The sequence below is a fragment of the Melospiza melodia genome, chromosome 16 (genome assembly GCF_035770615.1).
Source record: "Melospiza melodia melodia isolate bMelMel2 chromosome 16, bMelMel2.pri, whole genome shotgun sequence".
NCBI lineage: Eukaryota > Metazoa > Chordata > Aves > Passeriformes > Passerellidae > Melospiza > Melospiza melodia.
Genome location: NC_086209.1, coordinates 15,596,822 through 15,735,718, shown reverse-complemented (window position 1 = coordinate 15,735,718; position 138,897 = coordinate 15,596,822). Strand labels below are relative to the sequence as shown.

Sequence of the window (138,897 nt, the reverse complement as noted above, 5' to 3'; positions counted from 1 at the left end):
CAGGAGCTGGACTTGATGATCCTGATGGGTTCCTTCCAACTCAGCATATTCCATGGTACTGTGATTCCACCTCTGCCCTGGGCAGTCCATTCCAATCCAATGCTTTGAGAACCCTTTCTGTGAAGAATTTTTTCCTAATATCCAACCTGACCCTCCCTGGTGCAACATGAGGTCCTGTCAGCCTATGGAAAGAAGGTCCCACTGACTTGTGGCAAACATTTTTATCCTGGTGATCCAGTTCTCAGATCATCAAACTCAAGAAAAGTCAGAACTAAACTGGTTTGGTTTCGAGGTCCTTCCTGCACAAATAGTTTGTCAGTTTGGCCTCACTATTTCATAAAATCCTGGAAGATTTGGGTTTGAAGGGACCTTAAAGAGCATCCATCCTACCATACCATGGGCAGGGACACCTTCCACTATCCCAGGTTGTTCCAAGCCCTGTCCATCCTGGCCTGGGACACTGCCAGGGATGGGGCAGCCACAGCTTCTCTGGGCAAGACACATGCACAGGATGTAACTGCCAAGGAAATCTAAGGAAACCTACATTTCAGAAGCACAAATAGAAGGATTAAGATGACTGAGGAGGAATCAGTGATGTGAGCACCAGCACCTGCATTTGGCCACTCAGTCCCCCAAATTCTGCCTCACCTGCAGCTCAGCCCTTCCCGGAGTAGAAAAATTCTTGGCTGCTGTGGGATCCTCGGCTCTGGAACCAGGATCTCCTCCAGCGTGGCTCTGCTTGCAGATGATCCCACTGTAAACATTCCATATGCTCCTCTCTGTACAAGGTATGATGTCACAGACTCAGTTCTGGCTCTAAACACTCAATTTAAAATACAAGCTTTCCAATGTGAGCCTCTAAAATTTATCATCTTTGATAATTACTTCACTGGATGGATGGGATAAAACCTGGCATGGGATGAGTTTATGGCATTTGTACCATTTTTGGTAATTTCCGTTGCACTGTGACACCGAATACCTTTGCTGCTGTACAATGTTTAAGTTTGCTCAGACACAGACCTAAAATGAGAGATAATTTACTTAACTGTTCTGAGAAAATATGCCAAATGGGTAAGCCATGATTAGTTTCGAAAAAAGTGCAGGTTTAGTACTACAGTGACTCATAACAATGAGCAAAAAAAGGTCATGAAAGTATTTTAAATTGCATTGTATCATAGGGAAATATAAAATTATCTCAAATAGCTGTGTCTGTACTTGACCTTCTAGCACCCAGGTACTTCTAGGCTGGCTCTTGGGTATTACACCAAAGCAGGATTTTAACCTTTTCTCCTAAAAGAATCCACAGCAAGGAAATACGACCCTTGTTGAACATAAAAGTCCCCAGACCAGCTGTTATTCTTTAGGGCCTTAAAAACATCTTTCCTCTTGGGAATAGTTTTATGATAGAGCAATTGCAGCTATTACAAAGCACTTCACAATTAAAGCATCCCACTCCTGAGACAACTCCATTTGATGTCATAAAGTTAGTTTATAATATTTTATATTCCCAGCTCTGAAAAACATTTATATTTAAATTACTTTATATTATTGTACTAGTTTATTATTTATTTTCTTTGTTTATTATTATAATACTAATTTATATTCCTAGTTCACAAATTAGTGAAAAAGAGATGAGGAAACATTTGAAAATCCAAACACAAAGCAAATCTCAGCCCCAACATGTCTCTTTTCCAGTTGCCTGGTCCTGGGCCACCAGAGCCAAGCTGGAGGGAGCCCAAAGGCAGCACTGCTGGAGAGAGGAATGGGATGGGAGAGCATCTTAACTCTTACCCTGTGCCAGGATGAAGCCCATGGCTTGCCCATCCATTGTATGTAGCTATTGAGTGATTAATTTGGCAAATTAATTAGTTAATTGTCCTCCTGCACTTAGGAAAAGATACATATATTTCTCTTTTTTCCCACTTTTTATCACTAGGAAGTTGCAGCGCCACGACAGGGCTGGGCAAGGGAATGGTGTTCAGTACACTGAGGAAAGTTTGAGTTCAATGGGCAAGGAACCCAATTTAATGTCAGGCAGGGAGAGATGGATTCTCCTGGAATTGTGCCTTTACTTCTTTGCACATTTTCAGGGAGGCAGATGTAAAAATGTGCCATGGTGATGTCAGCAGGCTGCTGGGACTGTCCACAGGCAGGTCAGGAGTGCCACCACAGGGCTGGCAGCACCACATTCTCCAAGGGGAAAAGTGGCAGGAGACTAAATGAAGGACAAGGACATTTCTCTGATGACATCCCAGGGCCACTGAAGGTGCTGGGACTCCTGCTCCTGAGTTCAGTAAAGCTGGGAATTCACCCAGCTCCTTTTGTTTGGTCTGGAAATGAGGATTTTAAAGGCCACCCCTGAGGCCAGGTCTCCTGTGCTGATGTACAAGAAACAATCCCTAAACCTGGACTCTTGCTGCCTGCTCTTGTTTTGGTCCTAATTCCAGAAAACACTTAATATATCCATAAATACATTTCTCACTGGCGAAGCTCTTGAGCAAACACCTAATTTAACGATTTGCTTATCTCTTAATTCCTTGGTGAAGAAGTAAGGTATTACTCCAAAGGAGTAAAAAGGGATAATCAAGCTGTAAATCCTCACAGTTTCTATCATTTAGAACCAGAGCTTAGTCATCTTTTGACCAGTGACGCAGAGCACTGATTTCTTGCTGAATAAAATTGTAGAAGCACAGCCAGTTTTTCACAGAGCTTGGAACTGTGCCCTTTGTGGGGTTTTATGAATGCAGAGCTCAAGGTCCATAGTATGCCATGGATAACCTAATGCAAGGTCATGTTTTGCTGGAATAACAGCACCTAAATCCTCCACAGCAACCATGGGGTCCAGCCCTACCTGGAGATTTTATCAAATTTCACAGGGATTTGGCTGTGCAGAACAAGTTCAAACTGTGAGAGCAATAAAGGCAGTAGTGAAACGCTGAAGATTAGAACTGTAAAGGTCAGAGCCTGCTCTGCACTCCCCCAATTCTCACGTGTATTTAGATCTGAGATACCCTGTGCATTTCGCTCGGTGCTCTGCAGTTCAGCAAGGTGGAAGAAAATCATCTTTACCTTTGGAAAATTCCATCACAGGGCTATGTTTTCCTTCTAAAACTCCAGAATTTCATGTCATGAATGATGCATATTCTGTCTCAAAGGAAATCACCCCAGAAGAAACATTCCCCATGGCCTTAACTTAAGGCAGATGCTGCTGAACCAGCATGGGGGTGTGTAAAAGTGCATTTCCCAGGTGAACTGAACATTCACTTCTGCACACACACACCCAAAGAGAACAGAACCATGAGAAATTTTTCTTTCCAGCCTGCCAGAGTGAAGCCAGATTGCACACAGGACTCTCAGAACACTATAAATTCTTTCCTCTCATCCCCAAGCACCTTGGATTGAGCACTTGGCCAGGATTTGGAAGGAACTTATATTCAATTTAGTAGCCACTGAGTGGAAGTACTGAGAGCTCCTTGCTGTGTAAACTTCTCTTAAGAAAGTCCAAGAAGTGCATTGAGGTCAGGGTTTTTATAGCTCCTGCTCCTTTTTATGGAGTTTTACTCTTAAATGTGAAGTGACTTGTTAAGTTTTTGTATTGCCTAAAGCCAGAAGTAGAGAATATTTTGATTCATCCAAAGAAACTCTCTGAAGGCCATCAATGCTCAGAATGAAAATTAATCAAAACAATCAACCCCTTGAGATTAGTCAGAATTAGCTCTTTTCCTGTACTGATCTGTATGAAATAATTCCTTGACCTTTGACCGGGGAGAAAAAGTTAAAAAGCACAAAATAAGCTATAAAAATGACCATTAAAAATTTCCTCAGGAAATCTATTTAAATGCTGATGTCATTTTCTCCAGTCACCACTTCAATTTAACTCTGTTTTAAACCAGAAAGGCACCATCAGAGTCACAAGGAAGGCAAGGTTTGGCCAGGCAACTGTAGGAATATCCAAGGGGGAATGCACATGCAAGAGCTGCCAGGAAGACCCTGCTCCAAGATGAGAAAGAAATCTGAGGAAAGAGGTGTCTCCCTACTCTGGAATCTGAGGTGGATCCTGGGACATGAAGCACAGAATGGTTTGGGTTGGGAGGAACTTTGAAGATTTTCTTCTTCCAACCCCTCTGCCATGAGCACTCAGCCAGTCTTGCTCCAGATGTTGAGGTTTGGAGAAGCTCATGGAAGTGTTGAATTTAAACAGAGTTATAACAATCCAGCAGGTGAGAGGCTGCAGAAAATCCAGTCAGGATCATGACTCTATAATGGAGTGAAGAGGAAGACTCTAACTCAAGGCAAAGAGTGGTGAGTGCCAGTGTGTTGGAAAGTCAAGGGAAACAGGAGAAGATGTGGCCTCATAAATCTGGTTATTCTTCCAAAAATATACTGCAGGAACATGAGATGCTACTGGGAACACACACAGTGCAGCACAATGTTCAGCAAAGCATGGTAACCTAATTTCCCTTTTACATGAAAGAAGAAAACCCTGACTCATATTTTATGAAAATTGTAATGGTGAATCAGCAAATTACTTCTGTTTATCTCCTCCAACGTCAGCACGCTGAAGTCTGGAGCAACCTGAACTAATCCCAGGGCACTTTTAAATAGAATATATTCAGGCCAGCTGAAGCTGGGCTAAATGGGAACAAGCAGGAATTCGTCATCAATGGACAGCTGGGAAGCTCAGAAAATGCTGTTTCCTGCCTGTCCAGTCAGAAGGACAGAGAAGCTCTGTGTGTGCCCTTCACCTCTGACTCCTGTATCAGATCCCAAATAAAAAATATTTACACTTCAGAAATGTGTGGCCATTATAACATGATGACCCTGGATGGCAAATGCTGGTGGCTTTGTATCTGTGCCTGTTGACACAAATCCCTGTGGTGGTAGGAAGAAAATAAAACTGCACAGAAATCTATAACCTGATCCGGTTTGTTTAGCTGCTAATCCAATCTTCTCTCCTAGTAGAGCTCCAATAATTTGATTGTGTTGTGTAGGGCACTCTGGAGCACCTGAGGGATGAGAATGAAATACTGTAGATGAGCAGAGAAACTGCTGAAATGTCTTCCTGCATCAGTGCTCTGAGTATGTCTGAGATTGCTGCTGCTCACCCTCAGACCCAGGTGAGGACACACAAATCCATGAAACATTCCATAGGTGCTGTGTCAGGCATTGGAATGGGGTTGCCCAGGGAGGTGGCAGAGTCCCCATCCCTGGAGGTGCTCAAGGTGTCACTGGGGGTGGCACACAGTGCTCTGGGCTGGTGACAAGGTGGGGATATGTCACAGGCTGGACTAAATGGCCTTGGATGTCTTTTCCTGCCTCGATGATCCTGTGATTCTGGTCTCCTGCTCCAGGGCTTTTCCAGCCCTCCCACACCATTGAGGGGAGCACAGGGAGCACAGCAGGACCGTGTCCCTCCTTTGGGGCTGTCCCCACAGCCAGGACTGTGCCACTGCCCAGACCAGGCACGTTGGCCCCCACTGGAAGCAGCAATGTCCGCAGCAGGGTCACACCTGGCCTCACACCTCCCTGTAGGTTTGTTGCACTCACTGGTGCTGTAACAGCATTAACTGCCTGGAAATCCCCATTATCCCCCATTCTCCCCCTCGTGAGGAAGCTGTAACTGTGATGAGTCTCCCCTCAGGCTCCTCTTGTCCAGCTGTGCAGACCAAGTGATCTCAACCACTCCTCGAGAACCTCCACCATCTTTTGCCCGCTTTGGACACTCTAATAGTTTAATTCTTTCTTATTTGTGGTGCCCAAAACTTCCCCCAGGACTGGAGGGGAGGCTGCCCCAGTGCAGAGCAGAGCAGGACAATCCCCTCCCTTGCCTTGTGTCCCCCATGTCCCTCCTGGCTGTCAGGACACGGCTGACTCAGATCCACCTTCCCATTGTCAGGAAAATTAATCCACAAACACCAGAGTTTTACGTCCAAAAAGGAGACAGAGGAGTCCTTTCTGGCTTTATTTGAATAAAGGGAGAGGCCATGGGGCATTCCTCTGGGATCTCTCAGATTTTTGGAGGATGTAGCCTCCTTTTTATCCCAATTTCTCAGCCATATTTCCCTTCTCTCTTTCTCCATTGGCTAGGGTACTTGAGAGGTACAAACTTTCCACTACGCCTGATACTAAAGATTTCCCTCTAATGTATAACCTTCACTTTTTAGGGTTTTTTTAGGGGTTTTTAGGGGTTTTTCTTCCCCATTGTTTCTTTCATCTTTCAATGTCTAATGCTGCGTTTATCAGCAAACCTGCAGTTTATTTGTAAAAGCAAATATCTTATCCCATTCACCAATCAGTGGAATCCTTCCCATTATTTCTTTTATCTCCCAAGTGCTAGTTTTATCTACCAGCTTATTTGTAAAGACAAATCCGCTAGTCCTTGCAGGGAAAAGAGCCGGGATGGCCCTTCCCGTCCAGCGGGGCACAGGCGGGACCTGTGTGTGGCCCAGCGGGGGCAGAGCCGGGTGGCAGCGGTGTCCCGGCGGGGGCAGAGCCGGGTGGCAGCGGTGTCCCTGCAGGGACAGAGCCCTGGTGGCAGCGGTGTCCCGGCGGGGGCAGAGCCGGGTGGCAGCGGTGTCCCTGCAGGGGCAGAGCCTGGTGGCAGCGGTGTCCCTGCAGGGACAGAGCCTGGTGGCAGCGGTGTCCCGGTGCCAGTTCCGTGCCGAGCCCCAGGCCAGGGCTGCAGCTGGGACTGACCTCAGCGTGACGGCAGCAGCGCTGAGTCACCGGGCAGCGCAGCAGCAGCAGCGCTTTGCACATTTGCAAAGCGGGGAAGGCTCTGGGCAGCTGGGTGGGATGGTGAAGGGAGGAACAGGCAGGCTCTGCAGTGGGATTCATGTGCTACAATACAAGGAACAGTTTCATGGGCTTTGTGTGAAAAGAGCTGCAGTGGAGCTCGGTGTTGTTATTTACTGAGTTGTGCAATATTGCAGCAATCCCAAAGAATGACAAGTGCTGAGCGATTCCTTCAGAGAATCAACAACGCTGATAAATGCTGCACTGAGAGGAAGGATTTGTTTTGATCATCATTGAGAAAACATGTTTGAAACGCTCGGCACAGCACAGACAGCCCTGGCAGCAGAAATCTGAATCCCTGGAGCACGGAGCAGTCACGTAGGCTGCTGGAGGTTCCCTGTCACATGATTGCAGCTGGGGACAAAAGAGGGAAAAGCCCTAAAAGTACTCTAGAGGATTATTTCTTAAACCCCCCAAAATAAAATGCAACAAAAGGTAATGCAAGGACATAAAAATACCGTTTTAACTTGAAAAAAAAAAAATTTGCTACCCCACATAAAAGCTTTTGAAGTCTCTGAGCCTTTGGGGGTCCTTGTCTTCCTCCAAGGCTGGGCTGAGTGTAACCACAACCCGAAGCAGTGGCAGAGCCATTCCTGGCTGCTGTATTGATCTATTATTGAAAAGAGGTTAATTTTTAAAAATAAATAATTTTGATTTTTTAATCTTCACGCTGGTTCTTTTAACTGCTTCTTTCCACCAGTCTTTTTCCAGAAGAAAAATCACTTCCCTGTCACATTAACTAAGTTTAATTTTTTCCTTAAATCTGTCCCAGGCTTCTCATTTGCTCAGTGGTTGACAGAGTATTTTCAAAGGCTAAATATTGATCTATTTAAGAACAGACAGAAAGCATTTTGGGGGGAAAAAAATAAACATTCAAATCTTTTTCAGAACTAGCAGTTTCTTTCCCTCAATCTATTTTGAGTGAAACCCTACGTCCCTATTTTAAATTGAACATCCACAAACCATTGCAGGACACAACCAGCACAGCTCAGTAGAAGGTTGTGCCAGTGCTCCTGGCAGAGATAAGCTGGAAAGGAAGCTTATTCAGGAAATTCATGGTAATGGAATAGAGAAAAAACTTAGTAGTAAAAATAATTGAGCCCAGTGATGTAGAGCCCTTTGGTTTTCCCTGTCCTGCTGGCTTTCAAAAGGACCTAACTTAGATTTACACCAATTTTTCTGAAAATGACACAATCTGGGGGATGTCAGAGGTGGAGGATCAGATCATTAATGCTGCTATTGGAGAATTAAATGGTTTTATTGAACTGATTCTTTCATGCCCTCTGGTTGCTGCCTTTCAGATCCTGGCAGGTTTGCTCTGAATTCTTAAACAGTTCATCCTGGGCTTTACAGTCCTGTTTGTCTTAATTGTTCTACAAAGAGACAGGAGAAATCCCTCTGCTGCTTCAGATAAATAATGCCCATGGATGAAGAAGTTTTCTTGCCATGAAACTTTGAAGGAGATGGCAACATTTCAAAGGACAGCCAGAAGGTCTTAAAGGCAATGATGTTTTAAAGAACATGAAATATGACTAAGAGGAGGGTGATTTATTAAAAAAATCCAAAACCAAAACCAACTGAAATTTAAAAATAAAATCAGAAAATGAGGTTTTTTTCTAAAACATTAATTATTTGACTCTGCTTTCCTGGAAATTTGTATAATTTCTACTGTGCACTCTAAATGGGAACAATTTTTGGTGAATTTTCTGTGGAACAGAAACTCAGTTTTGTCCACTTTCAGTGGTGGAACTATAACAGGGGTGTTTCAGTGAAAAAACACCCAGCAGTTCAGTGCTGAACAAAACAACATTCAGCTGCCCAGAGCAGGTGTGGCTGCCCCATCCCTGGAAGTGGCCAAGGACAACTTGGGCAGGACTTGGGGCAACCTGGGATAGTGGAAGGTGGGGAAGAATGGGGTGGGGAAGGGGTTTAGGGTCCCTTCCATAAAACCACTCCATGGTTTTATGGTTACCTTATACTTGTAGTGATTTTATTGAGCCATGGAAATGCTCATTTGGGGATGTAGCCATGTTTGTGTGGTACAAACACTGTCAGGACCAGCAGGCTTTTACAGCCACCAGAACATCCCTGTTGATCCCGACAGTGGCAGAGCTGCATTTTGCCATCATCTCTCTCCAGCAGAGCCAGGACTGATTTGTCCTTCCCTCTTTGAACCAGACTCGTGCAGTTGCCAACCACCTGCAGTGGAAATCTGGTGAGTCACCAGCACTTCGGGCCATCAGGAACTCTGAGCTGCAGAGCCCTCCTTTCTGCTGCATGCAGAAAAGCAAAGCAGCCAGTGGGCAACGCGTGCAGATCCTGGTGCCAGTGCTGCTCCATCCAAGCTGCCTGGCTCATCCCAAGGGATAACATCATCCCTCCTCCCATGGCCAACTGCTTCTGCCTCAGAGATGCAGCCAAGATCCCACATCCCCCAATGTCTTTATCTCCTTAATTTCATTTTGCTGTATGTAGACTTTAAATACGACTCTAATCCTTGTATTACTTTTATTTGCATCCCCTAAAAACCCTGCATTTTAATGACAAGTGTTCTTGCAGGGTCAGAGTTCTCAGCAGTGCTGCATCACACCTGGATTTGCTCATTCTGGTGTTCTACCTCTGAATTCCTATTTAACATTTGCTGCTTCTTGCGCCTCATGCGTGACTGACACCGGGAGTGACTAAGGGACCAGATCAATTATTGTGATTAAAATTGATCCTCATCGCTCTTGGTGTCACAGTTCACAAGCCAGCTCTCATGAGCTCACTTGGCTTGGGCCTGTAACCATTGCACATGGTGAGAATCTCATTGAGCAGAGGAAAATCATCACTACGTCAAAATTAAAGGATTTGATCATCACAGGAATAAGAATCAAGCTCTGTTTGTGGCCTTTATACCTAATGGCAAAGTCATATTTAGGTTTGGATGCATTTCAAAAATGACATTTTATAGTAAGAGCCACTCTTGGGAAGTTTATGCAATATGGGATCTCAGGTACCATGAAGAGAAAACGTACCTTTATTCCCTCTTGCAAAACATGAAGGGTATTCCTGTGGGCTTGGCTGAAAGGCATGAAGGAAATGCCAAATGTTTGTACCACACTGCTGCACTGAAAAGCTCATTACATTTAACAAATCCTGGATTGGCCAATTCCTGCCCGTGAAAACACACAGGAAAGGGAAAAAAAGAGATTAAAAAGAACATGATGGAGGCAGAGTAAAAGAAACAGAAAAGCTGAGCTGAAACACCACAGGCAGAGAAGGAAAATTTTATTTAATGAATGTTTTCCACCTCATCACCTCCTTCCTGCCCTAAACACCATCACCACCTGTAAGTGCACTCATTAAACTGGCAAATCCATACACCTCCATCATGCCTGGAAACTCAATTCTGCTGAGTTTTCAGCACTTTTATTTAATAATTCTGATTTTTTTTTCATATTTTCAGTTTGCTTCTTCCCTAGCTCATCTTCTTGTGCAGCTCACTTTGTCAGTTTTATTTCTCCAAAGTGCTACGGAGGGAGCAACATATAATTCACAACTCAATAAAATTTAAGGAAAAATAAATATTTGCTGCATCCAAGATGAGGTGGAAGATGTGTAGGAGGGGAGGAGGCAGGAGGCAGACTTGAAATTGCTGCTTTTGGAAGAGATTTGAGAATTGAGTGTTGGTACCTTAGTGCAAAATGGCTGGGGCTCTAAAATGGATTTATCAAGAACTGAAATGAAAAATGCAGGAGGGAACTGTTCAGGAATCGTGTCTGTGCAAGGTGATTTTAGTCTTGATTTAGGTGATTTAGGTGATTTTAGTGAGCAGTACTGGACAGCCATGATTGTTTGAAGGTAAACCAATTTATTTACAATTTTATTGGCTGGAAAAAGCCACCAACAGCACCTTCACCTTTGAAAACCTGAGATACAGCAAACTCCTCATTTTAGAGGCAGAAGGACTCTACCAAGAGATCAGGGATTAATCAACAGCTTTATTCCCTCCTAACCATAGGTGACTCAGATGTCAAAAAACAGGATTCCAATGTTCTTTTTCTCCTGGGTGAGAGAGGCTGGAGGGTCTGGGCACTGAGCTCCCGTGAGCAAAGCCTCACTCTGCACCCAAAGCACAGCTCAGGGGGGACCCTCCTATGCTTCCAGCTGTTATTATAATGAAAATATTTCTACATTACTAAATTACATAAGTTTTATTGCAATCTGTGCCAACATCTTGGTGTGTGTCCACACCTGACCCACAGTAGGTAACACATTTAATTCAGGTTGCTTGGTAATGTGTTTCTTCCAAATTTGGAGTTTTTTTAATAGTGAAAAGTCAGTGATGATTGTCAGGAAAAAAACCCAAACCAATAAAATTTATTTTTTAACTCAGGTAGCTTTTTAAGGTATACCATCAGGATATTTCTTTAGCAGTCAAAAAGAAGGAGAGATTTCAGTTGGAATTTGTGAGCTAATGTCCTGAGCATCTCTGAGGAAGCTGCAGCTCAGTGTGTTTCCTCCTGTGACACCTGTGTGACACTGATTGATGCTTCTCCAGGTTTAATTGAGGTAGAACATTGCATGCTCCTGTTTCTGAGCAGGTTTTGCTGCTTTGTTCTCTAACACTGTTGTGAGTAATTAGGCCAGGTTCAGTTCTCTTTGACAGCACTGAAATGAATCATTTTTTTCAGAGTAGATGATCACTCTAATACTTCCTATCTAATATCACTGCCACCTCCAAATCATGTCCTAATGAGAGAGTTCCAGGAATATTAGAGAAAAAAGAGGTGGATATTCAATGATCTAGAGTCTGCTTCTGACCCTGGAAAACCTTATTCATTTAAAGAACTATTACTCATGAGAATTACAGTGCAAGCTTCCAGGAGGCTGAACACAGGATGGTTGTCCAAGCAGGAGCAGACTCTTTTAAACAGATAACTATTAAATATGTTAAATCTCTCCTACAGCCCTCCCAAGATGTGGTTTAAAACCATAGATAATAACACTTCTGTGAACTGGTGATACTGAGAATTATCAGATGCAGAAAATCTCATCTTTTCCCATCTCCTGGATAAAATGGTCCTTCCTGCAGACCTCTCCCATTACACACATGGAGTCTGTCACTGCTGTGGTGTCACCAGTTCAGTTTCAAAGCTTTCACAGCCAGGACTGATCTTTATCACTATAAATTCAGACTCCTGAGACACCAGCAAGAATAATTAGTTACTGGCTTTGCTCAAGTGTCTTCTGCCACACTCTTTGCAGTTCATTTGCTACAAGCACTCCTGCATTATTACCGTATCCACAACTCATACAGGCATTTCACCTGGGAAGAAGTGCCAGCACAGATGCATCACTCCTCTGGCAGGTTTTGTCTGAGATACCTCAGCAGAAAATATTGTTAAATATAGATCCTGGTGAGTGAGAGGCTGGACATGGCCCAGCCCAGAGCCCCCAAGTCCTGGGCTCACCCCAGTGTGGGCAGCAGCACAGGGGGATCCTGCCCTGCAGAGCTGCCTCCAGCTCTGGGTCCAGAAGGATGTGGAGCTGCTGGAGCCAGTCCAGAGGAGGCCACAAATGATTACAGGGGATGGGGCAGCTCTGATGTGGAGAAAAGCTGGGAGATCTGGGGTTGTCCACTGTGGAGAAGCTTTGGGGTGACTTAATTGTGGCCTCCCAGTACCCACTATTTATTTACAAGGGCCTGGAGAGAAGGGACAACTTGGGGATGGATTCAAACTGAAGGAGAGGAGAGCTGTCCAAAGGAGGAGACCTGAAGATGCTGAAGTGCCTTGAAGAGCAGCTGAGGGCACTTGGTCTGTTCAGCTGGAGACTGAGGGGACACTCAGCGAAGTTACAACTCCATCATGAGGGAAAGCAGAGGGGCAGGTGCTGCTCTCTGTGGTGACAGGGACAGGAGCCAGGGAATGGCCGGAGCTGTGCCAGGGTCAGGCTGGAGCTCAGGGAAAGGTTCTGTCTCCAGAGGGTGTCGGGCACTGCCCAGGGCACAGCTCCAAGGCTGCCAGAGCTCCAGGAGGGTTTGGAGAGCACTGCCAGGGATGCACAGGGTGGGATTGCTGAGGTGTCTATGCAGGGCCAGGAGCAGGACTGATGATCCTTGTGGATCCCTTCCAACTCAGGATACTCTGTGATTTAGACTGTATATTAGGAGGAAACTCTTCCCTGTGAGGGTGGTGAGGCCCTGGAATAGATTTCGCAGATAAGCTCTGGCTCCCCCATCCCTGAAGCATCCAAAACCAGGCTGGCTGGGATTTGGACCGCCCTAACCTAAGGCTCTGCTCCTGCCCTCAGCAGGGGAGGGCCGGGATGAGCTTCCCGGTCCCTCCCAGCCCGAAGCCGCAGGCGCGGCCCCGCCTCGGCTCGTCACGGGGCCGGAACCCGGAGCCGCCGGAGCCGCCGCCGCCCCGGGCCCAGCGCTGCCCCAGCCCGGTCCGGAGCCGCGCCGCTCCCCCCGGGGCCGCCAGCATGTCCAACATGGAGAGTATCCTCGGGTGGGACCGCGGGGGGACGGGAGCTGCCGGGCTGGGCTGGGCCGGGCCGGGCCGGGCTGGGCTGGGGGAGGTGGCGAGCGAGGCCTCCCCGCCGGGAGGAGCCCCCGGGGCGCGGGGAGCGAGGGGGCGAATCCCCCTCATGGCGGTGGTCGCGGGGACCGAGGGGCAGCAGCGGGAGGGCTGGGTGTGACACTGGCAGCGGCTGAGATCGCTCAACCTCGGAATTCTCTTCTAAAGAGGAGAAAAGCGAGAAGCGATCTCATATTCCATACCAGTACCAGGGGGTGTCAGATGATGGTGCCAGGCTCTGCTCAGTGGTGCCCAGCACCAGGATGAGAAGCAGTGATCGTAAACTAAAAACCAAGAGTTCCACCTCAACACGAGGAAGACTTATTTCCGTGGAGGGGGCAGAGCACTGGAACAGCTGCCATGGGGGTGTGGAGTCTCTGTCTGGGGAAATCCCAAAGCCTCCTGGACACGTTCCTGGGTCACCTGCTCCAGGTGCTTTCTGGGGCTTGGACTGGGTGATCTCCAGAGGTCCCTTGTAACCTCAGTTACTCCGTGATTCTGTGGTTTCGCTGCCCTGAAGGGACAAGGAAGTGGGTGGGAGGTTCGGTGTCTCTTCCCAAGCTGTGATGAGGCAGCCTGGGCTGGGAGTGAGGAGGAGGAGGCAGGGATGTGGTGGTTGGAGGGACAGCCCAGTTCCTGAGGCAGAAAACACAGTTTATACTAAAAATAGTATAGATGGGACAGCAGGGACAGCATACATGTGTGTAAACTAGAGTGATGTCAGCTGGGCTGTTCCCCAAACAGCCACTACGTCAGCTGTGCTTCCTGCTCTTGGAAAGAATTTACACGCAGAGCCCTGTGTGAGCCGACTGAAACTTTATTGCTGTATAAAACCATCTTAAGACACAGGGGCAGAAAACTTACATAGTGCAGAGGTCTCAGTGTGGATTGCCGTGGTCTCAGCGTGGTTGGAATGTGCAGGCAGTGCTGGCATTGCCGGTTGTCCTGGTAGGGATTGCTGGGGCAGCTGACTGTGAGTCACAGACTGAGGTGGAAGTTGGGTCCCACTTGGTTTGTGGCACGTTGAGAAAGACACTTGAAGGGAGGAGCAGGAATGTGCTCCTCAGGAATGGGTGAGCTGGTTTAATGTCAGGTAAATTCCCTAGCTGAGTAACTGAGGAAGTCATTTCAAAATAAACTGCTCTGGTTTTGGATAACAAAAGACATTCCTAATGTCTCCAGGTTCCTGTCAGAGTAAGGGGAATGGCTGTTCTTTAAAGCAGAAAACTGCTCTGGAATAATTTATGTGCTTGAAATATTGAAGAAACCTCAAGTACTCATAATGCTTAACTTTGTGTTTCCACTAATTGGTAATCATCTTAGAGCCTGCTGGGATCTTCCTCTTAGGATACCACAGGTAGCAGGAAAGAAACCTACAAAGCTTTTTACTTACATATTGTTCGAGAAGGACTGATATTATTTGGAAGCTTTCATCAACAGTATTTTAAGAAGGTGTTTTTGATTGTTATTTGTACAGCACACACTCTGTTCTCTGTCAGCAATAGTTTAATGCAGTCATTCCAAATCTCTCTGAAGACTTGTTGTGCTCTTTTCTTGGAGCTTTCAGTTTAAGCAGTTGAACTTTTGTTTTTAAAGTTTCTCTTCCTGACTGGAGTACTCTGCCCAAAAGTCAGATGACAGAGCTGTCGGGGAGCCTGGGATCACTCACATGACCCAGGGCTGGGAAGGAGCTGGAAGAACAATTTAAATCCAGAATCCTGCTGGGTTGTAGCTGGCCGTGGCCAGCTGAGCCAGTTTGCTGTTGCACAGTTAATTTGTTGTGTCTTTCAGTGGTTTTGGGGTTTTTTTGGATGGGGAGGTTCCAGGCAGGTCAGGAAACCATTATTCATCATTTCACTTGGAGTCTCAGGCTTCTGGTGTGGGAGTGAAAGTAACCAGCAGAGAACCACTCTCAGCTTCTCTTGGGGGGTGTTGGGTGGTGGATTGATCACTCTGAAATAGGTTTAGTCCCTTAACTTCCCCTGCAGAACACCTGTTTAATTTGAAGTTTGCTGCAAAGGAGCTCAACAGAAACTCCAAAAAATGCGACAAAGAAGAAAAGGCTGAGAAAGCTAAAATTAAGAAGGTAAGTCTGAACCAAGTTTTTAAATCTGTTGCTTGCCTGTTAGGGCAGGAAGACATCTGCTGTGTTGTCATTTCCCTGGTGTGCATGCTCGTAATCATGTAGTCAATGTTTGTGATTTAAAATATGTGACTATAAATATTGCTGTGTTTATTAATAAACAGGATAAATCCTCGTGGATGGCTCATGGCATTTGCTTCTCTAGAGGATTGTCTTGTGTGTGCTTTGATAGAGACTGTTGTTCTCAGGGTTAAAACCACTTCATGTTTATCAGCTTGTATTACATGGGCTTGTGGAGAGGAACTTCAAAACAGCTTTTGAGTCCTTGAAGCAGTGAAGAGAGAGGCTGAGTTGATTTGATGTGTTTTTTCCCATGAGATACAGCTGTACCACCTGTGCCTGTGTTTGTGTCTTGAGACTGAAACTGTTTTCAGGAACAGAAATTGTGTTTTTTTAGCTGTGCAAAACAGCCTGTTTGAAGTGCATTCTTTCCAATGCCTTCCTTGGAAAGAAGTTGGGAGTTCTCATCTTGGACATGTTTGTGATCTGTTGTGGGAGAAGGGACTGATTTGTTTATTTTTTAATAGAAAAAGACACAGTGACTAATCAATGCTTCTTTCAAATCCAAAACAGACTACACAGACATCCTGTGTACAGGAGCAGGGAAGGGTAAAAGGCTTTTCCTTTTGTCTCCCTCTTTGCCAAGGCCATCCAGAAGGGGAAAGGAGCAGGGAAGGGTAAAAGGCTTTTCCTTTTGTCTCCCTCTTTGCCAAGGCCATCCAGAAGGGGAACATGGAGGTGGCGCGGATCCACGCCGAGAACGCCATCCGCCAGAAGAACCAGGCCATCAACTTCCTGCGCATGAGCGCCCGCGTGGACGCCGTGGCTGCCAGGGTCCAGACTGCCGTCACCATGGGCAAGGTGAGGCCTCCCCCTGCTGAGGGGCAAGGAGGAGACTTCTCATCTTCTCTGCAGTGGCTTCATGCTGGCTGCAGTGAGCTGGGAGCTTTCACTTTTGGTTTTAGAGGCAGCCAAGAGTAAATCGGCTGCTGGAATTCCTCTGGCAGCTGCTTTTTGGGTTATTTCGTAAAGGTGCTTCTACCCTTCAAAGTAAAGTCATGAGGTAGGAGTTGTGATTCCAACAGATAGTTGTTTAAGGTAAACTAATTTACTGCTCTTCACCTTGAAAGTTTATTGTGACCTGTGGACCCAATGCATCCCTTAACAGTGACAGGTCTCAAGTCTAGAGAAATGAATGCCATGTAAAGCTCATTTTTAGTGAATTTTGCCTCAGAATGTGTATTTCAAGTGGCTGAGTTAATTTCTAGAGCTGGATATGGTAGGAGCTGTTTAAAATATGACGTTCCAGATGGCAATAGGATGTTGCCTCCTATTTGGTACTGTCAAAGCTCTGTGAACAGAGATAAGAGAGCTGGGTAGGAAAAATCAGAATCTCAGAATAATTTGGGTTGGAAGGGACCTTAAAGCCCATCCAGTGCCACCTCCTGCCTTAGGCAGGGACACCTTCCCCTATCCCAGGCTGCTCCAAGCCCTGTCCAGTCTGGCCTTGGAGGCTTCCAGGGATCCAGGGGCAGCCACAGCTTCTCTGGGAAATCCATTCCAGGGCCTCCCCACCCTCACAGGGAAGGATTTGTTCCTAAACTGCTCTTTTTTCCTTGTAATAATTTCCTTCTCCTTGTTTCAGGTTACAAAGTCAATGGCAGGGGTGGTGAAGTCCATGGATGCCACCTTGAAGAGCATGAACTTGGAAAAGGTAAATAGACTTAATTTTCTTGCAGCTGACATCAAAAGCAGAAGGGACAAGTTTTAAAAAGGGAAATTCAATCAAGAGTTTTCCAGTTGAGAGGTATTTTTTCTTTTATCTGAAGATAAGTGATTTGATTCATATTTTTCATAGATATCTGCACTAATGGACAAATTTGAGCATCAGTTTGAGACACTGGATGTTCAGACACAGCAGATGGAAGACACAATGAGCAACACTACAACATTGACAACGCCACAAGTAAGAATGATAAAATATGTGTTAGCAAGGTGATCTTAAATTATGTGTCTAAAGTGTTCATTAACAGCACTTGAAACACTCAGGTATATGTTTGGGGATTTTTATTGGTAAGTTGAATTCTGTAGAAACACTATTTACAAGCCAGAATTCAATTAATGTAATTTTAACTGCTGAGCATCTCTGCTGCTTATTTTTGAGTCCATATCTTCTAGTGTTTAAGCACAAAATTATTCTGCCAAAGGCATTTATCTTTAAATGTTTTGTTAAAATAATTCCTGTTCTCTGAAAATCTAACAAGAGGTTATCAGAAACTCCAAATGCAGCAATCTATTTTGTTTTCCTTTAGAACCAAGTGGACATGCTCCTGCAGGAAATGGCAGATGAAGCGGGGTAGGTGAAATTTCTATTTCTTTAGAACAAATCATGGTTCCCACAGCCCTTGCTGATTATATCGAAGGTCAAGTACCCTTGTGTTATAAGCTGTCTCTTGGAAGCAGAGAAGAAACACAATTTTCCTTTTACCTCTGGACATACCTGACTTGTCCTGGTAGTGAGTCAAAATTACTCACCAGCATGTGTAACTCTGGAGTGTTCAGGGGGTGCTGTCTCATTGTTCCTGTGCTTCCCCCTTGATCCACGCATGCCTGACTTGGTGTTTGCTCTGTTTTCTCCTCTTAGCCTTGATCTGAACATGGAACTACCTCAAGGACAGACAGGTTCAGTTTCTACAAGTGTGGCCTCAGCAGAACAGGTAAATGTTGGATTTCAGTGAGGTCAATGTTTTCTGGAGAAATGGGATGTGAGCATCAATGCTTCCCTCAGTGAAAACAAAATGTTAAATTGTTAAATTCTATTTCAGCTCTTCCAAGGAAACTGTGTGGTTAAAAATCTTGCTGTCAAAGTAATTTTAACAATGCATTTGTTGGATGTTAAAGGGAAGGGGCCTTAAAACTCATCCCGTGCCACCCCTGCCATGGGCAGGGACACCTTCCACTATTCCAGGTTGCTCCAAACCCCATCCAGCCTGGCCTTGGACACTCCCAGGGATGGGGCAGTCACAGCTGCTCTGGGCACTCTGTGCCAGGCCCTCCCCACCTCCCAGGGAAGGATTTCAGCCCCCTTGTCCTATCAAATATTCCCCATTCTTTGAAAGAATTCTTTCTCTGCTTAATTTTGTGTTCTGAAACTCCTCTCTCCCAGCCATGCTTGAGGTCTTAAGCAAATCTTGTTAAGCCATGAGAGAATTTCTCATCAGCTGGACACGAGGTGGCAAAAGCTGCTTTTCCTGTTGCTGATGGTTGGTTTTCCCTTTTTGTTTCCCAACTGTGCAGGATGAGCTGTCACAGAGACTGGCCCGCCTCCGTGATCAAGTGTAACAGCAGAGCTGCAGTTCTCTGGACCTGCTTCCAAATTCCCTGTCTGGAACTAACCCTGCACTACACTTGAGGTGTAAAACAGTTCAGCTTAGGTGTTTGAATACTTGTAATATAGGGTACTTCACTCCCAGCTTGCTACTCTTTCTAAAATACATTAAGTGACCCAAAAATACCAGCTCTGATGTCCTTTTCTGTACATTTGGAAGTTGATCTATTTTTTGCAAGCTTTTTTCACAAATTCAAGTTGATGTTCTAAGTCAGCTACTAATGGTGGTATATTCTAGTTCCAAACAAAGCAGAGTGTCAGTGAGATATATTTTAAATTATGAAGTGCTTTTTTTTAAATTATGAGAACTGTTTCTGGTTGGAGAACTGATGTATCAGCTCAGATGATTGTTGCAGATCATTTTCCTACAGAGCCAAACTCCTGGAACACGCAAGGATGGACAGCGTGGACCTCCTGGAAAATGCACTTGTTGAAACAAATAAGTGGACTTTGAGTTTTTTAGTCTTTAAAATTTAGGATAAATGTGCTGAAATTAACAGTTTAGTTCAAAAATGAGTTCCCAAAAGCTGATTTCATATAACTGGGGACTTGTATGGTGGCATCACTTCAGCACAGGAGGAATAAAATATATTTTTGGACTCTTTGCCAGGTCTGTTGCTCTCTGCAGATAACATCCCATTGTTTTTAATATTCTGGTTGTATGGAGGAGCTAATTTTAGCAATCCCTTTATATTTCTGCATAGTAAGAGAGTCTGGCTGCTCTTAGTAGCTTCAAACTCTTGTTGCAGTTGTAAAATAAGAAATGGTTGTAGAAATTTGTACCTGAGACCACTTGTGATGTGTTGCGATAAACAGTGACGTTCAAATTCTCTTCCTGATTTTTTTTGGTCTCATTTTTATTTTTTGTCTTTGTAGGGGTGAGGGAAGGTGTGGAGCACCAGGCTTGGAATGGTTCTGAATTGCCTGGTGTTCAGGGCCACTTGGGTTTTCCAGTGTTAGGGAATTGTTTAAGGAAAAAGAAAACTCACTTTTTTATTCAAGCAGGATTTTTTCAGTGAAAATGTACAAAAATGATCAAAGGTTTCAGAGCAGTTTCAGATGTTATTTTGAATGTGTTACCCAGCTCACTCTGAGGGTTGAGCAGGATGTTATGTACTGAAGTAATCAAGGTTACTGTAAAAATAAAGTGAGGAAAATCAGATAGACAAAACAACCTGAAATGTTGTGGGATTCTCTCAGGCTGGCAGCTGAACTAAAACCGTGAGTTTAAAATGGGATCTTTTCACTTGTTAGAAAGAAAGTGACATTTAAAATAAATGTAAACACCTTGAGTGTTCCTCCTGTAAACAGGAGAAGTTGGAAGGTGTTTAAAAACCACATATTGACAGCTGTAGCCTGGCTATGATTCCTTCAAATGATTAATAAATCATCCTGGAAAGGGACTTTTCCCTTCATTTTCTTCCCTGGCTGCTTCTGAACATTGTAACCATGGTCATGGTGTATCTATGCAACCCAGTTACCCAGCTGGGGTGACTGTGTGTGTGCCTTTGCCTTGCTGGACTTCCTTCAGCTTTTTAATATTCTGTTACTTCATATCATGAGAGTGCTGGAAGCTTCCTGCTGTGGAATCACTCCACACCAGAGTTTACTCAGAGCTGGCCATGAACTGCTGAGGGTTCAGTGTCTGAAAGCAGACAGCTCCAGCTACTGTGTCTGGCTTCTCTAATGTTAAAAATGATGCTGCTGTTAGGCTGGTTTGGGCCATTCTGGAATTAGTTGAGGGTCAGACAGCAATTCTGAGCTCCCACATGGTTGATTTTCCCAGTCTGTTGCCTTGCTGTGAGCCTTGGAGGGATTTAAAAATAGACTGGGAGTGAGACTGCTGCAACAGGAAGGTTAAATAAGCTTCATTATTTTATTGATTGTTGTGGAGTTTTGATCTTATCCCAGGCTGGTGAACTGCAGAACCAGCACAGATTTCCAGTGTTGTCCCTTGAAAGGAATTAACAAATACAAACATTTGACTGACATAATTAAGGTTATGTCTGGGGGACTGTGGTGCTAAAGGCTTAGGCAGAAATAGGTGTTTGAGACAGGGAATTTTTGCCCTGTGTTCTCCACTCCAGGAGCTGCTGTGTATTTCAGCCATGCCAGGGTTTGGGGCTGGCAGCTCCTGTGTACAGAGCTCCTGCCCTCTCCTGGGGAAATGCTTTCACTCGTGGCTGGCAGCTGCATCCAGAAAGGTTGAAGTTATATTTTAAATACATACATTTTTTCATAGCATTTGGAAATGCTTAAAGCTGGAAGTTACTCTTAAAGCAATATTTGAGTTTCATTCTTCCTCCCTTCAGGCTCCCCAAAACATTTCTCTTCCCTGAGCAGCTCTGGCTCCTCACTGCAACCTTGTTTTGTCTCTGTAAGTTGACTGTTTGTAAAGTTCATTTCATGTTAAATCACGTGTTTGTGCTTTTCTGGAACCAGCTAAAATTTCAATATTTCTGCTGATGAGCAGGCGCATCTAAAGTGAAACATTGCTTGAAATGTTGCTGGATGGTTTTGCTCAACATTTTTATCCTCTGTTTCTAAATCTGCTGGTTTGTGGTAGCTTTGTCTTCATTAGAATTCCAAAACAAAGCCATGCAAAGCTTCAGATGAAAGGAGAGGGAAGCAAAACAAAAACAAAAACTTTAATGTCATGATTGCAACGGGATAAAACTTAGCAAGTTGCCTTTGTGGAGATCCTTGGAGCCAAAAAATAGTGAATTTTTGTTAATCAGCAGTTGTGTATAGACATAAATTCTGAAGCTGGTGCCATGTATAGAGACGAGAATAATTTTTGTAGCTCTGGTTGAAAACTTGGAAAACTGCTTTACTTGTATGGGACAGTTTGTAAATGTAACTGCAGGTGGAAAATAAAATTGTACAGACAACTCTTTCTGGGTGTGTGTGCAGGTTGTGTGGCTGCTACAGGTTTCTCTACATGGATGGACAAGCACGTGGGATGTCTTTCCTGTGGGAAGCCATCCCGAAAATTGGGGGGAAAACAAGAAGAAAATAAAGTGGGTACTACTGAGAGAGATTTGGGATAACTGGGGAGTAATTAATATTAAGTATAACAACATAAACTCTATTTTCTGAGGTGTTTAAAAATGTTTAGTCTGATATGGAGAGAGCCCCGTGCTTCAACATCTCTGAAGGTTTTCTGTCCTTACACACAGAGCAAGGGACCACTGGAAAAACTGGCAAGGAGGTGGTGTGGGTTTGAGTGTGGTATTGGGTTTGGCTTTCCCACACCTAAAAATCTTCAATTTTAACATTTCTGTTCAGTCGTTCAAGAGCCAGCAGAGGGCACCTGAGGCTTTGCTTTTGTGGATGCCGCAGAAATGGCCGGCTGGAGGAGCATAAGGAAAGCTGCTTGGTTCGGGGAGCAGAGTCTCCCGTGGAATCTTTGTTTGGGCAGTATCCACCCGCTGTAGGACGTGCCTGTGCCGGGGCTTTGATCCCAAAATCCAGCTGGGCAGCACATCCACAGGGCCCTCAGCTGAATGGGGTCAGTCTGCACTAAATACTCTTAAACATCCTTTGCTGCCTTAGGTCTCTGAGATCTGTTAGGAGGGAGGGAGGAAGATAGTGAGTAATCTTGTGCTTAAAATTTGGGATTAAATTTAATTTTCAGTTAAATCTTGGGGGTTTTTAGCTGCTGTCATTCTGCTTTTGACCTGTAATCGTTTTTCTGTTTTATACATAAGGAAACACTCACTGTTCACTGATGGAAATGGATTTTAGTGGTAAATTTTATTTTTTTATCAGAGCTTTGATGAGCTTTGCTTTGATGACGCATTGACTTTAATTTCAGGATTTTCTCTGCAGTTCTGCCTTCACCTCTTGCTCAGGCTGCTTTGAGCTCACAACTTTCTTGTTTCAAACAGTATTTTTGCAGTGGAAGCCCGAGTAGGGTCAGTGGCCTTGCTTGTTTCGGAAGCAGCTCCCTTCATTACCATTCCTTGAGGGAAAGGCCCCACGTGAACAATCTGTAACTAATTTCACGTGCCAGTGGAGCTGCTTTCACTGGGAGAAGATGCACTGAGAGAGTCTCCCAGGCTCCTGCTTCCCTTTGCTGCTCTTTATTAGAGACATCAGCCTGGATCAGCTGCACGACATGGTTCAAAGGGAAAATCAAAGGGGCTGCAGGATCCACATTTTGGGAAAGCTTTCCAAGGTCTTCCAATGGTGCCAGTCACCATAAGGAGCTGCCAGATCCAGACTCAGCACAGAGGCTGCTCACAGCCCTTACCGAAATAAAGGGGAATTTCAGAGAATAAAATATTTCATATTGCATATTTCTAATCTAAATATGCATATTTAATAATCCAAACAATCTAGAGAATTCTATACATATGCTAATTATATAAAATAATAAAACAAAATATAAATAAATAAAAATCTCAAAATAAATAAAATTGAAATGTCTAAAAACAAAGATGTTTTACTGTCATGCCTGTGTGTATTGCTTAGGATATTCTAGATTTATTAAACCTGAATGAAACAATCATTTTGCAAAAGCAACGAACATGACATAATGTGTGTATCTGACAAGATAATAATCAGCCTAATTTAATTTCCCTGCTATCTGATTCATAATTCTTTATCACAATCAATTTCTGTCAAAATGAGCTGTCAGAGACAGGAAAGCATTTGAAAACTTCCTTTAAAGACTCTCAGTATTTTTTATTAAACCTTTTATGACTCCTTTCTTTTTTCAAAGATTTGATAAACATAACCCTGGATTCTCTACAGGAGATATTTCCCTTTATTCTTATCACAATCAGGGCTTTGTTTCTCGTGGTGCAAAATGGGTCATTACTGGAACCATCAAGCTGGATTTCTGTTGCTGGTGGGTTTTCAGTTCCATCTGAAGTAAGTCCCAATATTTGCCTGGAAATCCATTGGAGAAGCTGGCGGCCCTGTTCAGAGTGTTGTAAATTAGTTCCAGTCTCCACGAGCCTGCTGTGACTAATTGATGTGACCTGGAAGTGGATAAAGTCCATAACAGTAAGATCAACTTTTCCTCTGGTAATTTGACAAATAGAGCCCTTTTTAAAAGTCCTGTGCAGGCTCCATTCCCCATTTGTTCTGTCGTGATGGGCATCGTTTCCGTGTTGGAGTGATAATGATTTTCCAGATTTCTGCTGATTTGTAGAGCAGGTGCCTTTATTTAATAATGCCAGAAGAAGGGAGAAATTCAACAGCACCATCAAAAAGAGAATTCCTGGCAGCAGCTGCATATCAAAGCCATTCCTTATCCAGTTACCTCTCTGTAAGTATTTGACCACTGCTTGAAATCTTCATATTTCCATGTAAAATGTAAAATTACAACATTTTTTGCAGAGTAGTTTAGTGTGTAGAGAGTAGAAGTAATAATTTATTAGTGGTAATTTTATTACATTTAACAATAGCACTGTATTTTCATCCAAATATTTTAGAAATACAGAGATTAATACTCACCAAACCCCAAGTTGTCTGGTGTGTAGTGAGCTTAAAGCAGCAAATATGGAATATCCCAGGTTCTCTTCCAAATTTAATGCTTTTGCCGAAGTTTTTTTAGCCTGTGGTTGGAGTAATAAATAAACCAGATATTCCCAAGCTCTTCATTAATGTTTATGGGGATGTTTGGGAAATCTGGCTGTTTTCTCAGGGTACTCTTTACCACACAGGTTTTCCTCCTCCTGCACTACAGAGATGTGCAGGAAGGCTGCTGGTTTGCAGAATCGTTCCAGCTCATTTATTTCCTACAGCCACAGGGAAATCAGGAAATCTCAGTGTTGTGTGGGCTTCTGCCCTTGCAGAAGGGGCTGCTGGAATGGGATCTGTGCAGTGGAAACTCCTCTTTGCTGCCTAAATAATTTTTTAAGAAGAATTTTAGGCAGCCACTGTAAGTACTGTATTGACTGTAAGTAAATCCAAGTCACTTTCTGGATGGGCAGGGATTTAAGGAATTTCTCTGCTATGAGCCCCTTCCAAGCCTGCATCCCATTCATCCTCTCCCATCCCCACCAGCTCTGCTCCAGAATAGTCCCACCATGACTACAACCCCCCCAGCAGTGAGCCAGGGGAGTCCAGTCCCTATTTATTTGTGCTCCAGTGGGATGTGAACCTTGGTCTTCCAGGGTGAAAGGTTGAGGGATGAGTGTCTTGTTTACCTGTGCTTTTCAGAGAATGTTTTCCTTTAATCTATTAAGCAGACACACCATTTTGGCCCGTGGTGTGCAATGGGATCGTTAACTATGCACTTAATTACTACCAAACCACATCTGAGTGCCCGATGGCAGCAGGCAGGAGACTCAAAGCCCACTTGGTCAGGCAGAGGGTCCAGCAAGGTTCCCAACCTCAGGGTTTAATAGAAACATCTTTCCATGAGCTCCTGTGGTGCATCCCTGATTTATACACGGCTTTGGTGATGGAAATAACCACACTGGATGGTTTCACATCAGCTCTGAGTGATGGCTGAGGGCAGAGTGGGAATGAATGAGGAGAAACCAAACTGTCCATGGATTTTAAAATACAAACTGGATTCTTTGCAAGTTATTTTCAAAACCAAAAATCCTAATTGGATTCCTTGGAAGGTTATTTTAAAAACCCCAAGACCTGAGTTAATTCAACCACTGTAGCACTGTGCCTTGAACACACCTGAGGATTTCTCTTCTCTGAAACTCTTATGTTCAGACATTCACATCCCAAAGGTGGCATTTGTGCTTAATTTTTTGGCAGTGCTACAGATTTGTTGTATACATTAATCAGCCAAGGTACAGGGCTTGGGCACATCCTCCACCAGGCACAGACACAATAGGGAGGAGAAGGCCCAGCAAACACAGCTGGTGAACATATTTACCATCCATTGGTTAGTCACACTTGTGGAGTTTTAATTGAATTACCTTTGACAGTGAACAGCAAACCTGGTGGGTGATCTACTAAATTTAACTGATGAATGGGCTCCCTAAAATCAATTAGCATCCAGGGCTGGGAGCATGAACACATCCGTGGCTCGGCGGGGACCGGAGCAGGCTCGGAATGACAGCAGCAAATGTTGGCCAAGTGAGAGCACGGATCTCCTGCCGCCGCTGACCCCTGCTCCCCACATGAAAGAAAAACAGGAGCCTAACAGGAGCTGAAAGAATCCAACAGTAAATCATTTAAGCCCTGTTTTGCACAACTGATACAGGATGCTTCTAAACTGCTTGATTAATGCTGGGCAGTATATTAAATGCGGGACGTGGCAGAGCGAGGCTGTGGCCGAGCACCAGCTCCACAAACACCATCTGCTTGCTGAATTATTTTTGGGAGATTCAGGAGAGAGGGAAGCCAGGAGGAATTAGAAATGGCCTTTTTCTTTTGCTGCAGTGATCGGGCCCCGTCTGTGGGCACAGAGAAGCCCCATCAGTCTTCAGGTTGTTTGTTATCTGAATAATCAAGCAATGGCAAAATGCAGGCTGGAGGTTCCTCTGACCTTTGCCTCGGCGCAACCCGACCCTGCGTGGGGCTCAGGCGGAGCATGTAATGAGGGACAGCTGGGATGGGCTGGAAAAGGGAGCACACACATCTCTGGGGGAGAAGGAGCACACACACACCATGTCTGAGGGAGAAGGAGCACACACATCTCTGGGGGAGAAGGAGCACACACACACACTCAATGTCTGAGGGGAGAAGGAGCACACACACACCATGTCTGAGGAAAGGAGCACACACATCTCTGGGGGAGAAGGAGCACACACACACACTCAATGTCTGAGGGGAGAAGGAGCACACACACACCATGTCTGAGGAAAGGAGCACACACACACTCAATGTCTGAGGGGAGAAGGAGCACACACACACCATGTTTGAGGGGAGAAGGAGCACACACACACCATGTCTGGGGGAGAAGGAGCACACACACACTCAATGTCTGAGGAAAGGAGCGCACACACACACACACACACACACACACAAACATCTGAGTGGCTCCTGGCTTTGCACAAACTGTAGAAGGCAGAGAATTCCCCATTGGGGCTTTAGAGTTTGGAGGTGAGGAGAAGAGCAGCAAACAGGGTGATAGCCTTCCCTTCCTTCACCTAGTTTTACTGACCAGCTGACCCTTCCTCAGGAGGAAATCTGGACCAAACCTGATTTACTGGAATATTGACTTAAGCGAAGACTCAGTCTGGACTAGGCCATATGTGAATTTTATTAATTTTTTAAATTATTTTTTGTACCAAAATGAAAATAAAATGTGTCAATTTCAACGGTGCTCAAACCGAAACCTGTCCAATGGCCCCTGGAGGTGCATTGGGACACAGCAACTTAAATCCTTCTTTTCTGTGGTGGTATCCTCCTTCCCAGGCCAGTGCTTTGGGTACCACTCTATAGGATGTTTTGAAGTCCAGGGAAGGCACAGAGGGGCTTTTCTTTTTTCTTTCTTGCATCCATAAGTCATTGACTTTATGCATTGATTTCTAAGTCAATGTATGGAAAGCATTATTTTATTTTATTTTATTTTTTTTTTTTATTATTTCATTTTTTATTTTTTATTATTTTATTTTTAAACAAATGGTATAAAATAGTGCTTTTTAAGGAAAAATTCTCACCTTGCACAGAAAGTCCAAACCTCATGGGAGACATTGGACTGTAATATCACTGATTTATACAATGAGATGAGCAGATATGGGGTGGAGCAACACCAGCCTAACTCCAAATGTTCCATGGAGCCTGCTTTAAAAATGTGACATCTTAGCCTGTAAAATAAAAAAAAAAAGGGTGGGATCCAACATGCACTGACACCCTGCTCTGAAGTGCTGCATAAATTACATTGTACTTAACACAAACCTATTTTTAATGTAATTAATATATAAACCAGGGGCTCCTGCCCCTGCAGGACAGCCCAGAGGATCCAGAGCTTTCTCTTCTCCAGGCTTTGTTCCACTCCTGCTCTCGGAGCTGCCCCAAGGTCTCGCTCCGAGCCCCGGCTGCTGTTGCTGTGCTGACAGCCCTGCTGCAGGGTGCACCCCCAAACACACCATTCCCTGCCCCATCCAAAACTTTGGCTTCCAGACAAACGCACGGGAACACGGCTCCAAACACCCAGATCAATCCCCTCAATAAGATTTCATGCATTTTCAAACGGTATCTGTCTTGATTTGGAAAACAAAAAGCAAAGAAAAGACAACGGCAAAAAGCCTTCCCAGTGCACTAAGTGAGAAATGTGGCTTTAATTTAGACAACTAATTGCTTCCAGCTGAACCAGCCATTAAAAACAGTTGAAGAATTACAATGTAAATAGATTAATGCAGACAAAGCAACATGTGCACTATTCCATGTCTTCTTGTTACCTACAAAATACTTGGGCAGTGACACACTGTTAGTCTAAGCCACTTGTTAGGTTCTGTGCTAATCAGCTAAAATTAAATAAACATGACTGATAAAAATGACTGTTGTGTTTGAAAATTGATGCACCAACAGAATTTACTCCAGGAGATAATTACAGATGATTAAGTAACAAAGAAATAATTCCTCCGGCAGAGGGTGAGCGCCGGCGGCGCAGGGAAGGGGCACTCGCCAACGCGCCGGCCTCGTCCTTTGGAGGCATGAGCCAAAGCTGCAGCAAAGTCCACGGAGGGGAAAAAACTCTGAAGGAGCTTTCCTACCCCAGCAATTTCCAGTGACAGGATGCAAAAGGGCTGGAAAATCTGTATTTTGCTGTTGCAAAAACACGGATGTTTTCCCCCCCGTCTTCCTACCCAAGGGATCAATCCCTTCATGCAACTCGGAATCAATCCCTTCATGCAACTCTTTTAAATGCTAAAAAGTGCTCATGGGTGAAGCATGTAAGTGAAAAATATGATATTTCCTAAATAACAATCTTAATTTGAATATTAAGGCTAATTTCCTTTGTTGTCAGAATGAAATCAGATTGAGAGTCATCCTCTAAAATGCAAAGTATTCTTCAGGCAGTAATTTTTAAATGTTAACTCTTAGACAAATTTATTATTAGAATAATACTGATTAGAAGCCTTGGAAAAGGAATGTTTTCCAAAATAAAGAATAAATCTGGGAGGGTTTTTGCATTTTTTTCATTTCCATAAGGCTTGTCGGTGGGAGCTCTGTAGTAATAGGGACATCCAGAAAATAAATGAAAGGCTTTAAACTGAAAAAGGGAAGTTTTAGATGAGCTTGTGATAATAAAATAAATTCCTCCCTGTGAGGGTGGGCAGGCCCTGGCACAGGGTGCCCAGAGAAGCTGCGGCTGCCCCTGGATCCCTGGAAGTGCCCAAGGCCAGGCTGGACAAGGCTTGGAGCAAACTGGGATAGTGGAACGAGATGGGCTTTAACATCCCTTCCAACCCAAACCATTCCATGATTCCAAGGAGTTGACTCCTCCACAGAGCTTTGCACAGCCATTCCTACACAACTTTCCCCCATATTTTCTTTAGCACACTCATATCCTTGAGCATCTCGCTGAAACACATGTTCGAGTCAAGATTAGCCCCTATGAAATGAAAATCGCTCGGGCTGCAGAGCGGGAAGTGGAATATTATTCTTCATCCTGAATTGAAATATTAGAAGCTGACTCCTGAATTATACTCCGGGGTTACCGAGCTCTAATTGAGATTGAAATTGGGCCGCTATTTTTGGTGCAGCCTGGAAAGCTCCGAGTCTTATTCCCATTTGTGCCGGTGGAAATCCCCACCCATCATCTCAAATTCTGCTCTGCCTGCACCTTCGGGGTGAGGAGAACCCTCCCAGCCCCTTCCCCCCCGAAATAATGATAAATGACAGCTCCTCCAAATTGGAGCTGGCTGCTGCTCCTCGCCCAAGGGCCGAGGGGCGGGTGGGAAGGGGCTTCTCCCCCAAAGCTGATTGACAGGCAGGGTCAGGGTGGGGGGAGTGTTTGCTGGACTCTGTCAGATCCCAGGGAGCTGCTGACAGCTCGTGCTGCCATTCCCTTCCTTCCCTCCCCGGCCAGATTTATGCTGCTGTGCAGAGAGTGTGGGATAAACTCTGCCCAACCCAAAATGACAATGCGCTCCTATAAATCCAATTTTTTTGTTCTGCCAGTGCTGTCCAGAGGGGTTGGGTTTCTCTGGAGGAACAATTAGTGATGATTCCCAATGATTTGAAATATTAAAACAAAGTTGATGGGATTTTCCAGTCCTCAAGTCAGAGCCATGTAGCAGAAACCACGTTTCTGAGCAGAGGTGAGGATGGGGAGGCCCTGGCACAGGGTGCCCAGGGAAGCTGTGGCTGCCCCATCCCTGGAAGTGTTCAAGGCCAGGTTGGATGGGGTTTGGAGCAACCTGGGACAGTGGAAGCTGTCCCTGCCTGTGGCAGGGGATGGAACTGGATGGGCTTTATAGTTCAACCCAAACCATCCTGTGGTGGTGGTTTCCAGGAGGCAGCAGGATGTGAAAATCCCATTGGTTGTGCTGGAAAAATTCCCCAGTTAAGGACAAACTCCTTCCCTCCCTTGTTGCTGACACAGTGTCTGGCTGTGGGACACAGAGGGACACATGACACAAATGACCAGGGCACAGCTCCCACCTCCCCATCCCCAGGCTCTCCATGTCCCCAGGACCCCTTGGCACACATGTCAGGGAGTCACCCTGGAGCTGGGGACAGGTGTCCCCTTGCAAGGAAAACACGGGGCGGGCGCAGGCCTTGGCAATGGAGCCCCTCAGAATTAACAAGTGAAAGAATTTGATTCAGCTCAATGTATCAATCGGTGCAAACAAGCAAAAATTATACTGGGCTGAGATGATTAAATAGGATGAGGCCTCTTTTTTTTTTTTTTTTTTTTTTTTTTTATTGTAAGCAGTGAAAAATTCCAAAGGCATGACCAAGGAATTAATATGCAGCTATAAACATGCTGCAGGGAAAAGGCCAGGGGAAGCAAACAGGACCCAAAATAGATTTATCTCCAAATGTCCCACGTAGCCAAGGAATCCACTGCTATAAACACAGGAATTGCAACGGGCCACATGAAACAAAGCCCTGCTTTCAGTGGCACCTGGGGATGGTGAGATGGAAGTAATTCCTCTTTAATGAAGATATTGTGATGTGTCCGAGGCTTTCTGCGGAGCAGCAATTTCTGCTGCCTGGGAAAAGGGGGATTAAGTTACAGAGGGGCTCTGCTGGAGGAGGAACCCCTGTTTGAAGCAAACCCTTTGCTGGCATTATCTGTTTAATGTGTTGCACACCATTTGCAGCATAAACATTTCCAGTTCATTTTAATTTCATATCGGAGGAGAATCATAAAGACAGAGGATTATTGGTCGCAGCTGCGGGGATGTGGCAAATGCAACTTGAAGAATTATTCTGTCAGAGAGACAGAGCCAGATATTATTGTTTTTTCCCCTACAGCCTTGCCAGCAGTTAAAAAGGGGATTTTATTAAAAATATTCATGTAATTAAAATCTATAGCCTTAAAAGCCTTTAGAGGAACTGGAGCTGAACCAGAATAACACGTTTACATTCAGATGTTGTAGGTTTGTAAGAAAACAACTCTGCATTTGGCCAGGAAAGTGAAATAAAAAGGTTTTTAAGTTAAATCTTATATTTTAAAACATAGGCAGCTTTGAAGTGTGCAGTGATTGATGTAGCTGAGAAGTTCCCTCCTAGGAAATGCTAAATTTGGACGTAGAAATTAATCAGTGATGATCTGGGCCACCGGTGTGTCCTGAGAGGGAGAAATGACTTTTATTCCCCACACGTGTGGTTTTAACAGCCAGTGCCCGGCTTTTCAGCCGTTGTCCATCAGCGTGATGGATCATCCTTCCCTTCTCTCACTTCCCAAACCCGGCCGCAGCAGAGAAATTTCCCAAAGCAAAGGAAATATCCCAGCGCAAACCAAACCCAACAGCCACGCCGAGTCGTTTCTTTTTCAGCTCTTTTTTCTTAATTCCTTTTCTCCAAGATTTGTCCAGTAATAAACAACTGTTCCAATCTGCTGCGCTGATCAAAAGAAATGTTTTAATCAGTCCCAGGCTAAATATCATGCTATTATGTTATCACTGGAGCAAATCATCCAAAATACAAAACAAAAATATCAGTTTAATGTGCTCCAGATCAGGAATGTCTTGAAGAAACTTGCCTTCTTTACAGGTGTGTCCTATTTTAAGGAAATAAAGGAGAAGAATTAAAGTGTGGGGGCTGGCGCTGGGGCCACGTGGCTGCCGGGGCAGGAATGCCAGGATCCAAACTGGCCAAGCCCAATTTCTGCTAATAAAACACTTTTCTCCACTCCGGTGAGGTTTTCATTAATTTTATTTTTTGGTTTTTAAGGCTGAGGAGGAAATCCCTGTTTTCACCTGCTGAGGGGCAAATCCACAGGGAGAGCACAGACCAATCCCTGCTACCTCCAAACCATCTGGTAAGGGGTGCAACCCCAAGGAGACGCTGAAGCTTCCAAATTTTTGAGACAGTTTTCCCAGGAGCCTGAACTTGGTCTGGATCTGATGCAGGGTGATGGAAGAACTCAATGGATGCAGGAGCATCCCTGCCCCACAAGCCCCATGCAGGATGGCCAACAGAGACACTCGCCATCGCCTCCAGAAAGTTTTGGCTTGGGCAGAGCTGGATCTCATTTCCATCCTCTGCTCTGTTCTGTGTCCAGGAGACCTACCCAGCAAAATTCCTCCTTTTTATGGCTCGTTAAGGCTCATGGCTCCAGATGCATGAGTGATACTCAAAACCGGTTAAAAATAAGTGATATTTGGTAATTTGGGAGGCTCCGGTTTGGAGCGGGGTGCTCTGGCTGTCTCTCCAGCAGGACCTGGAGACAGAATCCCAGGGGCAGCAGCTAAGACTGTGCATTCCCTGATGGAACCTTTAGACACGTGGGATTGAGGAAATCCTGACTCTCCACAGGAGCCTCAAGGTGGCAAAAGGAGCTGGACATAGGGGAAGAATCCTCACTGGCACACACAGCTCAAACACCACCCAAAGCCATTTCATGGAATCATGGAATGGTTTAAGGTGGAGGGACCTTAAAGCCCATGCAGTCCCCCCCTGCCATGGGCAGGGACACCTTCCACCATCCCAGGTTGCTCCAAGCTCCATCCAACATGGTCCTGGACACCTCCAGGGATCCAGGGGCAGCCACAGCTTCTCTGGGAAATCCATTCTAGGGCCTCCCCACCCTCACAGGGAACAATTCCTTCCTAATTCTTTAACCAAAAATTTGACTAAAAACCACCTCAGAAAGAGGAGATATTGCCTTGGGAAGGAAGAACAGCAGCAGCAGTGAAGTACCTGGACCTGACCAGATCCATATGAGCTCTTCCCTCTCCTTCCCATTCTGCCCCTCAAGAGCTCCTCATTTCCAAGGCCCAACATGGGAAGTGTCAGCACTTTCAAAGCACAAAGGCTTTGGAAATGCCAGGTTTTGTTTCAGCTGGGAATGAAGTTTGGGGCTCTGCTTTACATTGATTTGGCTTAATCTCGAAAATCTCCAGGACACAGAGTTGTATTTCTTCTACCAGCCTAAATTCCCAAATTCTGGGAATTCTGAGAAGTGAAGCAAAGGGAGCTGATGTTATCCGTTAGAAGAGCCCAGATAGAGACGTTATCCTGCTTTTATGAAAGCCAAAGGCCAAATTCATATTTATTTGAGCTGCAGCAGGATCTGGCTTATATCCTGGACATTACAACATACTGTTCCAATCTCTATTTTTATTAGCAATATTGATAACGTTAGAAGAAATACGATACAGGAAATAGCATATCGACTTTGATTAATTTTACAGTATGACCTTTAACGAACGTAAAGGAAGAATTCAGCAAAGGGCTGGAGCTAAAAGTGTTGCTGGTGAAGGGAGACATGTGGTACCTGCATGTCCTGAGAGGGGCAGCTGGATATTCAACATGTATTGGGCTCCATGGAAGAAATATTGTTGATAACCAAATTTTTTTTGATGACTGTGCATTCTCATCTTTAAGTTTATTAACACTTCCAGACATAATGGTTTGCTGCAAGAAATGAAGGTATTGGTGTAAAATTAAATTTGTTTATTTTGCACAGGTAGTGGTGATAAAACCTTAGCTGAATATTTCTAGGGTTAGACATGTGAAATGCTTTCATTGCAGGGAGAAAAATCACTAATTGCAGCCCCAAATCTCAAGTCCTGTTAGAGGATGGGACCTTATTGGATTAACTTGAAGGTGCCTTTAATTGTCCCAACAGCTTTGGAGGGCACTGGAGCCTCCACTCCTTGCATTTCATTGCATGGTATTTAATAATAATAATAGTAATAGTAATAGTAATAATAATAGCAATTCACTATTATGTGGATATGAACCACTTAGCATTTGAAACATTGCTTTGTATCTGGATTTATGCTCTTTTTTAGGTTAAAAGGCGCTCAGCACAGAGGTGGTGCTGTTGAAGATAAACCAGTCCAGCTTTTTGGATAGCACAGTTTTGTCTGGGAATTGAAAACTTACATGAAACGCAGCCCCAGCCCCAAAATTTACCAAACTGCCTTAAACCTACAGGGTAGCTAAAGCAATGTGTGATGGTCTAAACCACCGAGTTCTTGACATGATGTGGGCACAGCAGGATCATGGTTCAGTGTTTAATATCCACCAAACCTGCCTAGAAAAATGATATTTCTGCTGGTTTCAGGCTGCAGGTCCAGGGGCAAGGGATGCAGCAGCTCACTCTGATGGACCAGGAGCTGAGGGCAGAATCCACCCCTGGAGCATCAGCTGAGTAATTTCAGCAGTAACTCCAAGTCACCACACAGGTCCCTGACTCGTTCCTTCCCCTCGAGCCGAAGTTTTCATTTGGGGCCTGACTGGAAGCAGATGGACCTGTCAGGGCTCCTCAGGCAGGTGAGCAGAGCGGGTGGATGAGCTGTTAAGTGTTCCCAGCTGCTGGGCAGGGCCCCGAGGAAATTGTTGGAGCTGGGACCCAGCTCCGAGGTGAGATCTGGAGCCAGCGCCAAGAAGGAAAAAGTGAATTTCTCTAAAACGCCATTCTCTGAAAACTTGAAAAAGCAAGGCTTTTGAAAAAAGAGAAAATAGCTGAAAATATCTGCAAAATGTATCCAATATAATTTCAGACTTCACAGAGCCAGAAGCCATCCTCAACTCCTGCCCCCATCTCTGGTTTTGTTCCGGATCTGCCTCCTTAGGCAGCAAAAATTATTTTTCCTAAGTTTTCTACCTATTGCTGGTGTTTTCCTCTCCAGAAAGGTCTTGACTTTTACTTGCTGCTTTGTGTAGTTTGATTTATAAGCTCAAGGGGTCCTTCTCAAAACCCGGACTCCTTCTTGTACCTAATTGCTACAATAAACTGAAAACTTGGTGCTTTAGGAGCAGCAGTCTGGGAGGAAATGGTTTGATGGATGGAAGTAGACGATAGGTCCTTCTTGGGAATGTCACCAAAAGGACACAGCGGAGAAATGGCTTTATAAATAACTGCAAAAATACAGAAAGTCCACGAGCTTGGGGAGACCAGAGCTCTATTAAGCACAAACAGCTTGCAGGGCAATTCCCAACATCTGCAAAAGTCCTCTCAGCCCCTGTAATTCCCAGCAGCCTCGACTGCTGCATCCACCGGCATTCGCTCCCCAGGGCCGGCAGTCTGGGATGCCATGGAAAGGGATGCCTGGAGTTTGCATCCCAAAATGCAAATAAACCAGTGAAAGAAAAGGTGATGAACAAGCCAAAGCTTTTATTCACATTTTAAGAAAGGTATTTTTCTTTTTCCTTTTGGAAATTAATTTATAAAAAATCATTCTTGATGCTTTAAAAGCTGTTTTTCCTGGTGGGTGCAGTGTTGGTGGAGCATGGAGTGAGCATGGATGGAGCATGTTCCAAGCAATGCCATGGTTCCTCTCATAGCTCCAAGTGATACAGCAGTAAAGAAAATTATAAAATTCATCCAGAAAATGCCAAGGAATTCACTTCACTTGTGGCACTGCAAAGTACAGCTCCAGTCACCAGGAGTTGTGAATGCATCCCCCTGCACCCAGAACCCAAAATCCATCTGGGATGGGCGAGTCACCATGGCACCAGCGATTTTATAATTATCTGAACCTCTCCTTTAGCTTCCTGAGCTGAGTTTTATGAGTCACCACAGATGTTGTGTGTTCTGGGGGACAACCAGACACCCAAAACAAAGAGGAAAGGGCACGTAAATATTGTGGCTTCATCTGTTTCCAATAGGCTGTGTTTACATATTAATGTGCAATACAAATTTGTAAACATGAGCATTTGAAACTTTTGGAGGAACCGATCCCGGCCTTTTCCCTTTTTGCAGCTTTATTGGAACAACATGTCCCCGGCCCCAGCCACACATGGACATGGTTTCCATACTGGATGCATTTCAAATGGTCTGGGTGCTTATTTGTTCTGCTCTATCTTGCTATCCAATCCTCGTTTGCTTTGCATAATTGTGATACAAATTATCATCTAATTACAGCCCCAACCTCAGCAGATCAAATGTAAACCGAGGCACTTCCATCGCAAAAAGCGACATCCGATGCTCCCTCTATGCCTTTGGCTTCTCCAATAGATGGATTAAATTTGGGTGAAACCAGAGAGTAAACTGCACTTTGATTAAAAATATTATTGCCAGATATTTTGTCCCCTTGGATTTTAAATCCACCCCCGTGTCTGAGCACCGAGCCCATCCCATGTCCCAGCGCTGGGCGGGGACACGGCACCTCTGGAGTGGCGAATTTTACGTGATGAGTGCTACAAACAGGCTCAGATATTCCCAAATAACTTCAAACCTCTCTTGTGAAAGGTCAAATGACTAATAGCTGAGATTGTTCAGCAAGTTTCATCTTCTATAAAAACCCCTTTGTTTTTCTCCCTGTTCCCATTTAAAAATAGCACTGTAATCGTGAGGTGCTGTTTGTGTTTGCCCAGTAAGTCCAAAGAATTGTGAACTTTGAAATGGCCACGAGTTTTCCTGTAATATTTGTGGCAAGGAATACAAAGGAGTACGTGATGGAATTGTATTGACAGGCACATGGTCTTGCTTGAAATATCAACCTCAGTTTGCCCAGTTTCACATTTAATAAATCATATTGATTAATCTGATTTATTCTCTTGAGTTCTGCCACTCAACTCCTGCTAGCAGCTGTTTTACAAAGGACCCTGAGAGTGCAGAGTGCAAGTTAGCTACTTTTTGGCACACATTTATTTTAATATCTAGGCAAAACCATCAATTTTATAGTGTGAGTGAATCAGCTGAGTCACTGTTATGGATATGGAAAATATTCCTATGCCAGAAGGGCCAGGTAGATCAGTCTGCTCCAAGGTGGCCTTGGTGGCACATGGCAGAGAGCTATGACTGCTTGAAAACACTACCCAAATCCTTTTTATTTCTTAGACTTTATTTCTTTCCTTTTTGGAAGGATAAGAGCAGGAGGTAAAGGCAAAGAAAATGGAAATAACCCTCAGATAACCCAGATCAAGCAGCTCCTCTCACGCCGTGCCGACCTCTCACACAGACAAATTGATATTTCTGGATCTGCCTGATGAGCACCCTCCCAAAGCGTGGCACCCCTGGGACACGCTCAGACCTTGCAGGGACCAGGCTCTGGGTGTGTTTTCCATGTGGCTGCGATGAGGGAGGGTGGTGAAACCTGGGATCCTACGGGACCCACGGAGGCGCTTTGAGATCCAGCTCAATTCCGCTGGAATCTGCTGAGCATCATTCCTGGTAGAGCAAATCACTGCACCAAAAATATCTCTCCCGGTCATTATCAGTCACATTTTTAACCAGACACTGATTTACTGGATTACAGCTCATGGCCAGCAACTCTGGAATATCTTATGCAACCGCAAATATTTGGAAAATTGGAAGTTCCCCGTTGCACAAATCCGTGACTGATCAGGAAGAGCCTTCCAGCTCCCCAGGAGTGCAACCACATGTGGGGGCTGGGTTGTGGTCACTCAGCTGGACAGAGCCTGGCCAGGGTCAGCAGTGGACTTGCCACAGGAATTCAGTCACCATCAATGTTGGAAATAAGGACTCCCAAGGAAAAAAATTGGTTTTTCTTTTTTAATAAAAATAGTGAGATAAACTGCTAAGAAACAGCCCGAGAAAGCAGGTTTGTTCATTTTTACAGTTGTACAGACCATTTATCACAATCCCCCATTTCATACCAGCATCACTGGGGGCTCTGTGGACACCCACATCAGGAAAATTAGGGAAACCAATGTTGTCTGAATTTTATCAAAGTCTCATGAAATTAAAAGTGTAATTTTTGTTAATTTAGCAGCTTCTGATTTTGCTTGTTCTGATCTGAATTTGTTATCTGTTAAGGATGAAAATAAAATCAAAACTCTGGTATCAGTTTTGATTCTTAAACCTGTGCCTAATCCCTCTATTGTGTTGTGCTTGAAAATATAGGATTAATCCCAAAATAGGGCTGGCCCCAGCCAAACCTTATTTTCCAATCTCTGTCATCTATCAAGTAATAAATTTGACTTTAGGTAGAAACTGAACATCAATCAAATAAAGAATAAAATCTGTGTCCTGATTTATTGTGAGTTACATGGCACCCTTGGGAGCTGAACATTATTTACAGGAATAACAAGAATATCCACAGGTTACAAGAAAACAAACAGGAATTTTGGAAGGAATTGAAAATCTCATGTTCCAGGGCCTGTAGAGTTGTAATTCTCCATAAAGGATCCGTGTTCTCTGTGGGACTGAGCCAGGAACATCCCTGCCCCTTCCTTTGGGCAAGGCTGGATGAGATCCCATGTGGATCTTCTGTGTCCCGTGGGGCTGAGAGCTCTGGGTCACAGGACTGTCCTGCAGGGCTCCTGGGGGTCCTTGCATCCCACACAACTCTCCGAGATGTATCCTCCACGTCCCCAGCATGGATCCATCTCAATATGGGAGAGATGTGTGACCCCATCCTGTCCTTCCCACCACGCCATTGATGTTGGTGTCACTGGAGGTGGGACGCGGAAAAGAGGGCTCTGGGCCACTCCTGCAGCTTCTCACCCCATCCACCTTTCATCCTGCCTTTCTTTACCCTGGCAGCAGACACCTGGATTTAAGGTACTTGGATTTATGTCCCCACCCTGATAACGGAGGCATCGGGGTCTTGGAGAATGAGGGACTTTCATGTCATTAATTAGGACCCATTTGAGCCAAGAGGACTTAAGAACAAGCTCAAGTGCTTGGCCAGATGTGGCTCCTTTGCCAAGTCCAGGTCCTGGAGAGTCCCTTTGAAATTAGGGATAAAACTTAAGCGGGTGAGCAGCAGCTCCCCAGGGCTCTGAGCTAACTAAAGGCAAGCAAGAGAGAGAAAACAGAGCTGTAGAAATACAGACATCGATGTCCCCACTTGGGAGTGCAAATAGTAAAAAGGTGACTGTTTGCTCTTAACCTACAACTGTGACATAAATGTGGCCAAAAGGTATCACCTCAGGGTCATCTCAAACCCTCCACCCTCCCAACAACACAACGCTCTGTCCACAAAACAAAAGGATTAAATGTCTGCCCGTCCTGCTCCTGTACCATGCAGCATTTCAGAGTCAATAACTAACGAGCCCCTGGCTATGAAAGAAGGAAGGACTTGCTTTACACAGCTCAGAAATATTCTCTGATCCCACTAAAGGCAGTGGTTAATTGTGGGGTGCCAGTTGGAGTGATTGCATCTGCCGTCCCTCAAAGCAGCCGGAATGCTGTCACTCACTTTGAAATGCCCTGCTGCATTCATCAGTCTGGATGGCACAGAGAAGTTATAACCATACAAGCCATATGGAGGATGTAAAGAACAATTAAGTGCTTCCCGAGCAATGGGACTTGATGGGAAAATGTTTCCAGATGCATGTAATCCATACAGCATTTGACCAGCAGGACCGGGGGCTTGTAGGCACTGAGCGTTTAAGTCTTCGGCTTTGGCGTTTTTCAGGGAAGACAGTTTGGGCACATCCACCATGAAGTGGGGTAGAAGGTGTGGGTTGGTGGCTCCCAGTTTTTCGTGGCTCGGAAGGAGGAGCGCCTGTTGTCTCAAGAAGCTGGTAGGGCAGATCTTGTAGTAGAGGGGCACGTTGAGGGGGTGCAGGAAGCTCTCGGGGCACGACATGCCCAGGCTGCTGGCGGGCAAGTGAAGCGTGGGAGGGGAGCACGATGGAGAGAGCAGGGGGTTCAGAGGAGAGGGGGTCCCACCGCTGGAGGCCACTGGAGAAGAGCTGGAGCTCCCACCTGGAAAGGAAAACAGAAATCATCCAGGCTGGGCTAACTGGTGTCCACAGCCAAGCAATCCTCGGAGGACTCCTGCTCCCGGCTGCCGGTGTCCATCCAAGAACGAACCCGCTCCAAAGACCAGCTCCTGGAAAACGGGAAGATCTATCCATAAATGGTTATTTCTAGCTGGTATTTGTCTAAAAACAGTATTTGCAAGTGTCTAATCCCATTCCTTGGACTGGGATCGTGGTAAATGCAGCTCCACACACACCTGGATCCATACCTGGCTGCATGACCGATAACTCTCCCCACCAAACCCACACATTTCAGGTTCCCTATTTTTCATGCAAATTCCAGACAGCTTTTTCCCCTTGGATATAAGAACAAAAAAGCATATTCAGCCTGATGGAGAATTTTTTTGCACCTTCCTGCTCACAGGAATTGACTCATTTCACTTGGCTTCCCAAGCAATTTGAAACATTCCCCTGAATGCTATCGGTGTCTCCAGAAATTCAAACTCTCAAGTCACGTGAATGTCCTCTTTTCTGGAAGGGATGAATGAACACTTTCAGAATTCGGGAGAAAAGCAACCCCAAGGAGTAAAATGAAGCAGGGATGGGATGGGATGGGATGGCAGCTCCAAGGTGGGAACGGTGCTGGGAGCAGCCGGCCCTGGTGCTGCACAGATGCTGGTTCCACCTCCCGCCTGCGGAGAGCCAAATGTCTGCTGCACACTCATTACCAAATTCTTCCAGAGGGTTTCCCCCTCCCCCCACTTTATTTTAATTTCTTACCAAAATCACAGGAAAGGACGTAAGGGAATGTGGATCCATTTGTGCTACTCTTTACATTCAATCCCTACCAATACAATGCCTGGCTGGGATCTGATCCGACTCGACACGCAACCAGCGACCCGAAATCAACTGTAAAACTGAACCACGGCAAATCTTAAAAACACCTTAAAAACACAAAGATTTTGAATGTGATGCAAATTAATTTCCAAAGCTCCAACAAGCAGAGCCTCTCAAAGGCCAGCCCTTGATCACAATAATCCAGGAAGGTTTTGTGGCGTGAAGGTCTCACCCTTCCCTGCTGATGTCGGTGGCTGCTTCAGTCCTGACTTCAGCAGGGCAGGGTCCAGTCCTCTCTCCATGGACATTTCCTGATGTCCTCCAGGGCTCAGAGACTTTGGGTCATGTAAAATATGGGATTGAGCTGATATTTGTGTGTGAGGCAGGGAGGGAACCCCTACGTGGCTGATACAGCAGAGCAAAGCAGGGTCAGTATCTGCTGCACGCAGCAAATAATATCACACCCCGAGCAATAATCTCACCCAAATTCCACAGCAAGTTTGGGAATGGGGATTGCAACAGGAGCAGATCAATGAGCAGGTGTTTTCTGCCCTTCCTATTAGGCTTAAAAATAAAAATTCTATGGCCATTTTTTTCTTCAGCATGTTGATCCTAATTCCTTTTAATTTACCTCCTGGTTTTAGAGCTTTGGGATTTCAGTTTTATGGCTTTTCTTCAGAAATATATTTTGTTAGTAGTAGAACTGCAGATTTTGTTATATTTATATCAGTCCAGGAATTCTGTCCTGAAGAAAAATACCAAATAGATTAAACAAGAAAAAAAAAAATCCAAAAATCCCAGGCAGCTGTAATATTATATTATATATGTACAATAATATTTTAGTGTCCTTAACATTGCAGTTGCTGTTGTTTCATTCCTCACGCAGCTCATCCACCACCTCCTCTCCCCCGGCAAACGGGCTCAAAAGGAGCTTTTTGCCTAAGATATTTTCTAAAAAAGAAAATTAATAAAAAACCTATTCATAATACTAATAAAGCTGCTACTACTACCACCACCAATAATGATAATAATTTTAGTTCTCTTTACAACTGATAAACCTCTTAATTTCTCCCGAATCTGATTTCTTTGTGCCCTCATTTCTACGCCTGCAGAAAATGAATTTTTGCTGTGATTTTTGCAGCATTTCCCGGCAGACCCAGGGGTGACTTGGTGCGTCCCAAAACTTTGAAGAGTTCCTTACGTAAACGAGAATTTAACTCGCGACTTTAAACCCAACTTGGAGGGCTCCAATGTGCAAACGAGCTGTTAGGTTTTCCCCTTCGGCGCTATGAACAATCTGTTTTCAAATATTACTTTCTGAAGCCGTTTTTCTGGGAAAGGGCTGTAAAGGACCGGTTGCTCTTGTCAGGATGAAGGAGAGCATTTTCCCCGAAAATTTTCCTCTTCTTCTCTGCATTTCTGTGCGACTGCTGCATCCTAAATATCAGATAATTTTATTTTCTGTTGCATAACGCGTTTGTCGGCGCAGAAGCTGCCGCTGCAGAAAGCACGGGCGGTCACCACCGCCACGTTTGTAGTTGATATTCCCAACCCGGTTGGAAGCAATTAGTGTGACAGGATCAAAGCCGGAACAACCCGACTCCAAATTAGCCTCCTGCACACTCAGATATTTTTTTTTCTGCCCATCTAACTCTGATTTCAGCCGGGGGCTGGAGCAGCCCGCGCCCTCATCCTGTTCTTCCCGGCTTGTCGCATCCACTTTCACAGGAGTTTTATCCAAACCAACGCGGAATTTACTCCCGCAAAAGCGGGGATTCGTTTTCTGGGCGCGCCTCGTTATCCGCGATGGTTGGAGCCGCCCGAGGGGGCTCCGGGAGCGGCAGCGAGCGGGGTTCACTTACCCTGGCTGTCTGCGCCGAAAGCCTTGAAGTCCAGGGCGAGGGGGGCTCTCCACGGGTAGGTCTCCAGGAGCCCGTCCAGGACCCCCCTGCGGGGCGAGAGCGCCTTGAGCGCGGCCGCGGGGCCGGGGGCGCGGGGGGCGGCGGGGGCGGCCCCGGCCCTTACCTGTTCCTGCCGGGGTCCCGGAAACCTTTGGCGAAGGGATTCCTGTCGATCTTCAGCTTCGTGATCTGCAGGGTGAAATCGAGGGGCCACTGGGGAGAGGGACGGGCTGGGAGCGGCGGCCGCGGCCATCGGGGCTCTCCATGCCCCCGGCTCCCGGTACCGTCAGGGCTCTCCATCCCCTCCCGGCTCCCGGTGCCATCGGGGCTCTCCATCCTCCCGGCACCGTCAGGGCTCTCCATCCCCCCGGCTCCCGGTGCCATCGGGGCTCTCCATGCCCCCGGCTCCCGGTACCGTCAGGGCTCTCCATCCCCTCCCGGCTCCCGGTGCCATCGGGGCTCTCCATCTCCCCGGCTCCCGGGGCCATCGGGGCTCGCCATCGCTCGGGCTCCCGGTACCCCCGGGGCTCTCCATCTCCCCCGGATCCCGGTACCGTCAGGGCTCTCCATCCCCGCCCCGGCTCCCGGTACCTGCTGGTTCTGGTAGGCCGTGACGGTGGTGAACTCGGTCTCCTGGAAGGAGAAGGTCTGCACCCCCTCGGCCGGCAGCGACTGGATCTGCGCTAGATCGAAGCGAGAATCCTGGGCGATAACGTGGACGCGGGGCTTGTACTTGTGCATGGACTGCAGGATGATCTGTGAGGGGGGACAGGCGGCTGAGCCCCCGGAGGGCGAAGGGCAGGAAGAAATCCCGAGGCGAGGCTCAGGAAGGTCCCAGCCCCTAGCCCCACGGCAGGAGGGACCGGCCCCTGCCCTCCCGGCGCTGCCCCACGGTGATGCTCCGCACCCCGGGGCGCTGCTCTGGCCCTGCCCGGCCCCCCCGGCGGGGCTGCCCCACACCTACGTGCCCCTTGTCGTCCATCTCGTTGTTGGTGAGCTTCACGCGGTCGAAGCTGATGATCTGCCTCATCCAGGTCTCCCCCGAGCAGGGCGAGTCGGGGTGGATGTAGAGGCGCGGGGTGATGCACGAGTGGTCCGTGTTCCCCGCCACCATCCACTGCGAGCTGTGATAGACGTACCTGGCCCGGCCCGGGCCGCGTCAGCCGCCGGGAGCCCGTCCCCACCTGCCCCCACACCCATAGATTCTATAGGTGAGCGAGGCCCCCCAGCCCCCCCGTGTGACCCCGTGTCCCGCTCGGGTCGCAGATCGCGGCCATCAGCGCAGGACGGGTCCGGAGTGGGTGTGGGGGTCCCGCCCGTCCCCCCGTGCCTGTTCCCGTACCTGCACCCGTACCCGTACCTGTATCGCTTGGAGTCCACGGGCACGACGTCGATGGCGATGTAATATTGCTGCAGCGGCTCCAGCCCCTTCACCTTGACCCGGACCGACGGGAACATCCTCCTGCGGGCACAGGGCACAGGGACAGCGGCTGAGAGCCGAGAGGGGCTGCGGAACTGGGAACGGGCGTCGGGAGGAGGGAAAATCGAACTCAACGAAAACAGCGGAAAAGGGGGAGAACTAAGTGAAATATCTGAACAGAACAGAGAAACTCGAGACAACGAAACAAAACAAAATAAAAAGCCCAAGAAATAACACTGTCCCCCACCAGAAAAAAAAAAAAAAAAAAAAAAAAAGAAAGAAAGAAAACAAAACAAAAAGAAAAAGAAAAAGAAAAACAAAGAAGAAAAAAGAAAACCAAAACGGAAAAGCAAAGCCCGAGCGAGGCGGCGGCGCCGGTACCTGCCGGCCTTGGTGATGATCATCTCGGTGCCGATGTCGTGGAACCTCCTCCAGAGCTCGGAGCCCTGCAGCTCCACCTGCACCCCGCCCGCCCGGCTCTCGGCACCGGCCTTGGGCCGCTTCTCTGCGGGGAACACAAAGGGCAGGAGGGGCTCGGGAGCTGCCGGGGCCGGGGCCGCCCTCGCTGCCCGCCGTGCCCGGCTCCCTCCGGTACCCACCCGCCTCCGGCGCTCTGCGGGCCGGCCGGCAGCCGGGGCCGGGCTCCTCATCGCGACCCTCCGGCACCTTCCTCTTGGCCGAGCGTCCCACCAGGGCTTCCACCGAGAAGGCGTGAGCCCGGGAGCTGAGCGCCATCCCCCGCGGGCTGCCGGGGGTCCCCCCGGGCGGCAGCGCGGCTCAGGCGGGCGGCGGCGGCTCCATCCCGGCCGGCACCCGGCGCCCCTCGCCCGGCACGGCTCCCGTCGGGGGGCAGCGGCCACGGCGAGATCCTCTTGCATCCAACTGAGTCAATAGACGGCTGCAGCCTCCTCTGTTTGTTTTGGAAACTGGTGGGAGCATAAGAAACATTGAGTGACATTTCATGGGAGTAACGGGGGGGGGGGGGGGGGTTGGAGGGGGAGGGAGGGGAGAGCCACAGGGGTGGGGGGGAGAGGGGGAAGAGGAGCCGGCCCCGTCTAGGATCAATAAAAGAGTTACTGTTCTCCATTAAATTGTAAAACTCAAAGAAATTTGACATAATTGCACACTAGGGGCCACTTTTCCAACAAAAGTGCAAATAACGTTTAACCAGAACCAGCGCAAAAGGGGAAAAGAAAAAAAGGAAAAGAAAGGGGGAAAAAAAGAGAGAAAGGAGAAAGATTAACAGAGAAGAAAGAGAAAAAGGAGAAATGGGTAGAAAAAGAAGGAAAAAGGCAGGAAAAGATAAATAAAAGGGGGGAAAGTAAAAGAAGGATACACGGGAAGGGAGCCGTGTCCCGCTCCGGCCCCACCGCGCTGCCCCCACGGGCCGGTCACGCGTGGCCCCTCCGGTGTCCCCGGCACGACAGACCCGGTGCCACCCCTGGGCTGCGACAGCGCCGGGCAGCAGTTCCGGCTCTGTGTCCTGTTTTTCCTTGGCTTTTTGTTTGTTTGGTTGTTTTTGGAATATTTTTTAAGGCAGCCCCGCCCGCTGCGCCACCCCGCCCCGTCCCCATCCCCGGCTCCGCTTCAAAGCGCGGCCCCGTCGCCCGCAGCAGCTGCGCTGAATTAGGGACAGAAATCCCCGTTTTCCAGCCGGAGAGTCCCGGGAAACTCCTGCGCGGCGGGGCAGGGCAGGGTCGGGGCCTGGGGGCTCCGTTCGGGACCCTCAGGTGCGCAGGGAAAGCGCTGCGCGGGGTCTGCGCGGGATCTGCGCGGCATTTTCACCCCCGCCCTGCCCGGGCTGGAACCCCCGCGCTGATTTATTTTCCATGCGGGAACCCTCCCCAGAGCCGGCAGCAAAGGGGATGCTGGGGCTCAGGGAGGGGAGAGCCGGGGTTTTGGGGAGGGGAGAGCGGTGTCCCCGCTGAGCTGGGGGTGTCCAGCCCCCCTGGCCCCGCAGCCTTTCCCGGCACCGGGGAGGTCAGCCGGGATAAATGAGCCTTAACGGGAAAAAAATGTGGGAAGGGATAAAATTCACAGGCCAGCTGAGAAAGCAGGTTGAGGAGAGGGGAGCTGGCTTTGGGACAGGCAGGGGAGGTGCAGCGTTCCATGCTCTGCTTCCAGGTGCTCCCGGAGTGGCAGAGAAGCCCTGGTACATCCAAATGTTTCACTTCTCAGGATTTCTTGCTCTGTTTGTTAGAGTTTCTGTCCTGTGCACGCATTCCCGAAATTTGGGCTGGCAGCAGGTTGTCTTTGTGGAGAACATGGAATGGTTTGGGTGGGACTTTAAATCTCATCTCAACCCACCCCTGCCATGGCAGGGACACCTTCCCCTATCCCAGGCTGCTCCAAGCCCCATCCATCCTGGCCTTGGGCACTTCCAGGGACCCAGGGGCAGCCACAGCCTCTCTGTGCCAGATTTGTTCTCAGATGTGTATTTAAATTGTCCCAGACTGACATTCTTGTCCTCAAGTCCCCATCCCAAGGACGCTCCTTACTCAGCTCAGGGTGGGCATTGCCCATTGATGTTAATACACATTTATAATTACCCGTACCTTTCTTAGTGCACATTTACACACCAAACTCCTGGCATATCTCACTGGGACATGGATTGACCAGGGAAAAGATCTCAGAGGAAGTGAAGGGGTGCAGATACAGCTGCCAAAAGCCCAAGCTCAACATCCAGCCTGGACACCTGGTTGGAAGCCACCTCCTTCTCCAGCTGCTGATCTGACTCCAGTGCCAGTTCTGGTGTGGGCAACACCTGCAGCCTGACTGGGGAGTGGAAAGAGGCTATCCCAGCTTCCCAAAGGCTGATAGCTGTAATCTGCTGAATTTGGCCTTGTGTTACTCCATCCTGCCCTGCATCTCCATCAGCAGCGGCCTCTGGTGTGGTTTTGTTTCCTACAGGAATGTCCAGGTGCTCCTGCCTGATGCCTCTGTGGGATAATGCCCACCCTGCTGCCCATCCTCTGGAATGTCATTCCACAGGATGATGGTTCACTGTCCATGCCAGGAGGGCTTGGAATCAGATGTTCTGTCAGGTGCCTTCAAACTCAAAGCCTTCCGTGATCCCTTGTGGCAAGAAATGGACGGAGAACCGGGCAGGGGGAAGAAATTTGGGGTTGCCTCTTGCTCCTAGGCAGGATCAGCCCCACCTCTGCAGGTTTAATTCTCCTTACAAAGAGAAATTAATCAAATTTTATGAGCACGTTCAGAATCAGAAGAGCATAAGCTCATGGTTTTGAGGTGACTGGCAGGTCCTGGCCAGCATTGATGGAAGCCAGCTGAGGGCATGGAGTGTGAACCTTTATCTCTGCTGACATGACATATTATTAAAAAGTATTTCGAGTAATCTTTGATTTCCTCAGCATTGCAACACATTTCAAGAACTTGGCCGGGGATCAACTGAGCCTTTTTAATTTCCTACACTGAAAAATAAAACAAAAACCAAGCCCGATTGAGATGATATAATCAGGAACATTTTGAGGGTTTAGGTCAAATTAATGTGTCAGAGAAGGGTTTTCAGGGGGCTTGGGGAGCTTTAATCTGTCAAAGGCTGACTCAGAGCCTGCTTGGGCTTTGTAATCTTATTGTCTTTATGGAATTATGGGATGGAATGTCCTGAATTACCATCATCAGAGAGTCTAGCAAATAATCAGTTGGCATAAAGTTCAGAATAACTAAGTTAATTTTAAAGCAAGTGTTGCACAATATGCCAGAAATGTTTGCTTAACTTGGAAATGATCTTTTAATGCTGTCCCTTAATGTGTGAAAGCATTTAGGTAACCTCCAACCTCAGCCTGGTCCAGCCACTTTTGGGGCAGATTTTAGGAGATGGAGCTCTTTTCAAGCTGTGCTCATTTTTGCCAAGATTTGTTTTGCATTTACCAAAACAAAAGGAAAAAAAAATAAACAAAGCAAACCAAACCTGCCTTTTGGCTTAGGGGGTAATATTTTAATATCATCTGAACTCAATTATGCATCTAATACTTATCTCTTTTATATCTCCAATCCATCATGGATTTATATAGAGCTGCAATTATAAATTTGGTATGTGGATATATTTGGTTCTAATGGATAAATTCAAAGATTGTTCAGGTTAAATTCAAGGGTTGTTCATTCTTTGCTCCACAAATTATTAGCAAGAAAATATTTATCCATTTAATCTTTGGGGAAATTCTGGTTTCCAGCCCTGCAGTCTCTGATCACAGAGGTGCAGCCCCATTACTCAAACCTGGCTCCCGGGAGAGCCTCAGCCATTGCCTCTCCAGGGTTAATTAAATGATGAGTAGTGGAGTTTACAACTGGGTGTGCATGCATCTCTCTTCCCACTGGGTGAATGTGAGGTGGGACACTCTGAGCAGTATTTTGGGTGGTGTAGCTCCTCTCCTCTTGCAGGGAGCAGAGCAGAGAATCCCGGGCTGGCCCCATGTCCCCGAGTGCTCTTCCCACCCCAGCCTTGGTGGCACCAGCTACATCCACCCTTTAAAACCCTTTCCTCTGCTGTAAAAAAGCATTTTTAGGATTGATTTAACCCTTTTTGCACATGCTGCTAGCTTATTACTCCAGGGGTTATCTTCAAGCTTCCTTTTTTTCCTGGATTCCCAACCTTACTGCTACCAGTAAATAAAAATGAGATTTTTTTTTTTTTTAGATCCACATCCATTTGCTTGTAAATCAAAGAATGCCAGAACAGTTTGGGTTGGAAGAGACCTTAAAGCCCACCCAGTGCCACCCCCTGCCATGGCAGGGACGCCTCCCACTGTCCCAGGAGGCTCCAAGCCCTGTCCTGACACTTCCAAGGATCCAGGGGCAGCCACAGCTGCTCTGGGCAACCGAAATCTAACATAGAAATATGTAATAAATATAACTGAACATGCTGCCTCACATCTGCCAGGGGCACACCTGCACTGGGAAATGCAAGTGAATATTCCATTGTGTCAATAACGCCCTTTCCTTGGAGGAACCAAAATAAACTTATGGATGAGACTGTGCCACAAAGAGCTGCCACGAGCCACCAGGGAAAGGGATGGGAGGGTGCAAGAGCTGGAATTAAACAGTTTCTGAATGCCCTGGAGAGGCTGCAGTGGAGAGCTCCTGAGGCAGCTGAATGACCCTTCTAGGGGCTGGAAAAACACTGGATTGTGTTCTACAGGAGCTGCAAGTGCCAATATTCAGCTTGAATTTTTGTAAACGAAACCTCCATTTCACAGGAGTCATTAACTAATTAGTCATTAACAGATTAACAAATATTTCTTTTTCCTAAAAACCTTTCAAACAGAAACTGCGGAAGACTGAGGGATTCTTGGCAGAAAACACCCGTGGTGGTGTGAAACAATGCTCAGGAGATTGTTTTCCCTGACATTCTCAAATATCCCGTTCCCCAGCACAGCTTTAATTTCATTCCACCATTATTTTGCCCCTCGTGAACTTCGAGGAACCTCTGCTCTTCTGTGGCTGTGTCTTCTCCCCATCCCTGCTGGGCCTCTGGGCGGACTCCATCCAAACCAGGAGGGTATGGCAGGGTATCCTTGTCCACAGCACAATCCTGAATCCATTCCATGCCCAAAATGACAGATCTGAGCAAGAAGTGAGCAGTTTATGGTGGTGGCCAACCAGTGCTGGATTTTCTTGGTTGACCTCCTGAAAAGGTCCTTCACCTCCGCGTGCGCTGCATTAGTTAAAGATAAATTAAAATAAATCTCTGTTATGTTATTTTATACATAACCCCCCCCGCTAGAGTGTGCACAGGGAATAGGATTAAACCTTAAGGAAATGATTCAGAGAAGTAAAAACAATACAGACAGCATTTGGGGAGAGTTAAATCAAATTAGGGCGCTCGAATCCCTTCAGGATGAGAGAGGGGTGGGCGGCGTTCACCTCCCATGCAGGGAAGTCAAGGAAGGGTCAATAATGCCCTTGTGGGGTGGGTGAGGATGGGACCACAACGGGACCTGTCCCCACAGGAACCTCCTCCAGCTGTGGCTGCTGCCCTGCTGAGTTTCTGCAGGACCTCCAGCGTGATGTAACGGGACCTTCTGTGAGATATCTCACTGCAACCTCTGAATATTGTCTGGAAAATCAGATTTCTCATCTCTCTGCTGTGAGGAACGTTTTTAGTGTGGCTTTTCCCAGCCCAGCTCCTTGTTTCTGGCTCGTGGTTGTGTGGGAGAAGGAAGAGAAGCTGCTCCATCCCCTCTCCAGCCACCAGCCTTCCATCCCTCCAAGCAGCTCTCCCACCACTTTTCCTTCACCATGGCTCCCCCAGAGCTGAGAAACAGACCCAAGATTCATCCCCTTCCCCCTCTAAGTAACAGGGGAAATTCCTGATGCGTTGCACTTTTCTCATAACACTTAAGGAAAGTACTTAAAGAATGTATAATAATGGGGGATTCAGAGAGGGCAAAACTCAGCACGTGGATGAAGTATAAAACCTTTAGAATTGCACCAAGACGAATCCTGTCTGTCTTTACCTCAGGGAAGGGCTCCAGAGAGGGAGATGGGGTGGCCCCAGGTGAGCCCCAGGTCCCCCTGTCCCCAGGGTCACTCCTGCTCTCCTTGCTGCTGGAACATGGGGAAGGAAAAGCTGGAGTTCTCAGTGCAGCTGCCAGGAAAAGCACACAGGAGAAGTGAGATTAAAATACTTACAGGGAAGCTGACACTGAGTTATTCCATATTCCTGGGCAAGAGCTGGGCACAGCTGGGGCCACCTTCCCCTGCTCCCTGCTCAGCATCCCGAGGGCTGGGAACCCCAACTGGGACCTGAGCCCCAGGAGCCCTCTTGGAGGCGGAAATCTGAGGGGGAAAAGCCTTTTTAGAGAGGAGGGATATTATTTTTTACCAATAAAAATGGTAATTTTTATTGGGATCTGGGATCTTTAAACGGTTACTGGGTACTTGGAGACATCCCCTCGGTGATTTGATGGCCTTGGTCACATCATCTGCTGTGAGAGGAAAAAATGGGTCAATTCTCTCATGATCACCAAGATTTGGGGTGAGGAGGATGAGGATTCACAGCACCAACGCCTAAATGTCCCAAATGTCCCAAATGTCCCAGACAGGGCCAGCTTGCCAAGCCCACCTGGACTAAGGGTCACCAGCACTGGGGTCCAGGCTGCAGGTCCTTCTCCTGGGGTCTCTCCCTCCCCAGCCCTGTGACAGCAACATTCCAGACATTCCAGCCCTGCTGCCCAGGCTGGGGCTGTGTCCTCACCCCAGCAGGAAGGGAAGACCCAGAGGACTCTGAGAAGACCCCAGGCCAGGACATGGGGCAGGACAGTGACATTGGGGCGTCCTCTCGTCTCGGCTGGTGCCTTCCACAGAGTGGACAAGAGCCTGTTTTGGAGTTTGGCTTAAAAATCACAGAATCTTTGAGGCTGGAGAAGATCTTCAAGATCATCAAGAGCAGCTTTTAACTGATCACTCCCATGCCCAGCACATCATGAAGTGCCACATTCTCATGGTTTTTGAACACTTCCACTTCCCTGGGGTGCCTCTTCCAAAGCTTAACCACTCTTGGAGTGCAGAGAAAGCCAGGGATCGGCAGGTTTATTCCTGCTAGGATTGCAGGTTTCTGGGGCTTGTTCTTCCATCAAATCCCCATGCCTGCACTGAGCTTTGCTCCCCCTTCCCTGGGGTTAGGGCAGGTGAGTCCAAACATGGTGTGCTGATTTATCCCAGTCCCTCTAGCTCCAGTGAAAAGTGCTTTTCCAAGGGCTTTGTTTCCACTAATTTCTCTCCATTGCTGCTGTCTCTGTCTCACCAGCTCTTTTCTGGCCCCAGGACATGCTGAAGGCTTTTCAATCCCTCCCTGTGTGCAGAGATAAACTCAAACTCTTTCCTTAAACCAAGCCCACACCTGGGTGAGACAGCTCCTCTTTGTTTTGCTACTCTATCCTCTGTTAATGCAGCTAATTATGGCCTTAAATGCAAATGTAGAGGAATGAGAATGAAACCTTGGAAGGGCTGAGGCACTGGGGAGAAGAGGTTTACAATAAACTGAGGTTTGCAAGGAAGCTTTCACTCATCTTCATGGTTTGGAGTTGTGAGCTTGCACTCGGGCTAGGAAGCGCCTTTTGAAATTAAACAGAAAAGATACAATCTTAATATTCCATGAGATGTGCCAATACAAATATCTGTCGGCAGAGATGTAAAATAATAGCTCTAAAAGCAAGGAAGAGAAGCACATGAAGTGTTGGGAGCAGGGTGATGTCAGCCCCCAGCCCAGCGAGATATTCTTTGTGTTGGAAATTAAAGCCGCATGAACTCCCTGCGCAAAGCTGGGTGAGACTCTGCTTTCTCAGCCACCCCCTCGGGGAGGATGGGTATTATTTTCTGGTTTTAATTTTAAATTCATAAATAAATGAGATCGACTTGCCACCTAATAGCACTGAGTTGTGCAAAATAAGGGTAAAGTCTGTCAATTAAGGCTGTCAGTGGCTGGTGTTGCTGGAGCAGAAGAGAATCAGAATTAGCTGAACTGGTCAACAAAACTCAGCTTCATGAGGAAGAGGAATTCAGCTCAAGAAGAGGAAAATCTGCCTCCGTGGTATTATCTCCCTTTCCAAAGTTTCCTCCTGGCTGCACGGGGTCACAAATTATACAGCCCAAATCAAACTCTTTTCTGCAATAAGGGAGAAGAAAACCATGCAATGATTTAATGTAAGAAACAGCTCAAGCTACGGCTTTCTCTTGTTTGGGAACGTGGACAGTTGTGCTGAGATCCCCAAACCACTCCAAGCCATGGAAATTAGCACATAACCATCTGGCCTGGTGGCTCAACACCTCCCGTGGCCGTAAATTCAAATCCCAGCGACCTTAGCAGGGGATTTGCTCCGAGAAACGAGCTGAGTCCTCCAGTAATGGGAAAACAAGGTGAGCTGGGAAGGCATCAGGAGAGCTTTGGTTCCAGGAGGGAGCCAGCTCCAGGCAAGCATCCCTTGGCTTTCAGCAGGGACAGGGGCTCTGCAGGAGCAGCTCCTCCTTGACTCCTGGGGTCCCATCCATGGCTGAGCTCCCCAGGCCCTTCCCTGGGACCCACCAGCTCACCCCGCTCTGTTCCCTTGGTGTTTCTTCATCCATCAGGATGCTCTGTTCCAGCTCCAAGGCTCTGTGCTCAGTTTTGGGGGTCACAGAGCCACTGAGGACATGGAGCAGTGCTGCCAGCTGTGGTTTCCCATCCAGGTTCCCCAGGACTAAAGTGTGTGGGTGCTCGAGAAGAGATCCTCCTGTGTGAAACATGAAATCCTCCACTGGGAACTGCAGGGGTTTCCCACCCTTGGTTGGAGCCCACACTGCAGAGTGGGAAGGTTCAGAGGGCACAAAATCATTTTCCTTGCTGTGTGGAATACACTGATCTTAGTTCCTTGCCTCGTGTGGGTTTTTAGCTAAGCTGCAATTAAAGATCAGGAATATGGATTTAATATCTCCAACTGAAAGCATCTGCCCTCACCAATGAATAATCTGCCCTGCCAGCCATGGCCAGAAGGCTGAGCCATGGTTGTGGCTCACCCACAAAAAAAAAAAAATTGCTTTATCCTAACCTTCAAGACCTGGAAGTAGCAGCTGAGTCTAATTTGGGCTCTGCAGCAGGTTTTACCCATGGAAAGTCGTGTATTCCTTGCACATCTGGTTGTGCTCAGGGGGACGTTGCCTTTCAGTGCTGCTCAGGTCTGGCTGTGCCCCTTTAGTTCCTGGGTAAATTGTCCCTTTCCCTATGGGAAAGCCAGTGGACATTGTTTGGAATAGAATTAGTGATTCATTAGCATTCCTGTGGGTGAAGGTTTAGGATGAGCTCAGCATTAAACCAAGCACCAGGGCAGGTTTGGCTTCTCCTCCAGCAGTGCCACCAAAGGCAGGAGGTTGGATGACTCGAGTGCTGCCAGGAGAAGTTGTCTGGATTTAAAAAATCCCATTTGGACCTCACTCTTCCCTCTCCTTCCCCTTTCTCCTGGGACAGCAGAGCTCAGAGCCCAAGCAGGGCAAGGGGAGTTCCCATAAACTGTAGGGAGATGAACTCTGCTTTTCCCTGGATTTCTGCCTGCACTTGTGCATCTGCTCAGAGTTATTGTCCCATGTTCCACAAACTTAAAGCACTTCCATACCGAACAGAATTCCTCCAGTTCACTGCAAAACACAACAAAACTCAGCCCCGAGGATGCCAAAGGCTCCTGCTCTGCACATCCTCCAATTCCCAGCCCCAGCATCAGCAAACTCAGGGAATCACTGAGGGGCTGTGAAAGCTCCAGCTGCAGCTCTGCCTTGTGCTGGAGGGCAGGGGAGAACGCCAGGCTTTCCCTGGATGTGCTTTCCTGAGGGATTTTGCTGGCATGGCTCACACCCTGAGCTGTGGGATGGGGAGAGGCTGGGAAGGAGCAGGACCAGGGCTGTTCTCCCAGCATCTCAGGGGTCAGGGCTGCTCAGAGCTGGAGATTCATTCCCACCTGGACGTGGGGCAGGAGCTGCTGCCAGAGCTCTTTGCCTGCTGGAGAAACCCAGCAGGGTTCAGTGGGCAGTGCCTGATGGATCCCAGAGAAAGGGTGATCCTTTCTCCATCAGAAGGAGCATCCATCCCTCCTTCCCTCCCACAGCATCCCCTGGCCCGAGGCGCTTTGTGTTCCAGCTCAGAGTGGAGGTAAGAGCACTGAAAAACAGCTTTTCCTCAAATTGTTACAATTCAGGTCAGAGCAGGGTGGTGGTGCTGGATTGACAGCTGAATTTGATAATTTTAGAGCTCTTTTCCAACCTTAATGATCCCAGGATTCTGGGAGATAAGGAATGGATCTGCCCTCCTCTAAGTCATAGAGAATAAATACACAAAACACAACCCTGGATTTTTTTTTTTCCTCTGTAATATACAACAAGATTAAAATGCAACCAAGAGAATTAGTAAAAAATAATAATTAAAAACCTGCTGTGTCCACGGGTGGCAAATAGAGTTGTGTGACAGAACAAGGCGTTCCCTGGATCCTTCCTGTGGGTTTTCCTTCCCGAGCTCCCACAAACCCTTCCCCAGATCCCTGCAGTTGTTGTATGTGCGAACAACCCCGAGTTTGAAAACTCTGTGTTTGTTTGCCTTCCCCCAAATCGAGAACACATTGAGGATGATTTGCAAGACAGAAAAGAAAAGCTTTAATTTATCAAGGTTTCCACTCAACAAATAACATGGGATCCCTTTTCCTACCGGGACACCTGCAAAGCTCCTGCTGGGATCCCCCCTGGGATCAGGATCTTTCTCTCTTGGGCATTTTCTAAGTCATAAAATTCCATAAAATTTAAAGAGAGAAAGTTAAATTCAAACCTGTTACACTTTCCAGCTCGGGGTCTGTGCCTCCAGTTGGAGCTGAGATCGCTGTAATCGAGTGGGGTTGAAGGAAAAAAGATACTTTTAAAAATTTTTAGTGTTTTCCTTCTTGTGTATCCCAGCTTTGCATCTGTCAGCTGGGTCCTCCTTCCCTGGAGGAGGGGGAAACGGGATGGGTGATTCTTATTAAAGGCAAAAGGAACTGGGGGAAAATATCAAGGGGAAGGTGTAACTTAGACTTTTTAAATTTAGATTTCAATTATCAAGAATTTCAATTAAGATTTGTCAATTAAGGTTTTTATATGAACTATTTTGAAATCTAAAATAAGTGGAATTAAGCCTGTCCATGAATCCTTTCCCTCACATCATCAGAACAGTTCCACAGACAGTTAAAGAAATCAAACTACAAAATATAATTAGTGAAGATCCCATTGTTCATTATTTGTAGTTTTTTTGGTTCAGTTCTGGCTTTGATTTGTGCCAAATTTGGACTGGCACAACCCCAGCACCCAGGGATTTGTTCACCTCTGGCTGGCAAAATCCATCCCAGGGACTTTGCACCACTATGGGAGGGGATTCCCTGAACTCAGGGATGGAAATTTGGGGTTCCCCCCTCTCCAGCCGCCTCCTGTCCTGTCTGGGATATTCCTGCAAATAATTCAGGGAAATCTTAAACCCAGCAGCACCTACAAAATCATTTTGCTATTGGATTTCAATCAGGAAAAGCACAATATAGAATATTGTGTTAGATCCCACTGGATCACACATAAATATTTACAATAAACAGGTTCTGATGGCAACATCTACCTCTCTGACTTGTGTTGGGTGGAAAATTCCCTGAAATCCAGGAAATTTTTCCACCAACAAATCTGAATGACCCCCAGTGTTCTGGAACCTTTGAAATCCATGGGAGCTCTGGCCCTGATTTTGGGGCACTCAGGATTTTGCACTCCATGAACAAAGGTACTGAAACCTGGCAGAGCACAAATGATCCTGCAATCCTTTGTTTGAGGAGGGAGTATTTCTTCCCCCACTCAGAAAAGCCCTACAGCCACAACACAGGAGGAAGAAAGACTTCACAATTAACCCTGGCTCAAATGAAGAAGGATTTTAAGTTCATTTAGGTCCCCTTTTTTTTTCCCCAAAAAAAGCCATATCACTTTACATTTATAATGCTGGTATCATCCAGTACTTTAAATCAAATTATAGCTGTATCAGGCTGCTTAACAATGTTTCTTTTTAATTAAGTTTACCAGTCCCAGATGCATTTTTTTTAAAGAAAGAAATTAAACAAACGTAATTAAATTACATGACAGGGGTTAGGTAAGACAGCAAACAGCCCAGCAAAAATACAAGGATTGATAAATCCTTTTGGATACTCACATTTTGCACTCTCCCTACACCCTGCAGTATTCCAAGGGGCATGCTGGAATATCCACAGCAGTGTCCAGAGCCCTCTTCCTTGCTTAAAGAATTACCCTCAGAGATATTTTAAAATCCTGCTGCCACAGAGGTTTTAAACAGCTCAGGAAGCTGCTCAGAAAGCTGAGTATCCATGAATTCCCGTTAATTTCCCTGTGCTGCAGAGCATCAGATTTGCCTGATTTGGGGGCTCTCCTGCTGGGGGTCCCCAGAGCATCCCCTGGCATCTCAGGAGAATAATAATTTTCCTCCATAAATAATAAATAATTTTCCTCCATCCTCCAGCAGCACACAGAGCAAGGGAGAGCTTGGACAGGCAGGATCCATCCCCATGGGATTTCAGCTTTATGGGATTGCTGGAACAGCACCAAACTCGGGGTTTGGGGTGGTGCTCATGCTGCAGGAGCTCCTTATTCTCACTTAGATAAAGGAGTGAGCGCTGCCCAGGAAAAGGCAGCTGCATTTTTACTGAGAAAATGGCACTAAAAATAGGGATGAAGGGAAAGGAAGGGGAGCAGGGCTGGGCAGTGAGTTGCACATGCAGACCTGGAGGGATCTGTGTTTTCCTCAGCTCCTCTGAGCCCACACCCTGGAGCTGGGCTGAGCTCCCAGGAGGGCCCTCACAGCCAGGACACCCCATCACTTGAATTTCTATGGTTGAAACAGCACAAAAATGCCCAGAGTGTCCTTCTTTAAAGGACACAAAGATTGCCAGGAGGAGGGCAGGGGGGTTTATGGCAGTGAGGAAAGCCCTGTGCTTGCACACCCTTTTCCAAGGAAGCTGTGGGCACGGCCTGTGGCATCAGCTGGAATTTGCAACCTGGACAAGCCGTGGTCACACTGAGATTACTGGGATTTTTATAGGGGTTAAAACGGAATGATCTCATGGAGGGAGCAGCAAATCCCTGTCTCCAGCCCTGCAGGAAGCAGAGCCACGGGAGCAGATGAGCAGAGCCCTGAGAAGCCTGGTGGAGCTGGGAGATCCCGGTGATCCCAGGGCAATGTGCCATCCCCACGGAGCCCTGGGCGTGCACGGGGCGCAGCCTCCTCATCCTCTCCCTGATCTCCCCGACTCCTGGATCTGCATCTGGGGCTGCAAGGATGAAGTCAGCCCCGGAGCTGCTACGGGCTGGAAGTGATTTCACCGAGCTGCAATGCACATGGATTAATTCCAGTACTGTAAAGTCAACATGGGTGAACACTGGCTACATCACAGCCTTCATTACTGGGGTCTGGAGCGGCTTTGGATGAAGTAATTTCCCTGGGGTTTAGCACTTCCAAAACATATAGGGCGTCCTTCTTGGATTGGCCTGGAGAGGGGTGCCCCCCCCTCACAGCCACCCCAAATTGGCCTTTATCAGTTGCACATGGACCCCTGTGACTGCGAGGGGCTTCAAACGAGGCCCAGATGGGCCGTGGCACACGATGCCCAAACACCGGACACATGGAACGAGGCTCAGCTCGAGTGCACACCATGGATGTTATTAATAACAAATGAGACAACACTCCCAAATGGGCCTTCAAGTGGGAGAGGATGTGGGATGAGTGGGGATTAGCGATTCCTCCATCCTGCATGGTCAAATCCGCTCCTGGAGGGTTCAGCGCTGGGATTTTGGACACCGGGAAGCCAACGCTCATCAGGCTGCTCAGTTTGGAGTTTCCCAGATTTGAAGTGAACTCTTCTCGTGCAGGAGGTGTTTATTTTGTCTTTTTCCACCTCAGTTATAAACTGGAACCAAATCCTTGTCATGTGCAATTTGCTTCCTTAGCAAACAGTTGTGCAAATGTGACTCAGTTTTGCCTGGGCACCAGAATTTGCTCCCAGATAGAATCCCAGGATGGTTTGGGCTGGGAATGACTGTAAATCCCATCCAGTTCCAAATTCTGGACAGCTTCCACTATCCCAGGGTGCTCCGTGCCCCATCCAACCCAGCCTTACACAATTCCAGGGATGGGGCAGCCACAGCTTCTCTGGGCACCCTGTGCCAGGGTCTCCCCACCTTCACAGGGAAGGAATTTCTTCTCAATATCCCAATATCCCAATATCCCACCTAAACCAAACCTCTGCCAATTTAAATTCAAGTTCAGCTTCCTGCACAAGCCACTCCACAAAAAGCAGCTTCACCTTCTTCATTTGTCATCAGGGACTGGGTGAAAGAGGCTTTTAAGGGTTAATAATGGGGTTCCCCTCATCCCTATTAATCCATTCACTCCCAAAAACCTCTTCCTTTCACAGCTCGATATTTAACATCAGCATCCTGGAAGGGGATAGAGCTTTAGAGTGGATATTAAGAAAAGTTTCTTCAGGAAAGGGTTGCAGAGTCCCCATCTCTGGAGGGATTTAAAATCTCTGTGGATGTGGCACTTGGGGACATGGGCCAGTGGTGGCCCTGGCAGTGGTTGGGCTCTGGGGATCTCAGAGGGCTTTTCCAGGCTGTGGGTGCTGGGATTTGGGGATGGTAATATGGGAACTTCAGGGTGCTAACACTTGGATTCTGAGGTGCTAACACTGGGGATTGGGGCATAGTGGTTCAGGGGTTTGAGGGTGATAACACGGGGATTTGGGGATGCTGACTCTGGGATTTGGGGGTGGTAACACAGGTTTGGAGGGTATTTACACTGGAATTTGGGGAATTTTAACGCTGGGATTTGGGGAATTTTAACACTGGAATTTGGAGGTGCTGACTTTGGGATTTGAGGGATGTTAACGCAGGGATTTGGGGGACATTAACCCTGGGATTTGGGTGATAATAACCCTGGGATTTGGGTGATATTGATATCGGGATTTGGGGGACATAACCCTGGGATTTGGGGGATTTTAACCCTGGGATTTGGGTGATAATAACCCTGGGATTTGGGGGTGCTGACCCCAGGCTATCGGGTGGTACCAGCCCCGCTCGCATTTTGGGAGCGCGGAGTTTCCCGCACAGCCCGGGCCGATCCAAGCCTCCCTCCTGCCATCTGCAGGCGAGTCCCCGCTGCTCCTCAGCTCCCGATTTCACTCCCTGCAGCCTCCCGCACATTTCCCTGCATCTGACGCGACGGAAATATAAAATCCTCTGGTTTTCGAGTAAATACAATTTTCCAGTGAATCCCAAAGGCAGCATGTGCAGCCCATCCCATCCCATCCCCATCCCCATCCCCATCCCATCCCATCCCATCCCCATCCCCATCCCATCCCATCCCATCCCGTCCCATCCCATCCCATCCCATCCCATCCCATCCCATCCCATCCCATCCCATCCCATCCCATCCCATCCCATCCCATCCCATCCCATCCCACTCAGCCCAGGGGAGGCAACACCACCTCGGGATTATTTTTATGATTGGAAACAAGGATTTCTTCCTCCCTGTTTTCTCTTGTGGATGCTCTCGAGTCGGAACATGGAATTTCCTCTGAAACTCCAGCAGGATGAAGGGGGTTGATTTTCTCTCTCTTTTCCTATAAAGAAAATATTTTATACAAAATAGACCTGTAAATTCTAATCTTAAATTAAATTATTCCCAGTAGTGCCAATGGCATCGCTGGCACTGGGATTGGGATGGGACTGGAGCTGCTGACTCCTCTCATGGCGACAAAAAGCAGGGACGGACCTCGGGCTCCTTCCCAGTTTCTGTGCTGTATTTTACTGGAAAATGTAGAAAATTAATTAATTTTCCTGGAGTATGAAGGAGAAAATTTCACCTCAAAGAGCTGGTGACTCCCAGGGTTTATTTAACTTCAGTTATTATTTAATTCACATTTTAGAAAATCATCAATAATATTATCCTTATTATTAAATATATATCCTTATAATTAAATACTATTTAATTACATATTTGAAGCCGTGTAATAGAAAATCAAAGGGAAGGGAAATATTCTGATTTAATTCCCAAGTGAGTGGTTTAGCAGTTTTGCAGTCACAGGGAATGATGATCCCGGGGGATGAGTGAAGCCACAGCAGCCAAGGGAGCTCGGATGGGGCTGGGAGAGCTCAGTTCTCCCTTTGCCCCTCCTTCCCTCAATCAAAATTCAACAAAATAATTCTTTTTAAGTCACCTGGGAAACTTTTAAACATTAATTTTCATTGATTTTATGCTAAGCACAATATTTGCATAAAATTTCTTTTTCATCCAATTCCATTAGCAATAATTACCAGGAATACCCTGGGATAAAAATGGTCATTGTTACTTCCCGAATTTTTCCTAAAATGCATCCACATTGTAGGAGCTTTTTTGTATAATTCTTGTCTTTTTAAATAAAATTATTACACTTTTCTCCCTCTCTTCACTTCTTTTTCTTCCTGACTCTGGACTTCCCAGTGTGAATCTGAATTAACTCCATTAAATACAATCATTCAGACAAAAATTACCCTGGAAACAACCTGGGATCACCCTGAGTTTTCTCTGTCTATTCCTCTACATTTCCTCTATATTTTCATTATTATTTTCCTGATTATTTTAGTGACTATTTTTCTGATCATTTTATTGATTGTTTTGCTGATTGGAATTGATGCTGCTCATTGCAATAGGCTGGAGGAGGGGAAGGAACTTAAGTTTTGGTTAGACCTGGCCCAAATCAGCCCTAAATCTTAATATTACATTTTTAGGATCTCTCTGACCAGCAAAATCCATCTCCTGCTCCTTGATTCAATAATTAATTACATTTTTATTTAATGTTATTTTAGTCTAGTCTAATCTACTTTATTTATTTTTATTTTACTCATCTATTTTCATTATTTTATTTTCTTGCATTTTCCCCTTTTATTTTCCTTTGGATATTTTGTTTGGTTCTATTTTATTTTATTTCATTGTATTTTATTTTCTAATTTATCTATTTTATTTTATTACTTTTAATTTTACTTTTATTACTTTATTACTTTTATTACTTTAATTTTTTTCAATTTTACTATATTTTATTTTATTTTATTTTATTTTATTTTATTTTATTTTATTTTATTTTATTTTATTTTATTTTATTTTATTTTATTATTTTATTTTATTTTATTTTATTTTATTTTATTTTATTTTATTTTATTTTATTTTATTTCCCTTACTCTGCAGCTGATTCTCCCCCCATCCTGGCAGGAATTGCTTCATCCACTACAAAAACATTTCCCAGCCTCCTGGAGCTGCATGGAGCCAGGAGATCCGAGGGACACAGCTTTGGAAACCTCTGATTTTCTTCTTCTTGTTTTCCTAATGGATTCAAATCCCTGCTCTGAAGGGCAGGAGAATGGGGATCTCCCTCTGCCCTCTCCCAGACAGCCCCAGCTGAGTAAAGTATTTCTATAAAATATTCCCATGTGAAATACTCCTGTAAAATCCCCCCTTTCTCTTTCCCAGCTTCTCCTTTCAATGATGGTTTGTGGCTGATCCTGAGGAAATTGAAATAATTTCCCTTTATTCCTCTATTAAAAAAAAACAAAACAAAAAAACAAAAAAAACACTAAAATAAAATTTTATTTTTATCCAATCACTGACCCAGTCTAACCTGGAGGAATTTGGAAATCCATTTTTTTTTTTTATCTTCCAGGGATCTGACACCAGGCCAGGGATGCTCCAGCAGCATCTCCCCAGGGAAAATAATCCCAAAATTGGGCTATTCCAATAATCCAATATTCCAATATTCCAACTCCTATTATCCCTCTGAGTTTGAAGGAGCAGCTTTTGGGAACTTCAGGCTCTTCATTCCCACATTTGCATCTCTGGGACTGGGGAGCAGGAATGGTCCAGGCACGGGCAGGACAACGGCTCAAAGACATGGAGAATGGTCAGGATGGGAGATGTGGAGCTGGAGGAGTTCCCTTGGCTTCCTGCCCCAGTAAAAAGGTTTTTCCTTTCATGGACTTTCCGAGAACCACAGATTTTTTTTCTCCTGAACTGAGCCCTGGAAGGAGCAGCTCCAGACAGAGCGAGATTTTCTGATCCCAGAGTCCTTTCCCTGCCCTTTTCCAGATTCCCTGCTTGTTTTGCTCTGTGACAAATTATTTTGGAGCTGTAAGAAGATAAACCCTGATTTTGTGGGATCTAAAAAATATCAGATATTGGAGTTATGGACCCAAAATCCAGGGAGGAATACGAGCATTGGGTTCCCTCCTTGTGCCAATAACTGGGGATAAAAATCCCCCTTCTGGGAAAACAAGGATCACCGCAGGGTCTGCTGATAAAAAGTATCAGCTTTTCCCAAATTTCTGGGCTGAAACACAGGTTTGCAGCACTTGGAATGTGAAATCATTTTCCTCTTTGCCGAAATGTGTTTTTGGCAACAGGAAAACCAATTTGGAAAATATTAACAGGATGGAAACCGAGATTGTAAAGAATTCCGGGCTGGAGCCATTTGCAGCTTCCAAGATGCGACTGTGGCAGAAGCAGAACCCTAAACCAATTAAAGGCAATTTAATTTGGGAGGCTTCTCACGGAGGGAAGGGATCTGGCGAGGATTTGGGTTGCAGGGAGACGTCCCAGCCCCAGCACCTGCGAGGTTATTGCTCCCAGAGCCAGAGCCAGGATTCGATGCAGATGTGCCCCAGAATCCACTCCCTGCTCCAGCTGCAGATCCCAAAGATGAGCTGCTCGTGTGGTATAATCAGGGAAGAATATTAGGGAATTTGAGGGTTTTAATTGTGCTGGCAGATATTTTGGAAAGGTTTGGGTGTAAGGCTGGTTTCTGTGGGCTGAGCCGGGAACTTGTGCCATGTGTGGTCCATGGGAACACAGGGAATGCACTCCAGTAGGAAATATTCCTAGAGAAATCCTATAGAAGGTTAATTTAAAGGACAGAACAGAGGAATAAAATGAGACTCTGGGTTTGCTCCATTCACAGGCGTTGGGGAGTCTTCTCAGCATAATCCACAGTGCCAGACTTGTGCTCCTCAGGACCAGCAGCCTGAAAAACCATCCCTCCCTCATGTGCTTCCCCTCTTCCCTGATTTTCTGCTGATCGAAACACACCCAAAGAAAAGAAACTCCCATTCCTGGCTTTTGCTGGGCATTTGCACTCCGGGCTTTGCCTTCCCCACATCTAGAGCTGCCTGAGGGATTTACTGCTCATCCCACACCTTCAGGAACATTCCCTGCACACAAACACCCTTCAGCTGGGATATTGTCCCATTCTCTTGGAATTCTTCTGGCTGAACAACTCCCACAGGGAAACGTCTCTGTCCTTTTTTCCCCCCTTTCAGGGACTCCTTTCCCTGGTGAGAACTTCCAGCCTGCTCTGCATCCCGAGAACTCCCCAACAAATTGCTTCCACACTCCAGCCTGACTCCAAGCCTGGTGCAATCCAAGGGTTAACCAAGTGAAACGTTTAAGGAGTCATGAAATGACTGTTTCCGCTTCCCATCTGGCTTTTATCAATTTTCAGTCGCTTTCCGAAGTGCAGCGACACAATCAAAACCCCTGATCTCCCGAGGCAGATAATTCAATTTGGGAAATGAATTTCTTATGTGCCCAGGAGTAAATACATTCCTGGCCAGGGAGATATGGACTGCTGTCAGTGGGATAATGAGGTCCAGGGGAGCAGCCGTGGCCCCCCCAGAGTCCTTGGGGGTGATGGGAGCGGTGGGATGAGGGTGGGAAGGTGCCAGAGGGATGGGACAGCTCCAGGGACAAGTGTGGAGCATCAGCCACGTCATGGACATGAAGAGGGGATGGATTTTATCTTCTGCATGTGGCACTCAGGGCTCTGGGCTGGTTGGGGGTTGGAGTCAGTCTTGGAGATCTTTTCCAGCCTTAGTGGTTCTGGGATTCTGGGATCTCCACAGCCTCCAGCTGGGTGTTGGCCTCTTCTCCCAGGTAACGTTAAAGACAGGAGGAAACAGCCTCAAGTGGCCCCAGGGGAGGTTTAGCTGGATGTGAGGGAAAATTTCTCCACCCAAAGGATTGTCCTGCCCTGGCACAGGCTCCCAGGGCAGCGGGGGTGTCACCAGCTGTCCCCCAGCACTGCCAAGGCCACCACTAATCCACGTCTCCAAGTGACACCTCTGCATGGCCTTAAATCCCTCCTGGCTTCACCAAAATGGTCCTGTGGGAAGAAGCAGCCCAAGGGATCCAAGCTGGAGAGGTGCTGGATGAGCTGGATAATAGAACTGCCTGGGACAGGCAGCAGTTGGGCTTTATTGCTCTTCTAAACCTGTTCAGGTCATGGTGTTGAGTAGCAAAATCGATACAGAGAGGTTACTGAGTAAATTAAAAATCAAAATGGATTGAATACAAAAAAATAAAAGGAATTCAAAGAAAAAGTAATTAGCCAACAAATGAAATAAAGGTTAAAATAGATAGAATTAAAATAAAAATGACAATTTGATTAAATTAAAAGAGATTGAAGTAAGAGAAAATAAGAAGAAAATAAAAGAAGCAGTTTGGTCTTCTATCCTAATTCCATGTTTAGCCCTTCCTATCCCAGTCCTCCTTTCCCTCATCATGATCAAACTGCCAGGACACAATAAATCCTCCCTATGCTGGGTTTGGAAAAGGACTTTTCCCTCCTCATCTCAGCAATGCCAAACAAACCGTGTTCATTTCCTCTTTTGCTCCTTCTGTTGGCACTGCCCCATTCTGATTTTCCCTCCTGGTGGGGCCGGTGGGTGCTGACAGGACCATCCCATCACACTTTGGGAGGGAAATATCCCTCTTTTGGCACTTCCCCTGAGGGGGACGAAGCCAGGAGCCCACTAAATTCCACCTCTGGAGGGAATTTTCCTCTTTTTTCCAAGGTGTTTGGGACAAACTGGGCACATCCCAGCTTGGAGAGCAATCAGCCCTCGGCCGAGTTCAGGAGGTCCCGATTTTCCTGAGGGAAGTGCTTTAATCAAGATAAATTTTTTCCAGTTTTCAGTAATCTGAGCTCTTCCTGAGTTTTCCTCAGCTCTGCTTTAGGATGAAATTATCGAATTTCCATGGCAATTAACAGAGGAAGGCTGAGCACAAGGATCGTTCTGTGGGAAGGGTGGCAGGGAACAAGTGACACTGGGCTGGGTGAGCTGTAGGGATGGGCTCTGTGGGATGTTTTCCCATAAAATCCTCCACCCTGGAGCAGTTTTTTACCTGAGGCATCACTGATGCTCAACAGCACCTGAATCCTGCCCTAAGGCGCTGTGATCTGGGGATAAGACTGAGAGGGATTAGCAGAAGAAGGAACTTTGACCTGGATTTAGATTTAGCTGAATATCCCCCAAATCCCCTTTACCTTAAAGCCACCTCGTGGCAAAGCCCACAAGGGGACAAGCCTGGGGACACATCCCAGCCTCGGCCACAGGGAAGGGACCACCCTGGCATCAGCTGATCCAACCTCGCCGTTCCCTCCCTGAGAGGGAAGGGGGGGAAAAGGAAGGGAAGTGAGGAAAGGGAAACAGGGGGAGGAAAGAAAGGGATTGGGGACAGGGAAAAGGGGAAAAAAAAATGAAGTGGGCAGAGGAAAGTGGAGAAAAAGAAACTGGGGAAAGGGAAACGGGGAATAATGAAGGAATCAGGGAAAGGGAAGCAATGGGAGAAGAAAGGACACGAGGAAAGGGAAGCGGGGAAAAAATAAAGGAAATTGTGAAAGGGAAAAGTGGGGAAAGAAAGGAATTGAGATGAAAGTGAAAGAAAAAGAATGGAAGTGGGGAAAGCAAAACGGGGAAAGGGAAATGAGGAAAAAGGAAAGGAAGTGGGAAAGATGAAAGAAAATGGGGAAATAGAGACTGCCCCTGCCCCGAGCAGCCCCGTCCTCTCTGGCAGATGGGATGGGATTTCCAAGGCACGGCTGCATCCAGGGAACCCCTCCGGCTCGGCTCCGCGGCTCAGCTGAACGACAATATCCATGTTCAAGCAGAGGCAGCCGGAGCAGCCGGGCTTTCCAAAACACACATTTCTGTGGGATTTGGATGCTGCCGTGTCCCCCGAGCCGGCCAGGGCTGCCCCAGCCCCGCATCTCTGACAGGGAAGCGGGAGGAGCGCCGGGAGGCAGCAGCTGGAGAGGAGGGAATCGCTGTGATGGAGAGCGGCTTAAGAGCCAAGGGGGAGGGCAAAGAGCAGGAAAACGCAGCTTCCAAGGAGAGATCTTTGAGGGAAAAGCTCCGCAGCATCTGCTCAGGACATCGGGCATTTCCCTCGGAAAGGCATTCCTAAATAATCGCCCTCCTCTTTTAACGCGAGTTGCATTGAGCGTGATTTAAACCTCCACAAAAGGGAGCACCTGCGGACACAGCCCCAGCCCTGGATCATTCCTGCCGGCATCTCCCGGGGTTGGGTTACCCCGAGTAATTCACTTACAGCTCACAAACGATAAATCCTGGCGCAGTTGGTCGAGGAATCCGGGCTGAGGAGCGATGGAAGTGAATGATTGAATCCAAATGGCTCCACAGCCCCGGCCTGCCCGACTCACTAAACACAGAAATTAACAATATCTCAGGCCATGATGAACTGCAGCCCTGGAAAACTGCTCCCCAAGTGCACCTTAAACACAGCAAGAGCTTTTTCAGGGAGGTTTTTAGATAAATGTTAGAAGAAAAGAGAGGTTTTCATCATTTTTCTTCCATTTGGTCAAATTCCTGTCCTTTTCTGCTGAGGTGGCTGCGGCAGGATGCTGGCACCAGGCTGCCCTGGGTACAAATCAGTTTGGCAAAGAAATATAGGGGGGATCTGCTGAAAAAAATCCTCTAAAAGGTGAATTCAGACACAGCACTAACTTTGAGATACTCTCAACAGGCATCAGGTACCCTGACAATCCTTGGATGACCCATGGTGCCACCTCCACATCTCCTGGCCAGCAGGAAAGGTGGGAGCTGTCCCATGGCTGGGCTCCTCAGCCAGGGTCACACTCCATGAGCTGCTGCTGTCAGGGATTTAGGACAGAGCAGAAAAGAGCTGGAAGGCACTAAATGCTGATATTTATCCCTTATCATCAGACATTTGGGCCGGCTTTGGGATTTCTCTTCGTCTCCCAGCTGTTCTGAAGGAAAGCTGAACATTCTCTGTTCAGCCTTCCCAGAAATAATCAGGGTTCAGGTCAGCACCAAGACAAGGATTTGGGACTTTGCTTCAGAGGGAGATGAAGATTCAAGGATGAAAACTCAGTGACTGAGTTGGGTCTGCCTTGCAGGATAATACATATTTGATTTGTTCATCCATGTCTATGCCCACATTCTCTCCACTGGATGATTTCTTTGAGGGCTGATGCCTGCCAGGGGCCCAGTGCAGCCCCCAAAAGCACCACAAGGCCACCAGACCAGGGTGCTCCAAGTTCTCCAGCCTGGCCTTGGACACTTCCAGAGCTGGGGCAGCCCCAGCTGCTCTGGGCACCCTGTGCCAGGGCCTGCCCACCCTCCCAGGGAGGGAATCCTCCCCAGAATCCCATCTCTCCCTGCCCTCTGGCAGTGGGCAGCCATTCCCTGTGTCCTTTCCCTGTTTCTGGGTATCAAGTTCAGTCCTGGTGTGGTGACATTTGCACTGACAGAGTCACAGAACGGCTGATGCCACTCCGGGGTATTTTCCCTATAAATAAGCCACACTAGGGGTCAATGCCAACGTGAGGGATTTCCTCCCTGTAAATCTCTGCCCTGCTCAGCTCCATTCCATAAGCCCCTGGCCCACACCTGGCCAAGCCTCTGAGCCCAGGGGTTGCTTGAAACATCTGGGAAAACCCATCTACTGCAGCAAATCCATAATTTTTAGCTTAAATTCACAGGGCTGCATCTTAACTTAAAGGGACAATCAATCAATGGGATTTTTTCCCTTTGTAAAGACTCTGGGGCCAGAATTTAATGCAGAAAGTCAAGGGGGTTTCTCCCGAAGATGAAGTTTCTAAAAATGAATATTACAGCATTGTTTTCACCCTTATTGACTGTGTCATGTTGTTATTGCCTCCAGTCATTTTTTTAGGAAACAAATAAACAGCCAGGATTTGTCAGTCTAAGCAATAACCTATAGTGGCAGCAAACTTAATCTGGTGTTAATTAGGCTTGTGGAAAACTAAATCAAGCATCAGAAACCACAGATTATTTTAGGCTTCCTCTAGCATAAACACAAAGGCTTGAGGATCCATAACATATTATTTTTGTTGACAGTTTTCCACTTTTCCCCCAATTTATTTCATGAATCTGATAGGCTGCTCATTGATTGCTTTTAGCTCTGTCTTCTTTTGGCCTCAGCGTGGCAGTTTGTTAATCCTTCCTATTTTTGTGTGTTTAAGCAGGATTACAAACTTCAAATACATTGTAAAAGGAACCTGTATACAATCTTTCAAAACCACTTAAGTGGGCCAATGACAGAAGTCCCAGACCTGCAAGGAAATACAGAACATTTCGGAAATCATCCCCGCTGTTTATTTAGAAGCCATTTTTAATTACTCAGCAGGAATGAATGAAAGAACTGGAAAATGCAGAGAGACAGAGGGGTTTGCATTGAGTTACAGCTCGTGGAGAACAAGGGAGGGACGGTCAGGCTTTCAAGTCCGGGGAATTTTGGGGTGTAATTAGGCCCTGTGGGTTTATGGACAATCAGACAAAATTCAACTGCACATGTACTGCAAAGAGCAGAGGGATCTCTTGCAAGGCTCAGCGCAGCATCCTCTGGAACATCAGCGGGAATTTCTCCATGGAAAGGGCAGCCAGGCATGGCAAGGGGCTGCCCAGGGACGTGGTGGAGGTGGAAGGAAGGAGTGAATGTGGCAACCTCCTGCTCAACCTCCTCATTTGCCCAAACTGCTTCCCAAACCTCAGCTCCAGAGCGATCCTGGCATCCCTGGCTGGGGTTTCTCACAGAGGGCCCATCCTGCCACTGAGTGCTGATTTTTCCTGGAGTTTCTCTTCCCTTAAAAGCCAATATTAGCCTGCCTGAGAAAGAACGGAGTGTTTATTTATTGGGACAAGATGATTTTCAAGCTGATTTGCATTAATTTTAGAAGTAGGAATTTTTCTTTGTTCCTGTTTCTTTCCAGGAAAAACTGAAGTCATAGGAGAACAAGCCATGCTTGCCTGGTTTTGATCACTTGGAGGACTTAGAAGCAAACTCCTCAAAGTAAATATTTCCTAGGAAGATCATTAAGGGTGCGACCAACATGTAGGGAACAGCAACAGGAAAATACTGCTTTAAACCTAATCCCAGCCCATGCTGCATTCATTAGTGAATGACATTGTAGCTGGAGCAGGAAAAAATGAAAAGCCACGGAGCTGAATGATATTCCAATTGTTAAATGCTTCTGGATCACTCCAATTATCCCCCATCAAATGGCAACTGTTCTCCATGTGTTTAGCAAAGGCAGAAGTTCCCAAAGACACCAGTTCAGGTGGGCACAGAAGGCAGGAATGGTGGTGCTCTGCTGATCAGCAGCCTGGGAGCTGCTATGAGTGAGATATCCAGCATGGGGACCTGAGAAATTACTTGGGAGGTGATGCCTTGCCCCCTGTGACGCTAAGGAGAAATAATCATTTTCAGAGAATTGTGGAATCATAGGAAAGTTTGGGTTGGAGGAACCTCAAAGATCATCTCATTCCACACTTTCCACTATGCCAGGTTGCCCCAAGCCCCATCCAACCTGGCCTTGGATGCTTCCAGGGGCCACCACAGCTTCTCTGGGCACCCCTTGCCAGGGCTTCCCCACCCTCACTGGGAAGGATTCCTTCCCAATATCCCACCTAACCCTGAACCTTGTCAGTGTGAAGCCATTGCCCCTGTCCTGTCATTCCTTGGCCTTGTTAAAAAAGGCAGGAAAAATCTACCAGGAGAAAATTACCAGGAGAAAACTGCCAAGATAAAAGTACCAGCTGGAACAGCCCAGCCCAGGAGCTGCTCCCTGTGCCCAGAGCTCCTGGAGATCCATGGCTGGGGGAGGTGGAAGAGCAGGCAGGGAGCACCCATGGGTGCTATCTCTGCTGCCCAGCACACCCTTCTGGAAGCCTGACAGCTCCAGCTTGCTAAAAGCCAGCTTTATTATTAGCAAAAGAAAAAAATAAAAATTAAAAAAAAAAAAAAAAAAAAAAAAAAAAGAAAAAGCAGCGGCACTGGGGGAGCTGCAGGAAGGGAGATAAGGAGCAGCTGCTCCCCTTCCTGCCCGCCCCCCCCGGGCTTTATCTGGCCAGGCCACGCTGTCTGTCCCCTCCAGGGCCAGGGACAGGCTTTGGGACAGAGGGATTGAGGGGCTGGAGCTCGTTCAGAGAAGGGAATGGAGCTGGGGAAGGGGCTGGAGCACCTGCAGAGGCTGGGGGAGCTGGGAAAGGGCTCAGGCTGGAGAAAAAGGGGGTTCAGGGGGGACCTTGTGGCTCTGCACAGCTCCTGACAGGAGGGGACAGCCAGCTCTGCTCCCAGGGAACAGGGACAGCAGAGGGAACGGCCTCAAGTTGCACCAGAGGAGGTTCAGGCTGGAGATCAGGAAGAATTTCATCTCTGGAAGAGTGGTCAGGCTCTGGAAGGGCTGCCCTGGCAGGCGGTGGAGTCTCCACCCTGGAAGTGTTCAAAAATCAAGCAGGTGTGGCCCTTGGTGGTGGGGTTTAGTGGTGGGATTTGATTTGACTGAAGGTTGGACTTGATGATCTCTGAGGTCTTTCCCAACCATAATGATTCTGTGATTTTGAATTACCTGATCAAGCACCAGGTAACCCCCTTGCCCCTTTTAAACCATTTTTAAAATCAGAATTTCTAACTGATGAAAAATCCTTCTTTGTAACCGTAAAACTTTTTCTCTGCTTTGTACCATTGGTGCAATTCAAAATGAAGGAGTTAAAGAAGCTCCAATGAGAGTTTCCAGCCAAAAATTAATGCCAAATCCTACAGTTTGACAAGAATTTTTTGATACAGATTCACCCAAGCATGATCATACTGGACATGGACATCAGAAATTTGGGGATCTCAGGATATTTCAGAATTACCACAGCTCTGGGTGGTACTGCCTTAGGTTTTCAAGGGTATTAAATTAAATTTTCCCTAGACATGAGCAAATATCCACAAGGTTATTAAAGAAGAAGCGGGGAAAATTAAGGAGTAACAAATATTAATGAAAAAACAAATATTAAGGAAGAACAAATATTAATTTCTCAATCAGTGACTTTGCTTTACTTTGCCACAAGATGGAGCCTTGAGATTAAATAATTTGTTTGAGGTTTGATGGGTATTTAAGAAAATCCAGCCCCATTTGAAGACAGAGGTTGGATTTGCTCAGATGATTATCTGTGTTTTTTTAATGAATCATGGCTTTCATCATCTCTAATTAGTCAGATATGAGGAACTATGAAGACTTTGTCAAAATAGGTGCCACTGGCATAACTCAGAGGAGGAAGATATTGAACAATGCAGCTTTTCTTCTGTAATAAGGATTCATGCTCCAAAGCAGGTGATATTACTGGGAGGGAGGAAAGGGAGAAGAAAGGGCACTTTGTGGGGAAGCTGAGGCATGAATGGGGACAAAAGAAGGGTATTTGGGAAGCCATAGCTTCTTTTTCTTCTTATTCACCTCCTGGTTCATGTTTACTTCTGCAAAATCCCCTAATAATGTATCCCACAGTTATTTCTGAGGTGGGTAATGATCCATGTAAATGTTGTGCTGAGTTCCAGGATTTGATATCAGCAGCTGAATTTGAGTCACCCCTCCCAACAAGATCCTCCTCCCTGCCCCTTGTCATCAAGCACTTCCCCAAAATATAAAGCCTGAGTGCATAAATTTCATCTCTCTTTTGAATTTCACTTCCCTTTGGCCTTTTTGTTTCACACAGTACTTTCCTGGTGGGTAGTTTTCATTTTCTAGTTGAAATTATTCTGGAAAGACTGGGAAAACAAGTGAGGTTTGGAGTTTTTGATGAGGGCATTTGAGCTCTAGAGAATTCTCCTCTAGAGAATTCTCTGAAAGGGGTTTTACAAGAAAAAAAACCCACAAATGTGTGTATTTAGGCTCATTCCTGCAAGAAGACTTCTTGGCATCCCCATCCCTCTGGTCTTCTGTCTCCTCTGGGTCATGGATCCCAAAGGAATGGTCCTCTCATGGATCAAGAGTGTCCCTGCAGAATTTCGCATTTGGCATCACATAAAATTAAATATTAGGAGGAAATTGTTCCCTGTGAAGGTGGGGAGGCCCTGGCACAGGTTTACCAAAGAAGCTGTGGCTGGCCCTGAATCCCTGGAAGTGTCCAAGGCCAGGTTGGACAGGGCTTGGAGCACCCTGGGACAGTGGAAGGTGTCCCTGCCCAGGTGGGTGAGATGCTCTGTAAGGTTCCCTTGAATCCAAAGCGGTCTGGGATTATTTTTGGCTCAGAGGGGAGCAGCAAAGGCTTGAAATCCAGTGTGAGCAGAGAGAAGGAGGGGTTGGATCAGCACATCCACTGCCAGGGTCAGCCTGACCTGGCTGTCAGCACTCTGAGCTTCCAGCCCTCCGGAGCTGCCACATCCTTGCAGCAGCCCGACTGCTGCTGTCTCCCTGGCCAGGATTTTGTGTGGAATATTCCCCAGTCCCTGCCCATCCCCAGCCAAGAGCACAAGTGCAGGAGCCTGTGGAGGCTGGGAAGCACATGGACAGGCAGGATTGGGCAGGCTTCCTGCAGCCTCTCCAGCCCTCGGCAGCTCCAGGGCTGAGCAATCCCTCTCTTGGGAACCCCACCCTTGGAGAGGTCTTTGCCTTTCCCAGATAAAGGCCAACACCCTTTCATGTGCTTTCTTGTACCAGCTCCTTTAAAAATACAACCAAAAAAAAGAAGCTGTAAATTGTGACTCTGCTGTGCCCAAACCTTCCTTTCCATGCACAGCAAAGGATTTTGCTCCTTTTTTCTAAGTGAAAATGTCAGTGTTCCTCAGAGAGACAGGGATGGGCTCAGCTTGAGGATACAATTCCTGAGAATAAACAGAGCTGTGCAATTGCCTTCAGACCAGGGCTCCCACATGGCTGCAGTGACTTGCCCAGAATGGATCTCTGAATCATGGAATAGTTGCTCAAAACCCCACCCAACCTGGCCTTGGACATTTGCAGGGATGGGGCAGACAGAGCTTCTCTGGTACCCTGTGCCAGAGCCTCATCACCCTCACAGGGAAGAATTCTCTGCCAATATCCCACCTAAGGGAAGCCACTCCCCCTTGTCCTGTACCTCCATCCCTTGTCCCAAGTCCCTCTCCTGGAACCCCTTTAGGCACTGGAAGGGGCTCTGAGCTCTCCAGAGTACTCTGAAGAGTAGAATGCTTTGAAGGAACACTGGATTTTAAATTATGCCAATATTTCCTTCTGGCTTTTCCCAGCACTGCCCTGCATCATTTCCCCTCCCATGCCAGTTGTTTTCCTGGTCTCCCCAGCTCCATCTCATGCACTCCAACCCTTCCTATCTTGCTGCCCAGACTAATTAAAACCCAGGGAGCCACTTCATTAGGAAAGACCAGCGTAGTGGAAAGACCAATTCTAACATCTCCATGATGGAAACCAGGACTGGGGATGCACCTTGGCCTCTAATGCAGGAATTGAACAGTAACTGCCTCAGCTCAGATTAATTTTCAATGAGCATTGAAAGGAAGCAGATTCAGCTGTGCTAATTAAGTTGAAAAAGCAGCTCATCCAAGAAACTGAAGCAGGCAATTCCAAGGCTGTATCTTCTACACTGTGTATTTATTATTCCCTGTTGGAATACAGCACAAGAGTGGAAGAATTTCTAACACTGTATCAATTTCAGTGGCATCTTTTCCTATCAGAAAACACCACCCAACTCTGCTGAATGCAAGCAGGTGAATTTTAGGAGAATGGTTAAATTTGGGTTCAAGGTGGCATCATCTCCAGGCCTCCAGTGTGACACTGAATAAGGAGGGCACAGGAGGGGAGGTCACATCCTCCACTAATGGGAATATCCACTTGGGAAGAAGGAGGAGAAAATAACCCAGAAATAAGGCCACTGTTCCCCTGGCAGCCCCAGGGGACACTCAGGCAGTGCTGAGACTGAACTCGTTTTCCTGCTGAACCTGACAAGGATGAGGATCCCACTTTACACACCAGCACAGGCAGCAGTGGAAGCAGCTCTAGTTTCTTTGGAAATATCAGAAATCCCAAGAGGAGAGTCTGTAAAGCATCTCTAGGGAAAATGATCCTGTGGGAATTCCCAACACAAAGATTCTGAGATTATTGTCACATGGGCCATTCAAGGATTTCAAAGCTGGGCCATAATTCGGTTTTGATTTATCCAAGTGTTACCAGGACATGAAACACTGCACCAGAACAGCCCAGAACTGTATTTCTGTGGGATGCAATCCTTGGAGAAGTGGAAGTAAACACTTCCTCCTCCCTCTTGGCAAGGTTCTTCCCTTGGGATGACTGCACAGCCACCTCAAAGAAATAGCTCTGAGCATGGAAACGATGGACACTTAGAAAGAAATGCCAAATTGTAAAGAAATTTCTAAATTGCAGAAAACAGGGATTTGTTTCCTGGGCCAAAGGCCACATTGCTGGGAGCCCTTCATCCTGTACCCTCAGTTGAGTGGTAGGGGAACAGCCAGGGGTTAGAAATGGGGCAGTGGGAACATGATTTCCTCCACTGCATTGGAGACTGGAAGGTTCTCAAGGAATGGAAATGGTGTCAGAGAGCAGAGCCCCCACTGCCCCTCTTCAGGGCTGGCACTGGAGCAGCCATCCTGCCTCTCTGTCCCAAAGCTGCTCCCACTCATCCCCAGAGCTGTGCCCAAGAGCTGCATCCTCCCAGCATCCCAACACTGGGCTGTGGGTGTGAATATTCCCATCAGTCCATAATACAGTTGATTTTTCATTTTTAAATATTAATTATGTGAAGCAGAAACTCAGAACATTTTGTTTAACCACTGTTCCCTGAGGAAGTGGTGGCCAAAGGGTGAAAATGGACTCAGACTGTGGCTTGGCAGACACAGGTTGGACCTCAAGGAAAATAAAACCAGTAGGAAGGGAGTGTAGTGCTGGAGAAGGTTACACAGGGAGGTTGGGGACTCTCCATCCTTGGTGTTTTCCAAGATTCAGCGGCACAAAACCAAATCTAATGTTGGTGATAGTTCTGCTTTGAGTGGGAGGATGGGCTGAAAACCAAAAGAATTCTCTTCCAACAAACATTCCCATGTTTCTGTGATCTTAAGTTCAGGCCAATGCATGTCTTTAATGTTAACTTGGGGAGATTTCAATATGCCCCAAATTGCTTTCCTTAAACATTCTTTTGAACTGGGAGCTTTCATACTAAAATGCAATGGAAGAAAGCCACTGATTTTTGGGGGATTTCTTAATTCCAATCCTTCAAAACACAAATGTTGTTCACTCTGCTGTCTGCTGGAGAGTCAACATGTTCAAATACAACAGCAGAGGTCCCATCAAAGCCTTGTAGCATCACCAGGTGTCTCCTCACTATGAAGAGATTTTTTGGAACAGGAAAAGAAAGAACCACATTATTTCCCATATCATGCTGTGATATCTGTGCTACAAACAAAAAACATCTCCTGCACTGAAACCTGCGCTCTGTAAAAATGATGTGGGCAGTAGATTTGCTTTTGCTTCAAATCAAAAGGCATCTTCTCCAAAGTAGGACATAAAAAATTAACGAGTTTCTTAAGGTCTGATTCAACAGCCGTTTTCATACATGGAGTAAACATGGTTTTCTGAGCGTGTGTGTGACCACGTTTGTTCCTGCCTGTGCTGCACAGAGGAAACTCGTGGCTCACATCAGAGGCTTCCTGCTCTCTGTGTGGAGAAGAGGAAGCACAGCCAGGCTTGGCAGTGTCACCCCGCAGCTGGCACCGTCCCCAGCAGCAGACACCACGCTCTGCTGGGGCTCTGCCTCTCAGGGCTGGCAGACCCTGGCTCACAGATAAACATCGGCACAGGAGACCACTGCCACTTCTGGTGCTCAACAGACAACCTGCTCAACTTCACAAAACCCTCATAAATCTCTTTAACTGACAAGATTTGTACTCTGGCTCTGTTAGCACAGGTGTTCTGTGGGATTGCTATTTTTGACAGGCTTTGCACAGATGAAAAGGGACACCTGTATGCTAAAAAAAAGCACCCACAGGAGAAGATGAGGGTGAAGTAAATGAGGTTCATTTTCCATCAGTAATTTTTATTTTTAAAGTTTGTATTATTTCTTCTGGTAAAAGCTGGCTACAAAAATTGGTAACGTGCTCTTACTCACAGTTCAGGGCTGATTTCTGTTAGTGTTAATAAAGTTTGTAGAAAAGGTGTCTCTCTAATTTAGTCATGCCTTTTTTAATCTCTGGATATTCCCAATTCCCGTTTGGATCCAGCTCTGGATGATGCTCAGAGCTCTGTTAAAGCCATTGAAAGATTCACCTGTGACTTTTCACCCTTGCTCCAAAACCTTCTACAGTCTCTTAGAGGTGCCTAATTACAGCATCTTGTATATAAGAAAATCCTCCAGCAGGAATGTGGTGTGGCCATAAATCCTTCATTAATGTCACATGAACAGATGGAGCTGCTCCACATGCAGGTGGTATGCATGGAACACTCACAGATGTAAACAGACCAAGGCAGGGCTCGAGTTTCCTTGGTTGTTTCCAGAGCTACATCTTTGGGTGACAGAGCTGGGGCAGGAGCTGGAGCTCCAGGAGTGGCTGGGGGAGCTGGGGGGGCTCAGCCTGGAGAAAGGGAGACTCAGGGGGGACCTTCTGGCTCTCCACAACTCCTGACCGGAGGGAGCAGCCAGGTGAAAGTTGTGCTCTTCTCCCAGGGAACAAGGGATAGCACAGGAGGAAATGGCCTAGTGCCAGGTTGGACATCAAGAGGAATTTATTCATGGAAAGGGTGGTGAAGCATTGGAAGGGGCTGCCCAGAGAGATGCTGGAGTCTCCATCCCTGGAGATCTTCAAAGAAACGAATGCACATGGCACTCAGTGCTAGTGTTTATTTGACATGATGGTGTTTGGTCTGATGGAAGGTTGGACTTGATGATCTTTGAGGTCTTGATGATCTTAATGATCACCAAGATCAATGGTTGGACCTGATGATCTTGGAGGTCTTCCCAACCTTAATGATTCTGTTACTCACTGGAAGACTTAATGGATGTTAAATTGATGATGCCAGCTCCCAGCAATCCTTCCTGAGTCCAGGAGCACCAGCTCTGTGGGTGCTGCTTCCATTAAGGCAGGAAAGATCTGTCCCTGTATGCATGGCCCTATCGACAGGCACAGAGCAAACCCACAGGGAACAAGTCAAACGAGTTCACCACCCACTGCAGAGTTCTGCCAGGGCACTGGGGGCTCTGCCAGCACAGCTCTGTGCATCTGGGAACATCCTCACCCAGCCCAGGCAGAGACAGCATCGAATTTTGGACACCACAGCCAAACGAGACATTCCCATGTCCACACTCATGGTAAACTGAGCTCAAACATGACTTGGGCACAGCAGGACCAAGCCTGGCTTGTTTGAGAAGAGGCTGCCCCTTGCAGCAACATCTGCATGTGTGGGTGTGGGCTCTCCTGACCTGCAGCATTCCAGCAGGATGGCAGAGCCACTAAAGTTCCCGCTCGAGCAGGGATCAGCACACAGGGAGAATGCTGAGGATGAAGGGGTGGCTTTTCTTCAGCACTTTTCCATTTAGGGTGTCCAAAAAGTAACAGCACCCGTTCAAACAAAAACAAACCCAGCTTGGGGCTCCTCCCCTACAGCAGCCCCTGGAAGAGCTGAGCCTCTGCCAGCCCACCTGGCCAGAGGGAGAACTCCTGGAGTTGGTTTGAGGGAAAGCCATGCCTGAAAGGAAAGAGGGGGAATCCCGGATGCCACCTCTCAGTGCCAAGGCAAACACGAATCTCTGTCCAAAAACGTCTATTTGGCTGGTTCAGTAGAAGACACTCTGAGCTTTGAGCCATTGTTGGGTTTCCTCCAGCAGCAGTGTGGCAATGCTGTTCCAGACCTGCCAGGACTCCAGGTTCCTGACAGATCTCTGCTTGCCTCACTGCACTTACACCACAGGCACATTTGGCCCTTCCATCCTTTGGGGCTGCTGATCACCCTGGGCACACTGCTGGCTTGGCAGATGCTCCAGAGGACTGGAATTTCTTGTGGAATTCTGCTCTGTGAGGCAATGGCTGTGTGGGCAGTGAGGTCTCTTCAACACTGACCTGACCACATCAACACAATATCTGTGTCTTTCAGGCTCCCTCTTCTCATTCCTCCCACAGCTGGACTCTGCAGAGAAAAGGGACTGCCGACTTCTCCCTGCATGGAAATAGGCAACTTTCCACGTAGCAAACATTCCTGTTGTAGTGTTTTGTAACAAGGCATCAGTAGAAGTGAGTAATGTGTGTTTTCCTTGCCACAGATCCTAATCTAACACTGCTGCAGCAGAGAGAAGCCTGCCAGGCAGCAGGGGAAGGCAGTGGAGCAAACATTTCCTCTCCAGTGGGAAAAACTTCCCTCCACAAAAGTCTAAACTGGCAACTCTGAGTTTTGCAGTTTTGGACGGATTCAGTATGAACAGCCTTAGGAACAGGTAGAAAGGTGAAAGAGGTCCCAGGTCACTGATTAGGGAAGGAATGGAGATGGAACATCAGAGCTGCAGAGTGAGGGAAAACAGGAGGAGGTGTTGAGGGAGGAATGCTTTGCAAGAGAGTTGAGAAAGGACTGGAGGCAAAAAGCAGAACTTCAGACATCTGGATAAACATAAAATGTCAAACTGGGAGAAGGCCTTTTGGAAAGGAGAGAGTTTGTAGTTTCACTTTAATTTTTAACAGCCCTGTATGACATACTTGTTTACTTTAATGGCATTTCTGTCAGTAATTACACTGTTCATAAAAAACCCAACTGCTGGACAGAGTGTATATTTAAAAGAGTTAATTATTACTTGTATTAATTGCTGTTTCTTTACACCTTGAGTCCAGGTTGTGGCTCTGAGAGTCGTTGTCCCTGTGAGCTCTGCAGTACCAGTGAGAGTGTGAGGCTCAGCTGAGTGAATTTACATTTCAGTGCTGAACTCTGTGCATGGATTTAGGGCTAACAAAACATTATTCAGGTTTAGGGAGTGTGAGTGACCACTGAAATGCAGAACATGTGCTCACATGTCCTGCCAGCCTGCAGCCTCCTCCTCCTCCCAGCTGTGTTTCAGCCAGGACAAGATACACGAGTAGGATTCTGCACATACACAGCACCTTCTACTTCAAAGTGTGAGAATACTTCAAAAACTAGGATAAATACAAGATCCCATTGTTCCCAGAAAGTAAGGAAGGGTTCTCCTGGCATAAAAAAAAGAGGAGATAGAACAAATGTGAAAACATTTTATGGCTGGAGTTTTTAAAAAGTGTATTAGAAGAGCTAAAACCCCTCCTACACGTTAAAAATTAATTCAGGATTGCTCAAAAAGGAGCTTCCAGTGGGATTATCTGCTGAGTCACTGCCTGGTGCAATACAAGGTACAACCTCACCTTCCAAAGCCTGGTCTTTAATATTCTTAGACTGTCTGGGCTCCTTATGTCATCACTGCTGCTAAAAGGGAGGTGTTGGGGTTTAGTGGCACTTCTAAGAAATTCAGGTCTCTTCTCTGGGAGCAAAGGTAGCAGCATCACAGCCACCACAGCATTCCAGTTCTCCTTTTCCCTGGCCAAATTTATCTAAAACCACTTACTCCATGTATTTGTTATTTTTTTTAAAGGAGTGTTGCTTTAAATTTACAGACACCAGAAGGATTGAAAAGATAATGAAGTATCAGTGGATAATCTCTTCCCTGCCAAGGTGATAAAGACAACCTCAGAATAAATATCAAGAAATTTACCCCAGGGTATTTTAATAGTAAAGAAAAGCAGAAATATTGCAGAATTCAAAAGAAGAAGTGAGATGACTTCTTTAGATGGCTTGGGATTTCCAGGCCTAAGTGCAATCACTCTATGGCAAAAGTCTGAAAGAAAACTGGGCCAGGACTAAGGTGAAAAAGCATTTTAGGGGTGAAGTGGGGGAGTCACCCATGGGGTTCTCTAGTATTTATTCAGTCAAACAGCCTGATGATTTCTAGAAGGGAAAAAAAAATCTGAGTTTTCTTATGTCTTTCCAACCTACAAAACAGATTATTGTAGGAGATGTGTGTGGAAGGAGTTGCTGCTGACTGAACTGAGAGTATCAGCTGTGCAAAACTGTTTGATGATGCTGGAATTACTTTCTCCCAGACACTGCACATTTTAAATAGGTTTTGAACATATTAGGATGAATTATTGTCACATACACTACAGAAATGCACATTTAAAAATAATCCACAACAAATCTTATGAAAGTTCCAGTTTTGCAAATTTGAGTGCAGATAAATGTAAAAGACCCCTTCTATTCTTTAACTTTTTTTTTCTCTGAGCAGAATATTTCCAGGTGTGTCCACCCCTTGCAACAGAACATGGACAGTGAGGCTGGGATGCACAGACACCAGCCTTGATAAAAAGCAGGGGTTTATTTGTGTTCTATTCTAGTTTTATTTCTGCCTCCTTTTTCAAATAAAGGTGTTGGGTAATTGGAAGACAAAGTGAATTTGCTTAAGCATGAAGTAATTACGTTATATTAAGATACCAAAAATTATTCACAGCATTTATCAACCGCCAGTTTGGAGACTACAGGTGTTGCATTGGCCGTACAGAAAACTTCTTAATTTGTCCTAAATCTGTGTTCCAGGGACTTTGAGGGTTGAGCTTGACTTATTCCCAACACACTAAAGCTAGGAAGTATGAAAATTGATTTTTCACTAGTTTCTTGGTAAAATGAGGTTAAAGTGTTTTCTGTTACTAGATCAAGTCAGGCTAAATAGACATAAAACAGTTTGTTCTTCCTTGACTGAAGTCAAAATCAAAACTCTTATGGAGATGAAAGACAGCAATATCAAACCTATGATCTTGAAAGGAAACACAGTGTATTCCATCTGTGGAATAACAGGAACATGCTTTGAATGCTGGAATACACACTGCATGTTGTTTACACTTAGAAGAATTACTTATTGCAATATTTGCATAAGTGTTCAGCTCTGTTTAATTACAGCTGTCTGCGAGGGAGGGTTCCATGGTGTGGGCACCAGATTCAAACCAGATTTCTTTGTAGAGCTGTAAAGTCAAATTCTAGAGAGACGGACACAGATTTCCATCCATATGAAGGAGCAGATTGTTTCAGACAGTCTAATGCATGAAGTGTTTTATTCTCCCTTCTGAGGCACTTCTGGAGGGCTGTGCCCAGGTCTGGGTTTCTTGAGGACAAAAAAGACAAGGAGCTGCTGGAGAGGGTTCAGCAGAGGCCACAAAGAGGACGAGGGATCTGGAGCATCTCTCTGATGAGGAGAGGCTGTGGGAGCTGGGCTTGGTTAGTCTGGAGAAGGGAAGGCTGCGAGGGATCTCATCAATCCACACCAATATCTCGGAGGGGTGCCAGGGGATGCTGCCAGGCTCTGCTCAGTGGTGCCAGTGACAGGACAAGGAGCAACAGCCATTAACTAAACCACAAGTTCCACCTCAACGTGAGGAAGAAATTCTTTCCATGGTGGGGGCAGAGCACTGGGACAGGCGTCCAGGGAGCCCCAGGAGTGGCTGAGGGCGCTCAGCCTGGAGAAAAGGAGGCTCAGGGGGAACCTTGTGGCTCTGCACAACTCTCTGACAGGAGGGGACGGCCAGGGGGTCGGGCTGTGCCCCCAGGGAACAGGGACAGGAGAGGAAACGGTCTCAGGCTGGGTCAAGGGAGATTCAGGTTGGAGAGCAGCAGGAATTTCTCCATGGGAAGTACCTTGGAAGGGGCTGCCCAGGGAGGTGGTGGATTCCTTATCCCTGGGGGGCCCAAGGGAGGACTGGAAGTGGCACTCAGTGCTCTGGGCTGGGGACAAGGTGGGGATCGGTCACAGGCTGGTCTTTATGGTTTCGGAAGCCTTTCCCAGCCTCCCTAATCCCGACTCTCCACGTCGGAACCCGCTCCCGGCGCCGGAGGGTCGCTGCGGGGGAACGGAGCCTTGCGAGGTCGCGGCCGGCAGGGGGCGCTCCCGGCAGTGCCCGTGGGCGGGGCTGGGGGCGTGGCCACCGCAGACCCCGCCCCACCCTCCGCGCTGTCCCCGCTGCCGCTCCGGGACGCGGCAGCAGCGCTGGCGCCATGGTGAAGATCGCCTTCAACTCGCCCTTCGCTCTCAAGGATGAGCCCAAAAAGGAGGCGGCTGAGGCGCTTGTGGCCGACAAGGTGCAGGCACGGGGGTGTCCCGGCCAGCGGCGGCGGCGGGAGGAGCGGGGCGGTGTGAGGGGGGGGCGCGAGCAGACGGAGCCGCCGCCATTTTCTCGCGGCCGGGGGAGACGGCGGCGGCCGCGGGGCTCTCGCTCGTGTGGCGGCCGCCCCGCCGCGCTCTGCCCGCGGCTGAGGGACCGGCTCCCCTGAGCCTTGAGCGGCCGCGGGGCCCTGGTGCCGCGGTGCCGTCCCGCTCCGCAGCCCTGTCGCGGTGCGATGTCCCGTGACACCCCCGGGCCAGCGCCGGCACCGGGTGTTTATGTCGAGCTGGGCCCGTGCCAGCGCCGCGTTTCCTGACGGCGCTTTAAAGCTCCCAGCTCGGCCCTGGGCCGGCCGGGGAAGCGCAGGCAGAGCCCTCCCGGCGCGGGCAGCGCTCGCTGGGCCGGCGCCTCCCAGGCAAACAAAGCGGGCTGAGGCTCGTCCTCCGCTCCTGGCGGCGCTCGGAGCCTCCCGGCAGCTGCGGTGAGGCGTCGGTGTCGCGATTAAATTAAGAAACCTGCCATAAAGGGTTTTAAATAGAAACCCAGGCGAGCACCCTGTGGTTGGCTTTTCCTTCCCAGCGAGCTGCGCGTCGCTGGCTCCAGTGGAACTTTCCCAATTTGTGGGAAATTTGTTTTGAAGGTGTCCTGCGTTTTAGGCAGATGGAGAAGCTCAGCCTGTAGGTAAATACATCAGTGGCTCTAGACGGGGAAAATGGCATGGGCTGAGTTTATTTGTAATAGGAGAGTAAGAAAATTTTAGAAACAACAAAACTTGTGGAGTTGGACTGTAGTTCTGGTTTTTTTTTTCTTCCCTTCTAAGCTGTAATCAGGAAAGCAGCTTCCCTCCCAGCCTACACAGGCTCACCTGAAATAGCCTTCCTTTGGAAGGGGAAGGGATGCAGAGTGATTTTCTTGCTCAGTGCACTCGTCTGAGCTGTCAGTTTGATGCGTGCACATTTAATACAGTAGCATTCAATTATAGGATCAAAAGGAGAGAAAGTGGGAAAACAAGGTAGATAAAGTATTTAAAATTTGAAGATGTCATTAGCCTGGCCAGTTTCTTGAGGACAAACTCCTCAGCTATTCCTGAGGCAACTGGTTATACATATATTTACTAGCCCTGTACTGTGAAAGTTCTGACTGGAATAGTTCTAATAAGCACACCCCTTTTTTCTGTTCTCATGAGAGCTGCTCCTCTCAATTTGGAATATTCTCTGTGTGTGCACACACATACGTGGGATTTTAACAACTCTTCACTCTGACTTCAGGGCTTGGAGTTGCATATAAACATCAAGTTCATAATTTTACTCCAAGACAAACTTGTTGGAGTGGTTGTTAATGTCTTCTTTAGCTGGAATATTTGTGCAGAGCAAACAAGCTTAAAGGTTAATGTTGGCTGAAGCAGCACAATAAAAGTCCCCTGGAGTATCTGCAGCAAACCCTTGAGCTTGCAGGATATTGTCCCTGCAGGTTCTTCGGGGCTGTCAGCAGGGTTAAGACAAGTGATTTTTCTCCTTGTCTCTTATCCCTCGTTTGCTTTGCTTGTTCCAGCTTAGAGCTGCATTTTCTATGTAGGTTTTTGACGACTTTTACCTGTTACTTTTGTGCAGAGGTTTTGTAACCTGCTCGAGCAAAATCTTGCTATTGTGTTCTCTTAGCAGCTCTGACAACTCTTCCCTCTCAGGTTCAGCTGCCCACATTGCTGCTTAATATGCTCAAGTGCCTTTGCTTTGTTTGAAATAGGTGTAGTGCAAGTGTAGCTAATTAGATGTCGACATCAGCCCTGCGCTGGGATGGCTGCAGTGCCAGAACTGGTGCAGACTGGTGTGTTCAAGTAGGGACAGGCTGGATGAGTAAGGTGCTCCAAGGTGGAGGTGAGGGTGGGAGAACGTGGAGAGAACAGAATTAATCTCCATCTTACAGCTGCTTAACCCTGAAAAGGGATTTTCACACAGTGCCACGGCAATGTGGCATCACTCTGACTTGAAACCAGGGTTTGGCTTTGGTTTTTGTAGTTGGTTTCTTTTTTAACAAATGCTTCACATGCCAATTGTAGCAGCTTGTGTCCTGCTGAACCAACATTTTTGTGTTTGGAGGATGCGCGAGCGGAATGTGGGAGTATTGACTTTCACAAAACAGCTTGGGGTTTGTTTCAGCACTTGCATAACTGATGGCTTTGACTTTTATGCTGCTGCATCTTGCTGAGCTTGGGAATATTGCAGCCCTGGTGATAATGCTGGTGCTTGTTGGGAACACAGGTCACTAAATGTGTTGTGTTCTGCAGGACCCAAATAAAGAAAGGCCATGGAAGCTGCTGTGCCCAGCCCAGCCACTGATTCTGGGAACACCTCAAAGGAAAAGATCTTTTACTGTGAAATCCGATTTTCTTCCTTCCTGGCTGGGACAAAGAGCAGATTTTGAAAGCAAGCTATTAAATCCTGGAGTCAGGAATCATTAAAGGGACATTCTTGACCAAATATAGGGGTTATCTAAACATTTTGGGTTTGGTGGTTGTTTTTGTGTTTTGTTTTTTCCTTTTAAAGACTCAAGCCCAGTGTGTGATTCTAGGAGGGAATGTCTCTTCTGATTGTTTGCTATTTGACAGCACTTCTGCTGTTCTCTTCACTTGGCTTGCAGCTGGAAGTCTGGGAAGGTGCTGCAGGAGCTCTGGAAGGTTAAATTTTCCTTTCAGACACCACCTCTGCCTTTGCAGTGAGGATTGCACAACTTCCCACCACCGGGAGAGTAGTTTCCTATGGGTGCAGTCATCTTTTGTTTGAGAGAACATTGGGTGGGGGAAAACAAGCTGCTGAGCTAAAGAGAGAAGTTCCAGGCTGTTAGAAACAAAACTTCCTGAGATTTGGGTAGGAGAAAAGTTATTTTGAGGCTGCAAGGTAGGATGTGCCACGGGGACTTGTTTTTATTTGGCATAACTGGAAGCTGTGTTTAAGCTGACGAGTCATTTTCCTTCATAATGGACTTGGCTTGTGCATATTAAAAGTTCCAAAAGCTGGTGACTCGTGTCAGTTGTCTGTTCCCCAGCCAAGAGACAAAGTTGCATCTTGGCTTCTTCTGCTAATCCAGCTTTGGGAGGAAAAGTGATGTTAATGCACGTGACAGCGAGAGGAGGAGGGGAAGAGGCTTTTGGGAAGAGGCCTGAAGGCACTGTGTGCCTTTAATGACCTTGATGTACAAATCCTGCTCTTTGTACTACACTGTGGCTGCAGCACAGCATCTTTTGTTACAGTTATTTAAGTTTTGTGCATCTCAAATAGTTTCTGGACAAAGGTTTGTCTAGAAAACATCCTCTAACTCAGAAAATACTCTTGGTGCTGTTTGAAAACTGGTCTTATTGTTTCATGTGAGTGTTTTATTTTATGATGCTGACCTGTAATTCCCACACCTAGAAGAAACAGGAGAGGGTGGATCAAAGTGAAACAGTTGATAAGAACTTTCTTGAAATTCAGAGCAGCTGCCCTTTCTCAGTTCTCCCCTTCTTTATTTAAAGGACCCAGAAGTTGCCACACACAGAGGTGAAAACTCATCTGGAAGATGTCTCTTGACTCTGCTGGGCTTGGCCTTCATCTTGGCAGGGGTTGTTGTGGGTGGAGCCTGCATCTACAAGTACTTCATGCCAAAGGTAATCTGAGAGTTCCTTTTGATTTAAACAGCATTGGTTAAAAAAAGGATAAATGGATTTTCACTAGACTGGAAAGATGAGGGGGAAAGAAAGAGGATGAGGACACGCCGAGTGTGTGTCCTTTGGGTGTGCCAGAGCTGTGCTCAGTCTCAGCAGAAAGGTTCGTGTTGGCTGTGCGGTGCTGAAGCTGCCGTGTGATTCCCTGCCCTTGCTCGTGTCCCAGCACAAGGTGTACCGTGGGGAGATGTGCTACTTTGAGAACGAGGCGCGGGAGCGCGCGGTGGAGCCGTACTTCCTGCCCATCGCCGAGGAGGCCGACATCCGCGAGGACGACAACATCGCCATCATCGACGTGCCCGTGCCCAAGTTCTCCGACAGCGACCCAGCCGCCATCGTGCACGACTTCGACAGGGTCAGTGCGGGGCACCCGCGGCTCGGGGATCGGCTCCGGGATCGGCTCGGGGCTGCAGAGCTCGCGGCAGCACAGGCTGCTCCTTGGGTTTAAGCGTGGCAGAGCTGTGACCCTGTGACCTCTGCAACAGAGGGATTAACTCTGCACGGGTGGTGCAGGCACTGTGGGTAGGAGCTCTGAGTTGTTTCCCAGAAAATGCATCTCTGTTGTTGCCCATGGGATATATGAAAGCGCCACTTGCTGTTGGATAAAGAATCCCATGTAAACGGAGAACATCATAAATGTGAGTTAAGGGACTAAGGACTCAGTAGAACATCACAGCAAAATGTAGAATTGCAAACAGGTGTCACTATTGGAGAAGGGCATTGAAAAATCACTTCAAGTAGCTGAAACCTGTAACCTGACAGTCTGTGGTAGTTGCATGGAGTTCCTTTAAAGCAAAGAGGAGAGGGTGGCTTTAATTTGGCTTTTCTATCAAAGCTGTGTTGACAGTGTTAACAATATCCTCAGTCAGCTGTAAAAGCTCTTGGAGGTTGGTTGTAAGTCCAGCCTTGGCAATGCAGATAGAATAAACAGATAATTCTAGTTGCTACAGTTCTTGTGCTCAGTGGCAATGCTGATGAGATTTTTGTAGGGACTTAGACTTTTCCTGAAGAACTATTTAAAGGGAATCATTGTTTATCAGCAGCTGGATACCTTTTGTTTGCACTGTGCTTAATTAGACCTTTTCAGTTATGAGATCATACTCCCAAATACTTCCTCTGTGTTAGTACAAACTGTACTCCTTTACAATTATGGCAGAAGCTGCTTTTATACTCAGCTTTCTCTTATCTAGGAAAGTTTTTTAAACTATTGCTGGTCTGCCAAAGTGGTAACAGTTCAGTTCTTACACTGGGCACTTCCTGAATGCATCACTTTTGTAGTAGCTGTGAGCGATCTCCAGCCTTTTTAGGTTGCCTTGCTCCTGGTAGAATTGTGTTCTCCTAATCAAAGGCCCCCTGACTAATTAAAAACTTGTTTTTAAAACAGCTTTTGACAGCGTATCTGGACCTGCAGCTGGGGAACTGCTACGTGATCCCGCTGAACACTTCCATAGTCATGCCTCCAAGGAATCTGATGGATCTCTTTGCCAAGCTGGCGGTATGTGGGAGCTTTGCTGCTGGGTTCTGCTGACAGCCTGCCTTTGCTGAGAGTGCTGGGTGCTGCTCCTGAACTCCAGGCCCTTGCTAGAACAGTCCTCCCTCCATCAAAGTCCATAATCCCCCGGCTCAGTCACTGCACTGAAGTTAAGGCCAGCTGTCAGTGTATATTATGTTGAGTAGATTCATGCCTAATGCTCTTATTAATACCTGGCTTTATGAGAGCTGAAAGCAACCAGCAGATAAGGTTAAATTTAGCTGTTAGAAAGGAATTTGATAAAGCTCCAAATATGATTGAAAGCCTAAACCTGAGAGTTACTCTGGGCAAGCTCACTCGCCCCGTGAGGGTTTTGCTGAAAAGAACAATGTGAACTTGTTCCCCAGTTATTGGCACTGCAGTTATGAGATCACCACAAGCATTTGACTCTTCAGTGACTAAAACTGGTGTTTTTCCAAGATGATTTATGGGTCAAGTTGATAGAGCTGGCTGCTGCTTCCCAGTTAAATGCAATACTTGGCTATCATGCATCAAATGGACTTTAAGAAAAAATGATTGGCTCTCTTACACCTGGTTCTAGAGGCCACTGGTCTAGTTTTGCTTATTGCATTATTTTTTATAGCTCCGTGAAGATGAGTTTTAAGTGTATGTCCCTGCCACTGTTTTTAGGAGTTGTGGGTAGGAAGCTGTTTCAGTAGTGCTGGGAGCATCTGGTGAAGCCTTTTGTAGGTTGCCTTGCATTTTTTATATCAGAATTACGTTGCCTCAGACCTGGAGTCTTTCACAATATTTTGCTTCTCTTTTAGCTGCAAACTTTGTGTACAGATAAACCTGACCAGGTTCTATTTACATCTGCTTCTCATGAGGCTTGCAGAGTTGAGGTTAATTGTGCTTTGTTTGGATGTGACTGCAGCTGTTGGAAATGGCCTCTGTCAGTTTGTAACTTCCCTGGTTGAGCTCAGTGTATGTTGGTATTAAAACTCTGCTGCTTGAATCCCTTCCAAAGCAGAGAGTGAAATGTGTGGTGTGTCCTTGGTAGCAGCAGTCTGTACCTTCAGGGGCTTTGTCTCTTCCAGACCGGCTCCTACCTGCCGCAGACGTACCTGGTGCGTGAGGAGATGGTGGTGACCGAGGAGATCGACAACGTGTCTGACCTGGGCATCTTCATCTACCAGCTCTGCGTGGGCAAAGAGACCTTCAGGCTCCAGCGCAGAGACCAAACCATGGGTAAGTTCCCTCAGGAAAAAGCAAAGGTATTGTTTAGCTAGGGAAGGGGTAAATACTTAACCCTGGGGAGTTTTTAATCTGGGGAATATGTGTGTTCAGCAGAAGCTGAGGCTACTCCTGGCCCTGCTGGGTATTTCCCTTCCCTTCCTGTCTGAATGTGAACTGTCACTTGAACATGCTGAGAAAGTTTCAGTTACACAATTACAGGTTACATGCCCAAACCAAATTTAAGTCTGTTTCTGTTCTAATTTTTGGTTGAAGTTATAGGTTAGTTTGACCCTAAAATTCATATAATCCATCAGATAATTTGAGTCTCTGTAGGCACAGCTTATTCTGTCCTTGTCCTATCTAAAACTGGGTTACAGGAGCACCAAATAAAAACATTTTATTCTGCTTTACTTGCTCTGAAAAAAAAATAATTGAACAGTGAACTCTGGACATCCCAGACTTCCTCTCTGAAAGAGGAAGAACACTCCAGAGGAACTGCTGGGCTCTGGTTCTTTATTGCCTGTGTGCTCCTGCCACCCCCTGCCAGGGACTGAGCTGAGGTGTCTGCTCTGACTGCTGGGACAAGGCCTGGGGGGCAGAAATCTGCCATCATGAATTTTGTTTCACTGTAGCTCAAAGCATTTCATATTTGCTGCTCCCACCAAACGCAGTGAGCTAACCCTTTGTCAGTTAGAGCCTTTCAGAATGCAAATGTTTGGTTTGTCAGGACTCTGTGCTCTGGTTTGGCTGCCAAGCTCTTAGGCAAGAGTTTCCTCAGCCCAGTTGCAGCATCGGGAGCTGCATCTGCTGCTTGCTGCACACAACAATCCTGTTGTGGATGGAAGCAAGGCTCCCTCTGAGGGAGCAGCAGAGGGGTTCTGTGCAGGGCACATGAAGGAACACTAAACACCCTGCCCTCATGGGAGGCAGAGGCGTGTGATTGCTGTTGTGAGAATGATTTTGGGAACAAGGCTAAACTGACAGCTGCTGAGTCTATAGACAGCTCTGTGAAGAGTGTTTATGATGTTCCCTGAAATCATCCTGCTCTAACATGTTGTTGACATCTTTGCTGCAGAGTAAAAGATTCCTGCAGAGAATGTGCACAAAAGGATTCTGGTAAATGGAAAACGTTTCCTGGTACAGCTGCTGTGCTGTAACTCTCCTTGTTTGCCTGTGGAGGGGAGAGGGTGGGAAATCTGATCCAACTGAGGAGAAAATTGTTCAGGGACAAGTCTTGCCTTGCCTTCCCCATCTCATTTCTAGCACACAGTGTACGAGCCGTGTCACAGAAATGAAACTGCAATGGATGAACTCCTGGAGCTTCCCTGAAAAAGTCTTTTCATTTATTCTCATTTAGCTAGTGCTGCCTTGGCTCTCAGCTCTTGTGGAGTTTGTGTGTTCTGTTAGATCAAACTGACCTCAGGTGCTGTGTCAATTCCCTGGAGTTGTAACTTGGAGAGGTGTGGGAGAAACCCAGGTCAGGCTGTTGGGTGGGCTCTGGAAACTTCACCTGCATCCTGATGCCTTGGCATTGAAGGACAGCCTGGATTTTAGGTGTTTGTAAACCAAAGCAGTGCCCTGCTGGGGTTGGGTTAAGAGCTGGTGCTTGTCTTGCTTCATCTGAACAATTCTGTGCTTATTAAACAAACTAAATCCTTCTGAATTATTGCAAATAGAAGGGTTGAGGAGAGCAGCTCTTTGATGGTGAGACTGATGTATTCCTGTCTCTTACTGAGCCACAGCTGATACAGGTAAACTGCCTGGGTCAGACCCAGTGCTGGCAGGTCCCAAAATAGAGAAAATCACTTTAATAGTGTTAGGAAGAGCCAGAGTGAGGTAAATCCTCCCACGGTAAAGTGCTCTGCAAATGCACACTGGGTGAGGGATTTGGGGTGGAAAACAGCCCCAGAGCAGGCTCTGGTGGAATTCCTGGCTGGAGGAGCTCAGTGCACTGAATGGTTGTTGTGTCTTGCAGGTGGGAGGCTGGCAGTGCCTGCTCTGGGCTGGGGTCCCTTCCCTCACTGAGCCTCTTGTCCTCTCTCGTCCCCAGGTGTGCAGAAACGGGCGGCGGAGAATTGTCACTCAATCAGACACTTTGAGAACTCCTTCGTGGTTGAGACAAAGATCTGTCAGCAGTGAAAGGTGACAGATGGGAGGTGACCAGGTCACACCTTCTTGGAGAAGTCAGCATTAGACATCGACTTCTGCAGTTAAACCGTGCAGTGATAATCAAAAGCCTTATGCATTTTCTGTGTATTGCTTGTATTTCAGAAGACAAAGTCACCATTTCAGCTTTTGTTGATCCTTGGTATAACTTTTTAGTTGTCTCATGTAAAACTTAAATTTGAGTAAGGTTTTTTTAGAAGGCTAATATCAGTTTATCTGTTGAATGTGTTTGATTTAGTGTAATCTGGGAATGGCAGAAAAATATATATATATAAAAATGTTAACCAGTTCCTTGGCTGGAACCAGTTATGTTCACCTTAACTTTCACAGAATGATTAATATTAATAATCTGTGGTTTGCACATCTTGTGTAGTTCTGTAGAATAGCTCTGCACTCCGTATCCTGGCTCAAAAACCTTCCTGATCTGGCTCATTAAAGGTTTATTTTAACGACCATGTGTGCAGCATGTAAAATCCAAGCTCAGTGATCAGAAACCTTTAACACTACCCTGTTTCTTTTTGTGCAATTACTGTATTGAATTCGTATGTATATTTGGAACCTTCCCTGAGCTTTTGTTGAGTTCTTCTCCCTTAGTTTGGTTTTGTGGCATTTAGTTGTTAGATTCTGATAGAGTTGCTCTTAAAGCTTGTCAGTATTTTTGGTTATGACTTGGTTTATCCTGTAACTTCCTATCCAGGGTCTGTTCTGGTATAGCTCACTTGTGAACGTGACTGTAGTTGTAAACTTAAACTACTTGGGCTTATATAAAACTTTTTAGATCAACTTTTTATGAGCAAGTAGCATTACTGCTGCAGTCAGAGCATTGTTCCCTTTTTTTGGAAAGCTGCAGTCTAAAAAGAATGAAGAGTTAGTGTCCTGCAGTTGATAAACTTGAGAGTTTTATTAAGGGACTTTATATTGGCATAAATTCTGCAACCCTATAATAAATGTTTCTCTAAAACTCTGGTGTTTGTGTTGTGTTTGGGGCTCAGAGGTGAGGGGTGATGCTGTGGGCCTGGGGCAGTGTGCATTGCTCCTCTCTTACCCCTCTTATTTCTTTTTGAGCTTGTGAAGCTGAATTTCCTCTTCTGCTGCTGTGGAAATGCTTTGTGATGCCAGCCAAGCTCGAGGAACAGAAGGAGGAACAGACAGCTCTCCAAACAGGATCCCCAGGGGCAGCTCTGGGGTGTTCACTGCAAGGACAGGGTGTATTTACAATTCATTTGAATATTGCTGGTGATGAGGCTGTGATTGAAGGTTTGCCTGTCCCAAGTGTTCCTGGGTGTTAATGAGGGGCTGTACAGAGGTTAATGAACCCTCAGCTCTCACCCTGAGCTTTGCTGGAAGCTCAGACAGGAGAGTCCTGCCCTGGAAGTGCTGGGGCTCAGAGCTAAAGTGTTCCTGAACTCCTTGTGGCTTTCCTGGAAAGTGCCTGGGATTGTGCAGCTGGAAGGAAATCAGGATTTCTGCACAGAGGACAGGGGAGGGAGAGGTGTCTGTAGGAGTTGCTGCTTTGTCATTGCTTGCAGGAGAAAGGAGAACACAGGAATTTTAGCACAGAAACTAACACAGCTCTTCCCCCAAGGATGTGTCCCAAAACCAGAGCTTTGGCTCTAAAATAAGATGTGTAGGAGAGTATTTCAGTGAAGTATGTAGTGAAATGAAATGCTGTAGAAAGCTCAAATTCCTGTCACTGTGAGCCAGGCTCCCCTCACTGTCAGGTGTGACTGGGACAAGCAGCTGCCCTGGGGAGCTTTTCCTCCAGGTTTTGTGTCCTTGGACAAGGGGTGATTTCCTGCTCCTCTGGGTTGGCTGGGGGGATAACCAGGATGGGATCATTTAAAGCCTTCAGTGGAAGGACTTGAAGCTGTGTTGGCTGTAGGGAGTGAGAAGCACCTGCTTGTAGCAGTGAGGTTTTATGGAAAATAAAACCCAGGAATTGCTCTTTCCCCAGCTCCGTGTGTCCATGCAGTGATGCACTTCCAGTTAGGAATGCTGGAGCTGCTTCCACATGGGCTGGAACACTTTCTGTACCTTTGGAACAAAGTGAAGGCAGTTCTTCAAGATGTTATTGGATGTTCCAGGCAGGCAGCCAGGGACAGGAGGAACAGATTGTTCTCACCTGCTCTGAGGTGAGCTGGGTTTGGTCCCACGTGTGCTCTGCTGGCCTTGTGATCTATCCCTGAGTGTTTTAGGCTGGGGCTGGGTGCCCAAGCCAAAATACTGGAATTTGAAGGTATTCCTGGGATCCTCTAATGCTGTGATTGGCTTTGAGCAGCTCCTGTGTTCAGCTGGGCTATAGGAACAGGAATGAGCACGAGTTGGAGTCCTTTGCACCAGTAGATGGCACAGGCAGCAAACACTTGGGTGTAAACTGTGTGTAACTGGTAAAAACTCAGTGTATTCACCCAACACACAGGTTTTCAGCTATTCCACTAAAAAAACCCTAAAACTGGTTTGATCAAAGCTTCACCCAGCTGGTGCTCAGTGTCTTTGCTTCATTTTTATCTATAGTAAGGAACATTTTTATACCAGAACTAACATGTGTAAAACCCTGTTAAATATCTGAGCAGAACTGTACTGCAGACATGGGTGTGGGGACTGAGGGGGTGACACTGCTGGGATGCAAATGCAAACTCAATTACTGTAAGAGCTTCATTTACATCTGTGTTTACTGCAAAAGCATCCTGTGGGCACAGGACAATCAGCAAGATCTCTGCAGGGACTTTGGGCAGCTGTCTTGGGGGAGCTGGCAGATTCATTTTCTGACTAAATAGATTCAAAATTTGATGTAAATTTTAAATACCTTTTTCAATGTGAAGCTGGCAATGCAGAACTTGGTTATTCCCTCTTCCAGCATTACATGTGAGTTCATTTGGGGGTTTTTTAATCAGATGTGAGAAACAATTATTAAGAACACAGTTGATTTTGGTTCTCAGAGGAGATGCTGCTGCCCTTTGCAGAACCTGCTGCTCTGTGTGACTACTGAGGTGTGGGTGGCTGTGGTGACACACTCTTCCATTAGAGTATGCAATGGTCTAAATTAGAACTTCATTCTCCTCCAGGCTTACTCTACATAAAAATCTATAAAAATTGAACTTCTTTGCATATATAAATATCTTGAGATGAAGATCTGCAGAAAAAAAAAATTAGGGGTAGTGTGGAGACCTTTGAAAGACACCCTGAGGCCTCAGGCTGGTATGAAAAGGAGCTTTAGCACCTCAGACTTGATAAACTGCTTCTCTAAACCAGGCTTTTCTGATGATAAGCTGAGCTCAGTGCAGGGCCTGCTGCAGAGCAGCTGTGAGAAACTGTCACCTCCTACCCCAGCAGCACTCCAGGTCTGGGCAGGGCTGGGGGATACTGCCTGATGGGACTCCAGCAATTCTGGGCTGGCTCCTGAGGACTTGGAAATCTCCCCAAAATCCAGCTGTGCTCAGCAGAGTCTGGAGTGAGCTGACATCTCAGCACTGAGCACCCGGGATCTGAAGAGAACCCATGTCCCAGAATCTCAGGATGTTTGGGCTGGAAGGGACCTTAAAACTCATCCCATTCCATCCCCTCCCATGGGCAGGGACTCCTTCCACTACCCCAGGCTGCTCCAAGCCCCATCCAGCCTGGCCTTGGGCACTTCCAGGGATCCAGCAGCAGCCACAGCTTCTCTGGGCACCCTGTGCCAGGGGAGAATTCCTTCTGTATATCCAAATCTCCCATCTTTCAGTGTGAACCCAATCCCCCTTGTCCTGTCACTGCACTTCCTGATGAACATTCCCTCTCCAGCCTCCTTGCAGTCCCTGCAGACACTGGAAGGTCTCTTCCTCCAGAACCTTCTCCAGGCAGAGCATCCCCATCTCTCCCAGCCTGTCTGCACAGGGGAGGAGCTGCAGCCCCTTAACAGCCTGCCTGGCCTCCTCTGGGCTCACTCCAACAGCTCCGTGTCCTTCTGAGGTTGGGGACACAGCACTGCAGGTGGGGTCACAGCAGAGCTGTGTAGGACCAGACAAAGGGGGTGCAGCCCCCAAGACCTCCAGTTTGTGGCTGAATCTCCCCCCTGGCAGGGCTGAGCTCGAGGTCAGGCTCGGAAGGATTAAAGCTGCTTTGCCTGTCCTAATTCCAGGCCGGGTGGGGGATGGCTCTGCTGCCAGCTGTGGCACAGAGCCCAAATGCCAGCACTGATTGAAGCTTCCAGGCTGCCACCAAAATAATTACAATATGGATAATTACAGTAACATTATTGCATTAACATTATTTCTTCATTATGAGTATATATTTGTGATATTACCTAGGCAATAGGATGGGTGTATTTCCTGTCTTGAGAGTAATTAGAGGCTCTCCACCTCCCACTCCACCTCCCAAGGAAATTATTTCTTATAGTTTAACTATTCTGTTTACTTGAATGTATTTTCTCTCTTTTTGTGCTGTGACAGCCCTGAATTCCACCTTAACAGATGTGAGAGTGGATTTCCTGTCTGCAGATTCATTCTCACTGTGGATGGTGGTTTGTGTCTTGCAGAAATGTTTGGGGTCTCCTGAGCTGTTCCATTTTAGGGCTTGTTGATGTTTGGAGCTGTTGTGGGTTAAATCCATGGGTGGACACCTGATTCTGGAACAAGGAACTTCCTTCCCACAAACCTAATTCCTTGTTGGTGTGGAACCCAGTGCTTTTATTCTGGAATGACAGTGTCAGCATGTGGGATTCATCAGGAATGGATCCATGGATGGAGGAGGTTTAGATGGGATATTGGGAAGGAATTCTTCCCTCTGAGGGTGGTGAGGTGCGGAGGCCCTGGCACAGGGTGCACAGAGAAGCTGTGGCTGCCCCTGGATCCCTGGAAGTGCCCAAGGCCAGGCTGGACAGGGCTTGGAGCAGCCTGGGACAGTGGAAGGTGTCCCTGCCCATGGCAGGGGTGGAATGGGATGAGTTTTAAGGTCCCTTCCCACCCAAGCCATTCCATGGACAAACCCACACCTTCCACCGGATACCCCAAAATCCCTTGGGAGGGAAGGGCTGTGGAGGCTGTTTGGTTCTTTGGGTGATGATCTCAGTGCTCACTTGGTGATAAATAATTCACTCCTTTGGATTCTCTGCCCTTGGTGGTCGTAGCTTCTGTCATCTCATGTTCTCAGCCCTTTACACTAATTAATCTTTAATTTTTTTTAAAAAATAAGAGTGATGTAGAAGCCCCACTTCAGACCACACTTCCCTTAGCAGTGTGTGTCATCACCCAGCCTGAAGCTGGAAGCAGTTACAGCTTTGCCTCCTCATCTCATGACCAAAAAACCCCAAACAGGCGGGAGGATCAGACTTTCACACACGGCAGGCACTTCCGTGGTGAGCAGGGCTGCTGCTGCTGCTGCTGCTGCTCCCTCCCGTGAGCAGCCCGGGGGCACAGGAAGGGCTCTGTGCTTATCAGATCCTTCTGTGAGTGCCTTCCTTCCCTCAGCTCCCTCAGCTCCCGTGCTGCTCAGGGGGCACAGGCACTGCTGCATCCCCGGGGATGCTCCAAAGCCACAGAGTGCTGCTCAGGGCTCACAGGCACTGCTGCATCCCTGCAGATGCTCCAAGGCCACCGGGGGCTGCTCAGGGCTCACAGGCACTGCTGCATCCCTGCAGGATGCTCCAAAGCCACGGGTGCTGCTCAGGGGGCACAGGCACTGCTGCATCCCTGGAGATGCTCCAAGGCCACCGGGGGCTGCTCAGGGCTCACGGGCACTGCTGCATCCCTGGGGATGTTCCAAAGCCACGGGTGCTGCTCAGGGCTCACAGGCACTGCTGCATCCCTGCAGGATGCTCCAAAGCCACGGGTGCTGCTCAGGGGGCACAGGCACTGCTGCATCCCTGCAGGATGCTCCAAAGCCACAGATGCTGCTCAGGGGGCACAGGCACTGCTGCATCCCTGCAGATGCTCCAAGGCCACCGGGGGCTGCTCAGGGCTCACAGGCACTGCTGCATCCCTGCAGGATGCTCCAAAGCCACAGATGCTGCTCAGGGCTCACAGGCACTGCTGCATCCCTGGGGATGCTCCAAAGCCATGGGTGCTGCTCGGGGCTCACAGGCACTGCTGCATCCCTGCAGATGCTCCAAAGCCACAGATGCTGCTCAGGGCTCACAGGCACTGCTGCATCCCTGGGGATGCTCCAAAGCCCCAGCTCCTCCTTTCCCCCCATCTCCAAGGGTTTGCTGTGGTGGAGGTGGCTGAGCACAGCCTGCCCTGCATTGCTGCCTGCTGGGGCATTTCTCAGACCCTGTTTTTCTCCTTGACTGAGGGAAAACCAAATTGGTGACTGTCTGAGGAAAATGTGAGCTGCCCTCTGAGGCAATGACATTACTACATTTTTCTCTATTATTTTGTTTTCATGGTTTTACATAATCAAACCTTTTTTCTAAATCAGATATTTGGTAGATGGTGTAGATAGTGTTGATCAAATTCTCAGAGTTTATCACCCCAAAGACTGCAGCTCCTCTGCCCTGACTTAACTGGCAGCATGAACCAGGCACTGCTGTGATGGATCCAGCTTATTTTTGGTCATGATGTTTACCAAAACATCTCTGACAAGATTTCAGCTTTTTATTTTTGTGTTGGATATTGTGGGCTCATATTTGGGTCACCCTCTGGAGGTTGTTTTTCATTATTGAGGTCTGAGGAACAGAGTCCAGCAGTGCCAGGGTGCTCTGTGTGTGCATTTACACCCTGTGAGCTGGGGCAGAGGCTCATTTTTAACAGCAAAGTGAAAAAGGAAGTAAAAAGTGCAGTAAAATGTGTCAAAGCTGCCTTAACCCCAGCAGGAAAATCTAACGAGTTACAGAGAAACGGGGACTGTGCTCAGGATGTTGAGCAACCATGTGACAAAACAGCAAATAAAACAATGCTGGTAAAGGAAAGATGTGTGAGAGGACAAAAATTCCTCTTTGGTAGGAGAAGCTGTAAATCAGCCATTTCCATGGCAAAAGGAGATCTCTGGGATTCCATGGATGGCTCGTGGTGGTGGCAGAGGAAGAGGAGGGCGCTGGAAATGTTGGAGGACACAGGGCAGGAGGTGGCTGAGGGCTCTGAGCTCTGTGAGATGTCACCAGCCCCGAGGCTGCGGCACAAATCCTGCAGAGGAGGAGGAGGAGAGGGAAGGGAAGGGAAGGGAAGGGAAGGGAAGGGAAGGGAAGGGAAGGGAAGGGAAGGGAAGGGAAGGGAAGGGAAGGGAAGGGAAGGGAAGGGAAGGGAAGGGAAGGGAAGGGAAGGGAAGGGAAGGGAAGGGAAGGGAAGGGAAGGGAAGGGAAGGGAAGGGAAGGGAAGGGAAGGGAAGGGAAGGGAAGGGAAGGGAAGGGAAGGGAAGGGAAGGGAAGGGAAGGGAAGGGAAGGGAAGGGGGGCTGTGCCAGCTGAGACTGTGCGAGGGCAGCTCTGAGTCTCAGCATGCACAGAAAAAGCCCCAGGGCAGCCGCTGGGTCTCCTCTCACAGTGCCCGGGGCAATGAGAGGGTTTGATGAGAGGTTTGGATGAGAGGTTTGGATGAGAGGTTTTGCAGCTGCTGCTGGGCAGGGAGCCCGGGGGAGGTGATGGAAATGGGGCAGGGTTGGAGCAGACCCAGAACTCTGCTCCCCCTGACCCTGCACCCTCAGCCACCCCGTGCCAGGTGTGAGGAAGGCTCCCAAACCCCTCATGCTCATTCTGAACAGATCAAGCTCCCTCAAAGCACCCTGGGGCTGCACTCTGTCGCAATGGCTTTCCTTTGGCCCAGCAGGAATTAAAGCTGATTCTGTGCCCAGAAGCCACCTGGCCCTTCAGCCCAGAGCCAGCCTGGTGAGGGCATGGGCAGAGCTCAGGGCTTTGCTGCTCACTGATAACAACAGAGGAAACCCTTCCTGCAGAATAAGGGAGATATTTTGGAGTTTGGGCATTTTTGTTCTCAGTTACATTCTCATTCAGATTCCCATTCCAGCGCTGCTGATTATCCAGATTATTTTAGAATATTCTGAGTTGGAAAGGACTCCTAAGGATCATTGACATTGAATCCAGCTCATGGATCCTGAGACACTAAAAATACAGAGCATGGCAAAAATACCCACAGCATGAAAATCCACCTGCTGCTTGTCTAAGGAACATCTTCATCCTGCAGCTGTTGGTGGCAGCATCCCCAGGGGCTGTGGGAGCTCAGTGTGGCCCCACCTGGAGCAGAGGTGGCTGGGGAGGGCAGGAGGTGTCCCCTGAATTCATCTCGTGTCCCCAGCCCCGACCACTGCACTTCCTGTAAAAAGAGACCATTGACACTCATTTGAATAAGGGCAGGGGGAAGGTGCTGCTGCACCCACAGGATTTTCTGGGTGGAAAACTTCAGCTGCTTGAGGTTTCTGTCTCTGAACGATTTCTGAACTTCTGACAGCACTTTATGTAACAACCTTTTCCCCTCAGGGGCTAAAAGTGACTCTGGGGGGGGTTGGACAGGGCCACCCTGGTCCCTTCCCATGGTGGCCAGAAGGAACAGGGATGGGCTGGATTCCTGCAGCTGGAGGAATTCCCATTATCCTGGGAAACCTGGCCCTTGCCTTTCATCCCCAGCGCAACAAGAAGAGTCAAATCATTTCAGAGAAGCATCTAAAATGTTCTGCAGGTGCTCAAGAGGCATCAAATCCAGGTGCTGCCACATCTTCATGTGTGATGGTGATGCAGGGGGGAGAAGTAGCCAGGAATTACATTTTAAAAACATTTTTAGAAATTATTATTTTATTATATACAACAGGAAATATAAAAATAAATATTTTTTTATCACTGTGAATGTGGTTTCCATGGATTATCAGTGCTTGCTCAGCCATCAGGCACTGGCTCAGATTCCTGTAGGGAAGAGGTGGTGGAGTTTTCTTTTATTTTATGAAAAAGTTTTTGAAAAGAAAACAAACTTCTTGTGTTCTGACACTTTCTGGGCTTCACATAATTTTCCTACAATGTGTCTTTCCCGTATATAAATTATAAACCAACATTTGCATAAATAAAAAATGATACTGTCATAGAAAAATAACGTTTTACAAGAAGGTGCAAATGAAGCCTGAAGTCTCTTTGGTTTGAATTTAAAGCAAATATTAAAACAACATCCACTTTTGAGCCCCGATTAAAAATCTCTCGTGGCACCTTCGACTTTGATTCCAAGGAGTTCCCATTACAGCAAACTTTGGAAAGCTTTGGATCCTCTGTTGGAATCCTGCTGCTGTTAGTGGGGAGTGGATGTGATGGCTGTGGGTCAGTTATCAGTGAAAGGGAAATAATTTGCCCCATTTTTGGTGAAAAGAGGACCTGAAAGGCTTGATGGACACCTGGCTTGAATAAATACCCTCCAAGCACAACCCCATGGTTCAAACCCAAGGCCTGGCTCTAACCCTTGTCTTTGCACCCAGAAGTGGGAACTGATGGCAGAAAAATAGTGTGTGGAACTTCCTGTGTGATTTGGGGTGATGGCATCTGCTATGCCCCCAAATGAGGCTTCATTAATTATTTAAATGGGAAATCCTTTGGGGCCACCTTCTGCTCCTCAGCCCATGCTCAGCACGGCTGGAGCAGGCTCTGGGCACTCCATGGAGAATCAGTCTCTGCTGAATTGTCTTGTGCTTCAGAAACAGAGAATATTGTGGCATACAGTGCTATTTAGAATCAAATTCTTTCTGCACAGCAAGACCCCAGAATCTTTGCTGTTTCTTGGTGACCAGGATGTGGCTGGGTGATGCCATGGGTGACAGAGGGACATGGGTCACCTCTCCCATGGGTCTGTGACCTCCTGCTGCCCAGCTGAGGAATGGAAATGCTCCTATTTCTGTTCAGTGAAAATGTGCACCTGAAGTATTAAATCAACACGTTTTTGGTCAGGTTTGGGTATTTTTGAGGGTGGGAGTTGTTTGTTTATTCCAACTCTCACCGAAAGCAGAAGTTTCAGTTGTTGTTCTCAGTGTCTTGAGGGAAAAAAACTGCGGCAAAGGCCAAAATGTCACGAACATTGGGAGTGCTGGGGATCAGTATTCCGTGGTGTCCTCCCCAAGCACATCCCTGGAGTGTCTCCTGCCGTAGCTGAGGTGCTGGAGATGGATGCTGTCCTGCAGGTCCTGCCTGGAGAGGCGTCTCCTGAACTCGTCCGTGGTGAAGTAGTAGATGATGGGATCCACGCAGGAGTTGAGGCTGGCGAGGCACAAAGCCACGGCGTGGAACACCGAGATGGGCACACAGCCCTCCTGGATCTGCCCCGTTTTCACAAAGAAATCCAGGGGGAAGCTGATGTGGTAAGGTCCAAAGCAGATCAGGAACACCAGGGCGCAGGTGAGGATCATCTTTAAAGCCTTCTTCTTCTCGCCCAGGTCCCGGGAAGCAGAGTGCCTCTCTTTTAGTGACAGGATTGTCTTCCAGGAGCAGTACAGGATGATGAGCAGGGGGGTGACAAACCCCACCAACTCCCCTATGGTCATCAGCGTGATGGAGGTGGGCAGGTCGAGTTTCTTGATGGGAAGATCCACAAAACAGGCGTTTTTATCCTGCTGGTGCTGCATCCTGAGGAGAGGGAAAGGCAGGCAGCCCACACAGACCACGACCCAGCCCACGATGCTGATGTAGACATCACAGACACGCCTGCAGTCACTGAATTTGAAGGGGTGCATGAGGAACAGGTACCTCCTCACGCTGATGCACACCAAGAAGTAGATGCTGGCGTACATATTGACGTACTTCAGGTAGAAGCAGAGCATGCAGAGACCCCCCCCGAACTCCCACGTGCCCGTCAGGTAGTAAAAAATCCTCAGGGGCAAGGACAGCACCTGTGACAAGTCAGCAATGGCTAAATTGATCATGAATATCACGGCCCTCTTAGTCTCTTTCATGTAGCCATAGAAGACCCACAGGGCCAGGGTGTTGCCGATGAGCCCGGGGATCAGGATCACCGTGTAGGTGACGGCGTAGTAGGGCTTGAGGTCTGTCTCGCTGCAGTTGGACATGCTGTTCATGGTTGTGCTCCGGCTCCGTGCTCAGCCCCGGCATCCTCAGGGGTCCATCCCGCCTGTGCTGCAGCCAGGGGGGCTCGGGATCCAAAGGAAATATAAAAATAAATATATTTTTATTTATTTATTAATGTTAGGGGAACAGTCCGGCCCTGGAATCTCCGCTCACCGGCTCATCACGGGCAGGGTTAATTCCAGTGTCCTGCTCATGGGTCAGAGCTCGCTGGGGTCACCTGCGGGTGGGCAGGAGGGATCCACGCCGGGAAAAGCATCGCTGTGTGCCCAGGGGACAATCCCTCACCAGAGCTGGGTGTCTGTCACCTCTTGGGTGGCATTTCAGCCTCTCCTCTCAGCACAGGCGTTCAGCAGCTGATGTGGCCCCACGGCTGGAAGACAGAAAGGTGCAGTTGGAGTGTGATGGTGTTCACAGGGGTTTGTGGATGAGGGAAGAGATGAGGATCTGACTCCATGTTTCAGAAGGCTTGATTTATTATTTTGTGATATATATTACATTAAAACTATACTAAAATAATAGAAGAAAGGATTTCATCAGAAGGCTAGCTAAGAATACAATAGCAAAGAATGATAACAAAGGCTCTGTCTCAGACTCTCTGTCCAAGCCAGCTGTGATTGGCCATTAATTACAAACATCCAACATGGGCCAATCACAGATTCACCTGTTGCATTCCACAGCAGCAGATAACCATTGTTTGCATTTTGTTCCTGAGGCCTCTCAGCTTCTCACAAGGAAAAATCCTAAGGAAAGGATTTTTCATAAAAAAATTTCTACGACAGTTGGAGCATTGTTGGGAGACAGGAGGAACAGAGCAAGAGTTATGGAAAAAGCTGGAGCACCTGTCCAGCAGAAACCTGCATGGCTTTGGTGGTGATCAGCTCTTGTGCTGCCCAGCAAGGACCATGCCCTGCCCAGTGGAGGTGCAGAACTACCAAGGAATAAATAGGAATTGTGTTCATTTTCTGCTACAACACCTGGGGGGTGTTGCTCCTCCTGTGCCCCAGCACGTGGTCAGTGCCAGACCTGCCTCCCTCCCTGGGGATATTCTCACCTCCCAAAAACTCCTGAGGGGAACACTCCCCTGGCTTCCCAGGGAAGCCCTCAGAACATTGCCACCCTCCCCAGCTGCAGGTGCAGAAGGAAATCTGCTCCTGGTGTAGCCCACGTGCTCACAAACCTTTCCCCCAGGGCAGCCACCGCCGCTGTGTCATGGGGTGGCAGTGCCAGGTCAGTGGCTTCACCAAACCACGGCCAACTTTTAAAAATAGGGTCAGAACCAGGTTCATATTTTAAAAATAGGACATAAACCGTCCTTTGCAGAACTACTTGCATTTGATCCAAGCTGACTTCCTCACAGCTGCTTTTTCTAAGCCTGTCCTTACCCAATGTGCACATCGGGGGCTGTTGGTAACGCCAGAGCTGGTACTAAGGAGGCTGGGGGTGGATTTTATTTAAAATTGCAAGCCAAACAGGTGATGTTATCTGAATGTGTGAGACATAAAAAACCTCAGCCAGATCTGATAATTCCAGAGGAAATTCGGATCTCTGCCCAAACTGTCTCAGCTTTGCCTTTGGCTTCCACATGAAGAATTATCCTGCAGGTCTAAGTGGGAGAAGTTTGCAGGTACCAACCCAGATGCCAAAGGCACATGTACTTAATTTAAAATGTTTTAATGTTTTTAGTTTAATTTTTTAAATTTTTAATTTTAAAGGTAAAATGACATTTGCTGCAGCACCTGCTGGTTTTTTTCCAGTGCTTAGGTAAAAAATGTGAACACCCATTTAATGATGGTCAACACTTGCTGGTGTGATAATACTGAAACTTTGAAGTAGTTTTGGGTGGAAGCAGAAAATCTGCCATAAAAGGAAACATGCCTATTTTTGCATTTTCTCTCACCAAGGAGACTGAGATATCTTCCTTCCTTCCTTTTAAAGAGGGAGCATCTAACTCCAGCAGTGGGGTAAAATGGCTGGTGAAATGATCCTGTTATGCTCCAGAAGTGACAATTAATAATATTTTTATTTTAACAGTTTTTCCTATCAATTTAAACCAGCTTGTTTCTCCTCTCCTGTTGGCAGAGGCTCCACTGAAGGAGACTTGATCCAACTCCTTTTCCTCTGGCTGCATTCCCAAGTGGGAAAATCCCCCTTAACTCCATCTCTGGGCCTTGGGACACACAAAGGAGAGGACAAAGTGCACCCCCAGCCCTTCCACACGGGCACATCTTATTTTTCCTGCTGCCCCCCAGCTCCTGCCCTTCCCCATCCCCATCATGCAGCAACTTTCCTGAAACTCCACTCCCTGGCCCTCCAGCCTGGCCCTGGGGCAGGGAGGCATTTTCAGGACTTTCTGCCTCTCCCTATGGCTCGAGGGGTCCCCAGGGCCCAGCTGAAGGTGGGGAGCAGCAAGGGGGCTCAGCCAGGACACCCAGAGGCACCCTCAGGGCTGGGGAGGGGGTGTAAAAACTCAGCAATGTGAGAAACGGCGCTCTGGAAATCCCAAGCAGCAACACCACAGAGTTCAGCCCCATGCGCTGGGTAAAAAACCAGCAGGATGCTAAAAAAATCTCCAGAAAGAGGAAATTTGGGTTTGCGTGCTCTGTGCTTGCTTCCCCCTCACTGTGAGGGGGTGGGTGAGAGACTCTCCACAGGCACAGCCTCCTTCCCCCCCTCCCTGAACAGCTTTTCCCCTGATTTTTCCATGGGTACCCCCTAAATCAGCCACGTTGGGGCCCTGGATGAAGATTTGTGCCTAATGAGTCAGAGCAGCAGGTAAGAGCTGCAGGCAGCCTAAAATCAGCATGTTAGAGCTGGGTACATCCTGGGTAAAGCATTTTCCATGTGCTGGAGGACAGCTGGGTATCCCTCTGCTCCATGAGAAGCCCTGCAGGAGCTGTGGGAGCAGCCCCTTACCCTGCTCACAGCTGGGCTCTGCCCCTCAGCTGAGCCTCCTCAGAAATCATCAACCCCCAGCAGAAATCATCAACCCCCAGCAGAAATCATCAACCCCCAGCAGAAATCATCAACCCCCAGCAGTGCTCAGGCTCCTCACCTGAGGCTGCTTAGGGGTGTCCAGTCCTCATTAGCAAATCCTGGGGGTTTAACCCACAGCAGCTCCTAACTCTAGTTGGGTGGGGAGAGGCTTTGGGAGCAGCTCCTGGCTGGGCTGGGTTTGTGGGTGCTCTCCCTGCTGCTACCTCGTGCTTGGAGCCCTCTCAGAGCTGGGATCTGCCAACACCTCCTGCTCCTGCCCAGAGCCAGGTGATGATGGATCAGCCTGGATGGATCACCCTGGATGGATCCTCCTGCTCCAGCCCAGAGCCAGGTGACGATGGATCAGCCTGGATGGATCAGCCTGGATGGATCCTCCCCCAAGCCCTGCCCTTGCTGCTGGCCCAGGTGAGCTGGGGGTGCTCAGTCCCCTCGTGTTCAGGTTGAGGATGTGTTTAAGAACACAGAAAACCTGTGTTGGGGGTGACAGGGGTGCAGCAGCAGCACCCTGCTGTCCCCTGCTCACTTACCCTCCTGGGGGAGCTGGGCTGGGCTGTGCCTGGCACCTCTCTTGTGATTTTCCTTCTTCTCCTCCACAACCTAAAATAAAAGCAGAACATGCACAGGGGAAACATCAAATGGAAATTCAGTTTCCTGTGAGAGTGAAGGCAGGGTGAGGGTGGCTGAGTCCCTCCAAAGGGGCTCTGTGGGGAGGGCAGAGCTGGCCCAGGGGTGGCCTGGGCTTCTCCCAGGGCCCGCTTTGTTCTCTGGCTGCCTTGGCAGGAAGCAGAATTTACAAGGTATGAACTGAAAATAGAAATGCTGAAACCAGAAACTGAATGTTGTATGGGGTTGGGTTTTTTGTTCTTTTAACAAATGACAGGAGGCCTTCTCTGCCTTGAAGTAGTTTCCTGATAGATATTTGGGATTTATCTCTTTCTCCATCAGAGCAATATTCCCCCTTGCTGTGCTAACTAAATTCCAAGAATATGAAGAGAAAAAATAAATGCTCTGGTTTAATGCCATGTGAAATACTCTGCTTTTGCCTTTTAATCCTTTGCAAAAGCTCTTGTCCTCCTTTGTTAATATTTATCCTGGTTAAGAAGGGAAAATAACCGGGAGCAGCAGAGCTGTGTGTCAGCCTAATCCCCCACCCTCCTTGTGCCTTCCTGGCACACTCTGATATCCCTGAGAGATGTTTCTGGCACCAAAATTGTGAATTATCCCCCCAAACCATCAGCACCCGGCCCCCAGGGATGCACAGCCACGTCCCTGTGCTGTGACAACCCCGTCCTCTTCCTCCCTGATTCTTGCAGTCAAATGGAAATTGGCCCATGGAAAATCAGCGTGGAACCACTTGTGAGGAACAGAGCACTTGGGAAAACTCATGGGACAAAGAGAGAGAGACAAACCCAAGGAAAGTATGGGAATTGGGTCAGTTATCCCTGTGCAGGGGGGATGGGGCTGCGTGGCCTCAAGGGCCCCTTACAGACCAGTCCCATCCCAGGGGTTGCTGGGTTTGCAGAGGCTGAGAAATGCTGGAGTTGGGGTTAATCCTTAAGTTCAGCTGCTCACTCAGTGATACCTGAAAACACAGCTTGAAACTCCAAGGCTGGGTGTTTTAGCTTCAGCCATCCCCCCGCTCTCACTCGGATGCTCAGAGCATCCCACGGGCACACACAGGAGCTCTTCAATAAATGAAGATTATCTCTTCAATAAATCAATATAGCTGGGCTTTGCATCTCCTCCCTTCTACCTATTTACTCTGGGACTTACACCAGCTCTGTGGTGCAGGCAGGACCCCCCTGGCTGTCCCATCCCGGCAGAGCCTCACCAAATGTCCGGCACAACAACCAAAAAAAAGCCCAACTGGTCCCCCGCAGCGTGACCCGAAGGAAACCAGGACAGAGGAATCCCAGCCGTACCTTTGCTGTCCCGGAGGCTGTCCCGGCGCGTCCCCGCGGGGCTGCAGAGGTGCCCACGGCCGGTCCCTCCCTCGCCGTGCGAAGCAAAAGCGCAACTGGCGGGGAGCGGCTGCGCCCTGGGGAGCGGCGCGGGCACGGCGGGGCCCCGCTGCGGGCTGGGCCTGCCCCGGGGGCTCCGGGCATCGCCCGCGGGCCTCTCCTGTCCTTCGGCTGCTGGCCTCCTCCTCCCGTGCTTTCCACAGGGATTTGCGAGGGTGCTGATGCTCTCGGGGTGCTTTGGGAGCTGTCGCTGCGAGGTTGGTATCACCCCAGCGGCTGTTCCTGTGCCGGGGTGGGGTCAGAGCCCCAACCCAGCTCTGGGGGACAGGGACCCGCTGCCAGAGATGGGGTCAGAGCCCCAACCCAGCTATGGGGGACAGGGACCTGCTGCCAGAGATGGGGTCAGAGCCCCAACTCATCTCCTGGGGACAGGGACCCGCTGCCAGAGATGGGGTCAGAGCCCCAACCCAGCTCTGGGGGACAGGGACCCGCTTCCAGAGATGGGGTAGGAGCCCCAACTCAGATAACAGATAACCAGGGACCCGCTGCCAGGGATGGGGTAGGAGCCCCAACTCAGATAACAGATAACCAGGGACCTGCTGCCAGGGGTCAGAGGCCTAACTCAGCTCCTGGGGACAGGGACCCGCTGCCAGGGATGGGGTAGGAGCCCTAACTCAGCTCCTGGGAACAGAAACCTGCTGGCAGAGCCCCTCTGGGACAGGCACGGAGCTGAGGCTGAGGGAATGAGGATTCATCCATAATTTTCCTTCCCCAGGGCAAGGCTCCTGCCCTCTCACCGGGGTGTTTGCGCCCCTGTGCTGCAGTCCCTGCTCGCAGGGATTTGGGGGGGTTGGATTTAGGGTCCCCCCGAAGCTGATCCTGGGCGCATTTGGGCTCCCCAAAAGCCGCGAGTTCTCCGCGGTCATTTCTGTCTCATTCAGGGGGTTCCCACATCTCTCATGGACTAACAGGGCGAGAGCCCAGGGCTCTTCTTTCCCAAACGTGCCACGAAGCGGTGTCACCTACGGCCGCATTCCCGGGCCACCGCTGTCCCCGGCCATCGGCAGAGGGCAGAGCTGGCTGCGCTGTGAGTTTGAGCAGCAGCACTTCCCCGCGGATCCAGAGGAGGACTCCAGCCCAAGGAACATCAGCGAGAATTCTTGCTAAGGGAGCAATGATTCGGTTGGTTAATTTGAAAAAGTGACTTTGCAAATTATTTCCTGAGAAGTTCTGCAGAGATCTGCGACTTTTTAATTTGCATTTATTAATTTTTCTTACACATCTTCCCAGGAGAACAGCATATATATATATATATATATATATATATATATATATATACACATTATATTATACCTGCTCATTTAAAGCATCGTTGTTTTACTCATATCACAATTCCAGCTTAGGGTTTGTAGCTCTCTACACTCCTTTTTATGGGGGTTTACAGGACATTAATGGTTTTCACAGCCTCTCAGGGCACACAGTTTGTCACCCTGTGGTGACAAACACCTCTCCAAGGCTCTGTGGGCCACAGCTCCCAAAAATGCAGCTGTGGGCCTGTTCCAGCAGCTGATGCTCCTGCTGGTTAAAGCTTCCAGCTTTATTCTGAAGCTGCTGATGGCTTGATGTGTTTTAATTAACGTGGGAGGCAGAGCTTTCAGCACTGAGGGATCTTCTCTGCAGAGCTGTGCCTGTGGTGCAGGGCTGGTTTTGGACTGGTGTTTTTGGACTGGCAGCAGTGAGGGTTGGGGTTTAGTGCTGAAGGGAGGTTCTGTGGAGCTGGGGTGTCGCTGAGCCCTCAGAGGAGGACGCTGCCTCAGCTCACATCAGCCCTGGGGTGTTCCCCTAATTTCAGCAGGATCCGGGATGTGAAACCTTCCCAGCACCTCCCACCTCTGCCATGCTTTCATTCATTTCCTCTCCCTCTCCCCAAAACTGTGTGATGTGACACCCTGGGGTCCCCAGGCTCTCCCCCAGCATTCCCCTGTGTGACCCTGGCACTCCTGCCTCCCACAAGGACTGAGGGGATGGTTTGAAGGTGACTTTAATGGACAATAAAATTGAGGCTGGTCCCAGGAATCATCAATCCCTTGTGGCTGAGCAGCACCTGGGCTTGGAGATGGGTTCCTTTGCTTTTCCCACTGCAGCAGATGATGGATTCTCTGCTTCACTGCCATTTCCAGTGTCAACCTGGTTATGGAAGGCAGAGCCTGAGCTTGGGGCAGGGAGTCAATGTAGGGTACTGAGGGAGGTTTTGTGCCTTGCAGGGCACCCCAAATCTTGTTTTGCTGGTGCCACACTCTGTGTGCATTGCCACTGGAATCCATCCCATTTCCCATCACTCCAGGAGCTTTCCTGGGCTGTGGGGTGGGAATTGAGGGTGCCTTTCCCAGCAGGTAAGTGCCAGTCTCTGAGTTCTGCTGTCCCCAGGGAAAACCCTGGCTGGACCTTCCAATCCTGCAGTTGAGGCCAACAAAAATCAGGAGGTCTTGGAGCTGGGCATCAAATCACAAAGTAATTATTTTCCAGCATAAAGTAAAATCTTAAAATTGTATTTTTCTCTTGTATTGATTATACTTTTTTTCTTTACTTACATTTGTATCTTACAAGAATTGGAAGTTCTCAGTTTGTCTCAGCTTGTGCTTCACGACCTTGCAGGAGATCCTCAGAGAGAACCAGCTAAGGTCCTTCTGATCTGCACTGCCTGTGTTTAATAGCAATAATCCCTGGGAAGAGGTTGTCTGCCTGCTCTCCACACGGCTGGGGCTGTCCCAGGGGAAAGGAGCGTGTCTGGAAAGGGGGAGCAGGCACAGCTCCATGGATGCAGCTCCCAGCATCAGCAGGGCTCACGTGGAGCCAGGGATGCAGCCGTGCTGCTGACACCAGGCTGAGGGCTAAAACTGCTGGGTTTCCCTGCCCTGCGTGCCTGCTGCAGGGAATTCTCTTGAAAAACCAAAAAATCCCTGCAAAAGGAGCAGGGCTGGGCGATGGCGTGGCAGAGCCTGCCGGGAAGGATAAAGGATGTGCTGGCTGTGCCGGGACGAGGCTTTGGCTGCTCCCTGCAATGCTGAGCGCCCTCCCAGTGCTGAACCCTGCCATGGCATCCACGCAGAATTCCCAAATCCTCTCCCCGTGCCCTGAACAGGACCCTGGAGCATGGGAGGGGTGATGGACACACCTGGGGCTGTCACACGCTGCTGTCCCACCACACCCCAAACTTGGGCTTTGCAGGGTGTTGCTGGCTGAGCACACGCATCAAAAATTGGATTTGGGTCTGATGAAATCACGGCTGTCTGTAAAACAGCTCCCTGGCTTGGAGAACCACTCCCTGGCTCGCCTGGGTTTGAAGCAGCAAAATTCTCCTTGAGTGTGTTGGAGCTGTTGGTGTTTGTTCCCTTGCCAGGGACAGCACTTCCCCTCTCCAGCCCGAGGTGGGTGGGTGAAGAAGCTGCCCCTTGCCAGCAGCGGTGCCAAAAGTCAGAGGAGGCTCCATTGTGAGGGCTCCACAGAGGCTGAGTGGTTTTCCAGAGGCAAAGTCACTTTGGGGCTGGATGGGAGCATGTGGTCATGGAGGGAGGATAAAGGTATTTTTAGCCAGGAGAAAAGCAGCTCCTCTCCCTCCCTGTGGGGCTCTAAAAAGTGCTGTGCAAGGGACAGCTTGGATACACCCAAGTACTGCATAATTGTAGGGATATGTAAGTGTAGGTTTTGATGGGATTTTGGGAAAAAATTCTTCCCTGTGAGGGTGGGGAGGCCCTGGCACAGGGTGCTCAGAGCAGCTGTGCCTGCCCCTGGATCCCTGCAAATGTCCAAGGCCAGGTTGGATGGGATTTGGAGCAACCTGGGATAGTGGAAGGTGTCCCTGCCCATGACAGGAGTGGGATGAGCTTAAAGAACCCTCCCAAGCCAAACCATTCCACGATGAACCTACAGCTGATAAACAGGAGCCTGGCAGGCACTGGAAGAGCAAGAAGCACCAGTTTGTACTGGAAAAGGATGCTCCTTCAGGGACTGATTCACAGAAAACCCAGCAAAATCCCTGCTACCCAGGGTGTCCCACCCTGCAAGGGATTTTTCTGCTGCTTGAGGGAGGGTTTGCTCTTGAGTCTCCATGTGACACCAGGGAGAGGTTTGGGTTTGCTCTTTCCTGTTCTCTGTTTGGAAGGGGCAAGCTGTGTTGCAGAAATGTCAGAAAAGTAATCTGAAAACAAACTGGCAAAGTCCCAGTGGGAACTGGAGCTCCTGGGAAACCTGGAGCTGCTGCTGCCAGTAAAGTCGGAGCCACAATCCAGGATTTGCTGTTGCTCATGGGGGCTTATAAATAACCTGTCCGTGGTCATTCAGGGCCACCTGGATGTCCAGCCCAGCTCCTCAGGGTTGTGCCATTCCCAAAACACCCGGGAAAAGCCACAGTGCTGGTGAAGATCCTGCTGGTGTGGCTTGTCCTGTCTGCGGGAGCTGCCCTGAGCCAGTCCCGGCATCGGTGAGGTTTTATTGGATTTCCTGTTTTGCCTCCACACTCTGCTGGGTTTGGGCCATCTGAAACAGCATTTTCCAGCCCTGAAAGCTCTTTTTTCCCCCCCCCAAGCAAACAAGGAAAACATGGCCTTTTGTTATTTATGTTTTTTGTGAGAGGAGGAGGAGATTTGGGACAGAATGAGCCCCAGGGTAGCGGCTTTTCTGCCTGCTCCTGGAGTTTTCTGCCTGTCTCTGGCACACTTTAAGTACCAAACCAAATTCCTCCAGTTTGTCTGGGTCTCCCATCTGGTCTCCCCCATCAGCACCCGTTCTGTGCTTCCCAGAAACGCTGCATGGGGTGGAAATGTGCATCCAATCATGGGAAAAGCTGTTTTCTATCAATCCCTCCCTGCCTACATTTACTTAAAAAATTTCCTGAGGGTTTTCTGAGGAGGAGACCTCAGAACCCCTGCACTGGCCACTTTTCAAGGCTTCTCTGAGCCCCAGACTTGGGTGTCCCCACCAAATTGTGTCACTGCTCTGAGAGGAGGTGTGGAGCATAATGAGAATATTCCGAGCACTCAAAACAATACTCCTGAAGCTTGAATACACATTGGGATCATTTTATTTCCTCAGAGTTTGAAGCTTTCAGGGCATACTGGAGTCAGTTTTGTACATTTTCTCAGTACCCACAGAAGGTTGGGATGGTTTTTGGTGGTCAAAGCAAAACTGAAAGTTTGGATAACATCTTCATGTGCAACCACACACGTCAGCAACATGACAAACAACACAAGACTCCCAAGAACAACACAAGAGACACCAATGACAAGTCCCTGTTTTTGCAGCTCACACCCGAGCTCTGTGAGTTCATGTGCCCTGGGAGGTGTCACATTTCCCTCTTTGCTTGTGGCATATCTATCATAGTTTGTCTTCCAGATATTGATCTCCCATAATTAGCCAAGCACCTGCAGCTCCCAGGAGCCAGGTGGGTCCTTCTGCTCAGCTCTGGGTGCCTTTTCCAGCAGTGTGAGCTAAGCCCAGTTTGTTGAGCCCTCTCTTATAACACTGATGTGATATAGGTTAATACTCTGCTTGGTTACAGTCTTGCAGTCCAGATTAGGCTGCATTGGACCCAGGTGATGGATTTTCATAGTGGAAAAGGTTCAGTTTACGTGGAGATGATGAACTGTCCTGATCCAGAGCCCAGTGTGAGTGTGGTGGATGCTCCAGGTGATGGTGGCTGTAGGTACCCAGGATCAGGGTTGAAATCCCCAGAGCTGTGCCAAGGCTGAGCCTCTCACTCACAGCTCAGGGTTTAGAAGGATTCTCAAAATGGCAAATCTGCAGAAGTACTGAAACACCCAAAATGAGGCACCTGAACCCACTGCAGACCAGCCACTGGCATCAACAATGGCTTTTGAGGGGATGGAAGCCAACAGTCCCCAGCAGCAACAGCACAACCAGCAGATCTTTTGGCACCACAACGTCCTCATGGATCAGGTCCTGCCACCTGTGTCACACAGGGACAGTTCCAGACGGATTTGGAGAGCAGAGCAGTCCTCCCTGCAGCTCTGAGAAGCCGCTGCATGGACAGGGCTCTCACGAGATGGACTCCAGCAGCAGCTCATCGGGGGGCACAGTGGGGATGTCCATGCTGTTTATCTGGCCAAAGAACTTGGGAAGAGACCAGAACTTGAGGCGGGGGAGATTCCTCTTCCTGACGCGGATGTCGTGGGCGGTGTCGGTGCCGGAGGCGCTGCTGCGGCGGGGCGGGAGCCGCGTCCTCAGGGCCACGCAGCCGTGGCGCAGCAGCTGCGCCTGGAACTCGGAGGTCATGAAGTAGTAGAGGACGGGGTCCAGGCAGCAGTTGAGGCTGGCCAGGCACAGGGAGATGGGGTGGAAGCGCAGCGTGCTCCGGTGCAGGGCGCAGTCCCGGATGACGTTCTCGATCACCATCATGAAGAAGGGGAAGTTGATGTGGTAGGGGGTGAAGCAGATGAAGAAGACGGCGGCGCACATGAGGACCATCCTCAGGGCCTTCCGCTTCTCTCCAGCGTCCTGCAGCGCCGTGGGGCCCTCCCGCAGGGAATGCCACATCCTCCACGTGCACCAGGCGATGGTGCCGAAGGGGATGACGAAGCCAAACAGCTCCGCCACCGTCACCAGCGCGATGGCGGCCCCGGGGCTGAGCTGCTTCACGCCCAGGTCCGAGAAGCAGCTGTTGATGGAGTTGGACAGGGCTGGGCTCCTGACGATGATGAGGGGCAGGCAGGCAGCCCCCACCAAGAGCCAGACCAGGGCGCTGATGGCCACGTCGTAGCGGCGCTTCCAGCCCTTGGCTCGGAAGGGGTGCAGCAGGAACAGGTACCGCTGGATGCTGATGCAGCTGAGGAAGCAGATGCTGGCGTACATGTTGAGGTACTTCAGGTAGAAGCACACCTGGCACAGGAAGCTCCCGAAGGGCCAGGTGTGGTTGATGTAGTAGTAGGTGCGCAGGGGCAGCGAGAGGACGTGGGCCAGGTCGGCCACGGCCAGGTTGATCATGAAGATGATGGCTTTGCTCTTCCTGCTGAGGAACCGGCACAGGACCCACAGGGCAGCGCTGTTGGCCAGGAGCCCCGGGATGAAGATGAGGGTGTAGGTGGTGGCATAGAGGGTGGACTGGAAGGACATCTGGGGGTCAGAACAGTTCCTGGAGGACACGTTGCTCTCCATCCTGGCTGGGTCTCTTCGCTCATGGGGCGGTCACAGCAGGGGAAGGGGTCCTGGAGTGAGAAAAAAGATGCTGTAAAGCCAAAATCTCTCCATGGAGTAAGTGTGCTTTAGGATAGAAGAATCAGTTGTGTGCAAGTCAGTGTGTGTGGGGATCCCAGGGAGGGATTCCAGGCATCCTCCACCCTCTCCCTGCAGAGGTGCTCTGCGGGATCTCGTGAGATGCCCCAATTACAGTGAATACCCTGAGCTCTGTAACATCCATCTCTTGATTGCCAGAGAGCTTCTGCAGCTCCCAGGGTTTTCCAGAACCACTTTTATTTTATCAAGTTGCCCATCACACTCTGTCAAATTGGTGCTCTACATCTACAAGCAATTTCAGCTGGACTGTAAATAAATAGAGATTTGAAATAGATTTAGGCACTGTCTTTGCAGATCCATGCAGGGATCTAATGTGAATCGGCAGCAAAGGCAATAATTAACATCCCCAGGCAGCTGAGGCCAGGGGAGAGCTGCAGACAGATCCATCAGCTCTGGCTCCAGAGTTAAGGGTGGATTTATAAGTTAATAACTGGCCGAACACACGCCAGTTGCTCTGCTGGCCCTGCTAACTCAATTCCAGCACTCCCGGCACATTGTGCAGGCATCGTGCTGGAGCAGCAGGAATTATCCCTCAGCAGCAGGAATTATCCTTCAGCAACTGCTCAGGACATGCAGGGAGACAAATACAACTCCTCTCTAGTTAAAGTAGAAATTATTCTCCTCCATTTACCCATCCCAGCTCACCCAGCGCTGAGGGGATTATTAGCGGGTCATGGGGAGTTCAGGTGTTCCTGCTGCTCACTGGAGAGGTGATGGATTTTGCTGTTCATGAGCAGATCCCAAGGGAAAGAATTTGTTCTTTTGGGAAGAGGGGATTTGGCAGCAGCAGGATACAAACCCAGGGGCTGCAGCATCATCTGGAACAAACAGGGGGATTTTCCCCCTTGGAAATGGAACCTGTGAGAAGTGGGCAGCCTGCCCTGCCCTTCCCTGCCTGGAGCTGGGGCTGGCAGAGCCCTCAGCACCTCCTGTCACTGTCACCCAGCCCCTCATCAGCAGTAATTAATTAAGAAGCAGCCACAGTGTTGTTTCCCAGAGCCTGGTGTTTGTCACAGGGATGGATTTCCAGGAGCGAATTCATCTCAATGCTTCAAGGTATCGGATGAAGTCTCCTCCATCCTGCTCTTCCTCACCTGGGCAGCTCTTTGGTGGGGTTACCATGTTTTCAGGATCAGGAGGAAATCATAATTTTAGATATTTTATATTTTTATGTGCAGATAAATATCTAAAATACAGCCATGGCCTCTCAGCTGGCTGCCCCGAGCCTCACCTCTGATGTCAGCAGGGTCAGTGCTCCCACCCTGCTTTCCAAACTGAGCCTTTCCCAATCTGCCTTCCTGCTTTTCCTTGTTTTTCCAGTGGAACTGGGGCTGCTGAGTGAGGGCACCTCTCAGTTGCCGACTGTGCCAGAGCTTTGTGATTGCTCCACTGAGCTGGGAAAGGCAGGGGAGAGTGGGCATATGTGCTGAGGGAATACTGGGAAACAGCTCCTTGGTCCCTGCAGGATCCCTGTGCCCCTCACCTGCCCAAAAATCCATCAGGGACTTGTGCCCTAGGCACTCAGTCTGTTTAACCCAGGCAAAGGGGTGGCAGGACTTGTCTTCACACCCCTGCAGAAAATAGAGAGGACAAACTGCCAGGGAGCGTGGGGGATGCAGCTGTTCCCAGCCCCTGGCACAGCTGTCCAGTGACAGAGGTGGCACCTGCTGTGGGCTCATGGAAGGGGTCACAGAGCCCGCGGTGTCCCTGCCACACAGCTCCGCCCAAATCCTACCCCTCTCCCATGGGGAGCTCCCTGCTGCTTTTCTCCACGTTTTCGACTTTTCCTGGGAGCACAGGAGTGCCTGTTCCTGGTGGGAGAGCTGGCTGGCCCTCCTGGTACCCCACACAGCTTTGGAGGGCACTGGCAGGAAAGCAGCAGAGATCTCCACCCTGGGCGGGGGTCAGGCCAGGCTTGTTCACCACAACAATTCCTGGGAAGGTGGAGTTGTACATTTTTTATTGTTTTCCAGTTTTCCCTTTGCCCCACATCCCTCCAGCTTCCCCCTGCCTTGCTGGGGGTGCCAGGACAGAGATGCTCCTGTGGGCTCTGTCTGGGGTTTGGTTCAGTGCCTTTATAAATCTTCTATAAAATATTTCTGCCGTTCTGTGATTATTTTCCCATTTCATCCATGCATGGATTTAGACACAGGCAGGAGCAGGGAGTGTTTTTTTCTGGCAAGGCTGAGTTTTAATCAGCTGAAATTCCACGAGGGAGCCCGATATCAGTGCCCGAGGAGCCAGAGCACTGACTGTGGATGCAGCTCCGCCATTCATTAAACATCAAATAACTGCAATTAATTAGGAGGCCGAGGCAGCTCTTAGAGCACCCGGGGCTGATTTTTGGAGCGTTCCTGGAGGCGAATGTGGCTGGAAACCGCCCGGCTCCTGTGAATCAGCCCGGGCCCCACCCAGCCCCACACCACCGCGCTGTTCCTGCATTTGCTGCTCCCGATCCATTGGCAAACTCGCCCTCATCTTTTCCATGGGCTGCTCGGACAGCCCAGGCTAAAGCTGAGCTCCAGGCATGGCTGGGGAGAGCCCCCCGAGCTGGGGAATGGGGGCAGAGCTGCCTCCCTTCAGCGCTGGGATGCTGGAGGGAAAAGCAGGCTTGGGAAAAAAAAAATTAAAAAAAAATAATAAATCCACTTATGGCTTAAAATGCGGTCTTGGTTTAAGTAGTGGAGTTTTCTGGCTCTGGGGTTGTAAGCAATAATTTTGTTTGTTTAATCTAGGCACTAATAGGAAATGCGTAAATAGAGCTGGTTGCTGATGGCAGCCTCTGTCAGTGAGGACAAAACTGAGGTTTTTTTGGCTAAAACAGCCTCTCCCCATGTCCTCCCCCACACCACAGCCTGTCCCAGGCACCGACTCCCTTCACCCACCCTCGGAGACCAATTTGTGGGCACAGCAGAAGCGGCTGAGAACGTTGCACCAGCTCCTGCCCGATAACCATCTCTTGAAGAACTACAGAGAAATTATAAAGTTGCTAAAACTGCGCCAGTCTCAGCCTTGTGAAGCAAAGAGCAGAAACGCCACTCACCTTGCTGGGCTTCCCATGCTCGGGGGGGGTCATAGCCGTGCTAGGGAGCAGCCAGCGTCCTGCTTTTATTTCGCACTGCTTCTCTCAGCAATCCCAGCGCCTCCTCGTTCAACTTCCACATGGTTTCGGAGCGCTGGAATCTTGCCGGCATCTGCAGCCCGGTCCGGTGGCTGCAGAACAGGAAATCCTGTATTTTGTTTCTCTTCTCCGCACCAAATGTGTGCAGCTAATGACGTGAAAGCCGCTGGGAAGGCGATGACGTCGTTTGGTGACAGTGCCCTGGGATGGACACCTCGGATTTGTGTCCCCGCTGGGCACAGGGGCTGTGCGAGGGGATGGTGCCCTTCCCTCCGGCTGCTCCTGCTCCTCTCCACGGTCACTTTGCCCGGGAAGAGCTGTAAAATACAGGAGCAGCCTCCCAATAAGCGCTCGCTGAAGGAAAACCGAGCGCTCTGCCAGTGTGAGTTACTGGAAGGGAGTAATTTTCCCTCATTTTCTTGGAAGCTTGGTTAGCCTCAGACTATCGAGGCTGCAGGCTAAAGCTGGAGGGTTTGGGCTTTATTCCTGACATAATGTGATGGTTTAAGGTGGAGATTTCCCCCAAAATACTGTTGTTTAAAAAACCCATAACATGCATCATTCCCAACCTTATTCTTTAATTCCTTTAATTCCCTTCCTATATATATGCACATATAGAACGTTTTTAGCTGTTTTTCTACCTGCTGAGCATGACTTCCTTTCTGCAGGGCTGAAGAAGTGGTGTAACTTCATGGTGTGACTTATGAGCTGCCTCTTTTCGAGCTGAGCAGTTTTACTTGATATCCAGAGTCACAGCTCACGGCCCAGGGCTTTTACAGATAATTTGGCTGTTGGAAGTAACATAAAAATAGAAATACTATTCCTTTTCCTGGAGGTAACATAAAAATAGAAATACTCCTACCCTATTTTTTGTAAATGGTTGTGTAACCTCACAAAATTAATGTGAACAGAACTGTGGAAGAGAAATGAAAGGAGGAAGATCTCATAAACTTGTTAGCAGCTCAGGGGTTGGGGTCAGGAGTGCACCAGCGCTGTGGCACCCACTCAGCTGCCAGGTCTCCTTGTGTCCAGAAATCACAGAATGTGAGAGTGATTTGGTTTGGGGACCTTAAAGACCCTCTGATTCCAACACCCCTGCCAGGGCAGGGACACCTCCCACTATCCCAGGTTGTTCCAAGCCTGTCCAGCCTTGGACACTTCCAGGGATGGGGCAGCCCCCGCTTCGCTGGGCACCTTAAATCCCCATAGTTCTCATCTCAGAGGATTTGGGAGATGCAAGAGCTGTTTACCATTCCCAGTTTTCTTCCTGTGCATCTCTTCCAGCAGCTGGTGCTGATCCTGGGAAGAAGGAGCAGCCCTCGTGTGTTTGTGGAGCATTCAGAGAGCACAGAAGGGAGGCTGGCACTGTGCCCTGTCCGTCTCCAGAGGGCAGAGGTTAATCCCAAAGTGAAGGGGCTATTTTATCAGGATATCCTGCCTGGGACATCCTATTTCTGTGTCTGCAGCAGCATATCCAGCCATCCCTGAGCCCTATTTTTAGGTGTTTGTTTCCAGCTGTGCTGCTGGGGAGGGAGAGATCAGTGGATGTGAGACCCGAGCGAGGGCTTTGTAACCAAGCTGAGCTCTTCTTCTGCTCTTTGACTTTTTGGAGAACTTTTGCAGAGGATCACAACATTTCTGGCCATGAAAAGCTGAGGGATTGACAAACCTCATCCTTCCACACACATGGATCAACCTCTCCATTCTTCTTTCAAATTGAGCATGTTTTTGTTTAGCATTTCTGTTTCTCTGGCTCATCCCCAACGTGCCTTTCACACTTGGCAATGTTCTGCTTTCAAAGGCAGAAGACACAAAGGAACTTTTAAAATAACTTTTTTAATAACTGTGAGACTTTATCTAAGGCCTCCAGATAAAGGTCTCTTCTCCTGCAGCCTGGTATCCTGTGGGCAGGGGGCCAAATGCAGATGATCAGCATCTCTCAAGCGCTCAGCATTGAGAATATCTGACAGGATGCACCTGAAGGATGTATGAAAAGCAGGGGGAGGAGGAGGTTTGTTCACACAAAGCAGCTTCACCCTTGTGCAGGGAGCTGAGCAGGGCTGGGTGAGCCCCCAGCTCATTGTCCCTCTCGCTGTCACACAGAGTTCTGTGCAGGGAGAGCATTTTGGAAAGCTCTGATTCATTTTACAGCAAATAATTATCAATGGCTCCCTTACTTTTTGGGCTAAGCCTTTGTCTAATCCACAAACCCAGCATTTTTGGTTAAAATGTACCATTCATCCCCAAAATCTTTTAAGTGCAATGAAGTGGTTTCATGTTTTTGAGCTGTGGGGTTGTTATCCTGCATTTCCAGCATATTTTGTTTTTCCTCTGGGCAGCAAGCTGATAATTTCATTTAAGGGAAGCAAGAGGTACTGCAAGATCCTGCAGCTCAGAACCTGAAGCTGCAGAAAGGCTTTAAATCCCTGAGGAGTTTTTCCCAAATAGGTTTGTCCTCATGCACAGGAGGGCCCTTTCAAGCAGGATGGGAGGTACCAGAGATCTGCTTCTGGTTAGGATGGGGTGGCACTGCAGAGAAACACATTTGCTTTTTGCTAAAAGGTGAATGGCTCATGTTTTAGAGGAAAAGAAATGTGTTTGCCCAGGGCTGTGCCTTGGGGACAGGCCAGTGCAGGTGGCTTGGAGACATCACCACATCTCCATCCTGAACAGTTCCCTTCAGAAGATGCTCCAACCCCAGAAGCCCTTCTGATCCATCTTTCACACCCCTGTGGAGCTGTACCAAACCTCTTGATTTGGTTCAATTCTGCCTTTCTGTGGCATGTCTGTTAAACCAGCTTTATTGTGTCTGCCCAAGAAAGAAGAAAAGTCTTTTTCTACTCGTGAGTCTGGGCAGCAGGACCAGCACAAGAGATAATCCAGGAGCAACATCATGAAATTATATTTCCTCTTGCCAAAATAATAAACATGTTTTTTGGTCACAGGAAATGGGGTGAATTACAGGAACCTGAGCCAGGCTTGTTGTACCTCTGATTGTGTGAGGCAAAGCAGCCCCTGCAGCCCAGGTCCCGGGTCAGATCCAGCACCAGCCAGCTGGGAATGCAGCTGGGATAGTCTCCTCCTCACTGGAATGCCTGTTTTCTTCTCTTGACATGCACACTGAGGTTTTGGAGGCCTGAACTGAAGGATTTGGCTATCACATGTGGGTGTTTGGAGGCCAAATGGATCATCTTGGACTTCCAAAAACTGCAAGTTTTCTCTGATCTCTGCTCTGAGCTGTTGCTCTCTGGGCTGGCCCATCCTGACTGACTTTCCCTGGTGGTTTAAACCCATCTGGCAGCTGAACCCCACAGAGGTGGTTTAGTTCTACCCCAGCCAAAACCAGGGCACTTTCCCCCACACCAGAAAAGACTTTCAGTCAGAGTTATCTGATCTCCTGCACACCACAGAATTAAAAGTGGTGAATGTGACTTTTCCTCACAGGTTGGGGCTGCAATATGGAAAAGTCGAGTTTTGGGGAACCTAAGGGAGTTCAGAGGGTGAGTGAGACAGAAAAATGTGGGGAGCTGCGGTGCTTGGGGATGCCATCATGGAGATGGAGAATGTTATCTCTGATGGAGACACCAAATCCTTGCTAAGGTTATGGGCAGGAGAGCCACTGTCACTCCTGGACACACAGCAGCTGGAGCAGGTATTCCCATGCCTTGTCCATCTCCCACTACCTAGGATACCTTCCCATCCTCAAAATACTTCTAGATCTAATAGAAATGTGGTAGATTCAAAAATTAAATAAATAACCACTATTCAGAGTGGAAACAAGCAACAAATCAGTTTAAGACTAATAAAAGTTGTGCTCCTTCACTTGAACCCCAATCCCAGGAGGAGTTGATCCCAGGCAGTTTTCCAGGTACCAGTGATAACTACAAAACTCAGCTGATGTTTGCTAAACAGCCTTTATTTTTTATTTTTGTTTTTGAGCATCAGTTCTTGGGAAGTAAAACCCACAGAAGGAGCTACAGAGTTCCCGTAAGTGCCCTCAGCTTGTTTTCACAAGCTGATCAAGGGAGAGGGTGCGAAAGTGAAGGGACAGGAAACAGCTCCCAGTCATGCTGAGGCTGAGCAAGGTCTATAAAAATCCTCAAAACAAGCACTGAAACTGAACTCTCCTTCTCTGGCAGCTTTATACAGAGCGTAGCTTATGAGTGACTGCTGAACTGACAACAATTGAGTTGTGTGAGGTCAACTCTGCCCGTGAGCATCCATCCCTTTGGAAGGGGACTCCTTGCAGTGTGCAAACATTTATTGTGTCAGTGGCATCAGAGAGAACATTTCCATCAACCCCAGTGCATCCTACTCGGCCCAAAGTCAACTTCTCACACCTGGGAGGAGAACTATGACAGCTTATTGTGTTTAATCAGTGCCACTGCCTTTTAGAGGGAAATGGTTGTTTAAACCCTGATTCTTGGCTTTCCTGCCCACCCACTTTTTTTCATTTATTTTGCAAAACAGAGAAATAGGAAAACACAAAATACAGAAAATATTTAGCTGAGCTACATTTACTCACTGGAATTGAATAGTTGGAGTTAAAATATGCATAGCAAGTGTTTCTGGTATTTCTTCTGGTTTTGTAGCAACTGTTGCAAGACTGTACAAATTGTTCACATTCTTTTGAAAATATACTGATTTCCAAAGGCAATAAATTGGCCACTATTCAGTCAAATCCATCCCCAGGTATCACGAGATACCCTTGAAGTTACAGAGTGAGGGGACTCGGCTGAAGACCTGTAACTAATTTAAAAATAAGGGGTAAATGAATCATTCCTTGTCACTGCTTTGCATAGCTACCTAAAAATGTAAACATTATGATCATGACAGGACCTGATGGAAAAAAAATCACAATAGTTTATGAACTTAACTTCTGGTCTATCAGTGAAATCATCTTGGCAAGGACTCTTCTCTTTTTTACAAGATGCATCAACTGAACAGATTGAGCTGAGCTTTTTTGGGGCAGATTCATCTCAGGTACCTCTGGACCACAAATAGAAGAGAGTGAGAACCTAAGTGGTACCACCAGCACCATCAAACCCACCTGCACTGATCCCAGAACCACCATGGTCCTGCCCCAAGGAGTCTAAAGGCAAAAGCCACCTGCCCATGTCCACCTTGCCATCTGGGAGAGGAAGAAAGTCACCTGGAGCAAGGGAAGGTGCCACTCTCTGGGTGTTTGAGGAGAATTTGTCTTGCAGAGGGTGTTACACCAGCTGCAGGTGCGAGTTGTGGGATGTGTCAGCGATTAGGGAGCAAACAGAGCTGGGTGAGGAGGGAAAGGAGGAGCAGAGCAGGAGGGTGAGTGTGGAAAGGGGGAGCAGAGGTCACTGGTGACCAGTGGGATGCACCAAACCCAGGAACACATGGAAACCACCTTCACCTGTCCACAGCCCCCACTGCACAAACCACAATGTCCTTTGGTTGCTACTGGCCAGTTTTAGGTTCTGGTGTGGTTTTCCCAGAGAAGATCCTTCAGCAGATGTCAGTGTATGAATGTGTGATTGTCTCTGGCTTGATCACAGAGCCTGGGAAAATAGAAGAAAAGCCCGGGACTTTTCCACCATTTCCCAGTAAAAGTTTTTTCACTTCCTCCTGTGTATTCTGTAGTCCAGTGAGGCCAGGTGTGGGTGGCATAGGGAGGGGGACAGTCACATCAATTGGGTCACTCACCAGATTCCAACACACCAGTCTTAGACAAGGATTTATCTTCTATATACTGGAAAAATTACACTACCACAAAACTCCCTTGTACAAACCTGCAGGACCTTTCACAAAAGAGCTGGTAATGGAGTATCCCAGACCAGTCTCAGATTTCACATGAAATACCTCAGCTTCTTCCAAGTGGCTTTCTTGTCACTCCCTCATTGACGAGGCACTCTCTTTGCTCATGAGCCGGCTCCGGATGGCCATGCTGCTGTGCCTGGAAATCTGTTCCTGGAACTCAGAAGTCATGAAGAAATAGATGATGGGATCCAAGCAGCAGTCGAAGCTGGCGAGGCTCAGGCAGAAGGGCTGGGTGTAGAGTGTGATGGTGCTCAGGAGGCAGTCAGTGATGACATTCTCCTTCACCAACATGTAGAAGAAGAAGTTGATGTGGTAGGGAGCAAAACACACACAGAACACAACGGCACACATGGAAACCATCCTGAGGGCCTTCCTCCTTTCCCCGCTGTTTTCCTCTGGGACATGGAAGCCCCGGATGGAGTCTCTTGTTTTCCATGTGCAGAATAAGATGATGACGAGTGGGCCCACAAAGCCCAGGAGCTCAGCAACGCCGGTCATCAGCACCGTCCCCACCTTGCTGTCGATCGGCTTCACCTGCAGGTCAGCAAAGCAGCTGGTGGTGTTGGCACCCAGCCCGTGGCTCCTCATGATGGGGAAGGGCACACAGAGAGCACCCACCACGAGCCAGACCAGGGCGCTGATGGCCGCGTCGTAGCGGCGCTTCCAGCTCTTGGCTTGGAAGGGGTGGTACAGGAAGAAGTAGCGCTGGATGCTGATGCAGGTGAGGAAGCAGATGCTGGCGTACATGTTGAGGTACTTCAGGTAGAAGCAGAGCAAGCACAGGACATCCCCAAACGGCCAGATGTGGTTGATGTAGTAGTAGATGCGCAGAGGAAGTGAGAGGACGTGGGCCAGGTCGGCCACGGCCAGATTGATCATGAAGATGACGGCTTTGCTCTTTCTGCTGAGGAACCGGCACAGGACCCACAGGGCAGCACTGTTGGCCAGGAGCCCCGGGATGAAGATGAGGGTGTAGGTGGTGGCATAGAGGACGCTCTTGAAGGGGAGGTCCTGATGGGAGCAGCTCTGGTTGCTCTGGGTCATGACTGGGTTGCTGGAAGAGGCTGTGATGGTGTGGGGTGGGTGGATCATGCCTGTGGAGACAAAAACGGGATGTGAAGGCAAAGGCTCTGCAAGAGTTGTCAGTGCTCATGTCTGCATTTCCCATTTGGCTGTTCAGCAAAAGCAGAGGTTTGGGAATGTTATCTGCATGAAACACCCTGGAATCATGTTCACATCTGCCCTGTCAGAGATCCCACTGTTCCCTCAGGAGTGGGAGACCATTCCTGGTGTGTCAGTCCCAGGAGCACAAGTGAAGCTGTGCCACACTAATATCGGGGCAGCAGAAAAGCTGCTCATCCATCCTTTGGCCATGTCTTCAAGGTCTCCTGCGGCTTGGTCTCTGGGAGCAAGGCAGGAATACATGGATGAAAGAGGCATATCCCAGCCTCCATCATGGTCATGGCCCAGCGCTCAGAGTGTGGGTGGCAAGCACTGAATCATGGAATGGTTTGGGTTGGAAAGGACCTTAAAGCCCATCCAGTCCCACCCTCTGCCATGGGCAGGGATGCCTTCCCTATACCAGGCTGCTCCAAGCCCCATCCAGCTTGGCCTTGAGCACTTCCAGGGATATGTTGGGCAGTGTTGGGCATTATGTGGGGGACAGGCCTCCAAGCCCTTCAGAGGACCTCATGGACCCACTTTCTCTGGCATTACGGGCACAAACCACATGCAAAAGGGTAGCAGGGAGTGGACTTGGAAAATGTGACTGTTGTGAACACAGCCAGTGCTCCTGAAGTGTTCTGTTAATGTATTTAAGCTGATGGAACACACAGAGACCTGGTCACGCCACCAGCTTCTATTTCTCATCACCATGGCAGCCTCAGTCTGACTTTTTTTTCCGTCAGATAATTTTACTTTTTAGATACTGCCAATTTCTGTCTCCAGCCATCAGCAAGATGCCACGTGTTGAACTGTTGGGCCACTTTTCTCTTGCCAGCTTTTGTAACCAGGACAAGTAAGTTTGGTAACTCATCCTCAGCAAGGCAACACAGGCAGGAGCTGGGGTTTATTGGGGGTTTCCTCCCAGGGTTATAATTCTACAGTGATTCCCTCCCATGTTGACTATAACGGTTAAAGTTGAAAATCAGCTTCATATGGCACTGCAGACACTGATTCACTCCTCTGACTCATTTCCTGCAAGGGGCATTCGCCAGAAAAACTGTCTCTGTAGGTAGAAATTAGCAACTCCTACTCTGTTACTGAAGCTTTTTCCTTCATGTTACCAAAAGAGTTGAGTTTAGAGCTCTCACTGACACAGAGCACAAATTGCTGGGTTTTCAGCCTCTTAATCATTGTGGTGCTTACATTTGGCAGCTCATCCAGACTCTGTCCAGAATGCCATGGAAGGGTTGGGATTCAGCCCCCAAAACGCCCAGACATGACAAGGTCCCACATGCGGCACGGGCAGTGAGCAGGGCCTTGTAACCCCAAACAGATTCTTGCCTTTCTTTCTCAGCTTCCCTCTCACATTCCCACTGCCTTCAAAAAGCAAGGTCTGTGTGTTTATCCCCTGCAGCAGCCTCAGCTTCAGCAGCTCCAGCTGCTCCAAGCATCAGGAAAGTGCTGCTTTTGGGAAGCTCTCTGGCTCATCCCCTTCCTTCACCAAGATGCTGGATCCCAAGCCCTCAGAACTGCTGGATCCTGAGCCCTCATCACTGCTGGATCCCAAAGCCCTCAGAGCTGCTGGATCCCAGGTGCTCATTGCTGCTGGATGCCAGGCACTCAGAGCTGTTGGATCCCAGGTGCTCATTGCTGCTGGATCCCAGCTCTCAGAGCTGCTGGATCCCAGCTCTCAGAGCTGCTGGATCCCAGGCCTCAGAGCTGTTGGATCCCAGCCCCCATCACTGCTGGATCCCAGCTCTCAGAGCTGCTGGATCCCAGCCCTCATTGCTGCTGGATCCCGAGCCCTCAGAGCTACTGGATCCCAAAGCCCTCATTGCTGCTGGATCCCAAGCCCTCAGAGCTGCTGGATCCAAGGCCCTCAGAGCTGCTGGATCCGAGGCCCTCAGAGCTGCTTTTGTTCCCCCAGCTCCACACACAATCCCCCTCCCCACACACATCTCTGGGATAGGATGCTCTTCTCCATGTTCCCCATCCCAGGACACCATAGCCTTGCTCCTGCAACAAGGCCAAAACAGGCCCATGAGGAGGGAAGAGGCTCGATGTGTGACAGAAACACAAAACAAAGATTCATCTGGCTCATGGATTTATCTGCCCCGAGAAGCAGCAATGGAGGCCTCCTGCTCTCCATCTGGGAGTTGCCAGGACAGGGAGTGAACAGGGACTGGAGCTGAGCACGGGGCTGTTCCTCCCCTCACAGTGGGTTACATCCCATTTCCTGGGAGAGCTGTGAATTTTTGCTGTTCCAGAGGTTTCATCCCTTTCCAGCTGCTGTCCAGCTGGCCATGGCCTTGTCTCTGGTAAAAGCACACCCACTGCACCTTCTGTTCCTTCAGGTCACCTCTCCCTTGGCCAAGAAACCATTTTCCAAGTCCTAATATGCCTGGTTTTCCTTGGATATCAAGCTTGGAAGGTCTGGTCTGCTGCTCCTCCAGACACAGCTGGTGGGTGACCATTAAAACCACACAGGATTAGGTACAACTGCAAAAATATTTTAAAGACACTTTTATAATTGATTATCTAATTAAATGCTGGCCAGTGTGTGCTTGTTCTTCAGTCCAATGAGTAACAGCAGCCAATTTGCTTATCAAGGTTCTTAAATACAGCTAGGTCTTATTGAGTCCCTTCCAACCCAGAATATTCTGTGATTCTGTGACTTAGGTCTCATGTGACACTAAGGACAATTGGGGTGATGGGGTGATGGTCTGCTGACTCAAACTGGGCTCTGACCAGAGGTTTTAGGGCAAACTGCTGTGTCCAGCATGTGTCCCTGGAGCATGAGGGTGATGCTGAGGGCACACACTCCATCCCAGAGCTCAGCTTGGCTCTCTGGTGGGACAAACCCTGCCCAGAGCATGGAGAGCTTCCCCCTCATCCATCACCTTCATCTGCTAATTGTCCACAAGGTGTCAGAGTTCATTCATATCTCATTTCTTGGATCTCTTTAAGCTATTTTTCTCACCCCCAAGTGTTGTCTGAGTGGCAGCACTGAGAGCTCTCATAAGTCCACCTTGCCATCATTTAGGAAGAACCCAAACTGAAAATATCCAGTGTTGCTGAATAACTGATATTAGGAAAAAAAATGTTCCCAGGAGTGGACCTGGATGCTGGTATCTTTTCTGATGATCTTTAAAAGTCTTTTCCAACCTAATGATTCTATGATTCAATTTGCAGGTAGAAGAATCCTGAAAAGCTGCACTTTGGTGGAGATCATTGAGCTGTGGTGAACCCTGGAGCCAGGAGGTTATAACACCCATCCTGCAGGTGATGTCCACCACCCCAGCAGATCTAACTTAGAGACTGGGAACAGAGGTGGGTACCCTGGAGTCAGAAAATGCCTCTCTGCATTCAGGGAACTCAGGGTCTGAGCAGGGTTACTTGATGCAGGCTGGCAGTGCACACAATTAATACATTACCACAATTAATATGCATGGGGTGGTGTCTGCTGCCTCATCAGCAGGGCCTTTCTGAGGATTAAGAATTTCATTACAAAACCATAAAAACATAACAAGACTAAACCATCTTTTTAATCAAAATGCACCCACACATACACAGTGCACCACAAAATTACTGCATTTCTGCCTTTCCTCTCACTGGGGCTCAGACTGAGGCTTAATCCCACACCAACCCCTTCTCTTCCCACTTGTGCACAAAAGCAGACACTTGAGATACCACTGAGGGGCCTAAAATTACATTTCCAAAGTCCTTTGCTGTATGGTGGGTGTGCAGCAGGGGCTGCAGAAAACTGAAATCTCCAGTGGATTTTATCAGTGCTCATTGACATCCTGCAGAGAGGTGGTTCCCACTGCAATATTGCTATCAGAAAATGATTCTTTAAAAAAAAAAGTCTCAAATAAACACACTGAGATCCAACCACTATTTTTTATATTTTTGTGAGATTCTGCATCCCTGATGCTGTTGCAATAAGGATATAAGAAGTGAGCATGTTATTACTGGAGCTTTAGAAAATAAGCATAGCATTCCTAGGCAAAAGATGTTCATCTGGATAGGCTGAGAAGCACAGGGATGTCATTCCAGAGCCCTGGATCTGTCTGAGGTGCCCATCAGAGCCAGGTTGATTTGATTGGGGCACAAACAGTCCACACTCTGCCCTCAGTGCACAGCCATGACACCAAAGTGAAACCTCTGTGCTTGAAGTGAAACATTTTACAGTTAAAGGTGCTTTTTTGGCTTCTCTTTCACAGAAAAAGAGCATGTCTGGGCTGACTGATGTATTTTCGTTTTGCAGCACTGGTGGAGCTCCTTCCTGCTGCTCCAGCAGAGACAGCAACTGCCCCCTCAGGGTGCTGGCTCCAGGCTGGGCAAGGGCTATCCCACAGATGCACTTCCCTCATGGATGGAATTCCCATGGCTGATGATGCTGGCACTGGGGCCAAAGTCCCTGCACTTTTACTTGACACCAAAAATATGCCCTTGAAAAGAACGACACTGTCCCTGCACAGCTGCTGCTCCATCCTGCTCAGAATCCCCTCCTGAAGATCCTGACATCCTGACTCACCTTCTGTGAGATTCCCTCTTGATCTACGTGCAGAAATCCTGGATTTGGGGGCCACCCACTCTACATCCTGTCTGTGACCACCCCGTGGGCTGTTTGCTGGGCTCCCAGCAGAGCTGAGCTGCTGGTGCAAGTGAAAGCAAAGTCAGCAGAAATGCACCTTTTGCAAAGTACAGCTGCAAACCTGCAGACCATGAAGTCAAATTTAAAGCCTTCAGCCCATGAAGTTAAGTTTAAAACCTTCAGCCCATGAAGTCAAGTTTTAATCCAGACTACCACCTGAATTAGGAATGAAAACCACCTCAGGATTCTCATTAGCAAAAGCAAGTCCAAGCAATCCTGCTATTTTTGTCATCTCATGTCCCCACACTATTATCAATTTCCTCCTGTTGCTGCTCACTCAAAGAGCCTCAGATGGCACAAAGATGGGCAGCACATGGAGTTTATTTTATGGCAATATAAATCCCCTTTGGAAAAAACAGATTTGCGTTTTACCCTTACTGTCAAGTATGACTTTAAAATAAAATATATTCCCAGAGGAATCAGGCAAGAGACAGAAATTATCCCTGCTAATGACACTGGAGAACAGTTGGAGCGCCGCTAATTGCCCACGCCTGACATTTGTTTTTGCAGGCGCAGCAGCCGCTGTTTGAACTCCTCCATGTGTTCACCCAGAGCATTGGCACACAAGGAGAGCAGCGGCTGCTGCTGCTGCTGCTGCAGGGCTCCAAGTGCCACAAATCTCCTCCTGGCAAGAGCCACCCTCTAAGGAAAAGCCCGAGGAAAGAAAGGGACGTTTGTGCAGGAGGCAGCATGGTTCTAGATCCCAAGGAGAGGGTTCAAAGCAGCCTTACCTTGGCAAGCAGAGCTGTGCTCAGCGCAGCCGAGTGCTCAGGAGGAAGTGAAATGTCCCCTGCACCACTGTTTACACCAGCAAGGGGACCTGTGTGACATCACGACGAGCCACAAAAGGTGCTGCTTGTGCTGGTGCTCAGCTGTGGCTCCAGCCCTGCTCCCAGCCCTGCCAGCTCAGTCCTGGTCAGATGTCCCCACAGTGACCCCAGAATGGGGTTAGGTGCCTTTGTCCCAGGTGTTTGCTGTCCTGCAGCTCTGCTGGGTTGCCTCAGCACCCACTGGGAAAATTCCAAGTGGAGTTGGGTGCAGGGCACCCCTTCTTCCTCTCCAACTCTTCCTCCTCTCCAACTCTTCCTCCTCTCCAACTCTTCCTTCCCTCCAGCTCTTCCTCCTCTCCAAGCACAACTCTGAGCAGACCATGGAAATGCTCCCGAGGTTTCTGCCTGCTCCTGCCTGGCAGCTGTCCCTGCTGTCCCCTCCTGCCCCTGGGGCTGAGGACCAGCTGGGTGCTCTGCTCCAGCTCAATCCTCCTGCAGATGAGGTCTGACTTCCCAATGGCTTTTTTTAGCACAGTGGGAGCCGTGCCTGACATTTCTCCCGAGCTAAATAAGTCCCCAGCTCGGTTTACACTCGCTGGATCTCCCTGCCAAGGGTGGCACTTCTGACATTGCTTCAAGGAATGGGCACAGATCCAGCCTCACCTTATCCCAGGGGATAAATACACGGCTGAAGCTACACCTTTACCCCCTTGGAGGATCTCATTGTTTGGATTTTCAGAAAGCCACCAGGAATCTGCCCTGCTTTGCTCCTCTGGGATCTGGCTCTCAGCACTCGACCGTCACCAGCTGAACTCTGCTCTGCTGTGGTCTGAGTGTGTGAAATCAAACATCACAGCAGCTCCTACTTGACATGGGGACAATGTAAGTGTTGATGTCTGACAGCTCAGAAACATCAGAAACCCAAAACTGATGGCTCATTCAGGTAATCCCACGCTGAGCTTTCCAGACAGTCTCGTTTCCATCACTTGTCAAAGCAGGTTGGTAGAAGTTGGGAGCTTGCCAGGTGTTTATTTTAAAATTATTTATATGGACCTTTTGAAAAGTAATAGTGAGGTTTTGGCCAGTGCTGGAATGTTTATCAGCACATCCTGTTTAGCTGATTTTTTTTCCTTCAGCAACGGAAACATATTTATTGGAATTTATCCAATCACAAAATTGTCTTTCACATAAAAATCACTGCACTCTGCAGCCTGGCAAGCTGAGAATTTGGGAGCAGCAGTTCCCTGACTGACCCCACCAGCATCTGTGGAAAACAAACATTCACAGAATCACAGAATCATGGATGGTTTGGAAGGGAAAGGAGTTTAAAGTTTTCTTGTTCTGCCCTCTGCCATGGGCAGGGACACCTTCCACTAGCCCAGGGTGCTCCAAGCCCTGTCCAGCCTGGCCTTGGGCACTTCCAGGGATCCAGGGGCAGCCACAGCTTCGCTGGGCACCCTGTGCCAGGGCACCACCACCCTCATTATCAGCTCATGTGCAGATGCTCTTCTCTGCATGAATCTCCATCTAGGACAGGCTTGACTGATCTGAGCAAAAGCCACAATCCTTGGGAAAAAAGGAGAGGGGAAAGATGCAGCTGCTGTTCCTGCCTTTCCCCATGGCCATAAATTGCTGTGGTTTGGGGCAGGTTGTTACATGAGAGTTTTAGGACGACGTAGGAAAGTTAAAAGTGCAACTCATTGCACCTGCAGAATATACTGCTGAATTTCTTCTTCCTTAAATAAGTACAGTTGCAGAGGATCTGCACCCTGTTTACTGTGGTGGTTTATCAGTTATCCTGCAGACAAGGGCTCAGGAAGTGGCTTTTTCTGCTGATAAACCAGAACTGCCTGGAGATTTTGCAGACAGTTATGCTGGGTCCGATGGAATTTCCCTACAGAGCCCTTGCTCTCTTTCTGAGGGTAAAACTTCAGTTTGTGCAGCATAAAGGCTCTTCCTCTTCTTGGTTATTGCTTCCCAGAAATAGTCATTACCATAATTACCTGGATTAAAGGAGAGCTTGGATCCTGCAAGGCCACCTGGACTTCAGTGCCATCATCATGGGACAGATAATTGAGCAATGTCGTGGTTTTAACCCAAAAGAATAGCTCCAGCTTTGCCTGTCTGCTCTTCAGAAGCTGGATTTGATGTGCAGTGATCCCAAATAGAAGTTTCCATGCCTTTTCCGTGCTTCTGTTTCCTTTCCAAGTTTTTTCCCCAAATCCAAAATTAAGTGGCTGCTCTGTGGCTTTTTTGTGGTTTAGTCCATAGAACTGTAACTGGTTTTTTAGAGGTTTTTCCACATCTATAAGGGGAGAAATCAAATAAGGAAAAAACCCTCCCATAAAACAAATTACAGCCCTTCAGTGGGAACCAGAGGAAAAGCAGCTGCATTTCTAATTTATTCTTGAGATAGGTATGTAATTTATGAAAATGTATTATTTTGTACATAGAAAAGATTATTACAGTACATATTATTGTGTAATCTATAGTATAGATTATTGTGTAGTATTATTAATATAGCAATATTCATCATAGTGCATAATTATTAATTTTTTCTAAAATCACAGAAACCCAGGATATTTGGATGGGAAGTGACCTCAAAGTCCATTCAGCTCCACCCCCTACCATGGGCAGGGACATCTTCCACCATCCCAAGCTGCTCCAAGCCCCATCCAGCCTGGCCTTGGACACTTCCAAGGATGGGGCATCCAATAAATAATAATAATATTGGATGGAGCAGCCAATAAATAACATCAAGATTTAGATTTCATGTCAAATTTATCTGCTGTCAAGTCAAGCCTTTGGAGTGTGGAAAAGCAGATATTCAACAAAAGATCACACCAAGAAATTTATCTAAGTTTGGTCAAAAGTTGTACTCTGACAAGGAGAAAATAATTGTATCCTGATTCAGTGATTCTTCCGGTGGAGATTATAAAGGATTAATTAAAGGAGAGTGAAATGTATATGTGGAGCTTAAATTACATAACGGTGTTGTTTACTCTAATGTATCAGATAACAGAAAGAGGAACAGAGAATGACAAACATTTCAAAAATCTTCCCTTTTATTTCTGGTTTTGGGCCTCAAGCTGATAATAATTTTTTTTTCTTGCAACAAAAAAGAGCAGGAGGCACATGGAAAAAGTAAGAACGGGCTGTTCTGTGATAAATAACTTCTAATTACCTGCATTTTCTGGCCCCTGAAACATCATTGCTCATTAGTGCCTCTCTCTGCTCTTACAGAGCTTCAATTGCAGCACGTTGTTAACGATTTCCTCTGCCCCCAGTACAGACACACACGTTCCTCCTGTCCAAAAGAGAGGCTGATTCTGTTCCAAAGAAATGGATTTTTAATTCAAACCAGCTCTTTTCCTAACAGAGCTGCCCAGTAGCTGTGTCCAGCCCATCCCTGTGTCCCATGACAGCCGTTCCCTCCCGTGGGCGCTTGGAGCGGGGACAAGGAACGAGCTGAAAGCACACACCAAGGGTTTCTACAGGAACAAAAATATATAAAATATTCCCCCCTGACAGCAGAAAAAGAAAGATCTTGGAATGCTGGTGGCCAAACCCTTGGAAGCTCGCCCTGGTTTTATTCAGAGCAGCTTGAATCCCTGGAGCTGGAGGAGAGTCTGAGGAGCTTTTCCAGTGGGAGAGCCAGGGCTGGCCAGTGCTGGCCACAAGGATTTGCCCATCAGAACCATTGCTCTTTGTCAGCGTCATTTACTTCCTAATTCTGGGTCTTTTGCAGAAACTAAAAAGCAGAAAATGTGTCTTCCCCTCTAACCAAGCAGAGCCTCTGAGAAGTATTTTCCATGCAGCTGATGCTAAAAATAATCGTTGGTTTTCTTTGCTGAAAACTTCTCCTTCATCTCTTGCAGCTCAGAATCCCTTGATGGACAGATTCCAGCAGCCTTTTTGGAGGGGATAAATGAAAATTATGAAGGAGAGGAACCTGGGGAGGAAAATGAACTCCAAGTTTTGCCTGTGGTGGTTTTAATTTCTTTGCCCAGTTTAATTTATTTGCAAAGACCCAAGGGGGTCTTTGTAGTGGTGAGTTCCCCTGGAGCAGCTGCCACAAGCTGGCACATGAAATTCCTTTTCCTTACATGCAGAGGGAGTTGAGTGCATTGTTTGTGTTCCTTTTGGAGCTTTGTGCTAAAGCCACTGCTCTCGTTTTCCTGGGGGAGAATCACCAGCACAATCTGGTGAGGTACAGTTAAATGTAGAGGTTATAATTTGTTAATTTAGAGCTTCCAGCAAGAAGAGCTACTGGTGTTGGAACATCAGCCTCAGGGAACCAGCTCAGCCTGGACGTATCTCCTGGAATTCTGTCACCTCTCACCCACAGGTGACTCACTGCTCTGTAGAGGCAGCACAAGTCTGAGAGTCACAGGGTGAGCTTGGACACATCCCAAACCATCCTGGGATCCCAAAGCCAGCGTCCCAGATATCGTCTGTGACATTGGTGCAGTCTCCCCATGAAGGCTGCAAAGAGAAGGGTGAGAATTTTCATGAGAACTGGAAGGCAAACCTAATCAACTCCGTGGGGAATTCCCAAGACCAGAAAACCCCCTCCCAACAAACATGATCAACCCCAGTCATGTTCTTCATCACATTTTCTTCATGAGGCTCTGCTTCCCCTTTCACTTTGTCTGGAAACAGCACCAAAGACTCCAGCAAAGAGAGAATTTGTTTGCATTTAAAATTAGGAGACTTTTAGATGAGATACTGGGGAGAAATCCTTCCCTGTGAGGGTGGGGAGGCCCTGGCCCAGGGTGCCCAGAGAAATTGTGGCTGCCCCATCCCTGGAGGTGTCCAAGGCCAGGTTAGACTCATTCTTGTCAGGTTTTTCATGGAATCACAGGACTGTTTGGGCTGGAGGAGACCTTAAATCTCATCTCATTCCAACCCCCTGCCATGAGCAGGGACACCTTCCTGGTGTCCACCTAGAGTAGGTTGCTCAAATCCCTGTCCAGCCTGGATTTGGAAGCAATCAGGTGCTCTGTAGGACATGTGTGGGGTGTGTTAAAACATGAACACAGGCTTAGGCCTGGGCCTAAGATATAAATCTGCTCAGAGAAAAAAATTAATTCTGCACCATTAACAACTGACAGCAAGAAATCAACAGCAGCAGTTGTGTCTCAGGTCTGCTCTGGGTGCTCCTGGCTGGGGAAGGATTCCAAGGAAAATGATTCCTGGTGGAAAACAGCCTCATGAAACATTTTATAATTTCAATAAGATTAGAAAGACTGGCAGCACGTACAAATCACAACAGCTACAGCCCAGATTTCACTGGCTGATTGGAATAATGAAAAGCCACGAGATAGTTTTGCTCTATCACTGTTTCCCAGGATTCTAAACAAGCAGGACAAAGTCCTGGGAGCTGGTTTGATTTCCCTGCCCAGCAGCAGAGATGCAGTGATGTGTGCAAATGTTGATGGAACAGTTTGATTTTAGCTCTTCCTGAGAAACATTAGCTCAGCATCATCTGCTTGGGCGTTTTTGCCTTATAAAGCTCTTTTGTCAGCTCTCAGTCCTGCTCCAAGTGCCTGGATGTGCCTGGATTCTGCTGAAGCTGAGCCCCACCAGTCACAAACTCCGACTTTTTGCCCTCTGGAGCTACAGCTGAAGACCTTCAGTTCAGCAAGTTCTCAGCAACAGCAAAGGAGAGCTGGGAAGGAGCTGTGCCACCCCACAAGGTGGATTTGTCTCCTGGAGCTGGTGGGAGGAGCAGAGCAGGAACCAGCACCTCCTGGAGCCTTCTTCCCATTTTGGAGCACGCTGTCCTTTGCTCACATCCCACAAGGATGTAAATCCAGCTGAGTGTTGGAAAGGATGAGTAACTCTTTACTCTTGTAAGAGTTCCTTTGGATAGAGGAGTCAAGATTTCCTTGGCAGCCAAAATTCATTGGCCCTGTTGGATTTTGCTTCTTGTTTTGACGGTTTCTCCAGCAGCTCTGTGTTTAGCTTCACTCCTTGTTTCTATTTTCTCTTTCAAATCTGTCTTTTACTCCTCAGTTTTCTCTGACACCTGGGGAGGAAATGCAGCACAGTCATGTCTAAGCTGTGTTTGCAGCATCCCAGTCTTGCAGAAAGAATCCTTCAGATTCTGGGATCAAACAACAGTTAAACTACACCCTATTTCTCCACTATTTTTCCTTAATGTTTCACTTTTTAATCTCATTTTCTATCCATAATGTGGATTACATCACACTACCAATTCCTTGGATAGTATTTCCAAACAGTTGCTATAAGGGATTTACTCTAAATGGATATTTCTAACAGTGTTTTCCCAGATTCAGGAGTTGGGAAAAGAAATATTTGTTGTCTTTGAGCAAAATTGATTTTACCCCATATTCCAGCTGTACTCGGAGAGGGAAAGCACAGCTTCCAGTTCCACTCCCCTTGAACCAGTACCACAACTTTACTGGAATGAAATCCAAACCTTAACTGGCAAAATCACATTTTTCTAGGGGCATTTTCTGCAGACACATCCCACAAACAATTTGCAGTTCAGCTGAGATATCTCCTCAAGGTATCAGATCCCAGGAGTCCTCACTCCTGGAAAAAAAAAATATCCCACCAACTCCCAATGGGTTTTCATTGCATTGGAACTCTCAAATCTTGCTGCTTTTAAATGAGAACCCCTGAGAATCCATTTGGGAGATTGAGAAGAGGCGTTTGGGATTGGGATAACTCCTCTACCTTTAAGATCTGTTGAGAAAATGGAGCACAGGGGAGGCTCCACATGTACAACATCCCAGTGAGAAGTGAGAGAGAAAAACCATTCAGAATTTGCTTCTTAAATCAACTAATTTTAGACGAAAAGCAGAGTTCCTTCTTTCCCTTCCTCCCTGAAATCAGTGGAAAAATCCACACCAGTCCTATGATTCCCTCATAAATCAGGCCATAGGTAATCCCAGTTAGCACTGGGCTCTGACTAGGAAATTATAATAATCTGTGAATTAGAACTGGAATTTTCTCTTTCTCATTTCAGGCTGAGTTATTGGGGTTTGGGTTTTTTGTTTGGGTCTGATTTGGGTTTTTTTTGCTTGCTGAGTTTACATAAAACTTTGGGGTTGAGTTTTTTCCTTTCTTGTCTTCATAAGCAGAACCCAGGTGTTTCCCAGGCTCGTCAGTAACTCTCAGGTTCCTCTTCCACCTTGATATCAGCTCCATCTCTGCTTTTCCCAGGCTGTCTCATCATTTTGTGTGTGGAAAAGAAACCTTTGTAGCCACCACTTGACCAAACACCTCGTCTGGAAGAGCTGCAGCTCATAAATTCATTGTGCAATCATTTTATTCTGAAAATTCTTGTACAGGTGGAGGAGAAGAAAAAAGGAAATGGTTGGTTTGTGGTCGAGACATCAGTGAAATTGTGTAACAGTGTCAAGATGCAAAGATCAGCTCTGCTAATTCCTTTTTCTTTCTTTCTTTCTAGCTGGAAGGAGAACTGAAGTCTGGAAGAAGCACTGGGCAGTCGCTGGATCGGGGATTTTGAATTAGCCTCATTAGCATGCATTAATTAGATTTCTGCAGAGCCAGAGACAGCAGGCTTCAGGAAAACGATATCCTGCCTTTTGTCAGCAGCCCACAGATGCCCCGGAGGAAGGGGAGCTGTGCCTTCCCTGGGGACAGCAGCTCCGGGCAGGAGGGACATTCCAGAGGCAGCACCAGAGGCTGAGCAGCTGCACCAGGGGGGATGCTCAGGCAGCCCAGAAAGCAAGAAGTGCTGGAAGAGGCGTAGGAAAGGATAATCCTGCCCTGAGCAGCCCTGGCCTGGCAGGTGGCAGCAGGGACACGGTGTCACCACGGCCCCTGAGCAGTGACAGACCCAGGGTCAGGTGCAAGTGAAGTCAGGTGGAAGCTGCAGGCAGGAAATGCCCATTATTTGCTGGCAAGTTGGTTTTTCTCTTGCCAAAACCACTCTTAAGAATCCCAAGTCCTTTGTTGAGCTTCAGCCTGAGTGTCTGGGACTGTCTTTGCTGAGGGAAAAGTCACCAGGGAAGACAGCAAAGGATTTCCCATAGAGGTGTCCAAAGACAGTTTGGAGGGGAAAATGCTTTTTTCTAAATAAGAGAGTAAACTTGGGCAGAAGCTGCTGAGACTGGCACAGAGACCTGCCTGAATGGGGTTTCCCATTCCTTCAGGAAATACTCCCTTTGGAGTGCAAGTTGGGGATTCTGTCCCTTTATATAAATTTGGCCGTTCCTCCCCACCGCTCATCCTGACTGGAGTGTGACTGCCTTGGCCAGAACCCAAACCAGCCCTGGTGTGTTGAGTAATCCCATGGGATCCAAATCCCACATCCCATGGGATCCAAATCCCACAAATCCCTGTGCTGCAGCTGCTGCAGAACCTTTGAACCTCAGAGTGTTCAGCACTGAGCAGGGGCTGCAGGAGAACACTGAGTAGGAGGTGTGGGGACATTTCTGCAGAGCTTTGTGAGCGTTTCTGCAGCTCAGAGCCTGTTCTGGTTTCGTGCAGCTGTGGCTAAACTGTCATTAGCTCCTCAGATCTGCGGGCCACTGAGCTGTGACAGAAGTGTTTGT

At 47.9% G+C, this 138,897-nt stretch overlaps 6 protein-coding genes and 1 long non-coding RNA gene across 7 annotated transcripts; 3 read left to right on the top strand and 4 right to left on the bottom strand.

The window, feature by feature from the left end:
- Positions 1-13,194: 13,194 nt before the first annotated feature.
- On the top strand, positions 13,195-21,786 carry CHMP1B (charged multivesicular body protein 1B). Its single transcript, XM_063170791.1, has 8 exons — positions 13,195-13,282; positions 15,350-15,447; positions 16,219-16,365; positions 17,150-17,218; positions 17,363-17,470; positions 17,817-17,860; positions 18,149-18,221; positions 18,802-21,786. Exons 1-8 carry the CDS (start codon positions 13,267-13,269, stop codon positions 18,844-18,846), a joined length of 600 nt encoding a protein of 199 aa, XP_063026861.1. The 5' UTR covers positions 13,195-13,266; the 3' UTR covers positions 18,847-21,786.
- Positions 21,787-37,887: 16,101 nt separating this feature from the next.
- Positions 37,888-44,722, bottom strand: TBX22 (T-box transcription factor 22). The gene is made up of 7 exons (XM_063170767.1): positions 44,600-44,722; positions 44,159-44,260; positions 43,763-43,937; positions 43,390-43,554; positions 42,923-42,987; positions 42,760-42,845; positions 37,888-40,064 (listed from the first exon to the last, which is right to left on the bottom strand). Exons 1-7 carry the CDS (start codon positions 44,620-44,622, stop codon positions 39,469-39,471), a joined length of 1,212 nt encoding a protein of 403 aa, XP_063026837.1. The 5' UTR covers positions 44,623-44,722; the 3' UTR covers positions 37,888-39,468.
- A 38,127-nt stretch (positions 44,723-82,849) lies between these two features.
- ITM2A (integral membrane protein 2A) lies at positions 82,850-92,561 on the top strand. Its single transcript, XM_063170787.1, has 6 exons — positions 82,850-83,007; positions 86,539-86,670; positions 86,894-87,082; positions 88,112-88,222; positions 89,296-89,446; positions 91,485-92,561. The coding sequence occupies exons 1-6, from the start codon at positions 82,924-82,926 to the stop codon at positions 91,571-91,573; spliced, it is 756 nt and encodes a 251-aa protein (XP_063026857.1). The 5' UTR covers positions 82,850-82,923; the 3' UTR covers positions 91,574-92,561.
- Positions 92,562-100,344: 7,783 nt separating this feature from the next.
- Positions 100,345-107,564, bottom strand: GPR174 (G protein-coupled receptor 174). Its single transcript, XM_063170784.1, has 4 exons — positions 107,494-107,564; positions 106,099-106,168; positions 102,731-102,947; positions 100,345-102,640 (listed from the first exon to the last, which is right to left on the bottom strand). Exon 4 carries the CDS (start codon positions 102,565-102,567, stop codon positions 101,590-101,592), a length of 978 nt encoding a protein of 325 aa, XP_063026854.1. The 5' UTR covers positions 102,568-102,640; positions 102,731-102,947; positions 106,099-106,168; positions 107,494-107,564; the 3' UTR covers positions 100,345-101,589.
- Positions 105,849-130,473, top strand: LOC134425817 (uncharacterized). Its single transcript, XR_010029765.1, has 3 exons — positions 105,849-105,976; positions 128,111-128,248; positions 129,186-130,473. It is a non-coding gene; the product is annotated as an uncharacterized LOC134425817 (long non-coding RNA).
- LOC134425797 (putative P2Y purinoceptor 10) lies at positions 112,595-118,340 on the bottom strand. Its single transcript, XM_063170769.1, has 2 exons — positions 117,884-118,340; positions 112,595-114,752 (listed from the first exon to the last, which is right to left on the bottom strand). Exon 2 carries the CDS (start codon positions 114,700-114,702, stop codon positions 113,587-113,589), a length of 1,116 nt encoding a protein of 371 aa, XP_063026839.1. The 5' UTR covers positions 114,703-114,752; positions 117,884-118,340; the 3' UTR covers positions 112,595-113,586.
- On the bottom strand, positions 121,857-130,473 carry LOC134425803 (putative P2Y purinoceptor 10). Its single transcript, XM_063170782.1, has 2 exons — positions 130,307-130,473; positions 121,857-124,848 (listed from the first exon to the last, which is right to left on the bottom strand). Exon 2 carries the CDS (start codon positions 124,844-124,846, stop codon positions 123,824-123,826), a length of 1,023 nt encoding a protein of 340 aa, XP_063026852.1. The 5' UTR covers positions 124,847-124,848; positions 130,307-130,473; the 3' UTR covers positions 121,857-123,823.
- Positions 130,474-138,897: the final 8,424 nt, after the last annotated feature.

Coding starts and splice junctions, on each gene's coding strand:
- CHMP1B (XM_063170791.1), top strand. Junction 15,448..16,218: donor AGAAAGCTAAAATTAAGAAG/GTAAGTCTGAAC, acceptor CTCTTTGCCAAG/GCCATCCAGAAGGGGAACAT. Junction 18,222..18,801: donor GTGTGGCCTCAGCAGAACAG/GTAAATGTTGGA, acceptor CCAACTGTGCAG/GATGAGCTGTCACAGAGACT.
- GPR174 (XM_063170784.1), bottom strand. CDS start 102,567: ATGAACAGCATGTCCAACTGCAGCGAGACAGACCTCAAGCCCTACTAC.
- ITM2A (XM_063170787.1), top strand. CDS start 82,924: ATGGTGAAGATCGCCTTCAACTCGCCCTTCGCTCTCAAGGATGAGCCC. Junction 86,671..86,893: donor ACAAGTACTTCATGCCAAAG/GTAATCTGAGAG, acceptor CTCGTGTCCCAG/CACAAGGTGTACCGTGGGGA. Junction 89,447..91,484: donor GCGCAGAGACCAAACCATGG/GTAAGTTCCCTC, acceptor TCTCGTCCCCAG/GTGTGCAGAAACGGGCGGCG.
- LOC134425797 (XM_063170769.1), bottom strand. CDS start 114,702: ATGGAGAGCAACGTGTCCTCCAGGAACTGTTCTGACCCCCAGATGTCC.
- LOC134425803 (XM_063170782.1), bottom strand. CDS start 124,846: ATGATCCACCCACCCCACACCATCACAGCCTCTTCCAGCAACCCAGTC.
- TBX22 (XM_063170767.1), bottom strand. CDS start 44,622: ATGATCATCACCAAGGCCGGCAG. Junction 43,938..44,158: donor GTGGACTCCAAGCGATACAG/GTACGGGTACGG, acceptor GGGCCGGGCCAG/GTACGTCTATCACAGCTCGC. Junction 42,988..43,389: donor CGGCCTACCAGAACCAGCAG/GTACCGGGAGCC, acceptor TTCACCCTGCAG/ATCACGAAGCTGAAGATCGA.